We start from the raw sequence: 142,593 nt of genomic DNA, 5'->3' as shown, positions 1-142,593 counted from the left end.
ACTACACAATAAAATTCTATTACCAAATAAATAAATATTATATCTAAATTAACAACAAAGTATAATATAATACAATTCTACGGGTAACAATCATCCATACAACATGGAGAATGTCCATAACATGAGGTAAGTCTCAGTTCTAACTTTAGAGATTGACTCAACATAGTTAAATAAAGAGAAATAAAAGAAATTTTGCACTTGAAGTGAACTTGTGTTTGCTTGATTGTCCGTAGAATTAGCTTTCAATAGAATATGATATAGTATATGGTTGTAGATTAAACCATATATTGTCTAAATTACAAACTTGATTTTGAGAATTTTTGTAATTCCGCGGCAAGACAATGAACTTCAAGAACACCTTTTTGTCCAAATCCATATTCATCTTCAGTCTGTTTTAATAATTTCAAGAATGATGGATCATTAAGCCAATACAATTCCACAATAAACCTCATTGGCTCTTCTTGTGCATTTACTGAAAATATAGCAAAATGTCCTTCTTTAACATCATTTGGTACCATTTGATCTTGGAGTTTCCTCAATTTCCACAACATTAAATTTGGAAATTAATTGAAGAATATTATTCTTGAGCTTTCCCATAAGATGATTAAACATTGACATTATTGAAAGATTATTTGGAAAGTAATAATTTTAATGAGAGTTTAGTAGTAGGTTTGATGATATGTGTTTTGCTTAGTAGTTTAGGGGAATTGAGGTATATATTTATAGGGAGGAGATGGTAATGAGCTAGAGACCAGAGGGTACATTAGTATTGCATGTGCTTTTGTTACATTTGTATTTATCATAATGAAATATATAATTCATTATAATATTAGGGATCGTTTGATATGCTCGACGAGTACAGATAGTTTTGAGATAAATTTTTACTACTATGTTGCTGATTTTGAGATAGGTTATTCAAAAATTAGTAATTAGTCTTAAGATAAGTTATTTCTGTCAGATGATGAAATAATTTTTATCGGAAATACTAGTTATCTTGGGATAAAAAAATGAAAACGAAAGAATACACCCTAGGTCCCTGAATTTTTTGTAAAAAAACTAAATAAATTGGAGGGTATTTATAAACAGACATTTTCTTTCTTAGAAATTATGTAATGTGTATTTTTAGTAAAACAAAAATCAAATACTTGATAAAAAAAAATACCAAGATAATTTATCCCATGTAACTAATTCAATCTTAACTAAATCCAACATTATTTGTCTGTAAACCAAATACTCCCTACTATGATATTTTTGTAGATTTTACCCCTGAAAATTTTGTGGACAAACCTAATTTTCAAGCATATTATATAAAATTGAAAAAAAATAAAAATAAAATCTCATGGCCTAATGAATCCTTAATGTGGTGAGAATACATGCATATGTATGTTAATTAATCATATGATTAACTGCTAATAATCTATGTACATACTATCACACATCAATAGAGTAATATTTATCGATTTGATATAAAACAATATCTAATACATTATCAATCACTTTCCACATTATCAAGCCCTCTTCACATAGTTGAAAAAATTATTGAAGAAGAAATATCATATAAACATTCTCCAAACTAGCAACTTGTTAAAGATATATATGAAAATGATTTTTTGAAAACCAAAATAATTAATGGCTCACATGAAAATGTGTATACAAAAGAGAAGGGCCTTCTCTTCATGCTACATTTCCCTTTTATTTTACTTGAAACTCATGATCATGCAATAAGTTTGGATTTATGATATTTCTCATTCTTGAATGACTATTCATATACCAATTGGTTCCTCTGTTCCCTTACCTGATTTTAGGTACAATTCATTAATTTGTTACTGTATAAAGATTTTAAAAAACAAACTAGCAAAAGAAGGTCCCGACTTCGCGAGACAGATATTTATCGAATTTAAGTTGTGTACAAATAAATATAAATTAACACTAGATAAATATCTACATTAATATAAGTACATATTTTAACTGGTTAACTTGTATTTATCGTACATTAGTAGAAATATGAGTTTGAAAGATGGGATTGAGACAATATCATCATAAAATAAGACAAAGCTAATTAAATGATTTTTTTGTTACAAAAAGTTGTTTAACAATTTTGCAGATTTTTCAGTAAAATTGACTAATCAAATTTTTTTTTTTTTTTGGTACAAATGAAAGGTACATTATATAATTAATATCTTGAAGGCCTTGACCATATAATGTGGCATCAAAAAGCTCACAAAATATCTTGGTAGCAATATTTTACTTAAATTAGAGAAACTACTTATACTAAAGACATAAATGGTATCCTGAAATAGAAATAGGATTCCTTTTATTGAAGCTTAACTTATTAATTGGGCTTAATGTTGGTGATGCTAATAGAATTTGTATATACTTATCATGTTTGTATATTCACAAGTAAATATACAAAAGGGCAAACGAAATATACAAATTTCAACCTTCATTTATATATACTTATCATTTTGCAAACGAAATATACAAATCACAACATTCATTTATATATACTTACCATGTTCGTAGAATTGCAAGCGAAATATAAAAACCACAACCTCTATAGCAAACGGAACTATGACAACGAAGCAAAATTATCATAACTGTATTTATAAAACCTTATTATATCTATTATCTTTGCTATTTCTGAAATTTTCTCATTCTTACTAAGGCATTTCTCAAATATCAGAAGATTTGAGTATTCTTGCCATGTATTTTATCTCTAGGAACATCTTTTGACATCTGCTTTGACAAAGCCAGTGTTTGATTTCTTTGATCTTTTTACGAATATTTTAAGATTTTGTGGAATTTTATAATATCTCTTTAAGTGAATATATTATTTTTATATGTTATTTTTATATAGACATGAGCTAGAGTTGAGAGCAGAGTAACATTCAAAAATCCTAATATAAATTGAGCTCGTCTTATCTTTTGACATCTGCTTTTACAAAGTTTGTATTTGATTTCTTTAATCTTTTTATTAAATTTTGAGATATCTCTTTAAGTGAATATGTTACTTTCATATAGACGTGAGTTAGAGTTGAGTGTAAAGTAGCATCCAAAAATTCTTATACAAACTGAGCTCGTTTTATAGAGTATCACAAAATTATGGATGTCTGCACATACTATACTTCTTAATTATTTTGAGAATATCTATTCTGCCTAATCAACTTGCCTAGATTTTTAAAAAACATTGACAAATCTACTTTAAGAAAGGAACCAAACGAAGGAGAAACACTATATGCTATTAAACCCTTTGAATCTTTCAAGGATGAGTTACATCCATTTTAGGCTTATAAATCTTTGTAATGCCATCTATAAAAAAAAATTGACAAAAAAAATATTTCTATGGCCTTTGATGAAACTTGTCTATCAAGTTGTTTTTTTTTAAAAAAATAATGGACGATAGACAATGTATATCGCGATCCAATAAATAATCACTCAATTTAGCAGACCAATGCAAAAAAGAGAGAGCTTTTGACAAGATTGAATGGTCTTCATACGTCAAACACTTAATTACTTCAACTTTCTTAATATATATAACATTATCAACCTTATTAAGTATATAGAAATGTATTTTTTTTTAACCGCTTAAATTTATAGATAAGATTGTCACATACATCAATATGATATCAAATTACATAAAAGTTCTAGATTCAATTCTAACAACACCATTATAAAAAAAAATAAAAAAATTCATGTGTTTGTCACGAAAAAAAAGAATCAGACTCACACGTTAGGGTGTTAGGAGACATATTGTGAGAATACAATTAAATAAATAAAATGTGTGTTCTCTGTCATATCTTTTAAATAAGATAGTCACATACTCCAACAAGCAGATAAACGTTTAAGAAACAACATGATATTTTCATCCGATCTTGAGTTCCAAAATCTTTTGTAATTCCGCGGCGCGACAAGGAACTTCAAGAACACCCTTTTGTTGGAATCCATATTCATCCTCAGCTTGTTTTAGTAATTTCAAGAATAATGGATTATTTAGCCAATGTAACTCCACAATAAACCTCTTTGGTTCTTCCTCTGAATTTACTGATAATACAGCAAAATGTCCTTCTTTAACATCATTTGGTACCACTTCATTATTCTTGAACTTTCTCATTATAAGCTTAAGCATGGCTATACATAAATTGCTTATTTTTATTCTCATATATCAATGAACTTTATAGAAATGTTGAATATTCTACTTTTGGGATGTTGTTATATTTTTGTAATATGATTTTGGTTTTGAGTTTCGAAATAATATAATTTAGGAAGGCAATTTATACAATAAGATGTTAGCTAGCAAATGAAACTTCTTAGATGCTGAGAATATGGACCATTCCATGTGCTATAGCAAGTTGCAAGTTGCCATATCTAGCTAATTGAATTTTTCATGTGTCAAAGCTAATTAATTATCGATGGGAATATATTTGAATAAAAAATAATAATTACTAATATTTTAAAATAAAATTTATATATTTGAAAATTACATATATTATACTGTACTGAAGGGCAAAAAAAACTTGTCTATGGTGTATGCATAGACATAGCTAGCGCGATTTATTTATTACAGGTTCAACTTAATTCAATAATTTTCTATATTTATATTAAAAGAAAACATTGAATATGTAAAAATAGTCGAATTAGAGTTTACTAGCTTAAATTTTATATATATAAATTTTAAATTTTAACATATATTTCACATATTTACTATATTTAATATAGTAGAGCATATGGATTAGAATATATATTTTAAGTGGGATAATATTTTTAAATTTCCTTTTAGACTTAAATTGAAACGCGGTATACCATAATAATATGATTGAGCTGCACAACATCCACAATTATTTTTAAAAAATGATTTATTTTCTATAGTGTACCTTAGTCCGTACAGTCAAGATAATTTTGTAAGGTCCATGTGTTTGGGAATCGAGGCACGAAGGTTCAATCGGTTCGAACGAATACATTAATTTTTTTTATTGATTTTGTATTTATATTAAAAAAATTAAATAATAAATTTATATATAATATTAACTTATGAATCTCTTAACAAAATTGATTGACAGCTAAGTAATAAGAAAAGACCATAAAAAAATGCTTTGTTAGGGTTTCGAACATTCCTAAATACCTAATTCGGACTCTACCTATATATTAAGAATAATAATATGATTTATTCAATTTTTATCTCGTAAAATCCATTAGTAAGTGATTTATACGAGAACTCAATTTAAATCCACATATTGGATAATATGAAATAAATCATATAATATGGTTTTGAAAAATTCATAATATTGACTAGGTAGGTGGATTTTTTTTTAATTTCTTGTTCACCGACTAGTGTGAACTGCAGTGGAGGGGTTAAATCGTAGGTCCGTGACGGTTATGTGGGGTCAATAGAATTATGTAAACGTACGTTTTCGTTACGGGTTCACCTGAACGCATGATTTTTTTTAATGTATATATATGTGAAAATCTATTAATAACAAAAACGAGTTAAATATTGAAAATTTTTAAAAATCAAAATCCTTTTTGAATTTAAATGTCGGGGAACACATGAAATTTGGTTACAGTCTCAAATTATCGACTAGTAACGTGAAGTTTTGATGAAGTAAATGCGATATGCTTAAGCAGATTTAAAATTATGTCTCACCACGGTTACGTAAGATAAAAATATTTCAAACGTTTGATATTTATAAATACAAATAGTGGTGTGTGTCTGGTTGATATGCAGCTGGAGTTTGCAATTTTGCCCATCCACCCACTAGTACTGTATTTATGGTGAGTTGATGTGTTCTTACACACATTGTCGTGTTCATAGAAATTAAGGTCAAATATTTCAGAGTAACAATTTATTCACAGTATGGAGCCAAAATTACAGTTAGAAAGGTGAAAAGGATTTGACTAGGGGTGTAACATAGGCGAATCGAGTTTAATTTAGACATATAAAATAGGCTGATCGAGTTTAATTTAGACACGTAAAATAAGCTGAGTTAATAAATCGACGGATAATCGAAAAGCTCAGAAGTTACTTATTGGGGCAATATTTTATTGGACTGACCCCTAGATTTGACTAACAACACTTGCTTTTGTTAAGAACATGATTAAATAAAAAAAAAAAAAATCAACTGATTAAAATTTAATTTTAAACGAGAATATGAGTAATCACACCATTTTCTAAATTAGTTACTTTTATTGCTTTTACTTAATAATTAATACATGTGCTAAACCACATTAGAGTAGGTTTCATTAGTTTTGACTTTAGAATTAGAAAAAAAAAATCATTTATACCTACAAAGACTACAACTAGCTAGATAAACATGAAGTAGATATATAATGCCTACGTGATGTTATTGAAATCATTTTCAGAGTAACGATAAAATTATTTGCGTGTGACTTATAGATTAGATCACATATTCAATTCGTGGAATGATATGATTATGTTTAAATTTCTATGGAAGGGTTTCCCTATCGAATCATGCATGAACATGATATATATGCATTACATCTATATTAATACGTATGAAATATTTTGAATATCGAACTATCCTTTTCTTAGATAAAAATATTCACTAGAAAATTAAATATCGTCAATATAGAAATTTAAGAAGATAAAGATAGAGTGAGTTAATAAGTTTGTCGACTATATATGGATGGATGATATAAAAAAAACTTACAACCTTAAGTCCGCGGTTGGTTATAGATTTCAAATATTTTCTTTATTATTTGAAATTATAAAATTGAGGTTGAAGATGATATTTTAATTGAGTTATATGACATTGTTATCGAAATATTCTCTTTTTCTATAGGGAACAAATCAAAAGTTATACTGTTGAATGGGTGTTACTGCAACAAATTTGAATTTCTTAAAAAAAAGTGAGATATTCGTGTCTTACTTACCTAAATATTTATTTATTCATTTTCAATTATTTTTCAACCATACTTTATGATGTTTTCACCGATACCAAACAATTAGAAAAGAAATTGAAAGTTTAATTAATTAACTACAAAAGAAGTAGTTATATTATTTCTTCAGGGCCAAACCTCCCACCACCATGAGAGGTGAAAGTCTGGATAAATGGATTATTATCGAAAAAAATATTTAACAACGTATATAACATAGTCTTTAATTAGACTAAACTATATAACTATAAGTCAGAACTAGACAAACATTAAAAAAAAGCATTTGAAAAAATCATCCCTAGCTATAATAAACATTTTGATATATATATATATATATCTTTCAATCTTAAATTCCAAAATCTTTTGTAATTCCGCGGCGCGACAAGGAACTTGAAGAACACCCTTTTGTTGAAATCCATATTCATCTTCAGCTTGTTTTAATAATTTCAAAAAAAATGGATTATTAAGCCAATGCAACTCTAAAATAAACTTCTTTGGATCTTCCTCTGAGTTTACTGAAAATACAGCAAAATGTCCTTCTTTAACATCCACTTCAATATTCTTAAATTTTCTCATTATATACTTAAGCATGACTATACATGAATTGCTTTTTTCTTTTCCCATATATATCAATGAGCTTTATAGAAATTGTTGAATATTTTAATTTTTGATATTTTTGTAGTGTTGATTTAATTTTGTTTGTGGAGTGAATTAAATCATTTATGGTAGGCAATTTATATAACAAGTTTAATGCATGCACTTTCTGAAATACGAAAAAGCTAGCAAATGAAACTTCTAAGATGGTCAGTATAGGGTCCATGACATGTGCTAATAACAAGTTTGTGACTTTTTATATATTTATCAATTCAATATTTTACTTCCCTTCCGTTTTTATAGTATATTTTGAAGTTAAAATTTAAAATTTTAAAATTATGTTTGAACAAAACAATTAAAAAATTATCAAGTAAAAATATCAAAAATCTAACAATTTAAAAATCTGATCAAATTTAATGAACAAGATATGTTTGAAAATAAGTATTCAAATCTAACTATAGTCTCAAATTGATCTATGGTCAACTACTAAATTAGTACTTGGCAAAAATTTATTGTCAAACTTATCAATTTAGGGTTTGACAGTAGGCAATAATTTTATTCAAAAATGCAAATTATTTTTTATGTTTAAAATTTATTATATATATTTAGATAAATTTTCCATAATCATTAAGTTACTTTTTCTAGAATTTTCAATTCATAGATTTTTAATTTTTTATGTGTTCGAATATATATCATCACATACGATAAAATAAAGGGAAAAGGGTCTAATATACCAATAACCCTCTACTTTGTCATTTAGAGCTGATATACCCCTCGTTATAAAAGTAGCTCATATATACCCCTACTTGTAAACAAATGGCTCACATATACCCTTTTCCTCTAACGGAAATGAAAAAAATAATAATTTAATCTAAATTTTTATTATTTTTTTAAAAAAAAATATAATTCCATATGGGTAAATTTAAGCCTCGTCAAACATATTTTCTTGACTTTTTTTTTGTTTCAATGACTAATTTATAATTATTATTTTGATAATCAAATTTATTTATGTTTCACTAATATTCTTGTAAAACTTATTGTGGATGACCAATTTTTTTCTTCGAATACAATTAAATTACAATACACACAAAAAAATAGTTTAATTTTTTATTCTTTAAACTACGGAATGAAAGAAAAAACAAAATAAGAATAAGAAATTCAAATAATTATAATAAAAGAAGTCAAAAAATAATTTATGTATGAAAAAATTAAAATATACCTTAAACTTTGATAGAAGAATCATATATACCCCTAAATAATTATTTTTAAAAAAAATAGAAGTAATAAATATAAATTTAAAACTAATTTTTTAACTTCCGTTAAATGAAGGGTATATGTGAGCCATTTTGTAACAGCAGGGGTATATGTGAGCCGTTTGTATAACGGTAAAGGCATATATGAGACACTTTTATAACGAGGGGTATATCAGCTCCAAATGACAAAGTTGAGGGGTATATCAGACTCTTTTCCCTAAAATAAATGAATTAAAATTTTTTTTTTTAGATGTAAATGAAAACGCGGTATACCATAATATTAATATTATTGAGCTGCCCAACCTCCACATTTATATATATAAAAAGAAAGATTTATTTTTCGTAGCGTACCTTAGTCCGTACAGCCAATATAATTATAGTAAGGTCCATCTGTTGGGAAATAGAAAATAATAATAATAATAATGAAAATAATAATAATAATAATATTATGTGAAGGTCGTTGGCACGTTCCCCCTTTCTGCTTGTCTCAACTTTTATTCGATGTGTTATTGCCTCCTATATTCGAGAGGTGATCGCGATTATTATAATTTTTTTTAATCTTAGATAGATCGTTTGAAAATATGTTATGGTTACACATTGTGTTATAACAATATTGCTTACTAATAAAATTATTATTCCACTTTCGTATTGCATAAGATTCACTACTATAAATAAAAGTTTTTCTACTATAAATTAATGGGACAGTTTTGTAATATTCTATGAAGTATATTGTGTTACATATTTATTGAAATGTGTGACCATCTTATCTAAAAACTTAACACGTTATTTTACGTGTGAGCTTGATTTTTTTTAATCACAATCAAACACGTGAATTTTTTTTTGATTTTGAATAGCGATCGTAATTCAATTTCAAAACCTTTATCTGGTCTAATATTATATTAAAATCTATAATTATCTCATTTAAAAATTTTAAATTATTAAATAATATATTTTTATTATTTAATTATATTTTGTTTGCAAAATTCGAGGAGATGAAAGAGATGATAGTCACTTCTTACACATATTGTTGATAGAAAATAAAATTTAAAGGTCAAATATTTCAAAAGGAAGCATTTATTTTTCTCCATTTCCTATTATGGTGCCAACTGTAGGTCAGTTGAAAATGATTTGACCGACAATGTTCATTTTTTTTAATTAAGAACTTAAAAAAAAATATTTTAAAGTTTTTAAACGAGATAATCGTCATTCTCTAAATCATTAGGACTTTGCTAAACCACATTAGAGGTCTCATTTTATAAGTTTAATTTTGACTTTTGGAAATAGCAAGCTACCAATAAATTGTAGAAGAACAATAAATATCATATAAACACATCTAATTAAACCAACAACAAGATTATAGAGCTATCGCTGAAGTCATCTTAGTCTGATCTATATATAGCTCAGGTTAAATATTAATTTCCGCGATATATCTAAACTGCAAACTTGAGTTTGAGAATTTTTTGTAATTCCGCGGCATGACAATGAACTTCAAGAACACCCTTTTGTCCAAATCCATACTCATCTTCAGTCTGTTTTAATAATTTCAAGAATGATGGATCATTAAGCCAATACAATTCCACAATAAACCTCATTGGCTCTTCTTGTGCATTTACTGAAAATATAGCAAAATGTCCTTCTTTAACATCATTTGGTACCATTTGATCTTGGAGTTTCCACAATTTCCACAACATCAAATTGATGCTTATTTGAAGATTTTGGAATTAATTGAAGATGATCAATAATTTTCTTGAGCTTTAACATAAGATGATTAAGCTTGGCCTTGCAATTGTTTCTTTCTTTACTCATTATAGAATTTTTGAATATGTTTTTTGGTAAGGTGATAATTTTTTTTTTTTTTGCTTTCTAAAAATAGGTTAAGAAGAAGAGAATTTATACAATAAGTTGAAGGAGATTGATGAAACTTCTAAGATGCTGAGGAATAGGTACATTACATGTGCTTGCAACTTGTCATTAATGAATCCTTTATAATCATTATTTCCTAATTCTTATATTTTACATGGATATTTTCTATTTTACACTGTTATTAAAAAATAATTAATATATTGATCAATTATACTGTTTTGTTTCTTTGTTCACACTGTCTTTGTCCCTATTCAGTTGTTCACTTTAGAAATGACACAACGATAATAATAATTAGCATAGTGAAGTTACAGTTTTACTCTTATTAATTATGGTTTCAAAAAGGATGAACGACACCTTAGAAATTTTCAAGAAGTTTAAATGAGGGTATAATAAGAAAAAAAATTATCCTTTCTTGATTTATCAAAATGGATAAGTAAATAGGAACAACTAAAAGAAGAAATATGAACAAGTAAATAGGGACAGAGAAAATTTTTTTATGCTCATCTTTACTTGTCCACTATACTATTTTGAGATGTCTAACAAATTTGTCTTGTTTGCAAAATCAATTAATAATTTATCGTTTTGTGTCTTTTTTACTTTTACTATTAAATACTATTCACTTTTCAATGTTTAGATCACCTATATTTAATATGGGTGATTTGGTAAAATTATCCCTATCATTTACTGCTTCTTAATTATTGTATTAAGTCAATAGAAAAACTATTATTAATGAGCAGATGGAATTTTAATTAAGTTGAAAAAAAGTTAAATCTTCGAAATTTGTTTAAACTTTCAAAGTCATAGTAATTATAGGGTAAATGGAGAAAATTTAATTAATTCTATCAAGTTATATGAGACAAATATTTCTAGTAAGATGCACATCTAATATCGGACAAAGATAATATTTCATTTATTTCAATTTACAAGTCATTTATCATTTTTCGAGAGTAAAACTGTTTAAGTTTAATCAGTTATTTGTGTATGAAATCTTAAAAAAAATTAAACGAAATTTATATATTTATAAACTACGTAAAATATATTATAAGTCACAATAATTCATAATCTAAAATGTTTGAAAGATCTATGAAACTTATGGTAAAAATAGACTTGTTTGTATCTAAAAATTGAAAAAATGACACATAAAATAAGACTAAAAGAGTAATAAATAAAGATATTTAAAATTATGTTTTAGATCAGTTATAAATATTTATATAATTATAAGTTATCTTTCTTAAAAAAAAATCCAATTAAAAAAAGTGTTTTTCTTATATAATAAAGTGAAACAAAAAAAAATATTAGTACTTTAAAAAAAAGAAAGAATTCTCCTTATCGGTTACTCTCTTTGGGATTCAGAACGTGTTGTCCAAATTATTCATAAATATTTTTTTTATATATAAATAAAACCAAGAACATAGGAGTATATTTTATAAAGTTTGGATTATATTATTTATTTTTTTCAAATTTTCTTTCGACAATAATGCAAACGCGGTATAGTAATAATATTAGTTCATGAGCTGTCCAATCTTCAATATTTTATCTTAGTCCGTACACTAGAAATAATTGTACAATGGTCCATGTCCTTGCCACGTTCCCTATTTTTGTTTAGGAAAAAACGATAAATATATTTTCAAATTATCGTAAACAACATACATTTTTTTGTTATTATATTTTTGGAATATTGGAGTTTGTATCGTAAAAAATAGAGCAGTATAGGCTTTATATTAACGAATATACATGTGTCATAATTTTATTCATTAATTTGACATTATTAAATATCGAATTAACAGGTAAAATTACGCCATATACAATACAAACCTATTTAATCTTCCATTTATTGAAGGGCATATATCACAAAATTATAATAGAGAATATATTTATATTATTTACGATAATTTGAGATATGTTTATCTTTTTTCGCCTTTATGTTTATTATCTTAGACTCCTATATATCTTCTCATCTTCATCTTCATGAGTTACATTTTCTATGTTCGACTTTATTATTTGACATTATCTTATTAGACCATTCCAATAACTTATCTGTACTATGTATATTCCTCCATCAAAGATGGATCAAATATTCGAATTTGAAGTTTGAAAGCTTTACAATAATCTCAAAGTTAATTAATATTGTAATAATAACTTAGTTTATGTCAATTTATAATTTAATATATTTCTTAATATAATAATTTTTAATATAATAATTTGATAAGGTAATAATTGTATTCCATAACTTCTAATTTGCTAGTTTACAATATATGCGTAATTAAGTGTAACTATATTGCTGACGAATTATAAAAATCATCTCTTCTTTTGGGTGGTTAAATATATATAAATTTTAAATTATAAGACATTATGTAGAAAACTTACCAGATATTCGTAAATATTGAATCCTCAAACAAGACTGATATAAAAATTCACCAATTTTGATCGCTATATTAATAAGTCGATTAATAAAATTCAATATAGACCCCAAACCCACGTCATATCAACACACGAAGACAACACGGAAAGCAAAGAGTTTGAATAACTTTAACTTTCATGTACCAAATTGCCTGTTTTGCTCACATGAAGTTGTTCACTAGAAGATACCAAAGATGGAGGCCCCTTTTCACTCTACTCAGTGAAGTACTTTTTCTAAAACTATTGGATCCTTTGTTCCCTTTTCATATCATATATTAATGTACAATTAACTTGTCTCATTCACCAACCTGACATGTAATGTAATAGCGAGGCTGATTCACCCTTAATCAAAAATCTCAAATTACATGATTAGTATGACTAGAAGTGTTAATATAAACACAATAACTTGAAAAATTAATTTTCAAAAAGTAAAATATGATAAATTAATATAAGACAAAAGTGTTGTGCGAAATTTGAGATAATACGAGAAAATATATAAACGAGAAAAACAAGACAACAGATTTACGTGGTTCACCAATAAATTGGCTACGTCCACGGGAAGAGAGGGAGCAGTTTTATTATGGAGAGGCAAAAACAGAGTTACAGAATAGGGTTTGCCATAGCGTCTATATATAGTGCTAAACTACACCCTAACAGGCTTGGGCCCAACATACAGAATTGACAGAAAATTAAGGACCCGTCCTTTCTATTTGTAGCGGATCCGATTCAAGGCATTCAACAAAAAGAAAATAGTATTTTAAAATAGCTTCTAATAAACCATATTAGAAGTGTCATCAATTTGACTTGAAGGAAAAAGTCATCATTTTCCTCACTTGGCCCTCTTTAACGTAAGGAGGAAAAGAGCAAGGAATATCATATAAACACAATAAAAAGAGGAATATGAACTAGATGTTTCTCAAAGAGTTTGGTGTTTGGATAGAAAAAGAATTAGGTAATTTCTTGGATTTTTTTTAAAAACGCACAAACACTTTTAGTTTGTATGTGTTTGGTCTTTGAAGGTGTCAGAAATCACTGGGCTACATTATATTATTGTGTCACGAATGTCAGATATGTTATTTAATCACTTTATTTATCATCTTACTTGTACATATGATATAATTTTTCAACAAATAGCGTCCAATTGAACACCCTGACATGAGTATAGCTACGTCCCTGCTCAAAATGGATAACAAGAGATTGGTGATCTTCATCATGTGGTCCTGGAGATTGGGCTTATGTTAGGTCCAAAATTTATTGTTTCTTTATAGTCTCACGTGAAATTATTGAAAGACTTTAAAACAATAGTAAAACTATTTATTTATGTGTTCGAATCATAAAATCAATATAAAAAAAAATCACTCCCAAAGAGGCAAGGACGGCCCCTTGATTTTTACATTTTTATAAACGCGATATACTTTAAGTGTACCAAATTGGCTGTAAAGTGGAGAATTGATAGAGATTTGAGACAAGGTCTTCTTCACAATTTACTAAATGAGTACTATACTATCAACATCGTATGTACAATAATTAGTTTGTCCAAATCAAAAATAAAAGCAAATTGGAAAAGGAGGGGGAACAAGGACTTTCATGAAAATTATCTTATTTGGAGTTAAATGAGTTTGTCGAGAGTCATGTGGTCCAATAAAACACGCGGAATATGAAGAGATATTTTAAGATTAAATTTAAAAAAATATATATAACTTAGGATAAATTTATATCTTCATATTTATCCATAAAAATAATTTCTTCCAAATGATTGTATCGTGTATTCTTTGTGAGAAAGAAAGATATATCGCCTATTTGTAAAATTTCAAAAAAAATAAATTCTTTTTTTTTAAAAAAAGGAAATATATTGTTGAGTCATTTTTCACTTGCAAGATTTTTTTTCCATCCAGAAAACCTTTTGGACAAAATATAGTTATGGTAGAAGTTAAATAAAGTGGGGAATTCAAGACAAATTTTGTAAAAATTTCCATTAAATTAAAGATTATTTTATCGTACCTCTCAGATGAAATGACTTAGCTCAAAAATTATAATCTCAAAATAATTTAATCTGCGAATTAAATAATTTTAATATATTAAATTGTTTATGTGAAAATATTAAAGGTTTTTTTTTTTGGAAAAATTAAAAGGTCATAGAGTAATATGTTTGATATTTAAAAAATATATAGATGTTTTAGACCGTTAAATATTTATAGAGATGATAGAAATGTCTAAATTAATTATTCCTACACATTTGTAAAGATGATATATAACAAGTCAATTATATAGCCTACTTTAAATTTTTTTATGAACGTAAAATACTTTGTGCATCTAATTATCGAATATCTATAGTAGGTACAATCAACTTGTCGAAATCGAACAAAAGGGGAACGGGGTTTGCTTTTCATGAAAAAGATCTTTTTGGAGTTTAATAAGTATGCCGACTAGCTAGTTTGGAGTAACAAATATATATATAATTAATTTTAAAGTAAAAGTTTGACTTAAAGAACACCCTATATATAGTAATTGTTTGTACTGTAATACATAATTTTTACGTGAATATCAATAGTAATGAAATATTTAATAAATATAAAAATAATTATATGGTTATTAATAAAAATAACGAATAATTAGTTTAGATTAATAAAGTTACGTGTTTTGTCTATTTTACAACGTATGAAATGATGTTTGTTGCACTCACTCAGAATTACAATATTGTTAGCTCTAGTGTCATTAACACTATTTGTTATTTGTTGCAACGAAGATTCAATTGACTTGTTTCGAAAGTCATGAATCTTGCTATCCTACAAACTTATGATTAGTTTTGATAAAAAAACTTACGAGTGTAAGTCACATTTCTTACAAAAATGAAATATGTTTATCAAATAATATAGTCAAACACAAAATGAAATTCAATAGAAATAATATTTACCAAAAATATTTAAAATTTATAATAGAACGCTGGCTTATTCTGCATGCTACAAATCAATCCCTAAAAGTAGATGGACAAAGTAGTTCTTTCATTTGGTTTCACAGATTTATTATAAAACGGGAGAATTATTTTTTTTTTTAAAAAACGCTTTTAAATTTAACGTGAATTATTGATTTTATCCTCGAATTATTGAGAGTCTTAAAACGCACCTTTTACTTGACTAATTGAATTTAAATATACCTCTGATTTTACAATATCAGTGAAATACATCTCTAAATTCTCGTCAAATTAAGTAGTGTGATAGCTTCTCTCGACTTTTTATTAAGAGTTTAATGCTCCTATAAGAGTTTGAGACCACTTGCTATGTCATATGCTAGACACAGAGTGTGTCTAAGTTAGTTAAGTAGAAAAATATTTTAGAGCTTTCAATAATTCATAAATAAAATTAATAATTTATGTTAAGTTTAAAAATATTTTTGATAGTTCTCTTTTACAACAAAATAAGAAGATGAAACCCCACTAATTTTGAAATGAATTAGAATAATGGTTATAGTAGTTGGAAAATCAAATAGTGGTGTGTCCGGTGGAATAAAAATAAATACAGCAGAAAAACATTTATTCTTCTACCACTGTGTATCTATAGGAAAAATGAAAAGATTTGACGAACAATTTTTATTTTGTTGGAATATAATTAAGGAATTAAATGAGCTAAAGATTAAGATTAACCATACATTTCTCAAGATTAAAATAAGATTTATCATAATTATTGTTCATTGATGGTGAGCTTTTATATCAAATTGTTCATCATTTAAAATCAATCAAATTCAAGTCAATTATAAATTCTCGCCTCTTAAATTCACTCTTCAAATTTTAGTTAATAATTTTGAGCTAACAGGAGATTTTTCTTATTTAATCGTTCTTTATATTATTTTCTATAGTTTGAATCTATACTAATTATATCAACACTTAATAAGAACTTAAATTCATTTCAACCATGTTTAGAATAGAATTAAAAAGTTGTATCATGAATTTTACGAATATAAATTGAAGAAATAGGTAGGATTCATGTCAAATTTTTGAGAAAAAACAATGAATGATTAACAGGGTTTTTGAATTGACTTAAAAATTGATCAAATTTATTTTTAACTCTGTTTTTGAATTCTAAAAATGTTTGACAATATAAAAAATAAATTAAAATAAGTCAAAAATAACTTAAAATAAGTTATGAAGTGTTTGACAAAGATATAAAAATTACTTAAAGTAAATTAAAAATGACTTAAATAAGTCAGAAAACAAAAATAAATCTCTCCTATTTTTTTATTTAATTTTTTATTTTTAACTTAAAAGTTATTTTTTAAATCAATCCAAATAGGCTCGAAATCATTTTACAAACATTTGAAGACAGTGAAAAATATTGCTCACCTGTGAATGAGACAGTGTTGGCTAACAGTAGGATCCAGTAAATGCAATGTCCTGTTAATAGACAAGAGCATATTTAATGAGTTATTACTTATTTTGTCCATTTTTTGGTGGATTGGGATATGAATTACTTTTATATATATTTTTATGAAAGGAGTTTATAGATACATGTATCTGGCGTATTAATTATATATAATTATATATTTCATATATATATATGGATAAATTGAATTTAGTATGTTTAGAATATATTATATCAATAATGTGTATCTGAAATACACTGATTTTCTCATTCTCTTTCCAATTCTTTCTTCTCTCTCACTCGTATCTCTTCCTATATATATATTTTTTAATGTATATGATATCAAATATCTTATTGCCAATGGGATCAATATTAGAATTATAATAGTTTGAGTTGGGCGCGCAAAAATAAAATTACCGATAAAATAAATTGAAGATGTTATTAATTTATTGTTATTGGGTTATTAGGTTAATGAATTTTTAATGGTTTGTAAAAAAAACAATTATATCAAGTTATTGGTTTGATTTTAGTTTTTTTTTTTTAAAGTTGTTTTATTGAAAAAATTGATAACCCATTAAGATTGTAGTAATTCATTACTTTGCTCCTAGATAAATATTAATCTCCATATCGTATTGGTTATTGTCTTCGCCCTTTGGCCTTCAATTCACATTTATACTAACTTAAAGTTCACAACTTCATCTTATACAAAACGTCAAAACCTAAAGTAAGAAACTTATTCCTCTTAATTTCTTTTTGTGTTGTTGCATTTGTATAGTTCTTTTCATTTTAGTATTATTATTTCTATTTTATGAGCGTTATGTAAAGTTACATTGTTGTCTTGCCACATCAAATTGTAGGAGAAGTCATATATTTGTTTAATAATCATTTCTTATTGGTTAAATCGAAGGTCATAAAGCAAATTCGAAAAATCAATAAAAATGTCTATTAATTTAGCGTATTCAAAAATTAAAAATCGATCAATCAAATCGATAATATAAAATCGAACTGAACCGACCGATTCACCCCTCTACAACTAAATATTATTAGTAAATTTGGCATGCTACTAGTATTACAAAAAGTTGCATAACACTTTCTAATTTAGCACGAAATTTAAGGGAGTAAAGAAACTTTTGAATTTTTTGATATTAAATTAAAGATATGATAAATATATTAAAATATCGTTTAATCATATGGTTTTAATTAAACATGTCATGTTGAAATTTGAAATAAAACAAGGAAAAAGACCTTTCCTGAACAAACTAAAAAGAAAAGTAGGACAAATTAAAATGAAAAAGAGTAATATATATATACTTTGTCCACAAATTAGACCAAATGAAGAAATAAAAGGTTTGAGATTTCAACCTAGCTTTAGCTAGCATAAGAGGAACTATCTTAATATATCCAATTTTAGCGTTTCATAATCACTTTTTATTAATATGACACAGTAAGACTCGTGAATCAAGCAATCCAATTTTCAGTGTGTAACACGGAGGCCCCCAAAATCTCTTGCAATTCCGCGGCGCTACAAGGAACTTCAAGAACACCCTTTTGTTGGAATCCATATTCATTTTCAGCTTGTTTTAGTAATTTCAAGAATGATGGATTAGTGAGACAATGTAGCTCCACAATAAACCTCTTTGGCTCTTCCTCTGGATTTACTGACAATATAGCAAAGTGTCCTTCTTTAACATCATTTGGTACCACTTCATTATTTGCTCTTGGAGTTTCCATTTCAACAACATCAAATTGATCTCCATTGGAATATTTTGGAATTAATTGAAGATGTGTACTCTTGAGCTTTCTCATGATATGCTTAAGCATGACCATGCAATTGCTAATCTTTTCTTTCCCCATTAGAATTGTTGAATATGTGTATATTTTTAGTATGGTAGGATATATTTGTTTTGCTTTTAAAAAAGTGCTAATTAGGAAGGCTATTTATACAAGAAGTTGAAGGAAATCATATTGAAACTTCTAAGATGCTAACAATATTATCCCAATAGGGTGGTCCATTCCATGTGTGTGCTTGCAACTTGAAACTTTTATGTTACTCTCATTAATGTCATCTATTTTTGCATAAACTTTACGTGTGTTGAGAAGTATTGAAAACACTCACGAACTTGACGTAAATGGTTAGTTTTATTTTTAACTTATTTACAATCTTGAAAATATTCTTTTATCTGCCATATAACAAAGTAAATGGTCTCAAAAATTTATAGGAGCATGCGACTCTTAGCTAAAAGTCAAGAGAAAAAGTGTTGAAATAACCCCTAAACTTGATCAGAATTTAGGAATGTCGTTTACTCATGTTGACAAGTAAAACGATATTAATTTCTAGATACATTGTATCCAAAGTGGATGCACAAGTATCTCAAGTACATAAATAAAATCTATACAATATTACAGATACATGCAAATCAAATTAGATACATACAAATACATATATCTAGAGTCACTACATTATAAATGATCTTTAGCGGTAATTAATTATTCACAATAGCTTAATTGCCGCTAAATATGTATTTTTAGCAGCAATTAACATTCTTTGTGAATGTCCCTAAAGCCTATAACGAAATCCAATGACATTTAACTAATGTCAGTAAAAACTTTGACACTCTTTGTTAATGTGTATATTTATTGTTAGTAAAAATATTTTTATTATAGAATATGCACTCTAGTGTGATTCACATGTTTATGAAGTATATAGCATCCTCTTGCTCTCACTCGCCTCTCTTCCTATTACGGATTGTATCTCATAGTAAAAAATATATATATATATATTTAGATGTATCTAATATAAATTATAAAAAAAATAATCGAAACGCGGTACCACAATACTATAGTTGAGCAGTGAGCTGTCTCCCGTATTGTACCTTAGTCCGTACACTAAAATAAATAATTGTAGAAAAGGTCCATGTGTTGTGTTGGGAGTAGAAAACGCTATAATTTTTTTCGTTTTAATTTGTTTGTATTTTATCTGATATATAGCTTTGAGAAAAACAGAAACAAAAATTGAATCTTTTGAAGTAAAAATTTGGAATATGTGTATTAAAATTATTTTTTAACTTTGTGTTCGTAAATATATGAAATGGAAAGTTAACCTACAAAAATGGTCAAAAAAAGAAATATTCTTTTTAAATATTCTAAAAAAGTAAGCAAATAAATTTAAAGGAATAAGGCACACGTACTCCTAGACTATGATCGAAATCTCATAAATACATCTTTAACTAATATAAGGTTCTATTACTCTCATAAACTTATTGACATTATGACAAAGCAAGAGTTCTCTGATAATCTCAAATTAATACTAATATAAAAATAAGTTAGCTCACGATTAATTATAATTTAATAAATTTCTAAAGACATACAGAATCTCAACAAAATTGATAAGTCCATTGTATAATATTGCACGCTTGCAACACATTAGAGGGCCTTCTTCACAAAAGAGAGGAAAAGAACAAAGAAATATTATATATAACTAAACACTCTTCGATTAAAGGCAGAGATTAATATTTGAATATAAATTTAATCGAGTTCAATAAAATTTATTTTGATTATTGAGTTGTGTTGAGAATCACTAAATGTATCGTCAATTAGACATTGAATTTTGAAACTCAAATTACATTAAAATTTAAAGTCAGTAATTTTATAATTCAAATCCATAAACTTTGATGTTTTACTTTTCTGAATGACTCTTCCTTAACTAATGGGCCTCTTTTTCAAAACTAAAGTAATTCATCCCTTATTAAATCAAGGGAAAATTGTATATAACAACAAACTAATAACCTAAAATAAATGGAGTAGATAGGGTTTGATTTAATTATGCTCCATAGCAAACATTTGCAAAAAATTATCAGGCGTCACTCTCCTCCAATCTCTCGCTCGCTTCCTCACTTTTTATATAAACACAAGTGTATAAAAATTGTTCTAATTGTATAAAGCAGAGAGAATTGTATAAATACATATATTTCTGTTCCCCTCTCTCCCTTCTTCCAGATCTTGCTCGCCATTCCCGTCTTTCTCACTTATACAAACAGAAGCGAAATGTATAAATTGTGTTTTTGTTTGTATAAAGCGTGAAAAAATTGTATATACACATGCAATTACATATATACAATAAAAATACTATACAATAATTATACAATAAAAATACTCCCCTGCCCAGTTTCTTTTGTCTTTCTCTCTTTCTCGTTTTATACAATTTTCAAATTGTATCTAATTTCTCTCTTTTTCGTTTTATACAATTCGATTCAATTGTATATTCCTTGTCAAGTCTCTTTTGTCTTTCTCTCTTTCTCATTTTATACAAATTCAAATTGTATATAATCGTTCTATACACTTGTGATAATACAATTTGTTTTATACACTTCGTTTTTATACAGTTCTCTGCCCAAATGTCTTTCTCTTTCTTGTTTTATACATTTCATTTTATACAATTTGCTTCAAATATATATGTATAGCGAATTATACAGTTTCTATGTTTGCTATGGAGCGCAATTATATAAACTTTGCTATAACATACAAATATAAATTTTTTATTTGCTATACGTGAAAGTTGCCCTTAAATCAATTAATGAAAATAATATTATCTTTTTTTGATAATTTTCAAAATTAGGATAAATTTTTTTAAAATATAAAATTAAAATTTATAAATTATATATTATAAACATATTAACGTATTGGATAATTTTTTTTTATTATTAATGTAACTTGTGATGTGTAATTTAGATAAGAGCGCACCCACCCCCTCCCCCACCCCCACCCCCACCCCCAGATCATCATAGTAAATCCTCTTATTAAGTATTCAGGAAAAAACACTTATTTTCTTTCGATCAACAAAATGATAGAGAGAAAAAATGATATAGAAAAAAAATGATAACAATCGTTATAAAAAGCATAATATATAATAAAAAGAACCTTTTAAAGGGGGTTTAAATTAATAAGAGGAAAGATAGATCATTTCTTGTTCTTGTTCTTGTTTTCAAGAATTTTTTCCAAGTCACTATGCCTACAAGGGATAGCAAGAACTCCTCCTTGTTCGAAACCAAACTCTTCCTCAGCTTGCTCTAATAACCTTATAAATCCTGGATCCGCCAAATAGCTCAACTCAACGATGAACCTCCTTTGTTTCCCATCATCAATTGCATGCACCACAAAATGTCCTTCCTTCACATCTTTTGGAAGAGGCAATGAGGCTGTTTCACCCTCCCAATCATCGAATGCAAACTTGAAACTAGATCTTCTTGGTAATTGGAGGATCTTTTTTAGTATCTTCGCGATATGCTTTCGATTTGTTGTACCTATAAACATCCTTAAGAATTGTTATTATTTACTCAAACAATCTTATAATGTGGAAGGAAAATGTTAAGAGCAAAGTTTATACATAGTTTAGGGAGGACAAAGGATTTGGTTTGTGAAAAGCATAGATGAGATGCAATGCATGTGTAATTATAATGTACTGACATATGTTTATGGAACATCACTTCTAGCTAGCTACCTTGTCCTTTTAAGGACAACATGCACCTAGTGTTCTACTTCACCTAGTTTGTTTTCTTCGCGTACATCTCAACTAGCTCCACGAGGTACCTACTACTTCAACTAGCTTGGATGGATGGAGAGAAATCACTCATTGTTTTTATCTAAGCAACGCTTTGATCTTTCAGATACAACCTCGCTACCTCCACGAGATAGGGTTAAGGTGTACAGGCACTCTATCCTTCCAAGACTCCGCTCGTGAAATTACATTTTTGTACCTTTGCTGGTAGATCTGGACGTGAAATCTCATGATTCTCAACTGACTTTATTGATCATTAGGTCACACCTACTACTCTGCTTCATCTAGTTTCTTTACATTACATTAAATAAAGGACATATGGGACCTCTTCGGTTAATGATGTATACGTACACATAACAGAATCAATTCTACAAGTACTTTAGCAAGGGACCTTTGATGTAAAACTACACATAAAAAGCTCAAATGTAGCAAGTGCTTTTAAGTAGCATAAAGCAAGCACAAACACGATCCACAACTATATTTTCATATAGCTAATTTAATGAGGGCAACTTCCCATCTGACTTGTTGAAATAACAAGTGCAAAGTACAGTATACTGATCACTTGTTACAAACTAAAATGACTTCTCTTGTTCAACTACAATCACGAAATATTTCCGCTAAAAGGAAAATCTATTGTCACTACATATCTCTTTTGTTACAGTAAAATATCGATCACATAGTGGATATATAAGGATCACCTCGCTATATATCGACCAGTGAAAGGAAAAAATTGGATCAGCCATCGATAAAGGAATACCAAACTTTACATGTGTGAGGCCTTGTAGGCCGGGACAATCATAGAATCGGAAGGTTATATTATAACATTGATAGAAAGGCTGAAAGGACACGTGAATGAAATTAAACTCATATTTACGAAATCTAACATGACATTTTCATTTACCATACATAACATGAGTTTGTTTTTTTTCGAAACATATATGAAATTTCACTCAAAATTTTGCCCAAAATTACATGGGGAGAAATGATTTTCTAGTCCATTACAAAATTTATTAGTTTTATGTCCTTTTTTATAAGATATTGATATTTTTACGTATATCAGATCTGAAAATGTCATTTTGTTTTATTCAAATTATAAGAGGACAAGAGATCTCATATTCTCAATTTTTTTAATCGAAACACTCGACATGAAATATGTATACAACTGTATATAAGTATTTGTATAAAGTCGGTGTTAAGTTTCTGGATAAACCCAAATTTCATGTATATATAAGGTATTGTATAAAATATGTAAAAATTTAGTGTTGATCTCTAAAAGTTTGATATAGCTACAACAACATAAAAGAAAATAAAAAAAATTCTTTCGTTTCAAATCAAAATCATACTAACAAATTAAAATAACTTTGTTCTTCCTTCGTTTCTGGAATAATAACTAATAATAATGTGCATTATTTTATAGATTTTTAGAAGAAGCCAATAGTCAAGTCATAATCTCCATGGGTCATTACCAGTTACGTATTTAATCTCAAATAAAATAAAATATATATAGTTCCAGATCAATGATAAAAGTAATTAAAGTGGTAACAATTTGTTTGGATAACGTTAATCAACGTGTATAAGTATAGTGACAATATAGTAATATTAATAATTTATGAGAAAAATATAATTTAATTTATAAAATATCATTGTTGAACGGAATTCATGTATAAAGAGTATGACAATATAGTAATATCAATAATTTATGAGAAAACATAATTTTACTCATAAAATGCTATTGTTGAACGTGATTTATGTATTAAAGAGTAAGAGTAATATAGTAATACCGATAATTTATAAGAAAAAACATAAATTTATAGTAATACAACAATTTATGAGAAAAACATAATTTTACTCATAATATTTTTTTTGCAAGCATCTTATATTAAAGCACGCTGTATTTAAAAATATAAAAATATTTTTTAATAATAATTAATTAATGTTAGTAGCTTAATTATCACTAAATTTATTTTTAATGACAATCAAAACTTTTTTAAAATGTCTCTTATCTAAAGCCTATGGCGACATTTCATATTAATTAATGTTGATGGAGGTTTTATCATGCTTTGTTAATATGTATATATTTATTACCACTAAAAGCTATTTTTATTACTCAGCGCACATCATCTGTAATTTCACGATATTTAATCCCCTCTTTGTGTTTGATAATTTTTTTCCCATTATTGCTACACATCATGGTCGAATAACTAAATAATTTTAGTATTTTTATTAGAGTTAACAAACTATAAATTCATTTTTTACCTCACAAATGCACCTAATTAATTATCGTACGTGTTGAATTTTGAAACAATTGACAGATATACCTGCACCTCAAATTTCACTTTCATAACAATTTTGGCCGGTTTGGTAGTGACCCATGAAAGAGATATACACAAATCGTTTGTATATGTATATCGAAATTATGGTAGAACGGGATGTACTCCTAATTTTTAATTCTTAATCAGGCGTTTCAATTTAGAGTATATTTACTAGGAAGCATTTGATTGCATTTTAATATGGACATCAGACATTGGATGAAAAATAAAAATATATACTTACGCTATCAAATTGTCAAAATATATAGTATATATTTATAGGTAAAAAAAAATTTATTATAAATTTTGAAAATAAAGTATGTTACATGTCATAACATGTGAATTAAGGTGAGATATAATATAAATTTCTTATACCAACGAAGAGTATATATGAATTATGAATGATTAATAGCAATGTGTCTTTTTCTAACCATCAGTAAAATATTTTTTAATTTTGTGATATTAAATATGACACGTGATAAGTTGAAATTAAAAAGTTATAAAATATTATTTTTATAAATTAAAATAAAAGATACTACACTATATGAAATGATTTTACTTATACACAAATCACAATTGAAAGAAATTTTACACTCCCATACTTTTCCTTATTTTTAGGTAATTAATTTATGTCAATACCCGATTGAGTGGTAATTATAATAGTTTTCTAATCTTTTGTTCTTTTATATTCTTTTAATTATAAATTTTTACTTTTACATTTAAAAGATTTCTTATTGAAAATTGCAGGAAGAGAAAAATTGTTGGACTCTTGAAGAAAAAGCATAGGAAATACGTGCAGCCAGAAATGGTGAATCTTTGAAGCTAAGTTAAATGAATGACTCGTGTGTTAAAATGAACATGCAATTATATTGATTTGGAAAAAAAAATATGTTGATTTGCAGTGATAAATATCTCGATTTTGAATTTTGAATATAAAATATTTTGTTGAGAACGTTATTTTTAAATGAGCTTTATAATTATATGTATTCACTTTGTTAAAAAATAATATCGTATATGTATGTATATTTAATCAGTTTTAAAAATTATATATGCATATATTAACTTTTGATTCTACTAACACAAGTGTGATCCTTGACCCAACCGTAAAAAGATTATAATTTTTCCAGCTTGCTCGAGTTTAAATCCCTATTCTCACACTACTTTGTAAAAATCCTACATCTGTCACCAATACTTTAATATAAACTTTCAACGTCAAATGAAAAATAGAAAATGCAAATACTTACCATCCAATATTCTCACCATAAATTAGCTGACATTTTTGATACATTTGATACCATCGAATGTAAAAGTTAGAAAAGTGTTTTTTTATATTTTTAAAATATTACTGAATTAAATTTAGTTATTATTTTTGAAGCGAAATGAGTATTATTATAAAAAATATTTTTATTTGTTATGGTTTATTTTTCATAGTCAAACGATAAAAATTTTAACTAAAATTTTGTGATTATTTTTTATTATATTAATGTGCAAAAAATTTCAATTCATAATACTTTTTATATAAATTTTTTATTTAAAATATTAAATTAATATAATTTATAACTTTAAAAATTAATCAAATTAAATCGTAATGTTACTGTGTCATTTGTCATTTCCACATGCCAAAGTGGCTGGACATGTGTCCATGGCTTAGCCTAGATTTGAAACGTGTCACATTTATGGGGTAGTCATAAGACACGTGGCATGTCTTAGTTGAGAGGAGATATCTTCGTTTTACGCAATTCTCTCTCAACTTAGTAAATAGATGAAAATTTCCATAAGGAGATTCAGAATCTGAAAGAAGTAACGAAACACACTAATTAATTAAAAAGGGTTCAATATAATATATATATATATATATATATAATATTATTCTCGTCGAAGGGCGATCAAATGAACCCCTAGAAGCATGGTGGCTCGCCTCCACTCTCATTCCATTTTATGTGAAATAGTTTGTGTTATTATTTTTTAGACAAATCAAAACAAAAATAAATTATATAAATCGTGCGAGTAAATCTGATGTAACATTGCTTTCTTTATGATTAGAGGTTTTGGACATGGAAAAAATAATTTTGAATAAAAAGTTAATCGAGTTTTAAAATAAATATAAAATTCAGAATATTTTTTTTAAAAAAAGAATAGATCAGTATACTGTTTCACGTTAATTTTGATACCTGAAGAAGTTAAAACTGAACTATTTTGGATAGTGATGTTCCAATTTAAAACATAATTTACCCAACTTACCGACTTAAATATCATGTCATTTTATTTTATATTTTAGAAAGAAGAAAGTGAACTATTAATCCAAAACCATCACTAATTTAAGAAGCCTTAAAACAAGAAAACAAAAACTAATATATGCGTGACCCCAATCATACCCTTAATGGACGTGATTTGAAATCACTAATTTTTTGTCACTACGACACAAATAAACGAATGAATGTAATTGCCACAAAGTAAAAGAAAACATGAAACTGAAAAATTGAAATCAAATTAAACCTCAAAAACTATGATATCGTATACACTATACGAACTGTTGTATTCTTCATTTAAGCTTAAACTGATCTTCCCTTCAACAAGGTGTTGTATGTTCACATGACGGAGCAAGCATTAGGATTTTCATCGCTGAAATATTGAGGTGCAGAGTATGGTGGTGGTACATACCCAGAATGACCATAACCATAGCTACAACCATGATCATGATCACGCGGTGCAGTAAAGTGTCGTGGCGACACATATCCAGTTCTAAATCCATAACCATGATCATGAAATGCAGTTATGTATGGTGGTGGGGGCATATATCCAACACTGAGACCGTAGTAACCGTGGTGATCCTGTATTGTTGCGCCATAGTTTTGATTCCAGTGATTTTGATTGCACATATTTGGATTAATGTAACCACCATGGTGACATTCTTTTTTGCTGTTCATCACCTCTGTCTTTTGCTCTTTTGGCTCTGTACTTCTACTTGCAACTGTAGAACACGATGCGCTGTGTTTCTTTTTCCCATCGCGAACCATTTCTCTGTTCTTCTTGTTATCATACCGGCTGCATGATTCATTACCTTTCTTTTGTCGAACAACAGAAACATTACGTTTCAATTTCTTTATAAGAAATCGCTTTAATTTTTGTACAGGTCCGTTACAATGCTGTTGAATTACCTCATTGTTACATTGAACCTGAACAACCACCAACATCAAAATTATTGTGTAAACTTTGAAATTATTCGAATTTAACTCAAAAGATATCACATAAATTGGAACGGAAAATTAAATTTTCCAGAACATGAATATGAACAGTACATTAGAGAAGTAAGTAAATTACCTTATTGGGTTTTTTATCTACTCCTTTCTTCTCCTCTGCTGCCTTGTTCTCAACTTTTTCATCGGATTTTTTCTTCTCCTCTACTGCCTCGTTCTCAACCTTCGCATTGGATTTTTTCTTCTCCTCTACTGCCTTTTTCTCAACCTTCTCATCGGATTTTTTCTCGCCGGCGGCAACCTTTTTGGGCTGAGCAGAGAGGAGCGCCACCTTCTTCTTAGTCTTACTTTCCACTTTCTCCCGGAGCCATAACGGATCCACATTCCCTTTCACAGTCAATTTTCCAGTACTGGCATCCGCCTTCACGTCTTCCACACCTTCAAAAAAAAAATTAATATAAATTCAAAAAACAATAATATAATTAAAAAACGACCTAGATTTTACCCCAATCTAAATCGAAAATAGAAATATTGTTTCCGATAGACCGCTAATTTCAAAGTATAAACTGAAGATCTCGAGTTAACTAATTTTATTAAAGCACATAATGATGTTTATTTTACCTTCAAAGTGGCGAACGGAACGTCTAACTTTTTGAGCACAACCTTCACAATGCAAATCTAGCTTCAACAGAATAGTTGCAATACCGCCGCTGTTGTCGTCGGCGTTTTTCCCACCGCCGGCCGACTTTTTCCCGGCTTCATTCTTCTTCTTCTCAACTTTGATTTTTTCCTTTTCCTGAAACCCAAAAAATTAAACAAAATTAAAACAGGGGAAGTGAATTAAAGAAGAATTAGAGGTTTTAGAAGAAAGAAATAATGAAAATTACCTCACCCATTTGAAGAATTAGAGGATGAATTATGAGAATCTTAGAGTTATGGTTATTTGAAAGAAATTATTATTATTAATTAAGGAGAGAAATAAAAAAACAGAAGTAGAACTGGAGAAAATATAGAAAATGGGGAGACACGGTTTTCTATTTTTTTTTTTTTAGGACAAATATTTATTTTGATTTAATAGGAAACTACTCCTCTTAACACACTATAGGAAAAATGAAAAAGACGCGTAAATAAAATATTATTACAATTATACAAGTAAAATTTATGTAATTTTCCTAAATAGGATTATTTAATTACGTTTTTTAAATATTAACCTTTGTTTTTTTTAAGGAAAATGTGCAAAAATAGCTCAGCCGTAGTACACAAGAAAAAATGAAAATTACCCTTTTTTTTCACAAGGTTTTTCTTAATGTGGTATTATTTTTAATATAATTTTCTTTCTATTTATTTTGTTTAAATGGTTCACATGTTTGGGGGTCATAACTTTTGTATAAACTATTTTCACAATTAAATTAATATTTCAATAAAGTTAGTGAGTTTCGATACGTGAACAGAAAAATCCACACACTAATATATTAGACTACCCCTTCAAATTATACATTACAATTGAATTTGTAGATTTAATTTTTCTTAACAAAAAAAACTTCTTCTATCTCTATTTATTTATTTATCTATTTTGACAAATCAGAATGATAAACTTTTTTCTGTTGTATTCTTATTTAAACTTCTTTAAAAAATTTAAATTTTAATTCTCATGTTTTTTAAAATCATAATTAATAAAAGTAAAATTATAATTTTTCTATACGAATTATTATTATTTTAATATACGTGTTATTTCTAAAATAGATAACTAAATAAGAATGTAAAATTATATTTTTATTCGCCTTACGTATCTTATTTGTTCACCTCTTTAATTTAACATATGGAAATATATTTTGTGACTTTGACACATGAAAATACACGCCAAGAAATATTAAAATTTACACACGCAAACCAATTAATGATGCTTAAGAATATACAATTGAACCCAACATGAACCTAATTAACGGCTACTTTATATCGTCCATAATTATTTATCACGTTAAGGTTATGCATATCCCTCAAGAAATATATAATATAATGTATAATTTGATTAATATAACTCTATCAAAAATATTAAAAGTCTATCTAATTTTTCGATTGAACTACATAATCATTAAAGGCAAATTTAAAAAAAAGTAACTAATTGTTTTTTGATTATTTAAATTGACAATTAATTTTGAACATTTATTTTTATATACCTGCCAAACAATTGTGAACAAAAGGAATAATAAAAATGTAAGGATATATATATATATATATATATATTCAAAACAAAGTCAGAAAATCTCGATAAAAGGAAATAGTTCGGATAGTAAATAGTTTTGGGATAATTAAGGGAGAGATCCTACGGAAGGATTAAAAAAATAAATAAAGAATTTTAGTTATTTAGTTAATTGACTATCTGATATTTTGATTTATTGATAAAAAAATTGATATTGGGATTTTTCAATTTATAATTCCGTCATTTTATATAAATGGGTCCTCCGTAAAGGAATTTATAATAGTTGTTGTAGAATATTTATGAGTTAGCATTTAGCAATATATTCCCCTACCACCCATTAGGAAAAAAAGTTTTGTTTCATTTAATGGAATAATTAAGAAAGAAGATTGAGAGAAACTTCATCGAAGGCGTTTGAATTTGATCTTTTGTATATACGATGGAATTAAGATTTTTAGTTTATAAATCGTAATCGTAACCTCTTTTTATATTTGATTTCAAATAAATCATTAATATATATTAAATGTATTTTTATAAATCACAACTATACATACTTTTATTATATTCATGATTTCAATTTTAGTTTTTTAAACTTTGTAATTATCTTAAGATTTCATTCAATATTTAAGCAAACTCATAAGTTTCAAAACTTGGCTCTGTCTGTGACTAAAGGTAACTAGGTGAGATTGTTTGTCATTGACATTCTGAGATTTTATTTCTAGAGCTTCAACTTGTTTGCTCCCTTAGTAATTCGAATTCGTTATCTTGGTATCGAAGGCAGAGGATGCTTACATATTTGGAGCAATCCCCTCTTGTCTCCTCATCGAGATATAAATATGCCAGATAATAGTAAAAAATTACTTACTTAACTAGTTTTTTAAAAAAAATTCTCATTTGATGTTTAGTATCCGCGTTGAAGTCCCAGTAAATTGAATTTATTGTGGAAAGTCTCATATTAAGGAGAAAAAGCTCTACATGATAAAGATGACCTTATACCCGAAGAAACTCGAACTCGAGATTTTTTAGTAGTTGGATCTTGACTAGTTTTTGTTCTTGTAGTGTCAAGCTAATGATTGGGCCTGGACCACATACTCAACTGGATGCTCAAATGGGCCGGTTGGTTATATAAAGCCTTTGGGAGTTTAACTCACCTAATGTTATCTTGCAATATAAATAGCATAAGAAATTAAATAACTACAATATAGTTCGAATAAGAAATAACTATAAGAAAAAATGTAGACTTCTGAAAAATAGCTTGTTTTCATTTAATTTTTATTGTATAAAAGTTTCAATAATTGAAACAAAGTAAATTATAAACCTTTTCTATTGTTAGACAACATTCTTACAAATTTGTCAATTCTTTAATGAAGCCCAAAATTAATAAAATCCAAACACAATTCATTTATTTTTTTTAGAATCAAATAGTTTAAGATTGATTCGAAATTTACGCATGAAAACTTTAATTTTTTTGAAATAAAATTTATTATATATTTATAAACTACTTAAAAAGTACTATAAGTCACAATAATAGATGATTCAAAATGTTTAAAAGATTTATAAAAAAATTACGATTTCAAAGATAAACTTATTTAAATTTCAAAATTCAAAAAGTGTCACGTAAAATGGAACGAAGGAAATACGTGTTATATTGAGGACATAATAAAAATATATTTTTTCATGGTAAAAAGCAATAGGACCAACCGTTTCAGACCCGGTTCACTCTCCTAATTAACCACCGCCAAAACGTAATTAAACCGCCTTCTTGTCGACGTGTCATCCTCAATTCCTGTGGCGTCAATTTTTTTATCTGTTCCTTTTCTTCTATTTTCCCCTTTTTTTTTGCTTTACTTTTCTCAGATTCCGATCGTTTATCCCTTTCACATTCCATCAAAAATTCGCCTCTCGCCGGAAAAAATGCCGGAGATCGCCGCCGTCTGTTTATCCGCCGTCTCTTCTATTCCTCTCCTAAAAGACCCTCCCTGTTCCTCAGGTTCATCATTTTCATCTTTCCGTAAGTTGACTCTTTTTCCGAGTCAATCGCCGATCCGTTCCGTCAAGTTCGTTGCGAAGGCGTCCGGCTCCGGCGGTTTTCTTGGAGATGATGCATTCGGACCCTATCCTTGGGAATCTTCTGACTCCGGTGATCCTTGTATGTTCGTCAATCTCTAGATAGTTTTTAGTTTAATATTCAAAAGCCTAAAAGTACTCTCTTTTTTTTTTTTTTCCTTTTGCTCCTTTGAGATTTTAAGCTATGCGATTCATATTACTTGGTATTTATTTGTTTAAAAGGCGAATTAGGCTTTACAACTAGAGGATTTGTAGATGTAAACTAAACTATACAACAGTAAAAATATTGGTACATTTTTGGTCCTCTCCTAAAATTTTGCCTATTCCTTGTCAGTTGATGTTAGATTCCTTAGGCATTCTTCAAGGGTGTTCTACCTCAAAATTATGAGCGATAATTTGGTTTTAGGTTCAATTATCTTCTACGAGAGCATAGTTCATTTAGAAGTTGTGTTAGTACTTTATGTAGATGTTTTATACAGTTCTGTAATGTGGATTTGTTACAAACACCCTTTTTTGGAGGAGAGCGTAGTTTGAAATGCTTCAAGAATGAATCTCAGAAAACCTTTTACCTGCAATGCAATGCGTGTTAAGTTGTGCAAGGAATTTGTTGAACATTTTAATCAGATTTCATAATCAGAAAATCCTAATACAGTTCGAGTTACGTATACTGTGGCTGATGTTGTTATTTGCATCTTGTCAAGACTTTTTAGGGGCACCATCTTACACAGTGATAACCTAAGTTTTGGTAATGGAATCCCAATTGTAAAAGAATTAAATTATTTTGTCAGGTTAGAAATGCTTAGCTAATTGTAGGAGAGAATGGAGCTTAGTAAATTTGTAGCGCCTCTAAACTTGATGCTTAGCATATATAAGAAGCCTCTAGAATGCGTCAAATTGGAGCTTACCCGTCTGACCTCCTCGAGGATTGGATACTTTTTTATTTATTATAGACTTCTTTTGATTCTGTGTGAGATGAAAGAGAGCAGGTGAGGCATTTCTTTTACGATCGTTTGGGACAGAAATGTTTCAAGTGTATCTTGTCACATTGGTCCAGTGACTCCAACTCTGTCAGGAAACATCAACCAGTTCATTGGTTTATGTGCAAGAATCTTGTTCTATGCTCTGAAAAGATGTAAATCCCCTCGTATATGATGCATACTTCTGACGCCAAAAGTCCCCTCGCATTGACTCAAATGAAAGGTTAATTATTGGTTTGATATTTTATAGCGTTTATTTCTTTTATGCTTTTCTTCCTCCCCATTTTTTTTATAGATATAATTCATCATTTAATCAAGATATGTCTTCATTTATGGTCTCTTTGCTGTCATAGTCAATTAATTTTTTTGTTTGAATTTAATTATTTTATTTTTGAAGTTTTCCCTGCTATTTGCAGCTGTGCAGTGGGTACAGGAGGAGAAAATCACACTGTTCACTGCTGATGGACTCGTTCAACTTGGGGGAAACATGGTTAAGCGACGAATGTCTTCGTCTGATGTATGCTTATTTCCCTCCATTAGTTCTGTGCATTTTTTTTTCTCACCATTCTGAGTGAGAAGGCATAATGGAATTTCATACCTTTATTTTCTTGTGGCGAATATAGTTCATTCATTGAATCTATAAACACTGTTAGGTGTGTTAGTTTATTCTACTCTGGAAGATACACAATATACTTGTAAGAACTGAATAAGTCAACAGTTTATAGAAGCTTATGAGACACGTTGCATAATATCTTCTTGGCACTCTCTTTGCTTCCCTCTTTCCATACTTCATCTGCTCTGTTTAATAAAGAATTGTTTTTGCCATTGATTATGCACATCTTTTCTGATTGTTTTACTTTGAAATGCAGAAGAAGCAGGGAAAAAAATTGGAAGTGTCGCCAAGACTTCAACGATTTCGCGAGAGCAGTTACATGGATCCAAACCAAAGCCTCTGTTTGGGTGCTCTCTTTGACATTGCAGCAACTAATGTAAAGCTTCTGCTACTTGTCAATTTCTAATGTCCAATGTTTATGTTCATCTTAATGGGAATTGGAATTGATGACTCTTACAGGGCCTTGACATGGGCAGGAAACTATGCATAATTGGTTTTTGCCGTTCTATAGAGATGTTGAGCGACGTTGTAGAAGACACTGTTCTTGAGCATGGTGGAGAGGTATATCTTCTTATATCACCTCTCTCTCTTTTTGGTTCTGATCCTTCCATGTACCAATTTGATTGGTGTTGCATGAGAAGCCCGAGCTTCCTTTGCACACTTACTTTATGTTTTCACTGCATTTCTGATCATCTCCTACATCATATATGCTCGTAGGTCAACTTAGTTAGGCCTCAAATATCATTAGTTCTGAGTGTGGGTTGTAACTAAATCTGTTTTTCACTGGTCTCTTCTTTGGTAATTCAGTATGAAATCTCATATCAGGTATCTTCACTTATTGAATGGTTTGACAAATCTTTTCATGCCACAGATTGTTTCTGCGGAGAAAGCCAGCAAAGGCGATATGCAGGAAAAGCTAACTATGACAGTTGCAGTACCGCTACTATGGGGGGTTCCTCCTGCATCCGAAAGGATCCACCTTGCAGTTCGAAATGGTGGAGGCATTGTAGATAAAGTTTTCTGGCGATGGGACTTCCTGTAGATAAATATCTAAGCTCCATACCTTTTGTTTGTGAATTTGTAAATATTATTGTCATTCTTCTGTACAAAATTGGAATATGTAACTTAATCTGTGTACACTAGTCGTTTATTAGTCCATCCATCATTCTGAATTGTAAAGTAACAAATTACCTGTCAATAAAAATTTATGACATGTTCATCAATTGTGTGAGCCAGTTTATATATTTCTATTGTATACACAAAATATAGCAGTCCTACACCGCTCTAAAGTTAACTTTGATTGATTGATGATATAATATTTAATCTTTCATGGACACACTACTTCTAATAAAATATAATTATTTCCCCTATATCATTTTTTATGTGAGATCTACTTTCTTCTATTTCCTATTTTTCATGTTGTTGACTTCTTAATTCCAATGAAATGAAGGTTCCTACATAGATTTCTGCAAGGCAGAGCTAAAACCAGGCACTAGTGAATGGGATTCAACAAAATCTCAATTTTTTAAAGCCTTGCAAGAGTATGGTTGCTTTGAAGCAATATATGATGAACTTCGACATGAAACTTGAGAAGCCATGTTTGATAATTCAAAAGAAATCTTTGAATTTCCATGGGAGATCAAAATGAAAAACTTGTCAAAGAAATCAACCTTTAATGGTGGCTACATAGGGAAGCTTCCAACACTACCATTGTATGAGAGTGTATGCATTGATGACTTGCTTCAACCTGGAAGTGTTGAAACTTTTGCTGATATATTCTGGCCCAAGGGAAATCATGAGTTTTGGTATGTTACTTCTTCCAACATTTTGTATTTGTCAATTTTATTTTCTTTGGTAACTCTTTAGGTGTGATAAAAGTGATTGAATTATCGATGTTGAGCTTCAAAACTCAAATTGAAATTTTAATTTTGCTATCATCACAAATAAGAAAAAGAAAAGAAGTTGAAGTTTTGAGCATAACAAAAATATCCTGATCAATTTAAATGATATTTCATTCCATTAAGTAGCACTAATTGGTGAATATCTAAAACAAATTACAAAATTTTCATATGACATATAACTTAAAACAAAAAGGAAACTTGTGCATGAATATTTTGTGTTCACATAGCCTAAGAAATGATAGGAAAAAAAAATTCATTATATTATCAATATATATAACTTAGTTTCTATATAAAAAGGAAAAAATTTAAAATTGGAAGCCAAAACAAACATATTAAATATGCAGATTTATGTAGGCATGGACAAATGGTCGATTACATTCTCCTCTAGGTAACGATGGCCGGAGAAAATGATAGGTTCTCCATTCAGTTATTTGCAGATCCAAAAACAGATTGCACCATAAAGGCCCCAAAAGAACTCGTGGATGAAGAACACCCTTTACTCTTCGAGCCATATGACATTCTTGGATATTTTGAGTTTTTTGGTACAGAAGCTGGCCCCAATGTTCTCAAGGCTTATTGTGGTGTATGAATTATTGTACTTCTTGAAACTTCAGTCTGTTAAGGTCTATCGAAAACAGTCTTTCTACCTCAGCGATACTGGAATAAAGTCTGCATATATATACATGGGGTATTGTAATTGTTGTTGTAATGCTTTACCTTCTTCATCTCACTTGAACTCTCTTTTGCTTGTACTCGCTCAGTTTCATATTATTTTATCTCTGTTGATCCTAGTACGATACATCTCTTTATTAGAGGTGTATTTCATCAATTTAATTTTATTAATGCAAATAAAATATTCTCGATTTGCTAAAATGGACAGGTAAAATGAAATGGAAAGAGTACTATCTAAAAACTTGTAAAAATTGAGCAAAGAAATGAGTCAATTGACAAGAGCACAAGATACACCAGTCTACATTATTTTAAAATGTACACACTTTAAATCTTTTCAAATGCAAATTTCAAAGATTCATTTTTTTTTAGAAAAAAAAAAAAAACAACTCCATGCCTTAAAAGCATGATTAGCTGGATAATACATATCTTTTATGCGTAGGTGATTTTTTTTTTCCATATAATAAAAACATTGACTAATACTAAAAAAATCCACACACATCATATACACTTTATACATACAAGTTAAAACAAATAGTCAACAACTACATAGTTGGTGAGAAGAAAAAGAAAATGAAGTAGCACAACTCACCAAGAAATTTGTCAAAAATGAATTGACATCTAACAACCATTTCATTTCAAGGTGGATTGAAAAAGCTCAATTTACTAATAATTCAATGACTTTTTAACAATATGTACAATTCTTGATGCACTAGGTACAAGATTTACAATGCTTCAAGACAAAAAAAACATTTCATACTCTCACCAACTTCACCAAATAATAGAAGTATAGTTGCACTATCATGATTGGTAAGTGGTCATATAAAATTTAAAGGGGTAGGAAATTTGGTGGGATAGACATACGAAAACCGCATCGGTGTTCGATAAAATTTGAATTCATATTAAAAAAATTTTACATTAAGGAAACACTTCCTAATGAAACTAACATCAGATTTAAAATTTCTAATTAAAAATAAAGAACACTTTCGGTCCAACTTATGTATTTGACACGCTGATCAACTAAAGTAATATGTTATTTCGAGAATTTTGAAGAAAATAATTTTTTATAACTATTAAAATTCAATGAGTTCTTTTTTTTTGGGGGGGGGGGGTTCGTTGAAATAGTGGGTCATGCTACTAGTTTTATCATGCCATGAGAAAACAATTTTGAAGAAATGATAAAATTTTATATAAATGAGAGGAACCTATTGATAAAATTCATGTTACAATGATTTAAAATTTAAATACATGGACGGTTAGTTTTATTTCTCTATTTAGTTAATCTTAATATTAATAAAAATAACCTTTTAATTACACATTAATAATCAAACAATTTAGCATTTAAGAATTCGTTAACTTTGTGAAGATTCATTAGCATAGGGGGTCAAAAGTGCACATCAATTAATTAAAAGTAAAATATACTTTATTAATAACCTCAAGGATCAAAATTAAAATTTATTGATGTTTAAGTGACTAAAATTGTTACAGCAATAACATATCACTGTAATTCTTCAAGTAGATTTTGAAGAGAATAGTATATATGCAGATCTTATTTTGAGAGATAAAATGTGCTAATTCTTTGAAGATTGTCAAAAATACACATTATCTAATTAAAAATTACATATATTTAATCCCCAAAAACTTCAACAATCATAATTAAAATGAATCGAACTATCGTAAGTGATATGTAGATATCCTCCGTCATACTTTTGAGACATTGGTGCATCTGCCGTCTAAAAATTAGAGCATATATGCCCTTCACTCTAACGGAAGATTAGATAAGGATACATAAAGCAATCTTATCTATCGATTCGATGTCAGGTCGGTGAATAAGATTATGATACGTGTGTGTTTGTTAGTATAAAGAGTATATATATTTTAGTTTTTGGACAATAGGGGTACTTATGTCTCAAAACTAAAACGAAAAATATTTGTATACCATTTAAGATAATTCTAAAAGATATTTATCCTTTTTTCCTAATTAAAATTAATTAAAATTTAAGAAACTAAAATCACTACAACGATATATCAATATAATTCAACCACTAAAATTTTAAAGAGGATAATATAGATACATATATAGATCTTCCGAACAAGTAAAAACATTACAAAACCGATCGAAACGAAAACTTATCAAAAATAAAGTAAAATCCCCCCCCCCCCCCCAGATGTCCCCACTTGTGTTTGGTGAAGCCAAATATTGGTTGGTTAAAAAAAAATAAAAAAAACTATTGTTGGAAAGTGAGAAGAAATAGAGCGAGTCATTCGTTAGCCCCCACTTTTTCTCCTACATTTCAGCTTCTATAAATACTCCCCTTGAATCTTTTCATTAAACACACATCATTTCTCTGTTCTCTCAAATTCTTCTTCCTTTCTACAGATCTAGAGCTTTCTTTTCCATTCTCAGGTTCGTTTTCGTCATAAAGTTATGCTTAATTTACTGTTGTATGCTTTGATTTTGCTTCATTAGATTATAGATCTGATATATTTATGCATGTTTTGTTTGATTCGCTTCAAAATTATGTTATGATATATCATATTGATGTTATATATGTGGTGTTTTTATCCGCTTTGAGGTTCGACTAATCTGGATTCGCATGCTCGAACTTGAGACGTTTGGTTAATTACGATGTTACTGATTTAGCTCAATGTAGTATATCTAGATCTCGTTAATAAACTAGGAATTTTTGTTAATTTTCATGTCATTGAGTAAGATTAACTCTAATTGTCATATTGTATTGTTGTAGTATATGGAGATTACGTAGATCTCATTGCTAAGCTGGTTGCCCTGTACATGGTGACAAATAGGTTGCTTTTGGCCCATGGATTTGGTTGTTTGGGAGTCTAATGATGGAAAAGGATGATTTAGTGGTGAAATATTGTGGTGTTGTGTGTTTTAAATGAAATTAAATCAATTTTTTTGGGATCGTGAGAACGTAGACCGAGTGAAGAAAGTAGTCTTTGAAATATTTAAGGGGGGAGAAAACGGGGCAATTTTTGAGTATACGTGGCGTCTTTAGTTTATGCAATGAGATTGTGCGGACCAAATGTTGAAGCATTGTGTAATTTAAGAGAGAATTGTGTGTGATGTATCCATTATCTTCTTTTTTTCGCCAATGTTAACACTAGAACTCTTTGAATTCAACGAAATGTCTTAATATGATGGAACGTTATGGCTTGATATGCTTATGAGCGACTTACCATATTTTCTCGTGAATATTTGAGAAAGAAGCGATGACATATTTTATTGATCTTTTCAGCTAGATATGGAGACTTTCTTGTTCACCTCAGAGTCAGTTAACGAAGGACATCCCGACAAGCTTTGTGACCAGGTTTCAGATGCCATTCTTGATGCTTGCCTAGAACAAGACCCAGAGAGCAAGGTTGCATGTGAAACCTGCACAAAGACAAACATGGTCATGGTCTTTGGAGAGATCACAACCAAGGCCAAGGTGGACTATGAGAAGATAGTACGTGACACCTGCAGAGGCATTGGCTTCACTTCACCTGATGTTGGTCTTGATGCTGACCACTGCAAAGTCCTTGTCAACATTGAGCAGCAGAGCCCTGATATTGCCCAGGGAGTCCATGGTCATCTTACCAAGAAACCAGAAGACATTGGAGCTGGTGACCAAGGTCACATGTTTGGCTATGCCACCGATGAAACACCTGAACTCATGCCACTTACTCATGTTTTGGCTACAAAGCTTGGTGCCAAGCTTACTGAAGTGAGGAAGAACAAGACTTGCCCATGGCTCAGACCTGATGGCAAGACACAAGTTACAGTCGAGTACAAGAACGACAATGGTGCCATGGTCCCTATTAGAGTTCACACCGTTCTCATCTCAACTCAACATGATGAAACCGTCACAAATGATCAGATTGCCAAGGAGTTGAAAGAGCATGTGATCAAGCCCGTGATCCCAGCTCAGTACCTTGATGACAAGACCATCTTCCACCTCAACCCATCAGGTCGTTTTGTGATTGGTGGTCCACATGGTGACGCTGGACTCACTGGCAGGAAAATCATCATCGACACTTATGGAGGTTGGGGCGCTCACGGTGGAGGTGCCTTCTCAGGAAAAGACCCTACCAAGGTGGACAGGAGTGGTGCTTACATTGTGAGGCAGGCAGCAAAGAGTGTGGTCGCTGCAGGACTTGCTCGCCGCTGCATTGTCCAGGTTTCTTATGCTATTGGTGTCGCAGAACCACTCTCTGTGTTTGTTGACACGTACAAAACCGGAACCATTCCAGACAAGGATATTTTGGTTCTGATCAAGGAGAACTTCGACTTCAGGCCTGGAATGATGTCCATTAACCTCGACTTGAAGAGAGGAGGCAACTTCAGGTACCAGAAGACTGCTGCTTATGGTCACTTCGGCCGTGATGACGCTGACTTCACCTGGGAGACTGTTAAGGCCCTCAAGCCTAAAGCTTGAGTGCAAGTTCCCACTCACAACTTTGCGTACCAATATTCTTGTGCCTATTATTCTTATTGCGGACCAAATAAAGAAGCTTCATTGATTGAGTAAATTGATATCCTATTTTTACATTTAAGGCGCTATCGAGTGGAGGGAGACCAAAGCAAGTGTCTACATACTTTCATGGATTCTAAGAGCTCCAAGCAATTGATACTGTTGATTTTTCTTTTTTTTTTTTTTGCAGTACTTAATTTCAATGTAACCTGCGTTGTTCATTTCTGATATCCCCTCATACGAACAAGTTCTTTTGTCTTTGTGTTCATTTATCTAATGGGAAATGCAGCATGTTGTTGAACTATTGGTCCTGTTCTTGTTTTTTCCTATACACAGTTTTAAATGTTTTACTCTTTATATATTTCCTTTTTCCCATACTACACTCTATCATGAGATGTTTAGTGTGATTGCGTGACATTATTTTCCATGCAAACGTTTTTCACATCCCGCGTACCAAATGACCTGTAAATAGCATAAACAAAAATAAAAGACTAAAACACCATAAAATGTATAATAGTGCCGTTTGTCTGGATATATTTTTGTTAGCTATAGCTACGAAGAACATATAATATAATATAACAAGAGATTCAATTATAGTGAAATATTTTTACTGAGAAAGTCGTTATAAAGAGGTCTGACTATATAGACTGCTAGATTGATTCTTTGGCTAAGCTACTTGCCAGTAAAATATATCCTTGTGTCTTGAAGTGGTGATTACACACACCCCATAAGTCACATTGTACAGCTTCTACTAAAAATTATGTTGCTCCAGCTTATTTGTCATTCTCCTCAATTGTGACCATGAAATTTCTAACTCTTTCCCTTAGGCTGTTTCGTATATCGACGCCTTCAGCAGATTGGAAAAGTCTTGAGATTATTCAGTTTCAGAGAATGCACCAGGCTGAAAATTCTGGCTCAGTGATTGTGAAGCTGCCTCTATTCTTGAAAGGTCCTACAGTAACACAAAAATTACTATTGAACTTGATACAGAAGATATAATGTGAAACTTCAACACCATGCGACGTCTCTAGTAAAGGTTCTTACCTTCCCTTCAAATCTGATCATAAGAGGGCCTTTTCTTGATCCTCGATAACCTCCTTCATGTTAAAGGAAATAGGAACGATTTAAAACGAAAATACTTTTTAACAAAAAAGAGAAGGATAAGAGTGGGAGTACGCGGTGGTTCATATAAACCATCAACCTTGTAAATGATATTAGTCACTTACCGATGTATATATCAGGGAATTGAAGGCAAAGTTTTGAGAGAGGTTGAGCAACTTCAACCTGCAATTCATTGGGAGCTAGTAAATAGTAATCTGCACAGAGTGCTATAGACAGAACATATTAACAGGACGACTATTCACAAAGATAACATTATAAAGACTCATATAAAGAAGGAAAAGCAAAATGATACGAGTCAATGACGTTGCACTTCACCGTTCTAGAAGGTGCTTTATATGTTCACCAAATCCAGGAAGAAAAACTAAGCAGAATGTTGTTGACTATATGGGGGTAAAGATCAGAAACTGGCTTTGGTTTTGACGACTATACTAGTGATAACAATCTGATACCTTTTGGCTGCAAAAAGTCTACCCGATGCTTCATTCCCATTGTAAGTCCTAGTTGATTGTGTGCTTGTGTTAAGGGTCATGTACCAGGTTTATCGTAAATTCATACTTTTTCTTTATTTTAAATCTTCAGGACTCGACACTTTTCCAGGAAAATGTTGAAGAGCTAATTTGGTAAAGTGAGAAGAATTCCGATATGATGGCTCACAAGCCATTAGATCAAGCGGTAATGACATTTAGCATCTTTTGCATCATGAGAAACATGAAGTTCTACCATCCCAGGAGATTGCACGAAATAAAACTTGGATAGGCAACTTATAAATTCACCTAAAGAGTTCAAGAGATACATATGATATATCAATCAACTGCGCCGCGATATCAAACTAGTTGGGCACGACTTAAGGATATATATATACTATAATGAAGAGATCTTGGTTTCTCTAATTACAGAAGACTGAAAACATCATATATCAGTGAGAAAAGGATATCTAAGAAAGGGTTGCAGAACACTCACATCGGAAAGAGTTGTTGCCAAGCATTTTGAAACAAATGGTGCCATCAATACGAAGTCACCATTAGATTTCAATGAATCGATCAGACAATGCCACTGTAGGTCCAGTTCAGCAACATTGGTTGCAGTGAGAATGATCACATTATGGCACTTAATCTACATAAGAGAACAGACGTGCTAAAAAAATCGATGTTCAAACTTAAGTATCATAAACTGACCAGTTAAAGAGCAACAAGAAGTATATAGTAAGACATGAAATAGCTTTATGTAATCAAATATATATAAGAAAAAGATGAAATATAGAAGGAAATGAGGCAAAGATAAAGTCGAATTCACTATCAGTGGTTTATTTCTTCTGAGTAATTAACCACACTGACAACTCTGAAAAAACAGAATAACATGTTGGTGCTATGTAAGAACATTCAACATGACTTTAACAGAGTATAGATCTAGTTTTCACACTTCCTAAAATCATCAAAGTTCAAAGCCACCAACTAAAGGATAAATTTTAGTGAAGAATTACTGCAGCAACACTCATAAGAGGTATCAAGAGTAAAACCTTACACCAACCAAAGAGAAGAAGGAAGTGGAATAAATTGCAGAAGGAAACAAAAAAAATCTTCATGAAAGGAGAAAAATACTACAGCTCGGGTTTCTAAATGGACTTCTGGTGATGCCCAATTCACAGAAGAAGATTTGAATGAATATATGCCAACAAAAATGTACATGGTTGTGCCAGTTTTTCATACAATCAAGAACTTCGGAAAAATATGACTACTTGAGAATAAATTCCAACAATGTATTACTCTAAGAAGGGCATCGAGTTAGAGAATGAAATAATTGTAATAATCATCCAATCTCAGCAAACACACACATACCAAAGGCACAGGCAGCTGTTCATGATAAAGCAATTCTGTAATACCTTCAGGCAGCTGTGCCATCTGTAATCAGAAAAGAAACAAGAATTTAATTCTTATAGGCAGAGAAGCTTTAGCTGTTGGAATGTTACAAATCATGAATTTTATGACATTTGAAATATATAAAGAACACATTAATTAAGTTTCTGATTCATTGCACTATTCTATCTTTCAGAGCCAGGTGATCTTGTACTACACTAGAGCATGATTCTGAATTAGAGATTTACCAATAATATCACGACAAGTGTTCCAGATCAGCAACAACAACATACACAGTGTGTCCCCACAAGTGGGGTCTGGGGAGGGTGGGATGTACAGCAGACCTTACCCCTACCTTGCCGTAGAGAGGTTGTTTTGGACAGACCCTTGGCTCAAGAAAAATGTTGCAAAAACAGTAAGTGTTCTAGATCAGCCTTGGACAAAATTATCAAACCACCAATTTTATCTTGCAGGGTGTAAGTTACAGTCAGTAAAAATCCATGTGATATTTTGAGATATTTCATTCCTCGGCAGTCATAAATGAGATGTATTTGCAAAGACTGATTCACCCTGTAGCACTAAGAGGAAAAAAAAATCTTGTATTCTCTTACTTCAGCTGGTATTGGAGATTAAAGCATAAGTTCAGGTTACTAGGCACCTCGAATACTAAGCGTTTTGCATACAAGGACCATAGTGAAGCAACCTCGGCATTTAAGTCAACAGTAACTGAATATACAGAAATGCAATTTCTAAAGTTCCAAGAACAATATGTCATTCTGGATTTGTGAACCGAGGAGCTTTAATGTTTCCTTTTCAATCAACATCGAACTCAACATGAAGAGCTTTTCTACCAAATTTCTAAGTTTCTATCAGCAAGTAAAAACACGAAATTGGATTTTCTTCGATTAGCACTATATGCCCGTTCTTTAAATTACTATTAGGTACTACATAAAACATGCCATTCATATTTACTGTTTGCATATATATATGTAATAAACACCTCAGAACCTGCGAAAATTTTTCATGAGTAATGACTTAAACCTCATTTTTGTCGCCGGTGCACTTTTCACCAATCAGGTGCCTTAGATGTTCTTCAAATTCTTCATCAGGAGCCTGCAAAATGAAGTTATGAGAACATCAGAGATGCTGATACATTTTACTAAGTAGACGATCTAAATAACACTTTTACAAGATTGCTCGATCAGCAGCATGAACTTTGAAAGTTGCATCATTTAGATAAGTAAGATGCTTATTCGGTGGGTCGCAAAACTAACTCAACCCCAAAAGTTAGCGCAGCTGGTAATGATTGCCCAAGATCATATACGGACACAACAAACCATAATTGAAAACAGTATAACCGGATATTTACATTAAACGTACTTATGAAGCCATCTAGCTAACTTTATCTTGGCAACTTATTGAATAAAAGAAATAAAGGTAACAAATTGCAGCTTCAAGAATGTCCTTTTCAAAAACACAAATTTAATATCCTAGTGGCCTAGCCCATTGGTGGAAAAAATTAAAACAAAGCAGATGGTGTCCCAGACTTAGATGCGCGGACTCTTCACTTTTTTCATGGCGCACCTGTGTTAGATTCTCCAAAAATACACTACTTTTGCCAAATCCGACACGCAACGGTTGACATTTTTGAAGAGTCCGAGCAACATAGGTCTCAGATGCATGCTCCACCAAGCATGTGACACATCCTCATGTCAGACAAAGACATGGCAATCATTGGAAGTATAGCAGAGAGAATTTATTCCTATTTCCTATAATATCTTACAAGCAATACAAACTTGTGATTATGAAGCTTACTGAAATGGATGAATCATTTGGAAGCTATTGCCACACTAAGTTGTGGAACATTAAGTAGCAGAGAGATCTAATAAATCTATATTACATACCATACGAACACCAAAAGCTTTAGCAACTCCAGCTATGGTAACATCCGTATGCAATGGACCTACCCCACCATATATAAATACCTGCAGTGAAATTAATTTTGGAATGTATATGTTAGAACAGGTGGGCAGTACTCTCTCCCTCTCCCTACTGTTAAAACGAAGTTATTTTTACCCCTACCGTTACTAATTTCATCATTTTAACATTGGGTTTGAAATGGGAAATGTATAAATGATGAAATTAGTAACGGTAGGGATAAAAATAACTTCATTTTGACGGTAGGGGCATAATTAACTAATAAACTAAAGTTGAGGGGTATTTTTGACCCTTTTCCCATAAATATATCCATACCGACAAAAACGTTTACCATGTCATTTGTGGACTTCCGCCTCTCAACTTCCTCGGCCACAGAATCTATCTGAATATGAAAAAGATATGATTAAGAACAGATAATAAATATCGAAGCTCCATCAAACATTTAAATCAAGGTGGAAATTGAGCAGAAAGTGACTGCAACTTAATGGAACTTATAAAGAAAATGATGTTGCTCCAGAAAAGCAACACAGCAGACTGTTCTACCTAAAAGTCGGCTCAGCATGGTCAAGAAAGTAGTTTAATCGCTAGGAGATCCTGAAGCTTACTATAGAGACAAACTTTGACGCTTTTCTATATCTTTTTTGGAGTCACTTTCTGGCGTATATAACTCAATCTGTTTTCAGTTTTTAGTTGATTTAAGTGTGCATCAACTTCACAGTAATTATTTGCCTTTACTATTTTGGCTGCGAGCTGGATTGCTGCAAAAATTGATCGGAAAACACAGCAAAAGAAAACAAAAGAGAAGTATCTCTTCTAGTATCTATCAGAAACCCAACTTCCAATGGAGAACTACTGTCAACTTCATGCATGCCACATAGTTGAACAAAACAGAAGCAGAAATTATACAATCTATCAAGAGATAATTATTACTAACATCATTTCGAGTGACAGCAAGCAGTGATGTTGCCCAACCAATAGAATGGAGCTTTCTACATAACAAAGAACCCAACTTGTCCTCTACTGTGCCAGACCTGAGCTACGGAACCAAGAGAAAGACATCTGACAAGTAAGCAACTACAAATAGCAGAAAGTTCATACTTCAGGGGTATACTACATATATTATTTGCAGGGTATCAATTATCTGACACGGATAGATGATGTGCGAACTGAAAAGATATAGTTTTCTCAACATATACTAATAAACAAAATGAATCTATCTACTTAGACAAATGGAAACTGAAAGAATTGAGGACGCTCTGCCGTTCAGCCGATCTCCTAATACACACCCAAATTTGGTTAATATACCATGTAAACTACACTCCATCATCATACATTCCCCTGATTGTGTAGCTATCCTCATTGATGCAATATAGCAAAACTACATAAAGTATTCAGCACAACTAAAGGATGGAAAAACTCGGAAACAAGCCTAGTTAATATGAAGGGACATGTTTGTTAAGACGCCAAAATAAATTCCTTGATTCCTGTTCAATTGTCAAATGAAAAGTTTTACCTAGAGAGGAAAAAATTTTGAAGCAGAGGATAACTTATTCTCAAAGATGTGCTATGAACAATAGGTTCTGAACAACTATATGATTGCAGAAGTGATTCAATGCAGGATATCAATTACCCTGATTCAGCTTTGTTAAACACAACACGAGTAAAGTTGAGCAGAAAAGAGCATATATGCTCCTGATAGATTTATTTTATCTTCCAAAGAAAAAAAAGAGATGTATAAGGAACCAAAACGAAATATAGAGATCGGCTGAAATGCACTAGAACTTAGAAATAATAACAAGAAGCCTCAGAAAAACATCACTATCGTATTGATCATCATATTTAGGGCTATAGAGCCGATAACTTACAAAATTTCATCCCCCACGGCTATGATTGAGGCAGTAAGCATATTATTGGAATTCAAATCCTCGATTTTCAGTCCATTGCAAACAGAAGATAATTTCCCCCACACTGGAGCAGAGAACTTCTTAACCCTTCCAGATCTTTCCAGCCTTCCATCAGCAAGTAAATAAGCTGGCCTAAACTTTTGTTCGCTGTTGTTTTCATTCCTGATGCACAATAGTGCATTAGGAACAGTGTCATGGATGCTTCCAATTGAAGTATACCTATGGAATCAGTGAAATAAATAGAATGCTCAAACAACTACCACTTCACAAGAGCAAATATGACATCGATTTTAGTATAAATCTCAAAAATGTATATCCTTATCATGCTGCTGAATGAAGAATCGTAAAGAATTTTGAAGCAACATAACTGAGAAAATACCCCTGATCATAAAGGCTGCAGTAACGAACCTTGCAAACCAAAAGGAAGGCCCATACATCTCTGCCATATCAAACTTAATAGGTTAGTCATTTTAATTGTAAGAAATAAGAATCCAACAGAAGAGATGATTGCTTTCAACAAAAAAAACGCTAGATGAACATTTTCCATAAAAAAGTAAAAAAAAGCTTTACAAAAGTGAAACAGGAGATGATGCTAATCCAGAAAGGCAAGCAGTAAAAGAAAATTTCTACTGCATAACTACATGCAAAGAAATGAGATAATGCCTAAGAATTTGTTCTTCATCAACATCATGAGTCAGATAGAATTGGCTCTGAATTTTCTTCATTTACTGAATATTGGAAAGAAACACATCCTAATGGAGTGAAACGGATAGTGAAGATTCATATAGCCAACCACAACTAGCTTGGGTTTGAGGCATTGTAATTGTTGAGTTACTCCTAAAAGACTGTCCATGTCCCATCTAGGTACTTGCGAAAAAGTGAAAAACATAGTTCTATGTCCCATTTAAAACTTAAGGAATAACTCAAATTATAGACCCTATTTTATAAGAAAACAACATACAGTGTATAAAGTCTAAACCTTCATGGACATATATACTCACCTAAATACAATAGCCAATAAGACCATAATCACTTTCCCTAAGCAATAACAAATGCGACAATAAAAGACTTAAGCATATATGATAGCGCAACATGAAATAATCTTTAACATAGCATAAGGCTCTCTATTTGACTTGCAGACTTTAAGCCTTTTGTTTCCTGGGCCTCATTTCAAACTCTAAATTCAACCTAAATAACTGTCAATTTCAGAAGCTAACTCAAGTAGTTCGAAGTCCATTTCCCTCCTCCCAGCTATATTCAGAGGACCTCCAATGTTGATGTGTTTCATTGAAATATCAATTCTTTATGCAAAAATTTCTCATAAATACCCTCTTTAGCATTCAGCTTGTAATCTTAATATAACTCGAGCGTATAAAAATGTTTTGCCACTCCTTATCCGTTAGCAAATTCTTTTTCTTTTTGTAATAAACATTAAATCTCCAGTGAATTAGCTGGCCCAAGCCCAATTGATCCATATTTGGGAGAATATGAATCCAACCCTCTACCTTGCTCCCATATAAGTATCAAGCTCCTTGTTAGTGGCAAGATTAGAGCTCATGACGGGCATTCTATCCGCCCATCCCATGAGTATTTACACTTAACAAAATCCCCGGGGCTATCATCCTTTAGCAAGTTCTTTGTAGCTCCATTTGGACTAATTGGTCTAAAATCCTTACTTGCAGATGCAACCTTTATTTACAAAGGATTCAAAAGTCCCAGCCCTTCCAAACTCTCCAACTTTAGATCCGAGTGAGACATATATATACATAGTAATTCAACAATAAGAAATGATATAAGGAGAGCTTATTAGGTGTAGCCTAACCTGTATGACCAATCCAAAATTGGATTCACCCTCATGAAAGGTGGCCACCCAGGTGAACTAGGTGAGAATTGCTCCTGACCTACCTGAAAGGTATGTGACCATAAGCAGCAGTCAGCCACAGATCACATCTATCAATATTCTGAAAGAAAAAAAACGCCGAATAGTTGCAGAAGTTTGACATCTATTTCGTTACCGCAGTAGGATCACCAATTCGCACACCAAGAAAAATAGCTCTAATAGGATTGGCCTTTAGCAGAGCCTCGAGCCCTGATTTGAAGTCTAGGCGAAGAATATCCATTTGCAAATTGTAACTGTTCAGAGAAAAAGGACCAATTCAAATGATAATAAAAGTACTGCTATCATTAGAGGGAATCCTAATATGTTATTTGTGTCAAAGGGAGGGAAGACAAATTAGGATTTCTTGCGTACGTGGCTGCGGTTTCATAAGTGAATGAGTTGATCTCAGGGAAAACAGTCGGGGTCTCAAAATATATTGTCCGTATTGGAAATGAGTTTTCACCATCAGCAACATCTTGTGAACTACTTTCTTCCGCTTTATGCAGAACATAGCCTGCTCTCAGTAGGTGAAGCAAAACCTAAATTGTAAAATCAAACATCACGTATTTGGTTAAACACAACAACAATAAAAACTCGCCTCAACCCCTCACAAGTTAGAGTCGGCTATATGAATCCTCTATATCCATTTTGTTCCGTTTGGACCCTTTTCATCCCACTACTCAACGGTCTGTCTTTTGAAATAATTTGGGATTCTCTAAAACTAAAGATAATCAAATCTTACATATATTCATACATCTTTGTGCAATGTCTAACCAAATTTACAAAGACTCCTGTCAATCACCAAACCTAATGTAAATTTTTGGTTACTCAACATAAAGGAAAAAAGTTGATATTTCAGTTGAGAGGCATGTAAATAACTTACAGTAGAATCTTTTCCTCCGTTGAAGCTCAATGCAACCTCTTGTATGCTGTTTAGGGGCCAGGTCCAAACAGAAGGGTGAAGGATGAGAAACACTTAGCCAAGATTACCATAAACGAAAAGCAATAACAATAACTACTAGATCAACAACTGTTCTTCTATGATATTCCTCTGTCCCATTTTTTCCACAACTTTTTATTAGTCGTCCATAAAAAAGAATCACTACTTTCTATAGATGGAAAGATTTACCATTTTCTATATGTCCAAATTAATAAGTAATAATGCAAATAAATATTATTGCATTCAATCTTCAAAATATTAATTTAGCATTGTACTACCAAGGCAAGTATAATATTACTCATTAAAATATATGCTCCACACTCTACAAACTAAAGTACGTCTGCAGCACATAATCCTTATATCCATCAGAAATTCACAATCCATGGTAGATTAACTATAGGACACAAAAGGCGTCCTGAACGTTATCCTATGGCTAATTACCTTAGTTTACAACTGACACAAAAAGTTTTCTCTACTTTAAAGATGTAAAAATTATGTCATTACACGGAGTTGTTGGAATTACAACACTAAGCGACAAACTCCATAATTGACCTATTCCATACCAGTAAAAGATTATAAATTTCAACTCCTACACTTCTTTGTACATGCTGATAATTTTCCTATTAAACAATTGTAGAGACCCTTCTGGTTTGCTTGCTCCGACCTACGTAATGTCCCAATTCACATGCTGACATTGTAACTTAATAACAAGATAATTTGCGCGTTAGGTATGAAGGGGAATATTTTTCGTAATGAAATAATATCTCAGTGGTTGGTGATTGGGAATCTTTTTACAAGGAAATATAGTCCAACAAATATCACAACTATTACTCCGTACCACTTCTTTCAACTGAATGCGCGAACATATCATCAAAACTATCATCACACCCTATCCCCCACCTTGTATAATGTCACCTACTCTTCACCCAACCTAACACTAGAAGATAACATTGAAATATTTCCTCATATAAAATATTTTGCAAGGAAAACAATTCCCATATAGCAAACACACACATTGTTGTTTATTCAAGGTAATCAACAAGTATCTTTATTCCAATGCAATTAACAAGAAATGATGAATCAATGCATTGAGACAAGTTGTAACTTCATAGCAAGAACACAGCCCCCAAGAATAGAGGAAAAGAAGAGAAGCTTACGAATACAGAGCGAGTGCTCGTTTGATAACATATATGGCATTAGAATACTTTGTCTTCAACCTACTGTCATCACATTCTCTAACTGCTTTATCAATCTCCATAACTCTTTAGAAAAAACTGAAACTTTCTGCACAAATGAAAAAAACAAGAGACACCAGATTCAATATCTCTAAACTTTTACATCTAAGCATACATATCAGTGGGGAAAAAAATATCTGACATAGATTTATAGAACGGAATATATCTCTAAAATCAATAAATACTTCCTTTGTCACAATATATTGGGACTTCTCACTCATCAGAACTAATTTAACCAACTTCTATGATACAACCAAAGGATTACCACACACCCCGATCCCAACACTGTATAAACCCCACATCAGCACATTTCTATACAGATGTGGGACTCAAGTCCTAGACCGTGCAAAACCACCATAGTCTGCATTAGTCATTCTCGAAGGCTCCACACTAAGTAGCTTTCACTTTCGCACAAGTAGGTAACTCTTCCCCAAGTAGCCATTTTCAAGTCAAGTGCCCGGGCTCCCACGGCTGGCTGTGCACTAGACATTGCTAGCCGTGGGTAAACGCTGCAATACCGGCATCACTATCCATGGCACGGCAAGCACGGAGAGTGGTGAGTGGCACTGATACCAATTGATACAACCAAAAGAGAACCACACCCAAAAGCTAGAGGTGGGAGCAGCCAAGACTATATGTAATACACCCCCACATCACATTTCCATACGTGGGACTCATTAAATACCATAACTTGCAATGGATTATAACATTCTGGAACTAAATCAATTAAGGTCAATTCATATTTTTAGCAGTAAACTTAATTTGTAAACTACAAAAAATGAAAATTACATTTCAAAATGTCAACCAAGTTCACTTAGTTTGAATCTTGAAAACTACATAGGGAGAGGGGAATACTCAATACTACTCACTCTCCATAGAAAAGCAGAAATTTACGCAAAGCTAATTGTTACCAACAAATGAACTACTCAACAAGAACTAACTTTTTATTGTAAAGATTGAAACTTTAACATTAAAAATTTACCTGGAGTTCAAGGGATCTATCAAAAATACAAGAAAATCTGCTTTTGATATTGGTATTCAGAAAATGGCTATAAAAAAGCAAACTTTTTTCTTATATTTTTCTTGGGATTAGACTTTCTTGAAAAGAATGGGCAATGTGAATTTGCTTTATAAGAAATTTTTTTGGGTGTCAAATCAGTATCGAACAAGAAGACTGGAATATGGATTGGGTAAATGTCACAATTCTTTAGAGTTAGTGAATTTATTTAATTTTACGATAAGATTAGATACTTTTGGAATATTATATTTGTGTTTCTCCTTATCTAGGCTAGATTTTTATTCTCATTGAAAGGAAAAGTTATTTCAAACTTTCACATATAGTAAATACGAAATTTAAATATGTATGTTATTATAAAGTTTGTATAATTACATTTTATAGCAAATAGTTATATGTATAATTTATTATACATATACAACTGAAAGTTATGTCTATTTCGCTATGCATATATACAAAGAAGTAATTGTATAATTCGTTGGTTTCTCTTCAAATTTGTATAATTTCGCTGGCAAATAATTTTATAAATTGTTGTTAGCTTCTCATTTGTATAAATCGTTGTTAACCTCTCTATTCAATTGCATGTGTTTGTGTATCTATATAAAATTTGAATTTATATACAATTGAATCGAATTGTATAAAACGAGAAAGAGAGATATTATATACAATTTAAATTTGTATAAAACGAGAAAGAGAGAAAGGCAAAAGAGACTTGGGCGGGAAAATATTTGTAATGTATGATTATAAGTGTATAGGACAGAGATATATGTATTTGTTTGTGTATATAATTTTCTCACGCTTTATACAAACAGAAACACAATTTATACATTTCTATGATATAAAGCGAGAGAGGCGAACGACATGAAGCGAGTGAGAGAGGGAGAGTGACGAGCGAGAATATGAGGAAGAGAGGCGACTGACGAACAGTTTGCTATGGAACATAAGTAAATTAAACAATAGCTACTGTATTTATTTTACATTATTAATTTGTCATTCTATATAATTATCCTTAATAATTATAATAAGTATAACAAAGAATAGCAAATGATAAAGATGGGTTGGAAGATATAAGCTTAATCGTCCACTATTTGAAACTTTAATCTTATTGTTTAGAATTGAATTTCTCACATTGTAATTCTTTTTTTTCCCAACATTTTTAGGTAATTACAAGTACAAGCATTTGTTTAGTTGGACTTCAATCTGGATACACCAAATATAGAGTGTCACTTTTATTAGAGAGTTTTATTTTTCAATGTGAAATTTTGTAGCGCGTATCCAAATTTTAATGTGAATACCAAACAACAGAAAAAAAAATGATAAGTGAATAAGTATTAAGAAAAGAGAATAAAAATGAAAAATTGTATATAATGATAAATTAATAAATCAAATTAAAAGCTATAATCACACTTTGATTTAATTGTACCCTGTAGCAAACTGTTTTTCAGTCACATGTCTCCCTTAAACTCTCGCTCGCTACTTTTCCTCTCTCGCTCCCTCTCGCATTTATACAAACACAAATGTATAAAATGTGTTTCTGTTTGTATAAAGCGAGAAAAAAATTCTTTATATACATATATTTTCGTTCCCCTCTCTCCCCTCTCCCAAATCTCGCTCACCACCCTCGCCTCTATCGCTTATACAAATAGAAATGAAATGAATAAATTGCGTTTCTGTTTGCGAGAGGAAATTGTATATGAACATGTAAATATTTATGTCTTCGCCTATACACTTATAATTATACAATACAAATAATTCTCTCCCCAATTTTCTTCTTTCTTTCTCTCTTTCTCATTTTATACATATGCAAATTATACAATTGTTTTTTTTTATAGATATATAGCAAAATATATATATATATATATATATATATATATATATATATATATATTTATGTTTATTATGAAACACAATTATGCAAACTTTGTTATAGCATATAAATATGCATTACATATACAAATTATACAATTGTTTTTTTTGCAGATGTATAGCGAAATATATATATTTATGTTTGCTATGAAATATAATTATGTAAACTTTGCTATATCATATAAATATAAATTTATATTTGCTATATATAAAAAAGTTGTTCAATAAAATTTCCGAAAGATCTTTATGGGGAGGTAAATGGGCTATTTAACTGTAGAATCTTGGGCCATATGTTTGTAAATGGATCAAGTTTAATGGGCTTTCTTTCAATTCTAATCTAATATAGTACTTACAAATTTAGTGACCATCAAATTTTCATAGTTAAGTTATAGGGTCGCTATAAAATTCATAAAATTAATGTTATAATTGTATTGATTCGAACATCATGATTATTGATAAATATGATAACAACTTACTTTCGTGTGTTTCTTTTGTTTTTTTTTATTTGATAAATAATTGGAATAAATATTATCTAAAACAATCACTTTCATTTGCAACTAAATAAAGTCATCTTTTTGGAATCTTATTTGGTTACGATATTCAATGGTGGGTAAATTTGTCATTTATAACACCTGTCATATATTTAAGTTATCTATAAAAAATATTATTCGATATTCAATATTCATTTAAAAAAAATCGATACAATTTTATCGAATAAAATAAAAGATAATCCAATGAATAATAAGACGTGAATCTTATCTGAATTGAAGTTCCAAAGGCTTATTACATCCACTCAAATATAAAGAAGAAAAAAAGTTGCACATACTTAAATTTAAAGTTTTTTTCTAGTTGACAAATGAATTAAATGCCTTTAAAAAAACGCTATACGAAAATCAACACTTTAGATTTATGTAAAATTAAATAATTAGGTATATAAAATTCACTAAGAGGTTTTATAAATTTTTTTATGTTTAATTATCGATTTATTTTCACAAATTAAGAAAGGATATTTTTTTTTATTTATTACATTCTTAATTAATTAATTTTGAAAAAAAGTGTATTTTTTTTAAATCTTAAAAAATTTTAATTTATATATTTTAATAAGGTTAAAATAATAATTCACTATATTAATATTACTTTCCTAACAGATATGTCAATTTAAAAATTGAAAAATTATAATAATTAATACGTGAGATGTATTCGAATTGATTTGTATATGTCCCGTAAAACGGAGGTGATTTGCACCGTCTTTGTTGTGGTGTTTCATAAAACTTTGGCACTGCATTCTAGGCCTTAGTGTTGTTAGGAATATTTAATTAATGTGTTGTTATATGTGACAATGACAAATTTGAGAACTAATTTTCCCCTCCTCAAAGAGGTAATTTTTGTCAATAATAATAACAATAATAATAATAATTATCCATTCATGAGTTTTAAGTAAAGATTCAACTACTAACAAAAGCCAAACATAAGAACCAACCACTATTATTATTATTATTATTATTATATAGTAAATTAAGTTGTCAGCCAAAGTTAATTATTATTTTTTAAAGAAAAATAAAAAGAAAAATAAAGAACATTTATTTTTTACGTGGAGATTTGGGATTAAATTCAGACTCTATTCCTATTTAATTATGAGCTCATTGTATTAGATTTGCCTAGTAATTTTCATTTTCTGTGCAATTTATGAGCTATATCATAATCAGATAAAGTGCTCAAAACTGTGGCAAAGGTTGTGGATTATCATGTGAGTTAAAAAAAATAAAAATAAAAAGAGTGGGTGAATACTTGGCTAGAATTTTAAAAAAGTTTATAATATTTTAATTTTAAAAAAATTGTTTTTTAATTAAAAAATATACAGTTAAAAGGATGAAAATGCTCAAAAAGATAATATGACATAGCGTGAAATATATTTTCTAGTCAAGTTTGATCAATTTTTTAGGAGAATTTTTTTTTAATCGATCTAAAAGAATGAATTTTTTTTATATATATATATTTACTTGTAATAATTCAACTTTAAAATTCTATGAATTGTTATAAAATTATCTATAATTTGATTTTATTTTTTTAAGAAAAAACCATAGCAGTATTTAGATAAATATTTTTACATAAATTTAAAAAGATTGAAAATAATTTTACTATCAAAAAACTTTCACCCTTTTGCTTCCTCGATAACTCAATTCATAATTTTAAATATACTTTATCATTCGATCAACTTTCGACTAATAATTTATGTTTGTCAAATGAATCATCGCACGTGAGTTCTATCCAAATGGCTAAATGGGTACACCATCCACTCAAGTCAAATTGAATAGTCTTTCTACTTGAAAAGGACTAATCTTTTCTTTGTTCAACTTTTTTTTTTTTTCTCTTTTACACAAAACATACATTTTAGTTTAGCTTTAGTTAATATTAATATTATTATCATCGAAAAAAAATATTAATATTATTGTAGTATGACTACTAAAGATGCATCATACAAATTCATTTGAGGTTGTAAATTTAATTTTTTAAAAAATGCATAAGTATTTCTTAATTTATGTTCGAATTTTAAAGATATATTTATATTATATTAAGATTTTATTATATTTTAAATTTATTTTATAAATAATTTTTATTTGTTTTTGGCCTACGTGGCACTACCAACCATGTAATTTGAAAAAATTATCAGTATGCACTGGCCTAGAAGATGATGTCACGTAGAATAAAAAAGGACAAAAAATTATTTATAAAATAAGTTCAAAAAGGTAATAAAACCTATAGAAGAATGTGTCCCTGAGATTTCAGACATAAGTCAGAGGATACTATATTTTCCCTATTTTGTTTTTGTTAATCTCTTAAAAAATTTATATCTAATCAAATAAATAAAACCCAAAAAGTGTTTTAAATATGTGAAATCAAAGATCAAAATGATAATTAGAAAAAGATAGGTTTAAGGGTGTTAGATAAGTTTTGATTAGTGACCTAAAAGTGAATTGACTTAATAATTAATTAAATTTATTTTTAATCAGTTTTTGGCTTTTAAAAATATTTGATAAATATAAATATATAAAAATAATTTTAAATGAATTAAAATGACTTTAAATAAGTCAAAGCCAAAAGTAGGACTTTTAATTTGATATTTTATTTTTGACTGAAAACCTATTTTTTAAGTCAATCTAAACTAGCTCATAAAGTGTTTTGTCAAATACCGCTAAAAATTAAAAGTATATATTTAAAAGCCAAAGACAATTAAAAGTAAGTCAATTTCAACATCTCTTAAACGATAATCCTACAGAGTAAAACTACACATAAAAGATTACTACTATGATTTTTAAATTAGCGAATTTTTTTTCATAATCTAAAGTAAGTGAATTATTCAAAATTCAAGAAAATAATAAGCTTTTTCTTCATATTCTTTTCGTTTCACCATGTTTTTAACTATTATACATTTTTTAAAATATTAAAAAGTAATAATAAAAAACAAATTTTAAATTTATGTATTTAAATCATTTTCCCCTTTCTTAAATGGGGTGTGCTATCTCAACAATTCACTTACCTCGATATGAATTAAACGGAGTATCTTTGAGGTTTGTGAAAATAAAAAGAGATTATCACTTAATTACTTAAAATTATAATTTAATTAGCCTTACACGTATCTATACTTATTTTAGTCTAGATTCAATATTTTATGTATTATTATATTATATATTATTATATTGTGCTATTCACTAAACCAACATCTTCATAATTAAAAAAATTATCAAAAGCCATGGAAAATTTTGGTATACACTTGCTTTCTGGTAGATGGTTCATGTTTTTTGCTTCAATTTTGATTTTGTCTGTTGCTGGTGGCACATATATATTTGGTCTCTACTCAGAAGAAGTAAAAATTTCACTAGGTTATGATCAAACAACTTTAAATTTACTTGGTTTTTTCAAAGATTTAGGTGCAAATGTTGGGATTATTTCTGGTTTAATCAATGAAATTACTCCACCATGGGTTGTTATTCTTCTTGGTGCATTTATGAATTTTTTTGGGTATTTTTCTATTTGGCTTGCTGTTACTAAGAAATTTAGTAACCCCAAAGTTTGGGAGATGTGTTTTTGTATTTTCATTGGGGCAAATTCACAAACATTTGTCAACACTGGTGTTATTGTTACTTGTGTTAAGAATTTCCCACAAAGTAGAGGTATTGTGATTGGGCTTTTGAAGGGTTTTGTTGGTTTAAGTGGTGCTGTACTCACACAATTTTATCATGCCTTTTATGGAAGTGATGGTAAATCTTTAATCTTGCTTATTGCTTGGCTTCCTACTGTTGTTTCTTGTGTTCTACTCAGGGTTATTCGGGCTATCAAGATTAACCAGCAAGAAAAAGAAAATGAAATTAGGATTTTTTATCAGCTTTTGTTTGTGTCATTTGGTTTAGCTGGTTTTCTCATGGCTATAATTATAGTGCAAAACAGTGTTGTGTTTGGTGCTACTGGTTATTGGTTAACTGCTGGTACTATCCTTGTTTTGTTATGTGCTCCGATAGTACTTGTTGTTAGAGAGGAATTGAATTTATGGGATGTTAAGAAGCGAAATTTGAGTGTAGAGATTAAAGTTGATGAGATTGAGAGACCCCTTCAGTGTTCAGCAGTTGTTGTTCCGATTAACGATCAGAAAGAACATGTTTCGTTCTTTCAAGATGTGTTTAAGCCACCAGAGAGGGGTGAAGACTATACTATACTGCAAGCGGTACTTAGTGTTGATATGTTGATTCTGTTTATTGCAACAATTTTTGGAGCGGGGGGGCTTTTGACAGCTATGGATAATTTAGGCCAGATTGGTAAAGCTTTAGGTTATCCTAAAACAAGTATTACTACATTTGTGTCACTTGTGAGTATATGGGGTTATCTTGGGCGTGTAGGTTCTGGATTCGCGTCTGAGATCTTCTTGGAGAAGTATAAGTTTCCGCGTCCATTGATGTTGGCAATAGTGCTGTTTTTTTCCTGCCTGGTTCATGTTTTGATTGCGCTTGGCGTGCCTAACACTCTGTATGTCGCGTCTGTGCTGATTGGGCTGTGTTTTGGTGCTTTATGGCCTTTGATATTCGCGATCATATCTGAAATCTTTGGGCTTAAGCATTACTCCACATTGCTCAACTTTGGGGGTGCTGCTAGCCCGATCGGAGCTTACATATTCAATGTTAAAGTGGCTGGTAATTTGTATGACAGAGAAGCAATGAAACAATTGGCAGCTCATGGGATCATTAGGAAACGCGGTGAAGACTTGACTTGCACTGGAGTTGAGTGTTATAAGTTGGCTTTCTTGATAATTGCAGCATCTACTTTTGTGGGGTTCATTGTTTCATTGGTTTTAGTAATCAGAACATTCAAGTTTTACAAAGGGGATATCTACAAGAAGTTTAGAGAACAAGCCAAAGCAGTCGATGCTGCTGAGTCTCAGTCCAGAACAAATGGTGATACTCCATTATAGTCATTCTGATATGTGATTATAGTTTTGACATCTTGTGCTTATGGCTGATATCACTATGTACAAGGAGTTGAAAGTGTATACAAGATTTACAAGTTGAATTTTATCTATGTAATGGAAGATTTGTTCTAACTATAAGTTGTGTAGAAACAAACTTGAACCGAGGGTCTTTCAGAAAAAACCTCTCTATCTCCATGAGGTAGTGATAAGGTCTGCGTATATTCTACCCTCTTCAGACCTCACTTGCTGGATTTCACTCGATACGTTATTATTGTTGTTACGTAGAAACAAAGTTTATAGAAATTCAATTACAAAGATTTGCTAGCCTCAGAAAACTTCAGTGAGTAGAAAGAACTAGGTACCACAAAATCAGGCAGCAGTACTTGTTAGGACCGAAAATAAGCAGGTGTAAATGCGGAAGCTAGCAAAGCAAATCTCGAAAGACCACGAGTAAGAAGACAACGAGAAATATACCAAATGACACAGAGATTTAACGTGGTTCGGTCAATCGACCTACGTCCACAAAGGAGATAAGCAATCCACTATAAACATGAGAATACAAAATACAGAGAGAAACAACCTCAACCAATTCACTCGGAATACATGGGAGGTTCACACAAATGATAACGTATCAAGCTTGTGACACACAAATTCTCCCTCTAACCAAAACTCTCAATCCCTTAAGACTACATTGTGAATGCTAATTAAGTTAGAAGGAACATGCCTCTATTTATAGAATCCTAAACCTTTTCCTACAAGAAAAGGATTAGTCAATCCAAAACCTTTTCCTACAAGGAAAACCTATTTATGGTAAGAAATTTAGGGCAAATTAAACCCAACAAATCTCCCTAGCCTGAATTTCTGACAAAATAAATTTGTCCACCTTTTTGACTTAATTGCTTCTCCTCTCCATAATCTCCTTTGCAAAATTTATGTCTCAACACAAAGAATCTCTCTGAAACAATTTCTCCAACAAAATCTTCATTAGAAATTTAGGGCAAATTAAACCCAACAATACTACCATTGGACCTAGCTAGCTCTCAGCTTAGTTGCACGGACTTCTCACTTTTGATTTCGCACTTATCTTGGATTCTTCAAAAATACACTATTTTGGTGAATGCAACGCGCACCCATTGACATTTTTGAAGAGTCTGACCAACATAGGGCTCCTAGTAAGTCTGGCTTTAAGCCAAAGCAGCTTGACTCTCCCTTCGTCTCAATTTGATTGTTTGGTTTTGATTTTATACGAAATTTAAGAAAATATGAAAATTTTTTAATCTTGTCGTCTTAAACGTGTCATGCAGAAAGTTAGAACTAAAGTATTGTCAAAACAAAAAATATTCTTTTTCTAAAGTAAGAAAAACAAATTGTAACGGAGGAAATAAGTGATATTAACCCATGATAAGAACCTAAAGGTTGAGTCTTGTACCACTTTTTGAATTTTGGATTCATTCTTATTTGCGAATGGTGAAAATCTTTAATAAATGACACTTTCCTATGTAACGAGCACAATAATATATAAATTTAAATTAATCGAGTCCACAAAAAACATACAGCCAATATGTGTAAACCATAATATGTCAGGAATCAGGATCATGCTGCAATCACAGCTGCAAAAGAAAAAAAAAACAGTTCCCTTTATTTTCCAGCTACATGAATTTTGTCATCAACCAAAAATGATAGAAATCATTATTATAAGTAGATCAGAAAATTTTACCAGAATAATATTTCACTAGTTTTTTTAATTTTCTAGCTAAATTTTTTTGGTACTAAAAAACATAATTCAAAGTACAAGATCCAAAAATGACTTTACTATTATTATTATTTTTTGAATTCATCATTCATAATTGAACTCACATTTCTTCAATAATTTGCTTACAAAAAACATACATGGTCCATCCACCATGTCGATAACAGTACAAAATCTGAGCCAATCAATTCGTATCACCCACAATTATATAGAGATTTTTGATTAGTCGAATCAGTGAACTTTGAATATTACATCATTAATTTTAAAAAATACAGACAAACTAGAGACAATGATACACCACTTAAACTTTTTTGATCTTTTCATATGATTAACGCGGAAAAACTAATTGATTGACTAGGTAAGAAATACAAATATCGAACTACTCATCTATATTTTTTGTTGTTGATGTTACTAATTCTTTTGAAACCATTGCTTCCCTTTGCACTCTGAATTTCTTATATATATCACCTTTGTAAAATTCCCTTGTTCTAATTGCTAGAACAAGTGAAACAACACAACTTATTAATGTAGCACCAGTGATAACCAAAAAGGCCATTTTATAACACTCCACACCAATACAAGTCAAATCTTCACCAACACCTCTTATCAATCCATTAGTTTTCATTTGTCTCAGTGCCATTTTATCATACCATTGGCCCGCAACTCTAACATTAAGAATATATGCACCAAAAGGGCTAGCTCCACCACTCAAATTGTACAAAGTTGAGTAGTATTTAAGCCCGAATATCTCCGATACAATGGCGAATATCAAAGGCCATTGTGCTCCAAAACAGAACCCCATTATGATTGAAGAAATGTAGAGGGAATTAGGGACCCCAAACGCGATGAGAAGGTGCCCGGTACATGACAGGAGGAGGACTATTGTGAGCATCAACGGGCGAGGGAACTTGTATTTTGACAAGAAGATTTCGGATACAAAGCCTGAGACAACACGCCCTAGGTAGTTCCATATGCTGAGTAAGGACACAAATGTTGTAATGCTTGTTGAAGGATAGCCTAAGGCCTTCCCTATTTGGCCTAAGTTGTCGATAGCTGTCAGTGTACCGCCTACCCCAAAAGTAGTCGTTGTAAACAGAATCAAGAAATCTAAGCTGAAAATGGCTTGCAGTATTGTGTAGTCCTCACCCCTTGGTGGTGGATTAAACACATTACTGTACCACCAGATATTTGGTTTTAAACAACTGATCTCTTCCGGTTCTGGCTGAACAGAACACGGAGTTTCTGTTACAACGTTCACCTGTGGAGTATCATGTAAGGCTTGTCGCTTACATTTCCACAAGGTAAACTCTTCTTTAAAGACGAGGATGAGCGGAGCTAAGAGCAAAATCAGTACTACAGCAGCACTTCCTGCATATTCAACCCTAGTGAAACTTACCTTATTTTGAACAACAATTACAACCATGATAAAACCAGCTAGGCCAAGTGAAATGATCAGAAGTTTGTAGAAAACTCGAAGCTCGTTAGCCTGTCTATCCACCTTCATAACGCGAACACTTCGTAGAAATAAGCAAGAAACAACACAAGGCAGCCAACCAATTAACAGAACAAGAGACCTCACATCATTTCCATAGAAAGCATGATACAATTGTGTGATAATCGCGCCACTTAAACCAACAAATCCCTTCAACAATCCAAGTACAATTCCCCTGCTTTCGGGGAAATTCTTGACACAAGTGACTAACACACCAGTATTAGCAAATGTCTGAGAACTTGCACCAATGCATATGTAAAAACACATTTGCCAAACAGGAGGTTTAGCTATACGTCCTACAATCGCAAGCCATACCATGAAGTAACCAAAGAAATTCATGATGGCTCCCATTAATAGAACTACCCATGCTGGAGTGACTTCGTTGATAAAACCGGATATCATTCCAACATTACCACCTAAGTCTTTGAAGAAACTTAGTAAGTTTAAAGTTGTTTGATCATAGCCTAATGAGGATTTGATTTCATTGCTATAAAGGCTGAATAAGTAAGTTGCACCAGCCATTGACATGATTAGAAGAGAAGCAAAAACCATGAACCATTTGCTCATGAGAAAATGGATGCTAAAGCCTATCATATTAGCTTTGTAGCCACCATTTTCAGTTAACTTTGCCATTGGAAACTTATAATATGAGTGGGAAAAAAAAGGACTTACTTGTGTTTACTACCATACTAACATTAGGTATTTATAAACTACTTACAACATTTAGCTACGTCTCAGTTTCAAACAAATTGAGGTCGACAATTACACTATCAAGTTAACCAAAGAGTGTGGAGCCACCTTTTGTTTTACACTAGATAGCTAGGTTAAAATTTTTATATATATATATATATATATATATATATATATATATATATATATCGACACCCCTTATTATTTACGTATAATACATAAATATATTTTTTAAACTTGACCTTAATTTGCATCTATGCACTTTAATATGGGATGTTTACAAGTAGACACGTGTCCTACAGCATAATACTTGTAGGATGTCGCGTCGAGCGTGAATTGCCACGTATGACGACGAGTAGACGTATGTGTTTGCTTGTTCAACTCTATATAAGTTTAAGTGTCTACTTGTAGACATCCAAAGTTGGAGGGCTAGGTGTAGAGGAAGCTAAGTTAAAAGACATGTTTATGTATTATGCGTTTTTAATATTTTGACTCCTCCTCAGTAAAATTTTTAACTGTGCTATGAACCGAGAGATATCTATGTAAACGTTCTTAAAATGTGGGAGTGGGAGATAGGTTAGTTGCTACACAATATAAAGACTATGATGGTGTAAGATTTTTAAGACACAAAATTAAAGCAAATAAATAATAACTACAAAAATTTAATTTGAAATGAAAATTTGTAGAGTTTCATTGAAAATAACTTCAAATTCATCATATTCAAATTTTGCCATAAAGATTAATATTAATTTGAAGCAAGCACAAATTGATGACTTTTTAATTTTTTCTTGTTCATCACATTTTTTGAATTTATTAATAGAAATTAAAGGAAATAAAGGTGGGATGGATCCGTCTTGATGAACGAGAAAATTATGAAAAGTATAACAAAGAAAAAAGAAGAAGAGATTGGAAGACAAATAAATAGGGTAGGAGTGGGGGTTCGTTGGGGGTGGGGGTGTCGAAGAAGAAGAAAGGGTAGTGCAGGTGGTGGTTGACGGCGGGAGAGGTGGATTGTGTGTGAGGAAAATGAAAGGACGGGAGGTGGGGGTGGGGTTGGTGGTACTAAAGGTTAAAGGTTGGGTGAGGGTGGTAGGGTATGAAGAAAAAAAAAGATTATTGGATAAAATGAAAATAATTGGGGTCCATTTATTCTTTTTTTTTTCTTTTTTATCTTTAGGCGCCTCATTTTTTTTTTATTTGTCATGCCAGCGATTTGGATGTATTTTAATTCACTTGAAAAGAGATTAGGAGGGTAAATAATTATCCGTGTAGTTTAAGTACTAAAGCAAGTTTTCGTGCCAAGTTCAGGTGGGATTTTATGTATTTTCCCTTTTCTTTAAAACAAATTAAAAAGAAAATATGGTCATTCTTTTTGAAACGTCTAGAGAATTGTCTTTTTAAAGATAAACTTGTTTTAGCACCTTAACATCTACATTAAAGCAAAGTGAATTGCAAAATCTAATTTAAAATTAAATTCAGAGATTAAACACGTCTCGTTATTATTTCGGAGATTTTTTATTATTATTAACGAGAAAATTTACAATGGTTATTCTTCAGATAAGCAACGTTATCTAAGTATACGGTCAACTTCTCATAAGAAAAATAAATACTATAGCACTTCAATTTCAAATGTTTTTTTAAATTACAAATTTAACATAGACAACACATGTTATGACTAAAGTAATATGTTGGACAAATGGTCGAATTATTAAATCATGTCATCTATCTCTGTCCCACATAATTGAAGTTCCAAAATTTGGAAAATGTACACTAATTTTTAATAAATAAATTACGTATTTTTATACATACTATGAAATGATTACTTAATAATATTTTCTCAATCTCAATTATCTTAACTTTAAAATTAGTTTTTCTCAAATGATTTTCATTTAAATTAATTTTTCTCATTTTATCTTTTGTAGTAATTGTTTTTTATGATCACAAATGCTTTATTTATGATACCACATTGTCTTAAAGACATGAAAAAGAGTAAGAATAATCAAAGTTGTTCATAACATATTTTTTATAAGAGACGTATAAAAGAGAAACACGATAAATAATTCAAAACAGATGAATCATTAATTAACCTAACACATATTTTAAACATATGCATTCATATTTTTGTGATGTTGAATTGTATGGACTAAAATAATAGATTTATGACAACCACATGACATTAATATGGTAAAATGCTAGTGGAAAAAAAAGAGACACAATGTTGACTTATACTTTGTCTTGGCAAGCAAATTGACTAAAGAAATTGACATTTATTTTTGGTAATTTGTGTTTTGTTTATACTCTCTCCGTATCTAAAGAAAAATAAAATTTTAGCTCATTTTATATATATTAAAAAATTTATAATTTACAAAATTACTTCTATTTAATATAGATATACGACACTTCAAACTGAACATTTTAATATAAATATATATATAATTGGAAGTAATTATTATATTTTATCTTAAAATTTTTAAACGATATCTATTTTTAGACATTATTACTATTTTTGGCTGAAATAACATTAAATTGAGACGGAAGAAATATATAATACGAACAATAATAGTTCCTTTGTGTGAACATGTCTTTCAATCAATTTGATAAGTCTTCAAACAAATTGATTAAATATGATACCCCTCTAGGAAATTATCTTAAATTAGTGGTGTAGAACATCTACGAGCCATTTTGGAGAATCCTATAGATAATATTTGGATTAAAGTTTTGCGATGTAACAAATTCAATGTAAAAATTAGGTGTGAGGACCAATTTTCATGTATAATTATGAGTTCTTAGCTATTATTTGAATAGTCATCGAAAAATAATAATGCTTTAATACGAAAATATACTTTAATAGAAATACTTTTAAATAAAAAAGAATTTGTAAGTGTTTGAATCTCATTAATCGGTCCTTCAATTTTAAATTTATAAAGCTTTAAAACTTGTGATTTTTCCTTCCTTAACTTTGAAAATCCAACACTTCATTAATCATTTTTTTTGAATATATATAAGTCTGAACTTCATGGATCGTTTTTATTTTTGAAGCTCTAGATATTAATATTTTCGATTTTGAAACTTTAACAATTTTTTGAACCCCATGGATCGACTCTAGTGTTGTTAAAGTTTTTGCACGAATTGATCCTATTTTGGGATAGTTTTCAATTTTTGTCCTCAAATTTAATGTGTTCATGCGAGTGTTTCTCATTTAACAAATATTTGCTGATAAAAGCATCCATCTATTGGGACCTAATTATTTTGAGAACTTTTGTCTCACTCGACATAAGTTTAATAGAAATTAAGTTACGATAAATTATGTAGTATTTTTTAGAATTTATCGTAGTGTTTAGAAATGGAAATTCTTTTAGAAACATGTGGTACCTTATTTTCCTTCTTCTTTTTAAATGATGAATAATATGTATGGTAGATGTGTAGTGTTTTTTGTTACATAAGTTGTGGAATATTATATTTGGTGTTAAAACACAATCTCTTGCATTTTTTTAAGACATAATTTATAGAATATTATAATATAAAAATATAAATTTATATCCTTCGAAATTTTATTTGTTACTTCATTGTTAGGGACAATTTTAGTAATTAGTTGTTATTTATATATTTCGAAGGATAAAATTTGAAGACCACCAATATATATCTGTCGATGGCGCGATATTATTAGAGGAAAGAAGAAGGCCCATATACAACTACTTCAGTATAGGCCTAAGCCCAATAATCTCTAACTGGATTGTAACCTCTGTCCCTCCAAGGTCCAATCTAAGTAAAAAAGAAAAATTGCTTAATCACACAAATTTTTTTATCATAAATATTAATTCATTTTATACTTTAAAATAATTTCATATTGTTTCAATAATTAATGATTTTATATTGAATTTCAAGTTAGATATATATACGTATTTTAATACTATATACATTATGAAACATAGATACAAAAAGGAAAGGGGTGAAAGAGAGAGTTAATATATATTTTAAATACATGTATATCACATTAGATACATATATATAGAAGAGAGGAGATCAGGGTAGGATGGATGCAATGCAAATAATGCTTAGATACAATGTATATATAATATATTACACTTAATTTAACCCGCATATATATATTATATATATATATATATATATATATATATGGGCATGTGTATTTGAGTGTGCTACATACATGTAATTGGCAAAGTAAATGTAGTACGAAAGATGATTTCACAAACTAAAGTGCAAACATCTGATTAGCTAATAAACTAGTGGGATTTCTGTTGTTTGCTCAAAATAAAATTATATATATAAAGAAGCATGATACAGACATATTACCTTTAACTTGGTTTCATCCTTCAGGCTTCAATGCATAAGTTGACACTTAAATTGGTATAAAATTGAATAAGAAGACACGCACAGAATCGGAGCCAAGGTTAAGAGTTTGTGGGTTAAAATGTTAATATACATATATTTATTTAACTTTCTAATGCAAACATAGGGTCTACAAAAAAGATAGTCTGTTTGTTCGAACCCATGAACCCCCACCTAGCTTCGTCTATGCACATGACACTACATCACACAATATACGTAGAATGTTTTTTGTCATGTAGGATGTTAAGTAGACAAACATGAGTTTATGCGGACAACTTTATATAGGTTTAAGTATTGCTAAGCACACACCAAATTAGAATGTATAAATAAAAATGAAACTAAGTTAAATAACACGTTTACGTATTATGTAAAATAAAATAAAATTGTGGTAAATAAATTATAAAACTTGTTGAGAAGGGTACTATATAAACTTTTGAATATTTTTACCAACTGCCTTCTTCTTCCCTAAAATTTCACGCTAAATACAAAAATCACAGCGAAAATTCAAAGAGAAATAATCAATCCAGCGCAATCAATTCAGGTTCTTGCAATAATTTCTTTGCGTTTTGCCAATTTTTTCCATATTATTCATTGAGTTGTTGAAAATCAAGTGAAATTTCTTAATTGTTAGAAATTAATTTCACAGTCTGAATCCTGAAATTTGAGCTTGAAATGCAATTATGCTACATCAAGTTCATACTTTTTTCCCTTTTTATTGGCCTTATTGTTCATATATAAAGATGTAATCTTTTGCCGAATCTGAATTCAGTTTATGAGTAGCTCAAAAAAAAAAAAAATTGAAATGAATTGATGAATCAACTAGGCTGCAATTCCCCAAATTGGTTAGGGTTTATTTAAACTCTGTGCCTAGACAAACTAAGACACTTAAATCGGGACAGAGGGAAGGAGTAGTATTGTGGAATCCTTTGGGTTGTTGAAATTTTTATTCTTTTGATTTAATTTAAAAGGTGGGATGTTAATTTTGTGTTGAGTTGTGATTGTTTGTTTATGATGATTTCAGGGAATTAATACTAGGGAGTTTTAAATTTTAAGTGTCATGGCAAGGATAAAACCTCAAGCTCTTCTACTGCAAAGCAAAAAGAAGAAGGCGCCAAGTGGTGTTAGTGTACCTACAATTATTGTATACATCCTAATTGTTGCTGTCATGGTGTTTTCCCTGTTCTCTACATATAAATACTGGTCTCGAAGGTTAGTGAAAACCTTCTCGTGGAAATTGTCGTAGCTACTTGTAGGATCTTATCTATTTTATGTTGTTTATTACTGGCTATCTTTTGATTGTTTAACTTTGACATATAAACAAATGCAGTTATTTAGATAAAATTTGGATATATAGCATAATTATATAGACAAAACTACATTCCGAGAGTAGCAAAGTAAGTGGCTAATTTTCCAATGTTCTTGAACTCATGCGATGTTCTGTGCTTCAGAAAGCTAAGCTCTCTTTGGCAATTGTCGATGTTCTTAACTTGGAATTGTTGGTAATGGTCCCTATTTGTACTTCTTGTTATGATTATTTGGAAGAGAAGTGAAGCAACAGAGTGTTTAGGTATGGCATGGCCCTTGTTAGTAGTTGTATGTAAAGTCTAAGATGTGGAATGCCCTAATTTTTGGGTTCTTTATTTGTGTTTATAGAGAACTAATATTTAAACTTGTCATGGCCACTTGTATCTGTCCAATACTAACCTAATCATGTCCTTATCATGAGTTTCTTAAGTTCTGATATATCCATTTCCAACACTTGGTAATGAAAGACTTTCAATAGTGTCTTATCTTTATCAGAAGTATTTGGTACTCTTCAGATCTAAACTTTATGACGATATCCTTTAACTTTGTCCCAAAAAGATATTTGAAAAATTGGAGTTGTGTTTGGGCATGAATACAAATGGAAAATTTATGGTCAAACGCCCCCATAGGGGATGGATATTTTGTTTCATCAACAATGCTCACTTGTTCATTTGTTGAATATTTTGTGACAAGATGCATTTGGATAGATGTTTTTCCTCATACTTCAACCTTTTTATTTTCTTCTGCCTAGATCAATTCTTCAGACACAGGATGGTATATCAAACAGAAAGGTATGGATTATTTTACAACTCCTATTTTTGGTTGGTAGCTATCATTTCAAACATGTTTTCTTGAGCTCCAATGACCGACATATGCCATTTGTTATGGTCCATATTTAGATTTTTTAAAAATGGTGGTGCTTGGGTCAACTTGCTTGCACTTTGATTAACCAGATACTTATAACCTTTCACAAGTAGAGGCTCTGGGTTTTTTTGTGCCCACCTAGAATTAGACAGATGGGAAGAATCAAGAAACCACCTAAGCAATTTTTTTCTTTGATTTGATTTAAAACCTAGTTTCTCATGAACTTCATTCGCTCCATATTTAGATCCGACAAACTGCATTTACCTTAGTATTCTTTTGCACTCATGTATATGCTGACCTCTTTATTTGCTGCAGTTTATTGAGCGGAAGAAATCAGATATTCCTAATTACGCTGTAAGTTCAGAAAATTCTCTTTCTTGCTTTCTTGTCAGCTAGTATTTTATTTACTAATACCGGCTTTGAGTATGCCGGTGTGACAGGCAGGTAGTCCAACCCCCTCCCTCCCTCCTCTCATTCTCTTCAACTTTCCTTCAATCATACTACTAGCATGCGTTCTTCACCTTAGTTTTCTTTTTGTATCTTCCTTAAGTTGTAGCATATAACAGTGTTTCTCTTTTAAGTCTGGAGTATTCCTCCATGTTTTTTCTTGGCTACAATTGCACATTTCAATGCTTTTCTGTTACGCAATCCTTATTTCCTTTCTAGACTTTGTTAACTTGTGTGTGTCATTGGCAGCTTATAAGCACCTCGAAAGGACAGATAACTGTGGAACTTTACAAGGATGGTTCTCCTGACATTGTCAATGAGTTCATTGATTTCAGGTGTGTATCTGCTATAACTTCTTGTTTTTTGCTTTTTCTTTCCTTTTCTTGTCTTTGGTTTGTTCTTTTTTTCGGAGACGACAATCAAATTACTCCTAGCTTATATACATCATAAGCCACTTTCTTCTTTCTTTTTTTTGTTTTGCGGAGACGACCATTAATTTACCCTAGTTCATATGGATCTAACGAGGCAACCTTCTCTAAGTAGACTAATCCAAGTGTTCATCCCTTCCCTACCTCACATGCAGCACCTGGTGACTTGTCACATGCTTTGAAAAGGAGAATTCTGGGATGAGCTTATGTGATCCTCAAAAATGTTCAAAGAAACAGTTGCCTAAGTTTGAACTTGTGAAGATGAGGAGTTAGGTATTAAGGTGAATTTCAACATGTTAAAATCCACCTTTTTCTTTTCTTACTTTTTTTTTCCCGGTTTTTTAAGGGAGAAGAAAGAGGGAGAGGGACTGATCACCAATTTTTGTTTGCATCTCTATTCTTTGTCATTCCTTCCCATGACAATAAGTAATATTTACTGAGCATAGGAATGATGGGTTTTGATTCGCAAGATTTTGACCTTTTTCTTTTATCTTAGGGGGTCAGGGAGTTGATATTTTGGCTATTTGTGGTTGTATCAGTTCATGAGTCAAGCTGATGAAATGTTGTTGGTGTTATTTGCACGAATCTCTGCCACTTCATCACCATGGATGTGGCTCCATATTGGTTTTTTGATCTCCATCATAAATTTCCTTGTAATACAAATACGAACCTCAAGTGCATGCCGGTTATAGTGTAAAAAATAGTGTGTTTATTTCTCTGTTGTTCATTTGTAAAGTTTTGGATGGGCAACCTTGTGCCACTGGCATGATAGAAGTATTAACTTCTAAAACGTATTTGCAGCCAGAAAGGTCACTTCAAAGGGATGCAATTTACTCGTGTAGTAAAGAACTTTGTCATTCAAGGTAGTAAAATTGAAAACTCTGAAGCTACAGAAGATTGGACATCGAGGGGAAAACATTACAGCCAACTAAACACAAGGTTGCACATCATTTGCTGTTATTGTGTCTTATACAGTTACCTTGAGATTTCCTTGACTCGCTGTTTTTTACTAAATTAGCAATCTTAACGTTCAGTCTTAAGCATGAAGCATTTATGCTTGGTACTTCCAAAGCGACACATGAAGGTGGAGGATTTGATCTATTTATTACAACTGCACCAATACCAGATTTGAATGACAAGATTAATATCTTTGGGCGTGTCATCAAGGGAGAAGATGTCGTGCAGGTATAGATCCTTTCCCTTTTTCCTTTTCCTATCAGTAATCGCATAAAAAATTTAAATGACATAGTTGGATGTTTGATATATCACTGTTTTTCCGCATTTAATATGTAGTGAACATTCAACTCCATACTGGGAGTGTGATCAATGAACTACTTCATTATGCTTCGTCAAGAACTCACAAGCCATTTTAAAACCTATTGGCAAGCCTGGAAATGAGATTTCAATGTTTTTTGTTCTTTTTTTTCGAAATCCCCCTTAATGATGATGTGTCTGTCATGACTATTCAGGAAATCGAAGAAGTAGATACAGATGACCACTATCGACCCAAAACTCCTGTACAAATCAATGAAGTAACTCTCAAGCACAAAACCTGAACTGTCTATCTATGAGATGCACTTACTTGACATCGATGAACATAAGCAGGCATCATCATAAGTAGAGTTGCTAACTGTGGGTTTGATGTAAGATATGGATTTCATTTGTGTAATTTGGCTAGGCTCCTCCCCAAAATTTTGTGTTAAATAACCAAGCCATTTGTAAGAACTACGTTGGTAAAAAAAAAGTAGTTTTTGGGAATGTGGATCATTCTTGGACACTATTGAAAACACCTTTAAATTTAATCCATAATTATATCATCCTTTAATTCGATTGACGTGGCCTATTAAAAGACAAACACACCAAAAGTGGTTAAAAGCTAGATGTTAAAAAGTCTTTCTTTGAATTATTAAAATATTTTGATCATAATTATCCAAAAATACAGTTTTATAATCCTTCAAAAAGGAATCATCTATATCATATTAAAGAAAGAAAAATAAATTTTGAGATTGAAAAGTACCAATGCAATAAAATATATTCTATTATTGAAAATAATTGAAACATATAAATCACCCACAACTCGTAAATCCGTCGCTAACTAACACTATTATTTTCTATAACTCTGTTAAATCAATTGCTCGAGAGGTACAATCGATTTGGAAATTATTCGGAATTTAAATATTTTTAATAAAATGATAATATTTGATTTAACTGGAACGAATAAAATTAATTTTTAGATGCGCTAAACAAATTGAGATCCAAATACTTCTAGTAATATGATAGTGTTTGGTTTAACTGCAATGAGCAAACTCAATTTTTAGACGCAACACACAAATCATATTACTTACAATTAATCGAATTGTTAAAATTAGGCATCACAACCATTATTTTAGTTGAAAAAGCCCAACATAAAAAGGGTGTAACAATATAAATAGTTATTTATTTAAACACATATATGTTTAGCTAGTTGAACGAGTTTTTTGTTAAGCAGTGTTACTCCTATCCCTAATATTTTGATAATCAATCTTATTAGTTGACAATGTGACAATTTGTGTTTCATGAGAATTTAGTAACCTTATATAGATTATTGTAGGTCACACAACATTACAAATGCTTAAATTTTATTTAAGTTTATATTAATTTTATATTTTTTAGAATATATTTTAAATTGAGTCAATTATTCTGTAGACTATTAAATTTATTCTAGAAATAGTATGAATATTTATAAATTGAATTTAGAGTTCATCCGATTGAATATCCCAATTGGAGAATCATTCTACTATTTGTATGATATTTACCTATTTTAAATTATTTTAAATTATAAAAACGAGTCTAAATCACCATATTGTAGTGATTCAGTTTAAAAGATTTCAAAATTAAAATTATACATTTCCAAATATTAATTATTTGATTAATCTAATGAATTTAAACTTGTAATATTATCTATAAAGACGCTCAATTTAAGGAAATATCAAGCCAAATACATTAAAAACATGATTGATGAATAAAGCAAAACTAATTTGTCTTGTGTTGATTGTCAAACAAGAATGATAGTATATAGTGGTAAATCAACGAGTGTTACCTTGCCAAATTAATCAATCCTAATTTATTATATCGATGTGAGATAACAGTATTTAATTTAAAATTATATGTATCATGCTCTGTCTAATCGCTTATTTTCAATATTTTTAATTTTATCTAAAGTTATGTGCGTCTTGAATCACTAAGAAAGCAAAAATGTGAGAACTATAAAAAAAAGTTAAAAGAAAGAATCAAAATTAATAAACGTTCAGAACAATCTTGTTTTGAATTCAAGTTATGATGGAATAAATTAGATTAGTTATGATGAGATTATTTTTATGAGTGTTTGTTTGATTTGTTCTATTCAAAATAATAAATTTTAAGAACAATTTATTGGTTTACAAAAATTTCCTTCATGGTGGTAAAAAGTGATGTAACAAAAAAGTTGAAAGATACATTTTTATCATTTACTTATTTTATCATGAGATAAATTATTTCGGAATTACTAAACCACCCAAAAAGAGAAATAATTTATCCCGATACTAATTATTAATCCCAAAATAAGTTATCCCAAACTTCAACCAAATAACAAATTAAATAATACTATAATTTAATCTTAAATCTATTTGATATTTTCCTTTCACACTAAATGACTCGTAAAAAAAAAAACAGGTCATCCACTGTTTACTAATACCACTCGTAATAAATTGACTTTAAATGATAATGTTGGTAGTATTAATTGGTTTAATTATAGAATGAGTTGATAGTCAAAATATATTTTAACTATTTATCATTTATATATTTAGTAAATATTAATTATTTTTTATTTAAACTATCACTAAATTTACATAAAAAGCGAAATAAATAATAATTAACACAAGAGTGATGATACTTGAAAATTAATAACTGATAATTTAGATATTAAACTAAATCAAAAAAGAAAAAGAAAAAGAAAGATAACTCAAGTATGCTGTTGACTATTATTTCTTATATAATATAATAATGTCTTCATTCGTTAGATATTATAAATTAGATACCTTCAAATATATCATTATTTTAAAAACATTAAGAATTTTACAACTTATCAATGTAATAATTAAATAAAACAGTAATATTTAATATGATTAATTTTATTACCTAATACACAAATGTAAAAAAGGAAAAAAGTTAATCGGAGACACGTATATAATTATAAAATTATTGAGATATTTAATTAAAATAAAATATAATTCGGGCGCGTAAAAAATTTACTATCGCGATGGACCATTTATTAATCCTCCATATGGAAACCAACTTATCTTAGCACAAACGGATAAGAAGAAAAATATATTCCGTGAAATGTCAAAAAAGCGCATTTTCAATCAATCATTTTCATTAGCGTCCCTTCAATTTTTAATTATCCCATTTTCGTCACTTTCTCTTTCTATTTTCTTCTACTGCAATTTTACTTTTTCTCCCCACCATTATCTCAATTGATCGCCGGAAAATTCTCCTCACTCCGATCATTTTCCCGTACTCCGGCGGTCATGGATCGCCGTCACTACACACTAATTGGAAGTTCTCGACGGTGATGTTTCTCATCTCCGGTTATAGATTTCATTTCATGTATGGTAAAATCAGGTACTTGTGAACTATACATTGCAATTATTAAAAGCTTTTTTATCTTCTCGATCTCTGTTTGCTGATGGAAAGTTTCTGTTTTTTAGTTGAGGTTTTTTGATATCTATAGGTAGGTAAAAGTAATAGTTAGGGTTTTTGTATTGATTGGAAGGGATAATGTTGAAAAATATCATAAAGCGAGGGCATAAAAAGGTGCTTAAATCAGAAGTATCTGATTTTGGTCACGCGCCGCCGGCGGGAGGAAGGAATTCCGGCAATGTTTCGACGTCTGATGTGGTGGTGAATCATGCTTCGAGAGGAAACATGGTAACGAATTCGATTCAATCACAACAGACACCTTCAGTGATGACATCTGCAGCTCCAGCATCGGGTAACATTGAGAACCTTCCCTTGTTTCGTGATGTGCAGATATCCGAACGTCAAGTGTTGTTTTTTAGGAAACTACAGATTTGTTGTTTTCAGTTTGATTTTACTGATACCATGAAATTGGTAAGGGAGAAAGAGATAAAGAGACATACACTTGTGGAGCTTGTAGATTATGTTCAATCTGGTGCTGGGAAAATCAGTGAAAGTAATCAAGAAGAAATGGTAAAGATGATATCAGTGAATATATTTCGTTGTTTACCTCCGGCATCTCATGAGAATACAGGATCCGAAAATGTGGAACAGGAAGAGGATGAGCCATGTCTCGAGCCATCTTGGCCTCATTTACAGCTTGTGTATGAATTGCTGTTGAGGTATGTGGTTTCATCAGATACTGACACAAAGTTAGCTAAACGCTTTATTGATCACTCATTTGTATTGAAGTTATTGGATTTGTTTGATTCCGAGGACCCAAGGGAAAGAGAGTATTTGAAAACAATTCTTCACCGCGTATATGGGAAGTTTATGGTGCATAGACCATTTATAAGGAAGGGAATCAATAACATCTTTTATAGGTTTATTTATGAGACAGAAAGGCACAGTGGGATAGGTGAGTTACTAGAGATTCTAGGGAGTATTATAAATGGTTTTGCATTACCCATGAAAGAGGAACACAAGTTATTCCTTGTTCGGGCACTCATACCACTGCACAAGCCGAAATCAGTTGCAATGTATCATCAGCAGTTATCCTACTGTATTGTTCAGTTTGTTGAAAAGGATTATAAGTTGTCTGATACGGTTATAAGGGGTTTGTTGAAATACTGGCCTGTCACTAATTGCCAAAAAGAAGTCCTCTTTCTTCAGGAGCTTGAAGAAGTGTTGGAGACCACACAGGCAGCAGAATTTCAGCGTTGCATGGTTCCTCTTTTTAGACAGATTGCTCGTTGCCTTAACAGCCCACACTTCCAGGTTAAAGGATTGCAGTGTTTATTTCTTATTTGCTTTCATGCATCTTCTGTTTATCAATTTACTATTCATCAGTAACTCAGCTTTTATTTTTTCTTTTCATTTCCTCCTTTATTTCAATTGTCGATTAGATTAATATTTGCTTTTAACTGTGGATAGAATTAGAAAATTGATGTGACTGTGCTTTCTGTTTTTTTTTTTTTGGTTGGTTAGATCCTTTAAAGTTGCTCTTTCATACTCTTTTTTGTTTGTTTCTGGAAAAACATTTTCAAATGATTGTGTTCACATGTATAACTGTGTTAATAAGTGAAGAAATGTAGATAGTACTTAGATGGTAACAATTGGCATTTCTCCGATGTGCCATTATGTTATCTCTATCCAGTTTTAAGCATATTTCCTTCTGATTTATCATATTCCATTAACTAATCCGTGTATTGGGTGTTCCATCTGTCCAAGCCTTGGTGGACAGAGTTACACAGTACTTGTGTTGGTAGGAGATAGTAGCCTTGTGAAATTAGTTGAGGTACGCGCAAGCTGACTTGGACACTACGATTATCATAAAAGAATCTACAAATTGGGTGTTTTTCTGAAGGCACCTTATGAAGGCCTGAGAGAGGATCAATAAAAACTCTTTGGACTTGAGGATGTGCTTTGTGACTTTTTCATAGACTCTCTCATCTTCCACGTGACAAAGATGAGTTTCTTTTTTTATGCTGCTAGCTTCCTACTGACGGTACTCCCTGTCGGTGCCTATCCTCGTTTTCCCATTTTACTAAAGGACTATTGACGTATCATGTTGTTGTAGGTTTTTAGCAAAAAATTTTGTTAACAGTTGCACTTTACTATCTCCGTCCTGTCTGTTTTTATCATAAATATCTTTCTTTTTTGTCAAGTACTACTTTTGTCGTAACTATTCTCGTATAAGTTCCTTGTCCACTATTTCTGTTGCAAGTCCATGAGGCTACAACTGCCTTCTACTATCCAATTTAGAACTGCCACATGAACATCAGAATGTGGAGAAATTTAGTCTCATCAGTTATTTTGCTTCTTGACTTCTTGTATGGAAAGAGTGTTGTCATATTCTTGCGCTCATGCTGTCGTGCATATAAAACAATTGTCACAACTGCTTTATTAAAAATAGTATCTAATATAGTTACACGTGGACCATTTTGTCCTCCACTTGAGTAACATTAGAGGTCTAATTAGCGTTTTTTGGCCTGCCATCTATTTATATGTCAAGATAGAGGATACCTTCTTTCTGAGGTCCCATCACCTAGCTGATTATCTAGGGTTGATATAACTTATAACTCCCAAAAGAGGAATTTCCTCATTATACTGCTCATACTCGATCAATAGCGTACTGTCAAAACAAAATGTGGTGCTTTGATTTTGATGGTAGGAATAAGTTTTGAAAAAAAAAAAGCTTTACTTTATTTTATGTCTGTACATAATCTATTTAACTGGAACAAATTTTGGTTATCTCAATTTGTTTGGTAGTTGGTACCAATGTATTATTTCTTATTGAGGGGAAACTGAAAACAAATTAAGAGGTGGAGCTACTCTTTTCAGTTAGCGTAGCTTCAGGGTTATGCTATCACCTTTTGACGAGTAAGAACTTGTCTACCAAACAAGAAGAGATCAGCTAACTTTTCACACTTGTTTTTTATTTCGTGGTGCTTAACTTTCAACCCTTGATATATATGCCTTATGAGCTTCACTGGGCTTTCCATTTGTGTTGCTTGCTTTCTCAATATATGTGGTACTAGTCTCTTTACTTTTTTTTTCTGCAGTTGTATCATCAAATAGTCTGAAAAAATAGTGGATACGGATATTTTAATTCAAAAGCAAAGTTTTTATGCATGAGAGAATTCTTGCTAAACTGCAAATTTTAATGTAACTAGTGTCAACTTGATTTTTTTCTTGATTAAGTTGTGACTACTTGATTCTAATTGACCAACGACAAACTTTGAAACTCTAGCTAATGAAAAAGAGGACAAGCACACTTTATTAGAGCATCTTTCCAGAAAGGTGTTGTTTAGTGAGACAACAAATTACAAGTTCCTTCTCTCCTTTTTCCCCCCTCCATGTCATAACAAAAGCTGGTATTTAAGTGTGGATGAGGGTATAGGGACGGACCATTGTACGTCGAGTTTCAAATTGTATACCATTGTCCCTCCGGTATTTTTGGCTTTCGGCAAAAAAAATAGTTAAATCTTTTTTTAAAGGTGAAAATATTACTCCCTCCTTTTCAATTTGTTTGTCTGGGGTTTTGGCTTGACACGAAGTTTAAGTAAATAAAAATAACTTATGAATCATTTGATCTTAAATTAAAGATATGTGGAATGTACTATGATCTTTAATCTTGTGGTCTTGAATATACCATGTGGAATTTTAGAATTATAGAGTTGCTAGGAAAGGAAAGAGGCGTTCTTTTTTAAAACTGACTGAAAAGGGAAGTTAGACAAAACAAATTGAAACGGAGGGAGTATTAGGGCCCTGTTTGGATGAACTTATAAAAAGTTTAACTTATAAGTCAAAAAGTTAAAAGTCATAAGTAGATGGTCCCTACTCTTTACTTTTGACTTATTATAAACTTTTTTGGCCAAAAAATGGGTGCTTTAAAGCACATTATAACCTTTCTAAACACCTCCAAAACTAAAAAACTACTTAAAAATCAAAAGCACATAAAAATAAGTTAATCCAAACGGGCATGTACTCTGATGCAGCCTTTAGGGAGGGGAGTGGCTAAATCAATGTCTTAATAGCTTTAGGAGATTCTTGGTTAGTTTCTGAAATTTGAGGGGGATAGGAAGAAATAATGAAACTAATTGTGTTGTCTTCCCTTTCTTGATTGTATGTTACAAAATACCCTTGACTATGTGCTGTTAATTATCGTACTAACTAATTTTGTTCTCCTTCAACCACATCCAAATGCCCGTGTTCGATGCCTTCACAATAATTTTATGTGCTTGTGAAGGCAGGATTATAACTAAGGGTCATAACAAAGATTGGGACCTAAAATTATGGAGCAAAGATTATCAATCCCACAGAGTGAGTGGCCTGTGTATTTATGCAATACCGTGTGAAGAATTGTTTGTTTTAGACGCTAGAGTAGAGAAGAGAGGCATTCATTACCATAGAGAGGCCAATCGAGCGAATATTTTTCCTTTTCTTTTCCAGCTTTTGTTCTTTCTACTGTTATACCCAACAAGTATCCCAGCTTTCCAAGATTCTTGGTGAGAATGATTACTGGTTCAGGTTTGTTTCTATCCTTTCACTACCTGCAATCACAGTATCATCAATCTTCATCAAGGATTATGATGGATGGTTTCTTCGAAGGACCAGAGGCTGGAGCGAAATGGCCTACCTGTATTATGAGCATATATCTGTTTTCAGTATTTTTTCAGCTCATTGTTTCAATGTTTTCCTTGATTAAGTGAATGAATCTTAGGGTTGTAGTGCTTGGTTTCTGCTACGTGCTTAGGAGGTGAAATTGTAAAAATTTCTTTTCCTGTTCTGAAGCGTCTTTGCTATTTTCTTTTTTGCTTTTTGGTGAGAAGCACAAGAAAATCTTTTAAAAGTATAGAGTGAGCTTGGATATGGATGTATTCTACTTTACGATCCTCTTTATGGGCAGCACTTTGTGCTAATTCCTATAGCTGCATGAGCAGTTCAGTTCAAATTATAAGCTTGCACTTTTTAGAGGTGCTTTCTTTTTTCTATTTTGATTTTCTTGAGTTCCTTGAACTGCTAAGGAACCTAACATGGATTGGAGATGGGAACATTATGAAAGGTTGCCTCAGTTGTAGTTACTCTTTTGGCCAGTTCTGTCCTAGAACTTTTACCCAATCAAGTGAATCTTGTTCTGTCACCCAAGAAAGATAGCTAGGTAAGGGTCAGATCTGAGTTCTTTTTATTGATTTCGTAAGTATAAGATATGGATACTTTTGGGATGACCTTTCTTTTTTGTTGGATGAGTGATTCTTTTCTTTGTGATTTTAATTGAACTTCTCAGCGAATCCCTTTTTTTTTTTTTAATTTTATCTATTTAGAGTTTCTTTTTTTGTGAGTCGACTTGCTTTTGTATGTAACATGTTAGCTGTGTACTCCAGCTGTGGTGGTTGTGGAATTCTTTGGTTATATGTCCATTTGTCTCGATTCTTTTGTTCTTTCCTAGAAGGTCAATTGCAATGTCTATTTCTGATCAGACCGACTAGATATCTTAAGCACATTCATGTTCAAGTATAGGCATGAATTCAAAATATTTCATGTGTACATTGGAAACATCATTTGCTTGTGCTGCAAAAGCCACTCTTTTTGTTTTTTCGTCCTCCTTTTCATTTGTGTATTTGCAGTAGCTTTCTGTTGAGAAATGTTCTAGTAGTCCTTTAAAAATATATGTTCTTGCAGTAAGTTGCACTTTATATTAATTTTATATTGACATCATCATCTGATAGTAATTCGTAGGATTATGAAATGGCAATCTGTTATATCTTTTGTGGTATTTCTGAAGCAAATTCATATTTCAGGTAGCAGAACGAGCCCTATTTCTATGGAACAATGAGCACATAGTGGGATTGATCGCCCAGAACCGCAATGTCATTTTCCCGATCATTTTTGATGCTCTGCAAAAGAACATAGATAATCATTGGAATCAGGCTATCCATGGGCTGACTGTAAATGTTCGCAAAATGTTCATGGAAATGGATGCTGATCTGTTTGATGAGTGCCAAAGACAGTATTCTGAGAAAGCAGCCCGGGCCACTGAACTGGAAGAGCAGCGAGAACTAAGATGGCAGAGATTAGCGGCAGCTGCAACACAAGGACGTTAAAAAAGGACACATTCATCGCGATTCCTGTTCCATTAAGGTGGGATTAGACCCCAAATCCAAACTGGATATGTGGTCCACTACCACGACCATTTGTTATGCTGGTATTCATTTCTCTTAGTTTTTGTTCGTTGGTTTCAGTGTGTTGAATCGTTGAAGATTACTGGCAATGCAGCCGTGTGTAACTCATATAAGTATTTGATAACTGCTTTGTCGCGTGCTGCAGCTCTGGAATGGCTTGTTTAAGTGTAATTTGTTCTGTAATTTTGCCCTCTTTAGAGAAATTTTTATTCTTCAGTGAACTTTGAAGGCAACAATTTCTGATGTTTACAGGTTATTTATAGTTTTTTTAATGGGTCATTGCACATAGTTTAGTGTTTTAGACAATGGTATCAGAAAGTAGTACCGATCTAATTTTGTATTTTCACTTCATAAACGCTTTTATTATTATTATTATTTTTCACTTAATCAATGATATGTGTGTTTCACTTCAGATTTTTAACTACTCAGTGTCGAGTCGAGTGTCGTATGGAGTGTTAGTTGTAATGTAGAATGAAACTATATACAAATTAGTTAAATTGTAATGTAGAATTAAATATCTGGTGAAAAAAGAACTTTACTATAAATTACCTTCACAATTACAATTTATAAATAATAAACTATGTGTTTGGACATAAATTTCTAAGTAATCCTAATTAAAATTTTGAAAAATAAAATAATATCTTATGATAAAATTAGATGCCGTCCACTAAAAAAAGACCCAGATAAAAATTGATAGGAAAATCCAGGCACTGCCACTTCTTGTAGCTAACGCTTTGCTATTCTTCTTCTTCACTGTTCATCTTCATCTTAATCGCTACAAATTTCAGTTCCGCAATAGAAAAAAGTTTTTTTTTTCTTTTTTCCAAGAATTTATAGGTATAGAAATTGCCGAAATGGGTGGAGGAGCTGCTGCCTTACAGAAAGATGTTCCATGGAGAGCTTCTTCTGGTGCAAAACCCATCCCTAAAATTCATTATTCCCCTATTCTTCGTATACCTCAAAACCCTCTTTCCGATTATGCTCTCTCTATCATGAAGGTTCGTTTTTTTTTCTTCTTTTTTTTGCGGTCGTAAATTTGTTTCTGTTTTGTTGTTTCCCATTTGGTAAGTTTCACTTTTCTCTCAAAATTTTATATGGTAGTGTTTACTTTTGAGTTGTTTGTGTGGTACTTTTTCCCTCTTTTCTTTGGGGTATGGGAGAACTTTGAAAGATGTAATCTTTGTGATTTTTTTGGATTGGGAATTGCAGCATCCAGATCCAATTGGAAGTGGATTGGGGACGGAGGCAATAGTAGAAGCAGCAGGGCCTGATTGCATTGTTCCTGGACAAAATCCACCTATCAAGCTTTTGGGGCTTAAGGTGCTTCTATAATTTAAACTTGTTCTTTTTAACAATGGAATTCTTAATATTAGAATCTAAAATGATTTACTTCTTCATTGGAACTATGACTTTGTTGGAGAAAGTGATAGAGTTAACTCTGAAGATGGTAAATTTTGTCTTTAGAATTTTGTTCAATCGGATGCTACACTTCTTAGACTGTTATCATGAAACTATTTTTAGAATTCTGAGTCCTTTGAGAGGACTGGTTTTTCATGTTTGTGTAACATAAGCTTGCGGCTGTAATCGAGTTGTAACCATGCTTTGCATGTAGGGTAAAGGTAATTAGAGATTGATGTGCATGTGCTTACTGTGAAGCATATGATGGTCTTGTTTCATGTTTAGGTGTTAGAAAGAAAAGATGAAGAATGAAAAAGAAGGAAAAAAACTGCATTTGGTGGCGATGTTATTTAGTTCATCAAGCAGGTCAAGTGTTTTTTGTTGTAGCCTCTTAATGTAGGTTCAGCCAAGTTTAGGCATTTTTATGTTGCAGTCTGATAGTTGCATATTTTGAATGATAGGAATACTCTGCAGAGGGGATTTAAGTTGGCATTTAGAAATTCTACCAGTTGTCTTTGTTAGGTATAATAAGATTGGATTGATGCTTGGCTAGAAACCACCTTGCACATAGAGGGAAAGGAAATGATAATGTCGCATATCAGTAGTGTAAAGAAGTAAAATAGATTCCTTTACTATAAAGTGTTGAGGGAGGGGGAAGCTCACATGAATGATACTTGTTGAATCGAGCAAATGTAATTACTTATGGTAGTTGGCTGTCTGTGCTAAATATGTTATCACAATTAGTTTTTGGCTTTTCTCTTGACCCTCTTCATTAAGTCCCAGTGTTCAGTTTTCACACTCCCTACTTTTTATACGCATGCAGGTATGGCCCATTGAAGTCGACTTGAAATTTATGGAACCTGTTGGACGAGAACTGAAGTCAGTTGGGAAGGTGAATTTTTTACTCTGTCTAGTTTACTGTTTCAATTATCTAAAGAACAATCCTGTTGAGAAAAATCCAGTGACTTATGTAGATCTTGTGAAAGCAACTAGTTTCGTTAGTTAATTTATTGATTGCCTCTAAAACAAGTTGTTCATTCCTTTAACGTAACCTTTGCATGAGCAGTTCTGCCTTGTCTCAGAACTGATTTAGCTTTACCTGCAAAAGTTAATAACCTTTTTGAACTTCAATGAAATAGCTTACAGAATTTGCGGTATATGGATATAGCGAATGAGTAGCCCTAAAAGCTGTAGGAAGTTACCACGCTTTACATGGTATATTTGCTCTGTGGATTCAAGACTAGTATAGTTTAAAGAAGGAATACTAACAGAATGGTTTGAAAAGAAGGTGCTATTCCTCATTTGTAGCGAAGACTGATGGGTATTGGTGATTATAGACATCTGACATCCGTGAGTGCATGTGCATGTACATTTGGTTATGTAGTCAAATAAAATTTGCCGAGTGCTAACTACTAAAACTTTCGACTAAGTATGACACCTACTTGTCTTTCTTTAATATCTTTGTTTTGAAGGATCAAGTTTTACGAAAGGTGGTCTAATTTCAAAAATATGTTTGATTTCTGAAGAAGGTAGAGTTGGTAATTTCATTACCTATGCATTTACAAAAGAACAATAATCAAAATGGTGAATGTAGGTTGTATAACTGCGCTCATAAGAGTGTTTGGCTAATTAACAAATAAGATGCTGCTGCTGCTCTCCCCTTCCTCCTAGCTAGTATAAATATCTCAATTTCGAATTCAGAAGTACAGTCAAGAACGTGAAAAATAGACTTTTTATTATAAAGATGCACATTTGTTGCTGGATTCTTGCATAGACCTGTGGGTACGTACGTGCAAGCGTCGTTTCACCTTTTTGACACTTCGCTATTGTTTTTTTGTGGTTGCAGTTCATGGACTCTGCTGTCGATCTTATGAACAAATCTTTCATTGATCGTTAGTACTTTCCATTGGAGTGGCTGCAGTTCACCAGTTGTTATATCAACTACTTTGAGGCTTGTCAAAAACTAATGAAGCTGGTTATAGAGATCATCAGTTCAGTTAATCCTACTACAAATGTTATCTATTTAAGGAGGTCCTATTTGTATTTTCAAGACTTGAAATCTACTGTACATTCGATAGCTACATGGAATTGTGGCTTTTTGAAAAAGTGAATTACACTGAAAGTTACATAAGCTTGAAAATTTTGCGGCAAGTCAATGGTCCTATGCTATCTTCTTATTACAGGCTCAAATTTTCTGTTTATTCAGTAACATCTCCCAAATATCAGACTTTCATCATGTGTAATAGGAGATTAAAATGCAATGACATTTTCTTGTTTACGAGTAGAAAAAAAAGAACACACTAGTAACACCTGCTTTACAGAATCACTATTGTCACAAGCTGACTGTCAAATAAGGATGATAATAGTGCAGGTAGTAGGTAGCAGGTACTTGATAGAATAGTCGAGGTACACACTAGCTGATCTGAACACCATATTGTCACGAATAAAAAAAGAGAAACAATTGTACATGTTAAACGATATGTCACGATAAAATGTACCTGAGAAATTATTATCTATGTTAATCCAGCCTTCCCATTTGAAAGCTGGGGGCTATCTTTACAGGTCCTAACAAAGTGAGTAGTTTTCATAGTAGTGACAAAGTTCAACTTGTATTAGTGTCTTAATTCAATGGAAAAGGCTGTTAAGCACAATAAGATTTTGTTGCCCCACAGTAGATGCATATATTGGATTTTGCAATGCCTCATGCTTATCTTGAGTTAACTATGTAAGCACATGCCTAATTAAAGCTTATAGTTTATATTATTGTGATGAATGAGACAAAATCTTTATGCCTATAGAGTGTAGTGTTAAGCAGACAACCTTTGTGTACTGGTGATGTAAAAAGGGAGATAGAACTCCACTCTTTTGTGTATATAATATTCAAAACTCCTTTGCTGACCCAATGTAAGCCTTGAGAGGATGAATTTATCTTTTGTGATGATGCTGATATTCCATTATAAACTTGTGTTTTTCCACTTGCTCTTTTTCTCTTTTTAGCCACATTGGCATCCTATATAAGAAGGGTAACTCTGTTAGTTTGTGGCAACCATACATATTCACTTATCACTTCTCAAGTAACCATGCAAGAAGAGGAACTACGAAGAGGACAATGGCTCGAAGAGGAAGATGAGAGACTGTCTATGATGGTAGCTGTTTTTGGTGAACGTCGTTGGGATGCCTTAGCAAAGACTTCAGGTATGATTCAGTTTTTTACACTATATGTTTTTTTTTGACATGTTTTCATACTGACCATGAAACATCCATTAACTAAGCATCAAATAACTCTGTTTAAATATGCTACTATACAGGGCTGAAGAGGAGCGGAAAAAGCTGCAGATTGAGATGGCTGAACTACCTCCGCCCAAATCTAAAGCACGGTCATATCACTGCAGATGAAGAACGTTTGATAATCCGACTTCAGAAACAGTTTGGAAACAAGTAGGCTTATTTTCTTCTTCTTAAGAAACTTTTAAGGATATATGAAACTCTGCCTACTCTTATACCACGTTGAGCTGTGATTATCTTATCTCAAAGTTAAATGGAATCATATCGTCAGCATTTCCAGGATAAAATTTTTCCACTTGGCTTATTAGTACTAAAAGTTTTATCAACGTTACAGGTGGTCAAAGATTGCTAAACAATTGCCTGGAAGAACTGATAACGAAATCAAGAACTACTGGAGAAGTCATTTACGAAAGAAAACACTAATTTATAAACAAGGTCTACTAGAAAACACTCTGCTTGTTGATATTGTATCTGTTCCATAAGTGCCCTCTCTCACATATGATTCTTTTTTTTCTTTCCATTTGACAGAATCCTCTGAGAGTAACACAAGTAATTCAGAACAAAGATCATCGATTTTGAAACGCGATACTGTCCTTAATTCATCATCCAACAGTGAAGACAATTTTTCCGAAAAAGGTGATTGTTCCTCTGCTGATTCTTTCGCGTACTCTTCGAATGAAGTAACATTGTTGGATTGGATACCAAGTTGGTCATATGAACAAACCAGAATGGAACATCATATGTACTTTTGTAGCACAAACCTATGTTCTTGTTATCCTCCATAGACATTACTATTACTACAAGGAATGCAAAGAATCTTGATATCTGTATAGACAGATTGAATTGTACATAATATCGTCTCCAACTTTTGCTTCGAGTTTATGTTATATGCACTGACAACTTACTCCTACAACAATAGGAAACTTTGTAAGTTGATGATTTCCCCTAAGGGAACGATGAGCCGAAGTTTATATGTATATCACTCGAATTTTCTTTGAATCATGGTGTGAGTGTCCTTTAGAAGACTAAAAGAACGGGGGAATGACTACCTGTAATAAAGTTTAGGCTACTATTAGCTCGGAGGGATATTTTTGCTCTTTCGAGTGAGTTCTTTTACTATGCCAACACAATTTCCTCAGTCTATGTGAATGTCGTTTCAAATTATTAGCGTAAGGGGTATTTCCGCTAGGACCGGGAGATTTGGTCTTCTTATATGGATTTTTACAATTTTAACTTAATTATAAAGTAGCTTCGTGGTTTGAGTTAGATCTAAGATCCACCTGATTTCATAGTTTATCGATTATCGGTGTTGGTCCCCATATTAAATTGCTCATGAACCAGATGTCAAACCTTGGGCATGAGGGTGTATGTTGAGTGTCTCACATAGGCTAGGGATCGGAGATTTGATTTTCTTATACGGACTAAGACAATTCGCTATATTTGAGGGTTGAGTTAGGTCCATAATCCTTTTCTTTACAAATTTTACCATGCTCAATTATGTGAAAGGATCCCCAATTTGTTGAACCACCACCACGAACGCTAATCATCTGAGCCATAAGCCAACTTTGGCGTGTCAACTTTTTAAAATAGATGCACACACGAACACGTTCATCCCTCTTGGGCAATAAAGAATATTCAAGATCATGTCAAGGTTGTCCTCTCATTACTTTTTCCACGAGAAAGTTAAATATCTTAGCCTGAATTAATTATTAAAAAATATATCTAGAATCTACTAAAACAAGTTAAATTGCACTAATATAATAAAATCACTTTATATATAATATCCCGATATATATAACTCGATTCTTTTTAACTTTACTTGTTTATCATTAAATTAATCCATAGAGAATTTTATCTTTAACAACACTACTACAAATTTTAGACAATTGATTTACTTTTTTCTCTTTATTTTTAGTATAATTTATATAGTTCAACGATTTCATCTTTTTAATGGATAACTTGCTCAAACAAATACTCCAATATCTTTAAAGTAATGTGAAAAAGAAAATAACGTTACGGATATATGTACTTTAAAAATAATTTAATTGTAATTTAAATTTTTTTTTCTTAAATTTCGTATCACAAATATCATTATATAAGTTAGAACAAAGAGAATAAATTATTTACTCTAAAGTTCTCTTTCTTTCAAACAAGTCTATTGGCCGTCTTTCCCACCTACATTACAAACTATATATATCAAATATATTAATTTATAAATTAAGTGCCCATTTTACTGATTTGCAAATCTCATCTTTGTATTAATCTAATTTTTTCAATTCTAAATTTTGCATTTCATAATTCATAATCTTTTAAAGGTCATTAAGTTCTTTAAGAACAATTTACCAATAATAAATAAATAATGTGCATCCATCACAATAGATATTCTTCTAACAACTTATACACTAAACTTTCCAATAGATGGATAACATATGTTTCTAACTTATAAGATGATATAAAAATAAGTATTTCTTAATTAGCCAATAGAAATATGATTCAACTTTTAATTAATTAAGATAATAATAACACTGATAAATTAAATATCTTGCTTTTAAATTCATCGGATAATTAATGATCTTAAAAAAAAAGGGAATAGTAATTGACATATTCATTTTCTCTTCACAATGGCGAGTTCTAATTTCACATATAGATATTATCGGAAGATATCATAAAAGAGTTTAAGTCATATACATTATTAGTAAATGATGATGACATGTATTAATTTTTCAAAAAAAATATATATAAGATGGAAAATATAGTAAATACATGCTAAAATAATAGTATTTATTTAATGTTATTATTAGTTTATATGAATTAAATCCTACCCATGAAGAGCAAACTATTGATAATTAATGAGTTTATCCCAAAAAAAAAACAAGTTGGTTTATTCTATAATAAAAAGAAATAATAATAAAAGATTAGTTATAATGGAGTGTGACGAGCAACTTAAGAGCAGCAGCCTCTCTTTTTTTTTTTTTTGGGTTGTCTAGGAACATAATATATAATAATAATATAATGAATATATATATATATATATATATATATATATATATATATATATATATATAAAAGAAATTCAAAAATCTTGAGCATCGATGTAGGAATCCAAATTGATCTTAGTAGTCAAAGGATCCTGAGGTATGTTTGACTATGCGATATGATGAAATTATGAGATAAAGTTAAAGTTTCGTTCGGACTTGTAATTTGGATTTTATGTAGTGTGTTTTCTCATAAGCATAAAAACTTCATAAGTTGTAGAACTATTAAAATCGTCCATATTCTTTTATACAAGCAAATCAAATAAGCAAAAGTATATAAAATCGCATGATACACTATCTCAAAGATATTCTTTAAAAATACTATATTTATTGATCAAACTTTAATTGAATAAAAAATAAAATTGAAGATAAGTTGTAGTATGCTAGTCTTTAATATAATCTCAACCATCGAACAACCATCTCACACTAAACTTGAATTTCTCATTGATTGATAAATTTGATTGGTAAATAAATTTGATAAAATATAATACAAATTAGTGGATACAAATGATAAAGTAGGAGTTGATTTGAAGTTATACATTTTATCTTGGTGATAATAATCGATATATGTGATATAAATGATTTAAAGTAATGATATGAATTATAAATTTTATTTACATATAAAATAAATGAATGGTTAGTAAAGTTTTCACAAAAAATTCATTCGTAAATCATATCATCAAAAGATTCAGGGGCAACACACACGAAAAATTGAGAAATCGTCTAATTCTAGTAAATTGACCCATAAATGCCCAAAAATTACTTTAAGAATGGTGAGATTGTACATATTGCTCCCCCAACTCCCTATGGTGGGTTCCATAGAGGTTTCACAAAAAATTCGTTCGGAAGTTATATCACTAAAATATTTATGAGTTAACACACACGAAAACTGAGAAAATTGCATAACTCGTGTAAATTTGCCCCTAAATGCGCCAAAATCACTCTAAAAATTGTGAGTATATATGTACTGCTCCATCAATCGGAGGGTTCATAAAGATTTCACAAAAAAGTTCATCCAGAAATCATATCACCAAAATATTCATGGCCTAGGACATACGAAAAATTGTGAAAATCACCTAATTCTTGTAAATTGGCCCCTAAATGCCAAATAATCACTATTAAAATCATGAGACTATATGTATGGTGGCCACCAACTCCTGCGAAGGGTTTCATAAAGGTTTCACAAAAAAATCATCGTAAAGTCATATTACCGATATATTTATCGGCTAACACACGAAAAACTGAGAAAATCATCCAATTCTGTAAATTGGCCCCTAAATGTTCAGAAATCACTCTTAAAATGATGAGACTATAATTATTGTTCCCCCAACTCTCTACAATTTCATATAGGTTCGATCAGGGGCGGACCCAGTAAGTCAGACGCGGATGCTCGAGCACTCATTGATTTCTGAAATTTTTTGTATATATATACAGAAAATACGATACATATGTTATTATAATTTAAATGAGCACTCATAGAACAAAAGCAGCTATGGGTGAGCTGGTTTAAACCTCTGCAATAAGAGGCGTGCGAAGCCACTGGCGAGGCTTCGAATCCCGTGCTAGTAGCATTTCTTTTTTTAATTTTTTTCCAGCGAATTTTATGTTAAAGGAAGTAAGCACCTACAACCTTTAAATCCTGGATCCGCCACTGAGTTCGTTAATTATTTTTTCTAAAAAGTCATATCATCAAAAAAATTTCTATAAAAAAATAAAAATGTTCATGAGCTAACCCCACGTAAAAATAGTAATATGCATGAATATAAGAGTCTTCGTCCATATTCTTAATTTGGATTCATTATAAATTATTATGGTAGGGAAAAGCATCGATCAATATCCCCTTATGTGTATGGAACGTAGAGTGTGTTTGGTACGAAGAAAATGTTTTCCAATTTTCTCATGTTTGGTTGGGGTAAAAGTTTTGGAAAATGTTTTCCAAATCAACTCATTTTCCTCAAAATTAAGGAAAATGACTTCCCTTCAAAAATTAAGGAAAACATTTTCCAAAGCTCTCATCCAATTTTAAATTACATTTTTTTTTTGGGAAAACATCAATTTTTTAAAAAAATATTTTCAATTTCAAAATTTTATTTTTTTCACCCGATCTATGATCCCCCTCCCCCAACACCACCCCCTTCCCAAAAAATTAATTTTGTTTTTCAAAAATATTTTTCAACTTCAAAATTTTATTTTTAAGCTCCTACCTCCCCCCGGGCAGCCCCACTACCCACCCCTACAAGCCCCCTCACCCCCACCTCCACTCCCCCAAAAATTTAATTTTATTTTTTAAAAATACTATCAACTTCAATTTTTTATTTTATCACTCCTACCCCTCCCCTCTGCCCCCCTACTATCCCCCCCACCCCACCGCACCCCAATCACCATTACCCAAAAAAATTATTTTTAAAAAATATTTTCAATTTCATAAATTATTTTGTATTCTAATAAAAATAAAAGATATTCCTCAAAAATATTTTTCATTCATAAATCAAACACAAAATCATTTTCGAAAAATATTTTCTAATCACCAACCAAACATGAGAAAACAAGTTCAAAATCTACTTGTTTTCCAAGAAAACATTTTCTAGGAAAACATTTTCCAAAGAAAACATTTTCCTTCATACCAAACACACCCGTATTCAACATGTATTTATTCTTTATTTGTTGAACTTTAGTGCATGTAATTATTAGTGCATTTATATTATTTTTAGCTGGCATTTATGAAAATTTTAATATAATTTGTAATAGTATAAACTAATAAGCTTTAGTTAGTAATAAATCAACTTTGTTATGATTTATATGTAGTTATTTTATAATTATTCTGAAACTTAATTGTATAATAATCTGTGTTTTATACTAAGACTCATATGAAAACTCCAATATAAAATACACATTTTATTTTTATAAGAAACACTAAAAAATGCACGTTGACTAGTCTTGAATGATAGGCCTTCTGGATTTTGTCAACTATGGTCTTACTAATTCATATTACCCCCTAACAAACACAAAGATAAATAAATTAAATAATTGGAAAAGACTTTATTCAACGAGTAAAATCATGATCTTTATAGAAAAAAATTTAAAATATAAAGAAGAAAATATTTGAAAAAGTCGAAAATGATTTAACGTTTACCTATATACATAAGTTTAATATTTTTTGAAATATCGATTCCCTTAAGACTAAATATAGTTGAGCTACAAGTATTCAGATTTCACAACTAGAGAATTTTTAAGCAACATTTCATTTTTCGTTCCTGCTCTAAAAATGAGGTGTCGTATATAGGAGATTGAACCTCCTCGATCCTATCTGACTAGTTCCAACCCTATTTTCTATCTATGCTTTTGGTTAAATCTTTTTTTCATAGTTTTCCTCAAACTTTAACAAACAGCATTCGTTATAACATTTGACGAAAATAAAAATTACTTATCTTTTGATAAACTTTAATACTTTTTCCATGCTAATTTATGTGATAAATCTTAAATTTTGGATCTATATAAGTCTCTATTCGGCTGTAAATTTTTTATATATCTTTTGAATATTTTGAATTGAAAATTATTGTGATTTATAATACTTTTATATAGTTTATAAATATATAAAAGATTTTATAAAAATTAAAATTTCATGTTAAAAAATAAAATATATTACGTAAATTGAGACACAGAAGACGTATGAAATATACTCAAAAGAGTATAGTTAGAAATATTATTTTGAGCCCTACCTAACGTAAGGGATATTGTCATTTTTTCCCCCTTTTTTCCACTTGTTGTTTATCTTTATTATATTATTTTGTCGTGATATGGTCGTTGGTATTGATAATTAATTTATCCAATAAAATTTGAAAAAAAGAAAGTCATAGGAAAGTCTCATGTGGCTGCCACATAGGAATTATATTTTACACCATAGTTTTTTTTTTTTTTTCCATCTATAAAAACCCCAACTAGGTGACCCTCTTATTATTAATTTGTTACATTTTCTTCATCTTCAAGAAAGAAAAAAAAAAGGTAGCAATAATTCTAATTATGAAGCAACAAAGATATTTATCTATTTTATTCATTATCATCTTCTTCTCCACTACATTCATTAAAGCTCAAGAAGTTGGTAAGTATTATAACTCTTCTATTTTTTTTGATATTAAATAAACAATTAAACACAGTTCAATGCATTAATCTTTCGTTTTGAGCAAGGTTTGAGAAAAGTTATGAGATTATATTGAATCGATCTAAGGCTTTATCTGATATTTTCTCGTACCTTGCTCATAACTATAGACAATAGTGTCGAAATCAGAAAAGTTAATATAAAGGCATTCAACGACCTAGCTAAAATTTTCTCTCATATTCAACTATGAGCTTAATGCATCAAACTGTTCTTTAATTTGTCGTTATGTACTATGTCTTTGTAATTATATCGTTCAATTTATTAATGTTTTGTTGATTTTATTAGAGGATGAGAGGGAGTTTGATTATGGTGAAAAAAGTGAAAAAGGTCCAAAAATGTGGGGAAAATTGAAGAAAGAATGGGAAGCTTGTAATAATGGAGAAATGCAATCTCCTATTGATATGTCACATGAAAGAGTTAGAATTATTCAAAAGCCAGATAAAAGGCATTATAAGCTATGCAATGCTACCGTTAAGAATAGAGGACATGATATTTCGGTGAGTATATATTCTTTCGAATCTATTTAAAACAATTATTGATTTTTATCGCAGAAAATTAAACATCATAAGGCTTACGTATATTTATTCATCTCAGATTTTACTTGTGAAATTACAATGTTATGAAATTGCTAGCTACTCCTGCCAAGGAATAAAACAACTTGAATAACATTTAATTAATTGTAATTTTAACTTAATAAGCAAGATTGTTTATAGAAATTAATCATTTTTATACTATATAGGTTTAGCTGTTGACAGCTACCAATTAATTGTGCTAGGAGATGTTTATACATAGGAAAAATAAAAACAATTTTTTTAAGAGATATCATATTCAGTAATCAAATTTAAAATTTTTAATTATGGTAGACCTATCATGTTTTATTATTCGAATTTTGAAAAGTTATACATACTTCAATAATTTTAAAGATGCTTCTTGACTTTTGACCTCTCTTTTCCCTATATATTTGAATTTAATAGCTATAAAGTACAAGAATCTTATATATTTGGGGTTTTTAAAGTTTTTCAATTTCGAAAATTATGAACTTTTTATTACTCTTAGATATATTTTTAATTTTTGGTTGTACATATATTGTAAATGATACACTAAAGAGAGGACTAAAGAGTGGAATGTACCTTTGATAATTAAAAAAAAAAATCTCTTCACTTTTATTACTCTTATATATATAGTTCAATTTATTTTTAATTAATAGTCAATTTTTTAATTAATTACCTTTTAAAAATCATAAAAATAATAAAGTTTGTATATATAAAAATGCAGTTACAATGGCATGGTGATGCTGGATCTGTTACAATAAATGGCACAAATTATCCTCTGCAACAAGCTCATTGGCACTCTCCTTCTGAACACACCGTAAACGGCAGAAGGTATGTGATTAATTTAGATTCACGTCACATAAAATTTAATAAAACGTATTAAAATATGAAGTACTTTATATCATTTTCTTTTATTTAATGTTATATTTTGGGACAGGTATGACATGGAAATGCACATGGTACACTTAAACGAAAATGCAACAAATAAAATTGTTGTGATTGGAGTTCTCTACAAAATTGGTAAACCTGATCGATTTCTCTCGAAGGTAAATCTAGTACATTATAATATTCAGATACGTATTTTAATTTGAATATCGTAATTTTAATGACAACAAATAAGGTCTTTGACATTCGTATACGCGTAGTATACTAATATTACATGATTTTATTGACAGTTGATAAGAAATATATCGTCTATGATCGATAAAAAAGATGAAGTGAAAAATGCTGGTATGATTGATCCAAGAGAAATCAAGATTGGTAGTAGAAAATATTATAGATATATGGGTTCACTTACTGTTCCTCCTTGCACTGAAGGAGTCATTTGGACAATTAAAAAAAAGGTAGGTAATTAACAACTTAATTTTGATTAAGTCCCTATTAATTAACAACTAAGATTTATACTAATGATATGTTTAATGCAATTTGTAATCAATATTAGGTGAGGACTGTTTCAAGAGCACAAGTCAAAATGCTTAGAGAAGCAGTTCATGATGTAAGTTTTCCTATTCTCCACATGATATTATGTTTAATGAATTTATGCTAAGTATGCTTGGTAATTAACTAATTAGTATGATGTAACTCAATTTCCATAAATAATATTAAAATTATTGAGTTCTGTTCAATCGATAGCATGTAATATGTAAATTCAATCATGATTAAAAATTGATAATTATGTCTAGTATATGTTTGAGCAAACAATTAAAATTACTCTCCCATTCAATTTATCCGAAGATGTTATTGTTTAGGGAGTCAAATATAATAAATTTTATTTTAAAATATTTAAAGAATCTATAATTAAGTATTATGAAAGTTATACCTTTATAACCTTCATGTAAATTGAGACAACGAGAATAAAACTTATAATATGTATAAAAAAAAAACCAACTTCGTTTCATAAATGAGAAAAGTCATTTTCTTATTTCCCTATTAACCAAACACCAACAAAGGATTTTCTCATAAAATATTATTTTATTTCTATGACTTATGTCGTATCAGACATGTAAATATCTATGTTGTCCGGTCCTATCAAATGAATGTCTCTCATTGTTAAAATTTGAACAGATAGACTCATTTGATATAATGTAGCTTATGGATTTATATCAATTCGATAGCTTTTTCTCCAAACACAATTTATATGCATCAAAATATTTCATTAACATATATATAAATATTTTATTAAATTAATTATATTATTGTATATTAACTTAAGACTACGATGAGATATGATAAAAATCTATAAATTTTAAAAATCTTAATTTCACCTCCGGTTTTGATTATTATTGTTATCTAATTTTGAATGCAGTATGCTGAAAAGAATGGAAGGCCATTGCAACCAAAAAACAAGAGACCAATTTATCTTATGGCACCAGATGATACTGCTTGAGATTATTCTATTCATAATATTTATATTTGTTACAAAAGATTTTTGTTTTCTTGATTGTTGTTATTCTTTTAATCAGCAAAGTGATTGTTGTGTAAAAAAAACAAACAAGAAAATTGCATAATATATAGACTTCTTTTTTCTCCTTCTTACTCTTTTCTAAGATTCGAATAAACATGACAGGTATTTTAAATAATTTGGATGAAACTTTGCGGTTTTCCATCCACTTCATTGACTATTATATACTTATGATTTTATTACTGCTTCACGCTATTAATGAGCAATTTGTAATGATATTATCCTTCGATCATCATAAAACATTTTGTTGGAATTCATATTAAGATGATAAAACTCTCGATATCTTCAAATCCTGAATTCGCCTTTGACTGATTGTTCCTTCTAGCGTCGCACGTGTTAAATATTTTTAGACATTTTCTTTTTTCTCTTTATACAATTCTTATTGTTCTATATTTTCCCATAATTTTTATCTATTAGTATAAATATTACAACAATAAAATGTGCTACTAAAATATTGATGCAAAGTAGAAGAAACTTCAATTGACAATTGTAACATGGAACAAACACAATTACATAAATACCCTCAACCCCCAAATCTTCTCCCCATCTCCACCCCTAACACAATTACATATATACCCTCAACTCCCACCCCCAACACAATTACATATATACCCTCCACCCCAACCCCCAAACCTTATCCCAACACAATTACATAAATACCCTCAACCCTCTTCCCTACCCACCCCAACAACTTCACACAATACAACCAAGTTCATCCCAAATCAAAGGGCAATTGTGAAAACACACACAATATGATTGTAAAATTCATCATTTTACATTTTTTTTTTCATCTTATTGGGGCAATGGTTCATGGGTCTGATTAATGAAAAAGAACTCATAGATAAGCCCAGCAAGCCCACCACCAATAAGAGGCCCAACCCAATAAACCCAATGATTGCTCCAGGCCCAACTGACAAGTGCTGGCCCAAATGAAACAGCTGGGTTCATTGAGGCCCCATCAAAAGCCCCACCAACTAAAATATTGGCTCCAACAATGAAACCAATTGCAATTGGTGCAATTGTTCCCAAACTACCCTTCTTTGGATCCACTGCGGTAGCGTACACCGTGTACACCAACCCAAATGTCATTACAATTTCTAGTACCAATGCATTGCCTACACCAACTCCATTAGACAAAGAAAATGCACCTATCTCCTGCAATATCATTTCAAAGTCAAATAGTGTTATTTATATACTAATATATATACAAGATAACGTTAAATGATCGGAAAATTTGATCAGAAAATTTTATAAGTGTATAATATTTCTTTTTAAAAAAAATAAATTAATCTTTATTTCATTTTTAATTAAAAGATATTAGAGTTAAAAGGATTAAAATGTAAAAAAAAAAGGTAAAATACTATTCTGGTCAAATTTTCTGACCAAAAGGACTTTCTATATATAAAATAATTCATTTGTTCCAATTTATGTGACTTACTTTCATTTTTAGTTAGTCCCAAAAAAGAATGATATATTTTTATATTAAGTAAAAATTTAATTATAAAATATCTATTTTACCCCTAATGAAATATTTTACGATCACACAAATTACCATCATTCATTTTAGACCATAAGATTAAAAAATCATCCGTTCTTTCTTAAAGTCAGTATCGACTCAAACTACCTCACATAAAATGAAATAGAGAAAGTACACGTTTTTTGTTTATTTTACTTGATTCGTGTTGATTTTACATTACCTTTGAGAAAGCTTTTATTAGGGAATGTATTAAAACTACTTTGTATTGCGTTTACTTCGCATACATCAAATCAAACTAATTCAATATAAAATTGTACCGAGGGTGTAACACTTAACAAACTCACCATGCCACCCGTGGTGAACTTGAGAAGCAAGCAAGCAACAACAGAGCCAAGCAATTGAGCAATCCAATACAAAATTCCACGTAAAAGTGTTATATTACCACCAACAAAAGCACCAAATGTAACAGCAGGGTTAACATGTCCTCCTGAAATGTTAGCCCCAACCGAAACCGCTACGAATAGCCCAAAAGCATGGGCTATCGCAGCAGCAATGAGCCCGGTGGGGGTGTTTGCACCCCCACCGGTTAACTTACTAAATGCAACACCTGAACCTGAGCCTGCAAATACAAAAATTAAGGTTGAGATAAACTCAGCCAACGCCGCCTTTAAGGCGTCGGGGTGAGTGGCTTCCTCCCTCCTTCCGATTGCTATCCGGCTGATCGGCATATCGTCGGAAAATCAAGAATATTTAGTTTAATTTTTTATTTTGTGTTATAGGATGTTATAATGGTCTAAAACAACTACTTATATAGTACTTGTCATAAGGGGGAGGGGGAAATAATAACTTGGGTTCCACCAAAATTTAATTAATTAATACATATTATAATATTTGTTACATAAATAAATTATTATGTACTTTCTTCGTTATATTACATAATTTAACTCGACACAATTTTTTTTAAAAAAATAAATTAGAATTTTATGTTTTGAATATTCTTTAATATTTGTGTGTTTTAACGAATTTGCAAAGAATGTCACGAAGTGAGATAAAATATGTAGTGCCATTTAACCTATGATTAACTTATACATGTATTACCTCATTTTAGTATTTAATTATGGTAAAAGTATTTAACCTTTTTTTCCCTATGTTGTAATTAAAAAGAATCTAATGTGATAGTTAATATGTAAAAATTAAACCATTTAATTTTTAAAAAATATGATATGCAAAAGTTTTAAGCGATACTTTTTTTACCAGAAGTTTATGATGATGATTTTTTTAAATAATTTATGCTTGATTAAATAGTATCACGCGAATTAAAATGATCAGAAAATACATAATTTTGTATAAATACGAAACCTTTTTTTCTGTTTACCATCGAAAATGTGCATTTAATAAGTAGGTGTTTGAAGTTCTGTATATTACTATATTTAGTAGGCATTTGGACAAATACTTAGCTGAAGTTTTAAGAAAAGAATTGAAATTAAAATTGAATACGAGTACTTGAGAGTTTTATTAATTCTTATTCGAATTAATATTTTTCAATATTTTATTTAATTATTTAAATGGCCATCATTTTCATCCAGCAAAACAATGCATATTAGAGAATCAAATTATTGACACGTGGCATTACTTGATAAGATGATATTAATTAATTAATTTTTTTGTCCCATTTGTCTTTCTAGCACCTTGTCCTCTTGAATGATCTGAAATATGAGAGTTCTTTAGATTAATTTTACAAATCTTGTTTTTAGCATAATTTTTTGGTTTTAGACTTAAGCTAAGAAACTTAGTGAATATTAATCATGTTGCTTATAATTAATATATATATATATATATATATATATATACCATAAGTAATTGATCTTATGGCGCACGAGTTTGGAGAATTACCATTAAATTCTTAATTGTAATTAGAGTAGGTTCATGATCATTTGTGAAGGAAAAAATAATGGATAAGATGAACAGATATGATACACATCATATTTGATAAGAACAATGACTTGAATAATTCTGATATTCCTAAAAAAATACATTATATATATTTCACTAAGCTAATCTTTATATGTATAAATATTTCCATTAACTGTTGTTGTATTTTTAGTTACAAAAAATCATGCCTTAGTTTTGGTTACAAAATGAAAGTATTTCTTAAGAAAAAGATCAAAAATATTTGTTGGTGTATATAGATGGTATATAAAAGAATTTTATGTAATTTATCACAATTTCATCTAATATTAAATCTTCAAATGTTTATGTTTGAATTATAGCCTTTCATTTTCTTTGAATAAATATCCAGCAATTTCTCATAAAAGTAGTAACATCACTCAGAAATCGTAAACATTATATTTGAAGCATACGTTAAATAATTTTTTTAATTATATATGAGAAAATATCAGCTTTAAGACATTAAGCATAGTTTGAAATTTTACATACGCTAAACCAGGAAAAATAATTCAGTCCCTTGTCAAAATTATAGAAACGATCAAGGTATGACACCTGAGTCTAATTCAATTCAAAAAGATAGCTCGTGAAAAGAGGATTGTCTACGTCCATATAAGGAGATCCCGATCACTAGTCCATTCTCCAACCAATATAGGACTTTTGCCCACTTTAATAGAAAGCAAAGTTCGTCTAAATGACTTTATTGATTTCTTTCTAACAATTGAAAAGATGGGCAATTATCTAGATAAATTCATTTTCTTCGTTCAGAATAATTAGAATAATATATCTAGTATATATTATAAGTGAAGTTGTGGAGAGAGATGTCTGTGTAAGTTTATTTCTATCTTGTGAATATAAAAACATCATTTTAAATAAACCCACAATTTACGTAAAATATATTTAAATTAGTACGAAAAGCAACATAACAGTGAAGAAATCATATAGAAAATAATAGGAGCAACCAACATAAATAGTACGATAAATAAAATAGAAAAACAACACACACGTAAAATTAGAATCCAAGATTAAAGATAACAAGAAAGTTTTAATAATAATAACCTCAAGTAAATTTTCTAGAATCTAAAATTTAGTCACATGAACTATTAAATGAGTAATTTTAAAAATCGAGATTAAAATAAGTTATAATTATTTCTTTCATAAACAAATTTGATTACAATAGAATTTATGATTTGATCCTAAATAGAAAGGGATTATTGAAGCGTAATAATTATTATATATTAACTCACTATATTATTTTATTATTGTACGTCCAAACTCCAAAGTAAACGATATTAAAGATGATTATCTTTTAATTTAAAACATTAATTATCATTATCTCTAAATGTTGATGGTATCACATACAAAAAAGAGCCACACAATGGTCGACTACTAAAGCCAAAATGATTGCTAATGAGGATAATCTTTATCTTAAAAAATATTGAGAAATGTAATTAATTAATAAAGGATTATTAATATATATAATATGAAGTCTATGGGAGATTCCCTAGTGATGGTGACCTTTAATTTACCTAAAAAATTATTATTATGATATATGGAAAAAATGTGGTGGAGGCCAATTATAAGAGGAATAAAATTTGATTATTCTCAGCATATCCTAAATCCTCTACCCAAACCACTATAATATTGTATTATTTTTTTTAATTAATGAACTTGCTTATGAAATTAATTATGTTAAGCCTTTGGAAATGTTAACATTTCCACTATATATACAAAATTATATCCTCAAATTTGTTCACTTTAAACTTTACACGTTAAAATAGTGTCAAATATAAATATAATTTAGTATAATATTTATATTAATTGATGCATAATTTTAAGTTTTGAAAATTGATCAGAGGAAATAAGTAATTCATGTTGGGGGTAAAATAAGGAAAATAATTCTTTCTTTTTTTATATATATTAAAATGATAGGTAAAAGTGAAAATCCATTTTTAAAATAGTGAACAAGTAAAAAAAGTAAACAAAAGTGAATTCATTTTGTTTTATCTGTCAATCAAGATTAATTAAATTAAAAACCTAATTTTTTCAAATTTCTTGAATCAAGTGATTGTTGATCACAAATTAGTAATTTATCTTTAATTCTCATATAAATAAAATAAAATATATTATGCAGTTACAATCAAATCCTCATGTTGATATGTTCTAATTGACTATTTTAATTAGGATAATCACAATCTCACATGAAAAAGATAGACATGTTTATGAAGGTCGAAGACGTAATCTTTTTTGAAAAATTACATATAGAAGCATATACTCATCGGATTGTTTTTTGAAATTAGCTTATTGAGCAGTAATAATAAACTCACGAGTCGTTTGATAAGAAAAATGAGATAGACAAAGTTATTTTATGAAATTAATTATCTTATTATATATGCAAGATAAATAATCTAGGGACTTACTAATAGAGTCATATCTCTAACTAAATTAAAATAAAGTAAATCTAACATAACATTCTGAAATTATTATCTTTTATCTCTCGTACCAAATTAACGTTAAAATTTTTAAAGGGAAGGATCAAGAAAGTCAAATACAAATCAAGGATGAAGAATGAAATGTCCCCATTTGCTTTCATCATATATATTGGGCTTGAAAATCAAAATTTCGAGCTTAGAAGCAATATTTTTGAATTTGATGAAATGTGAATATCTTCCTTTTACATTTTTTTTTTATTAAAATAAACATCATATATATCTTTTAATCAAGATGTGCTCACATGAGTTGTAAATTTATTTTATTTTTTAAAAAATAAGATAAAATTTGAATGTTCTTAGTAACAAATTAATGATGACAAAAAAATTAACACCAAATAATATACGTTGATTAAACTTAACTAGATGTATGAAGTAAAAGATAAGATAATGATAATAAAAATGATTGATATGTCACGATTCAATAACCGTCCAAAACTTAACGACTTAAAAGAGTCTGCTTTTGATTTTACCGCTCCTAATTTCCACGAATAGCAAAAGTGGAGCTCAACGATAATCTTCCTAATGTGAGGGAGACACTCGCCTATGATACAATTGCTTGCAACATATATAACTTATATCGACAATAGCCAATATAGATTACTACAAGGAGAACATGACTACAACTTCTCGATTATTCTGTGTATCTCAATTTACGTGATGCATTTAAAATTTTAAGATTTAAAATTTTATACATTGATCATAAATTTATACATGTTGGAGAATTCTAAAAAAAATATACTTTAAATCACGATAACTGATATTTTATAATATTCAAAAGATGGAATAAATCGATACAAAAAATTAAACCAAATAAAAACTTAAAATGACTCTCAAAATTTCAATTATGTCACATAAATCAGGACGAGGAAAGTAATTTTCTTTGTCGGAGCATAAAGAACAAGGAAAAAGCGGTAACCAATAAGTACTCCCTGTCTACAGAGTTATTAAGTGGTGCAATGATAAATACTCCTGCATCTTAAATCATATGTATACAGAGCTGCCTTTGTTAGGGAACGACTTTTTGGCGTGAATTCACATTTAGCTCGGCTCCAATGCGGATACGAAGAAAAAAGGGAGTAGTGATGTTCCCTATGTGGCTGTAATTGTAATATTCTTTTTAATTATTTGTGGCTAAAAAATAAAATATTGGCCACAAAAGTGGCTAAAATGTAAATGCTTTTCATCGGGCGGGGTTTAAGCCCTCTCTCCAATTCCAAATTAGGGTTTTTCAGTTTGTTGAGCAAAAGAAGAGAGATGGCTATACCAAGGGTGGTTAGGAATGGAGAAGAGGAAGCAGAAGATGCTTTTTTCGAGCAGGAATTTGAGTTCGAGGACACCAATTCCGTCCCCCCTCACCTCCTCAACCTCTTTGACGCCGCCGAGAATGGAAACCTTGTCGCCCTCCGTCATGCCCTAGGTAATTATCTTTGCTTCTATCGATTTGTATTTGATTTTTATTATTGTGGGAAATGTAAATTGGTGCTAGTAGTTCTTGAAAGGGATTGCTTTTTGTGATTGTGATTGTGATTTAGTGCTTGGTCTTGAGGGGGGGGGGTGTTAGAGTTATGTTGCTCGGATTCTTCAAAATTCTCCATGGGTGTGTGGAAGGTTCTAATTGTAGTGTATTTTAGGAGGTTCCGACACGGGTGTGACAGCATTTTGGGAGAATTCGAGCTACATGCGGAGAGGGGAAGTGGAGGTAAGGTTTTTTTTTTGGGGTGGGTGGGGGTGATAAAGATAATTTCCTTTTTAATTTGGGATAAATGTGGGTTTTTGAGTGTGATGTAGTGTGTGGTGGAAGATAAATAGATGATGATGCAAGAGGTATTTGGATGAGTTCTATAATGGGGGTTAATTGTTTGAAAGATGAAAACTTTATGTTTTGAGTAAATTGGTGGTTCTTAGTCTTGATTTAATTATAGTTTTTGAAAGAAGGAATGTACTAAAAGGTACTTCATCACCTTGTTGCCAAAGATTCATGGCAATAAGTTTGGTCTGTGGAGCTCTATTTTGTTTCAATCTCGAGGAGATCAAAGGAGTAGGAATGAAATTGAGCTGGACTCTTCAAAGGCCGATGCCTATGAAATTGTGTGTGTGAGAGAGAGTGAGTGAGGGAGAGATTGCGAGATATGATCTTTCATAACTCTCTCTTTTGCATTCGGAGTTCACCATTCTGCCCAGCTATGTAGAATCATCCCGAACTATTATAAGTTCTATTTTACAGTGAAAGCAGGTTGCACAATTTGGTTCAGCAGAGTTCTCAGGGGTTTGCCTTGAATTCCTACTTCATACACTCATTTGACTGTTGTTCTGTAGGTTCCGAAACTTGCAACTACGTTGATATCTGAAATAATATTCTGACTTCTTCTCGTCCTCATTCTATATAACGTTAGTCTAAGTCTAGAACAGAGTGACTTTGGCAGGCCTGCAATGAGCATTATGTTGCCTCTCTCTAGAGAACTAACTCGGCGTTCAGACAGTATTTGAGTTGAAGTTGCTAATTTTTTTTTGGTGAAAGTTGAATAACTTGTTCAATATAACCTTGTTTTCCATTTTTGCATCATATTCGTGGGTGTTCTTACCTGATGGACTGGTGCAGATAATTTGACTGGCAGCATTGATCAACCTCTTGAAGATGGGGACACTGCTCTTCATCTAACTTGTTTATATGGCCATCTGTCTTGCGTGCAGGTTGGTCACTTGTAGCTAATTTATTTTCATGAATTCGCCATTTTTAATTGATCATTTGGTCTCTTAATGATCTTATAACCAAAAGGATAACAAACATCTTTGATTTTAATTTCCATCCAGCTATTGTTAGAGAGGGGAGCTTCTTTGGAGGCTAAGGATGAAGATGGAGCACTCCCGTTGCATGATGCTTGTGCTGGAGGTTGTCATATGCTTCCAAGTTCATAGTGATAACTCACGGTCACAGTTGCTATCCTCTATTTTCATATTTTTGAAGTGTATAAATTCATTTCCATAAAAAAGATTCGACCCTTAACAGGATATATGGAGATTGCCCAACTGCTGATCAACAGTGCCCCTGATCCTGATTGTGTGAAGAGGATGTTGGAGTCTGTTGATGTAGAAGGTGATACGGTGAGGGTTTCATGTTTCAACTAAAATTTTATTTTTCGATTTTAGTTTTGTGGATCTAAACAGTAAAGAACACAATCATCACATGTATTTGGTACGAAAATAGCTCGTCAGACTTCTATGGTAGCTGAGTGTAGATACTCGTTGCAGCATCTTGTCACTAATCGTGTTTGATTGATTTTGAATAGCCTCTTCATCATGCTGCTAGAGGTGAACATGTAAATGTTATTAGATTATTGCTAGCTTCAGGCGCTTATCCTTCTAGGACCAATGTATATGGAAAGGTTAGCAGCTGATGCAACATTTCTTCAGCGATTTTAACATTTGTAGTTCGGAGGTTTTTGATGTCTGATCGATTCAATGTGACGTGTGATTCTTGCAGACCCCTAGTGAGCTTGCTGCACCTGACACCGAACCCCAAAGAATCTTAGAAGAAGCTGCAAGTGCTGTTCCTAGCCAGTAAGGCCTTCATGCTGAGAGCTTGGAAGCTTGGCTATCACTTATCAGTACTATAGTTTTGCCTCATTTTATAGTTAAAAGTGTTGATCAAAATATCACCTTTGAAGCTCGAAAATCATGTACAAGTAAGGGGACAACTATGCCAGTGAATTGTGTTTTTTGCCAAAAGCTTCTTCTGTCAATTATTTGTCCAGTAAAAAAAAAAGAATGTACTAATGTTAATGTGAAAAGAAGGTGACGACAACCCCAACGCACCTGATGATGTAATTTCATAAGTGGAGTTTGGGGTTCGGACCTTACCTCTATCGATATGGATATTATATGTGGTCGAGAAGAACAAAAAAAAATCATGTTTCAATTTTGCTATATTCTGGTCAAGTATTTTTGAAAACTTGTTATATTGATTTTTAAAATTGATAAATAATTTGATATAATATTAGAAATCATGATAAAGTATAATTGGATTTTTTTTTTGTCGTATTTTCAAGGATAAATATTAGGAATCACATAGTTTTAATATGAAATTACAATCTATTCCTCTTTAGTTTGTAATTACATTAATCCCTTAAAAAGTAACACAAATTGGATGCATAATATGTAGCTCGGATGCACTAAAGAATATCTCAGATATATTATAACATAAATTGGATACATTAAAAACTAGCTCAGGTACACTATAAAATAAATCGGTTCGGATACATTAAATACTAGCTCGGATTCATTATAAAATAAACCGGATACATAATATGTAGTTCGAATACTGACTCGAATACTTTAAAGAAATAATAGATTTTAGAGATTTTATACAAATAGAAGAGGATATTAAAAATAAGAAAAATATAAGACGTGAATATTAAAAATAAAAAAAATATAAGACGTGTATTTATCAACCAATTGGGCCATAAACGAGAGGCCCAATTTGTTCAGACTTCTCAGTTCTCCCTCATCGCCTGCTATACAAAGCTATATTTCTTTATATGGGGAAACTGTAGCATGGCCCCTGCGCAAGGATGACACGCACAAATCGAGAAATGGTCCAAATTTTTTTTTTGCCAAATCCAAATATTACTATTATGTTTTTTGATTACGTTGAAAGCTAGTTGCTTTTGAAATTAATGATTATATTGTGTAGTTCATAATTGCAAATTAAATTGGGTGAATGAGTGGTGAAGGTATACATGATTTTGAAGATTAGTGTTATTTTGTGTTGGAGATTAAACTAATTAATGATGGCTTCCATTTATAATTGTTGATTTTAGGCAAATTACTTAAAATTGAACTTTGAGGAAGAGAATGCCTAGGCTTAGACTTGTTGGACTCTTAAAAAATGTTGTCTGGGTGCGTGTAAGATGCTTCAAAAGTAGTTCATTATTGAAGGACACGACACAGATATGACAACATTTTTGATGAGTCCAAACAATGACAACATTCTCATAAGCCCTGCTTGAGTGATAATACAACTAATGATTATATGATATTCTTTCATAATATTTGTTCTTTGATCATACTTCTAGTCTTGCTATTTTACTACTAGTTTTTTTACTATAAGAATCATCAATTGGATTGGTTATATGATTAAGTACATGAACATAATGTTTTTGAGATCCTTCACTTTTTAAGTTATTGGTTTTTTGTGGTTAAAGCTAGCCATTCAGTAGATGCAATTTCTAGAGCAATTGTTCTTCTGCTAGTCTCGACGAAATCAATTCAAGCTTGTGTACAGGAGCCAGAACCTGCTAGCAAAATTATGATTTTGATGTGAACTATAACTTGCATCGAAGTCACTTTGCCCACCAAGAATTAGGCAGACGACAACAGCAATAACATATCCAGTGAAATCCCACAAGTGGGATCAGGGGCTGCGAGAATAAGGCAGACAATAGAAAAGGTTACCTAGTATTTTTATGTTACTGTTGGGATTTGAACCTTGGTTTTCAAGATTTGCACTCACATTACTGATTTTTTTTTTTGAGTCGAGTATCTGTTGGAAACAACCTCTCTATCCCGTAAGAGGTAGATGACTAGAGATAAAGTCTGCGGTACATCCTACCTTCCCTAAACCGCACTTGTAGGATCACACTAGGTATATATTATTGTTGCAGTCCACTAAGCTACACCTGATCTGATTCATTTATTAGGAGAGTGGAAATGCCCTTTTATAAAGGGAAAATTAAGGTTGGTAGCTATTGCAACTTGCAGTCCTTATTGTGATTAAGCTGAGTTTGGTTGCCCTTTAAGAGTAATGTTAGCCCTATTACCAACATGGAACATGGGACTATTTAATGCCTTTGTTCCTTTGGGAACCAGCTTCATTCAATGAACTTGACAAATGACCAGTATGAAAAAATTATTGAAAATTTTTACTAAAATAATATTCTGAGATGATAATTACTTTAACTTCTAGCCCTGCAAAGACTTTAATACTTTCCATCTTTCATTAAATTTTATTGTCAGAGAAAACATATAATTTAGCATTGCAGCAGTTTAGTATGAGTTCTGAATTTGATGGTATCCAGTAAGTGTTTCATCTGGTTATTTTCTTTTTTTCTCCATCAGTTTTCCTGTTATTTCCCTTCCTGATGCTTAGTTCAATTAAAACATCAAGTGAGAGGGAAACACACTCTATAGTGATTGGATAGAGAAAAGGAACAAAAAAAAAGAATATTCCCTCTTCCATTTTAATTTGTTTATCTTAGTTTGACTTCACACGAAGTTTAAGAAGGTAAAGAAAGACTTTTGGATATGTATAATGTCCCAAAAATGTCATTTTATCTTGTAGTCTTAAACATGTGATACATGATGTGTTATTTTATTTGCCCTAAATTTCTTACCATAAATAGGTTTTCCTTTTAGGAAAAGGTTTTGGATTAACTAATCCTTTTTCTTGTAGGAAAAGGTTTAGGACTCTATAAATAAATGAATGTTCCTTCTAACTTAATCAGCATTCATAATGTAGTCTTAACGGCTTTGAGAGTTTTGGTTAGAGAGAGAATTTATGGGTCACAAGCTCTCAGAATCGGTTGAGGTTGTTTCTCTCTGTATTTTGTACTCTCATATTTATAGTGAACTGCTCATCTCCTTTGTAGATGTAGGTCGATTGACCGAACCACGTTAAATCTTTGTACTTTGGTATACATCTCGTTATCTTATTATTCGTGATCTTTTCAAGGTTTGCTTTGCTAGCTTCCCCATTTACACCTACTTATTTTCCGTCCCAACATAACGTTGGCATTCTTTTATCAAAAGGAAGATAAAACAACTAAACTGAAAAAAAAGGACTATAGAATATGCTTTCAAGTCTCCTTTGTTTAGTAATAAGTACATTGTATTTCTTCTCCTCCATATCCAATCAGATGATTGTGTGAATAATTTAGCCCTTCACTTTCAATTAGAAAAACATAGGACAAAGAGGGAGAAAATATATTAAACAAGAACCACACAGGCATGCAGTTTATAATTTAAAAAAATCAGTTTTCAACATGACATGACCTGTGTATGTTGACTTCCATTGTTAAGCTTTCACATCATCCACCAAGATAAGCATATATAGAGAGTTAGGCTTGTGTATCCTCATGTCACTTTCTACCTATCCTACCTCTAGTTTTGGCCTTTTTATCTAAAAAGATTTACTCCCTTTGTTTCGATTTGTTTATCTGATTTTAACTTATAACGGAGCTTCAGAAAGTAAAGAAGACTTTTTGAATCTTAGAAATTAGAATGTATCAAGTCATATGGAAAGTTCAAATTAAAAAGTTACTAAAAAGTGAAGAAAAAAAAACATCCTCTTTTGAACGGATCAAAAAGAAAAGTAAAACTATGAAAACGAAACGGATGGAGTATTTCTTTTTATTATATAGAAGGGGATAGTGACAATTGTATTTATACGATTCAGAACCCATAAACTTCAAATCTGACCCCGCTTCTGAGTCTCGCCATAGGGTTATAAGCCTGGTGGTAGTTTTGGCCTGCTAACCTGAGTTCAGAACATTACTAAAGGAAGTTTGAGTTGCATCTCACTTCCAGAGAGTGATTTTTCAACTTTCAAGAGACACTCAAGAAAGCTACTATAAATTCTCACACTCTCCTGATTCATCAGGCTAACTGGAGAGCAAAATTTGTATCACTCAATGGCTACTCAAAAATCTCAACTTCACTTTATTCTTGTACCCTTAATGTCCCCTGGCCATCTCATCCCTATGGTGGACTTAGCTAAATTGTTAGCACAGCATGGTGTAATTGTTTCGATAATCTCTACACCCCTTAACACAATCAGATTCAAATCAGGTATTGATTTCTCTATCAAATCAGGCCTTCAGATTAGAGTACATGAACTCAAATTTCCAGCACTACAAGTTGGCTTGCCTGAGGGATGTGAGAACATGGATTCCTTACCTTCACGCGATTCGATCAGGGATTTCTTTCTTGCTGCTAGCATGTTGCAAAAACCATTTGAAGAATTGTTCAGTGATCTTAACCCTAGACCTTGTTGCATAATATCAGGGAAAAACATGGCGTGGACTGTTGATAGTGCGCGTAAGTTTAGAGTTCCTAGGATTTTCTTTGATGGTATGGGCTGTTTTTCTGCTACATGCACACAGAAGTTACAGAGTTCCAAAGTTCATGAGAATGAGTCAAAGTTTGAGTCTTTTGTTGTACCAGGTTTGCCTCATAGAATTGAGCTGACTAAAGCACAGTTGCCTGAAAATCTGAATCCAGGTTCACCTGATTTAGTCGATGTTCGCAACAAGATGGTTGCTGCTGAATCTATCTCAGATGGGATTATTGTCAATACGTTTGAGGAACTGGAACTTGAATATGTTAAAGAATTCAAGAAGATAAAAAGTGGGAAAGTCTGGTGCATTGGCCCTGTCTCAGCTTGCAACAAATCGGAATCCGAAAAGGCTGCAAGAGGCAAAAATGTGTCTTTAGAACAGAACCAATGCATAAAGTGGCTTGACTTGCAAGAACCAAACTCTGTGGTTTATGCAAGTCTTGGTAGCATATGTGGCCTAACACGTTCACAGCTTGTGGAACTTGGGTTAGGCTTAGAAGCATCAAACAGGCCATTCTTATGGGTACTAAGAGGAGGAGAGAAATCAAAAGAGTTAGAGAAATGGATTGAAGAAGAAAAATTTGAAGAGAGGATTAAAGGAAGAGGCTTTTTAATAAAAGGCTGGTCACCTCAAATTCTTGTCTTGTCTCATCCATCTGTAGGCGCTTTTTTAACGCACTGTGGATGGAATTCGACTCTAGAAGGATGCTGTTCTGGTTTACCTATAATTACTTGTCCATTGTTTGCTGAACAGTTTATTAATGAGAAATTGATCACACAAGTGTTGGGCACTGGTGTCAGTGTGGGAGTCAAGGCTGCTGTTACATGGGGAATGGAAGAAAAATCAGGACTAGTTATGAAGCGCGAAGACGTAAAGAAAGCCATTGAGACAATCTTCATCGAGGGTGTAGAAGGAGAAGATCGACGTAGAAAAGCAAAAGTGATCGCTAAAATGGCGAAGAGTGCATTAGAGGAAGGTGGCTCATCTTACATAAACATAGAGACTTTGATTCATGATATTATGCAACAGAGTTTGAGCAGTGTTGAAGCAAGTTCTTGATAATAAAAGTAAACATTTTTTTTTCAGAATTATAGTCATGTATAAATAAATAAATTGTGATCTGTGTCATTTAAGAATATAATTTTCTCTGTGTGTGTGTGTATTTTGTCTCAATTTGCTTCAGCAATGTCTGTTTAAGTGTAAAAATTTGAGTTGCTTTAACAGTAAAAGTCTATTGTTATAGTTAGCTATACTCTTTCTCTAGCCAAATGGATGATTCCCCCTCTTTTTGCCTTCTTATGAATGTGTTGCACCCCACATTTATAATTGAGGGACTATATGGACATTTTACGAATTCGATCTTTTTTCATAATCTGGAAAGTGCATCAGAACTAAGTCATGTGTTATCGATCACTTTTCTTTTCATCGGGAGTAGAAAAGGAGGGAAATTGAACTCTCATCAGTATTGTGAAAATTTAGATACTAAAATTCTTGCATTTTTTGTCCTTGTAATTCCTAGACATGTAGTTATAAATGATAATTGTCTTAAAAAACAGAAGTTAGAGTCAAATCTCGAAAACCATGATGTCATAAACGACACCCAACACCAAAAGAAAAGTAGTTAAAGTTACACCTCAAAAAGTTACGACAGATTTTAGAAATCAAACGTCGAACAAAAACAATAAATATCAATTATTATTTTAAATCTACCCTAAAACATAAAAGGACCCTTTTTGTTATTTTATCAAGATTCTACTATACTAGATCTTTCTCCACTTGCTGTTATGAGAGTCAAATCAAATTAAATATTTTTGAAATGGAGGTGATTATACATTATAATAATACGACAAGTTGCTATCTTATTATTTTAAATAAAATACAAAACAGTGGTTTAAATATTTATTGCAAAAGATGCAGATCCACAAATATTTAATTTAATAAGTTTTTATCAATAAATGACCGACAAATCAATTATTAATTTGAAATGATAAGATTTTTCGTCCCTTTATTATCGGTAAATTTTGATTTTAATATTTATGATATATAATTCTATATATATATATATATATATATATATATATATATTCTTTACTTTGATTTCTATAAGACTCTTTTGGAATTTTCAATTTGAAGAGACATTAGGCCTCATATCAAATAAAGATAGATGGTAGGTGATTTTGTTTTTCCACATTTGCTTAAGTACTTTTTGATAAAGTTAGTTAATACGTGTGTTTGATAAAAGATACTAAATATTTAATAAAATAGTTGATGAGTGTAAATGGAGCGGAGTTGGATGATGTTCGAGAATCGATCAGTTGAATATTTTTCGTTTTTTATAATATGTGTGTTGTCTCTCAAATTAATAGTGGATGAAGCGAAATTGTCTTGTTATATGATTTTGTATAATTTTCATTAAACTTCTTTTTATAAGTTATTTTTTAAGATAGAGTTGACTAATTCAAAGTCCAATTTCTTATTATGACACTGAAGTTGGGCTCGTCACTAAGTTTTAGTTTACTCGATAATTTTGAATAATCTTCATTTCATAAACTAGTTTTTGAGCTAATTAGCTAGACTTATTTTTTTATTTTCTTGTCAATATAGTAAGTCTAAATTATTTTTCATGTATAATAAATTAATAACAGACGTCGACATCTTTTCAGATATATCTTTCTTTTATTTACTTTTTGATATTTTAATTAAATCATAAAAGTTAATCTAAAATTTTATACCGAAATAACCCCTAACCACCAACCATATTACACTCCCAACAACTTTACCACAAACCACAAAAATTAGTTTAATTTGGAACTATTTAGAACCAAATTAACCATACAAAAATGGTTAATCCACTACTTTAATGCTTTATCCATACAAATTAAAACAAAGCTTGATCAGTATACACAAGAAAATTTAGATTTGTTAACACATTAATGTGAAAACTAAAACACAAACTAATTGTCCAAATTAACTAAAACACAAAATGGACAAATTTTTAGAGCTAAAAAGAGCAGTAGAAACAGTAGAAATTGTGGACACTCATGCACATAACATTGTGGCATTGCACTCTAATCTCCCTTTTATTAGCTGTTTTTCTGAAGCCAAAGAAGAAGATGAAACCATTGATTTCAAGGTTTATTTTTCATCTTATTATATACCTCTAGGAAAATTCGATTTTATGATCGTTCAAATGTTTTACGAAAATTCAGTAAAAAAGCAACTATTGGCGAAAGTAGAATTTTTTTACAGATGGAAGTTCATAGTCTATTATACGAACCCCTTTTCGCTTTGTTGGTCATAGAACATGGTCAAAATCACATCTGAAGTATTATTATTTTTGGCTAGTCTCCTATCTAAATTACTAGTTGTTTCGCATTTCCTATCTGAACTCTTATCAATTAATTATCAAATTTACTATATCAAATATTTGAATCTATTTGCCAAAAGACGCGTGACAACTTACTTTGATCATAATATTTTGTCCATATGACAATTGACTCGTTAATTTTGACGTGTGCTTTGATAAATAATTGGCTATAGTTCATATAGAAAATCACAAATAAGTAATATTTCCGGTATATTTTTATTGTTATCTTTTTTTATTTAAGTTTCCAATTAATTGTTTTGATTATCTACTTGGAGTGTCATTATGCATAATTAAATATGACTTCAGCGGTGTTTTGATAAATAATTAGTAATAATTCAAATAGTAAACACAAATATGTTTGAAAATGTGAATTTTTTTTTGTTACCATTAACTCATTTTTGAAGTTATAGAACATCATTTCCTTACTCAGAGCGCGTCTAAAATTTAAAGTTTATATGATTTTTGAATTATAGTCCTTTGAGAATATTGGGTTTTAAATTTGTAACTTACCTATTGTATAAATATTTTTGTAGAATCCAACAAATTTGTGCAAAGTTTCTTTACCAATAATCCAAATCCCTAAAGAGGAGAGGAGCTCAATTGTGGAGATTTCAATGGTATACAAGGATCCCTCTTATACCATATTGACATTAATTGTGTCAGTTGAACGCTCCAACTTCTTATAAAATAATCATCTCGACAGCTTTAATTTATGTGTTACATTAGTGTCAGACGAGATGTCTAGATGTGCATTCTTAAAACTTAGAGTATTAAGTTGTCAATCGAGGTAAATGATCATGTATACACCTTCCAACTTTCATGTGTCACGTCAGTACCAGGTGTGCACGAGACACATTTGAGGACTAATTGTTCTAGATGTACACTCTCTAAAGTTAGAGTGTTAAGTTGTCAGTTGACGTGAAGTTCAGGTGTCTATCTATGTATTTACCTCCTCTCTTCCTTTTTAGGGAGTGTGATTATGATTTCAATATGTTAAGCTCCATGAATGTGTCTACATTTTTAGTGTATATGTGACATACAATTTTACATTGAAAGTTTCATTATGACAATTGCTAGCTATTAGACAATCCTGTCATTTCATTTTTCTAATTATTTATGTGGCTTTGTGTTAGTTTGTAGTTGATCATAGAACTAGCTCTTAGACAATGATTATATTGCGATCTTCATTTCTTTCAGAGAAGTTTGAATGAAATTGCTGAACTATATGGCTCAAAGTTATCCGTGAATGCTGTTCAAGAATCTCGCCAACACCTTGGTTTGGAGTCAAGTGCTAATACTTGTTTCAAAGCTGCAAGAATTTCTGCCTTACTTATTGACGATGGACTTGATTTGGACAAAAAGCTTGACATCAAATGGCATGAACATTTTGCACCAAAAGTCGGTAGAATACTACAAATTGAGGATGTAGCTAAAAAGATTCTTGAGAAGGTAATATAATATATTCATTTTGTCTTGTTGTTCGTTCATATTAGTAGTCGTAGTATTGCTCTTGTAGTTTCTTGTTCTTCGATTTCTGTTACTATTTGTTGATTCCATGAACCTCAACTATTGGATGGTTTTGTTGTAGATTTTGTTCTGTTGCTGTCTGCTATTTTTGCTATTATCTGTTGTGTTTTATACTTCCGTTGCTTCTTTTTCTAGACTGTTTTTCCTTGAGTCGGGGGTCTATTGAATACAACCTCTACCTTTGAGGTGTAGGGGTAAGATTTGCGTACACTCTACCCTCCCAAACTCCACTTTGTGGACTACACTCGTATGTTGTTGTTGTTATTTTGAAGTGTACTGCATTTATTCAATATGCTTTGTGGAGTCATGATGACGGAGGTCAATGAGGCTCTTGTAAAGACGAAAAGTCGATATGTACTATTCCTCGAGAGTGAAAAAGAATTTATACAGTGTTGTTTATGATATCATGACCTATTTAAAGCTGTTGCATCAGATAAACCCCATATTGTTGGCATGCTATTATCTCCGGGATATTTTACCTTTGAGATGTTTTAATATCGTTATTGTTTCCTATTTTAGTGTAGGGTACCGATGGAACAAAGTGGACACTGGATTCATTCATGGAGAATTTCTCAAAGGAGTTGAAATTATATCCTTTGAATCAGTCAATAGATTCTATAATAGTATATAAATCATGTTTACTAGATGCATAACGAGTCATGTTCCAGAGTTTTTTCCTGATCGTTACATACAGAAGCTGATAAAGTTACTGCCTTTAAAAGTATAGTTGCATATCGAACTGGCCTTGCAATTAATACAGACGTAACTGTAAAGGAAGCTGAGGGGGGCTTGAGTGAAGTTTTATGTGGTGAGTGTTGCAAGTATTTGATGTTGTAATGCACTATGACTGAACGCGTAATCCTGATAGTTAGTGTGTTTTCAGGTGGAAATGCTGTCCGAATCTCGAACAAAAGCTTCCTTGATTATATCTTCATGCATGCTTTGGTGGTGGCTCAAAGTTATGACTTGCCAATGCAGATAGACACAGGGTAACGTAAACAAATGTTGCATCTCTTTTTTTTTTTTTAATTACGATTAGAAGTAAATAACAGATACATGCAATTTGCTTTTCCGTCATTTCTAGTATTCCCCCTTCCTTAAAGGTGACATTGTTATAATATTCATTTCAGTTTTGGGGAAAAGGATTTGGATTTGAGGTTAGCGAATCCTCTTAATCTTCGAAATCTTCTTGAGGATAAGAGATTCACTAAGAACCGGTTAGTGCTTTTGCACGTGTCCTACCCGTTCTCAAAGGAAGCTTCATATCTGGCTTCTGTATACCCTCAAGTAAGATCTTTATCTGAAACTATTACATGTATGTCTGATGTTATGACACTATTCGGAGACTTTTGCAGTGTATTTTACCCCATGTCTCCCTAACTGTGCTGATTGCTGTTATTACAGGTCTATCTTGATTTTGGATTAGCAATTCCCAAACTTCGCTATCATAGGATGATATCCTCAGTGAAAGAACTCATGGATTTCGCACCAATAAATAAGGTTGTTGATGTTCTTAACGATACATTTCAAATATTAGCTGACCTTCTTGTTTAGTACCGATCTTTTCAATAGCGGATTGACATATTCTTCATTGGCTACTCTTTCGTAACCTTAGTACTTGCACCTCTTTTTTCCTATGTAATGTTTGGATATTATCAGGTTATGTTCAGCACCGATGGCTTCGCATTTGCTGAGAGCTTTTATTTAGGTCTGGCTTGAATTGTTCTTATCTTGTATCTTTGAAGCACCTATTGCTTTTCATAATATAATAAAAAAAAATTGATTTAGCCTATCTGAAATACAAATTTGTGCTAAGAAGTACGAACGATTTGAACAGAATGTAATGCCCTTGTCCACATTTTGTCAACCAACAATATGCACCTTGAGTTACACTAGCTAAGTGAGTTACTCAGCTTGCATCTTCTTTCTAAATTTGATCGGTATAATCTGGAATCATTGTCTATACAGGTGCAAGGATAGCCCGTGAGGTGGTATTCTCAGTTCTACGTGATGCATGTATCGATGGTGATCTTTCGATTCCAGAAGCTCTTGCAGTGGTTAAAGACATCTTTGCAGAAACTGCAAAGCAATTCTACAAGCTTGATGTTTCTTCAAGATATTCTGATGTAGAACCTCATCATTAATCAACTTCCTTCCAGAAGGAACAGAACGATTCCTTGACGGATGTTACACTTGTTCGCATTATGTGGCTTGATTTCTCTGGGCAACATAGATGTCGCGTAAGTTGTATCATATTACGAATTCTTTAATGATATTCAAATTCTGTCAAAGTGGATAAATTTTTTTCATTTCCTGTGCATGATTTACAGGTTATTCCGCAACAACGCTTCAATAGTTCTGTGAGAAAGGATGGTTTAGGCTTAACTGTTGAATGTATGGGATTGACTTCAGTATGTGATGATTTAACATATGATACTTGGCTTCCCGCTTCGGGGGAGGCCAGAACTGTTCCGGATTTATCAACCAAATGCAGAGTCCCCTGGTACTGCTTTGAAACCTATGCGTTAATGCTCGATATATTCCACTGTTTTTAGGTTATATATGCTATACGCTCTCTTTATATTTCCTCTGCCATGTCATATATGAGAAAATAAGGAAATACCCTCTTTAATTCCGCCCATGTTCAACAAATTTGAACAATATTGAACTTGAGCCGAGGGTCTTTTGAAATAGCCTCTCTACCTCCACGAGGTAGTGATAAGGTCTGCGTACACTCTACCCTCCCTAGATCCACTTAGTGAGATTCCAGTGGGTACGTTGTTGTTGTTGTATTGAACTTCTTAAATTTGGTTTAATATCTAGTTAACCGAGCTAAAGGTAAGAAACGCATAAAGCTTTGATGCAAATCTGGAGAACTATACCTTTGTGCATACTCTGGACTATTTGGATAGAAACAAATAACGCGTGTTTTGATGAGCAAAAAGACCATGTTTCTAGAGTTGAAAAAAGGTGTTTACATAATTGTTTTGTTGGTGTAAAAGTAGTGTCGTTGATAATATACATCAATATATGGACTTTTTGGAGTTGCAAGGAAGATGTTGTAATTGAATGCAACATGGTCTATAGAACATCAAATGTAGAATGCAAGCATCAGTGGCTGATTTCACGGCTCAAACTCGTTTAGTGTTGAAATCATGTGGATAACATAAACGGGAAGAAAAAAAAAGAATAATCATGTTTATGTGCATTTTTTTATCCAGGGCAAAACACCAGGAAATGGTTTTGACTGATATGTTAACTGAATCTGGCAAACCATGGCATTATTGTCCAAGAGACGTACTTTGCAGATTTTCTAAAATTCTCGAGGATGAATATGGCTTGGTATGTTTTTTGATCTTCATCCCAAGAGTTGAAAACTTACTGATCTAACATATATCTACATTTTCAGGTCATGGATGTAGGTGTTGAAGTTGAATTTTACATTCTGAAGACTATTGTAGCGTATGTCAAGAAAATTTCCCGTAATATTTTGTGTTAGGTGTTTCTCTTCTGTAATTCGTTGTTCTAATGATAAAATTACACAGGGATGATAAAGAGGTAATGCAATCATTAGACAGGACCCCTTACTGTTCTACAGCAGCAATTGATGCTGCATCCTCAGTACTTAACGAGATTGTTGCTTGTCTGCAGTCGTTGAATATTACGATTGAACAAGTAAGATTCCATTTCCTTACACATTTGCTTTAAAATTTGAAGTCTCTCAATTGGTAGTATGCAGTACTGCAGCTACTCGGTAATTTTAGTATGCGTTTGCTCTGGTAGTACTAGAGCGCCTATCTGATCGTAAAGCTCACTAAGAGATCCATGCAACATTCTTAACAACCTTCTAAAACTATCCATAACTACTTTTCGATTCGACAAAATCAGCTTCCTTTGATGTTGTTGCCTTCAAATATACGCAGATACATTCGGAATCTGGGAAAGGTCAGTTTGAAATCGTTCTGGGATACACAGATGCGATTACACAAGCTGACAACTTAGTTTATACACATGAAATCATTAAAGGAATTGCAAGGAAACATGGCCTATTGGCAACTTTTATGCCCAAGTAAGTAGCAGATTTTCCCTCAATTTAGTTTCGGTGCAATTTTCTGTGTTACCTGTTCATCTCGATATGCTTTTGCTTCGTTTATATATGTCATTCCTTTTAAAAACATGCATATGAAGTAATCATAACTCGTAGACATTCTGTAGTATTGGTCTAGTTTGAGCTCAAGTTATAGTTGATGAATATTGTTTCGTTTACTTCATTGACTTGACGTAAATGTGGTAACCTGGTGAAAATGTCACTGTTGTAGAATCAAGAAACTCTTTATCATAACCAATTGAAGGATATATGTTGGTGTAACGACTAACACAATTCTGCAATCTTTCGTCCATTTTTTGTCTAGGTATTCTCCGGATAGTAGTTGGCCGTACAGAGAGGATCAATCTGTACATGATGTTGGCAGTGGATCACATGTACACATCAGTTTGTCCAAGAATGGAGAAAATGTTTTTACAGCATCTAGTGATTACAATCGATATGGAATGTCCAAGTTTGGTGAATCATTCATGGCCGGAGTGTTAAGTCATGTTCGTTCCATATGTGTCTTTAGTTGCCCACTTCCTATCAGGTACGAGATTTTCTATCAACTCCCAGTGTCACCATAACGATTAGTCTTTTGCAGATTCTTTTAGTATAGTAATAGTAAAAACTTTTCCTCGCGTGCTTTCAGTTATGAACGTTTTCAAACTAAGTCGTGGAATGCATTATTTCTCTGTTGGGGGCCAGAAACCAAAGAGTTAACAATGAGAACATGTAGCCCTCCTGGAACGAACGGCGCTGTTACCAATTTTGAATTGAGAACATTTGATGGATGTGCAAATCCACCTTTGGGTTTTGCTGCTTTATTAGTTGCTGGGATTGATGGATTGAGGAATAATCTAAAAATTGCAGACCCTGCAGGTACGTTTTAGAAATGCAAACGAAATGTGACATTCTTTCTGAAACAGACTAATAAGAAAAGTGTACTGTACTGTACGGAGAATGGCCTCGATCTTTAACTGTTATTTATTTTTTTCTCTTTGTGTAACAGAGCCAGAAGATTATGATCTGTTTGATTACAATGACGAGAACGAAGATACAAGATTACCAACATCACTTAGTTGCTCTATAATACATATATTTTCAGATGAGTGGTTTTTGGAAACTATGGGTGAAAATTTTTTGAAAGCCAGAAGAGGAGTATATGGGGTAAGTTTTCAAATTTTGCCTCTTTTTTTTTTCCGTATGTTTGAACTTCAGTCATATGTAACATTAAACATCCCACGTTAAATATATAGCGATGGATAAAATAGGATACCACATGAAATTTTTACGATAGTATTTGCGTATTTTACTCATGATAATTTCTTATGTTGCAGGATGAGATCAAGTATTACCGTGAATGTGGAAAAGATCCTTATTCAGAGGTTATGTTCAAGTATTAGGTTTGATTAAATGTGAGATTATCAAGATGATCTTATAACATTGTTAATTATCACATTTGAACTAATTTTGATGCTTTTGTTTCATCTAATTATGCACTTGTGTTTTATAGAACATGTTATTAATTAATATTCTATTTTTGGTGGGATCAAATTGTGAGTTCTTTGGGATTTTACTCATATTAGACATTTGAGCTAACCACCACCAAATAAACATGGTGCAACGAATGAGACTGCTTATCTATTAATCAGAGTTTTTAGGTTTTAAGCTTTATGCATGAAAAAATTCTTAATAGAGAGCGTTTTCTCACAAGTAGGAACCTACGCTTGTGAATCAGAATTTAATCGGACTCCAATATAGATAATGAACGCCAATTGAAAATTCAATAAAAATTGATTTGAATAAAATATCTACGAACAATTATAATATGAGTAGAAAAAATAATCATACAAAGATTGTCGAGAGGTATTTGAAAATCAATTATTTGTCTCAATTTAGGTGACACACCGAAGTCAAAATGTCAAAAAATAGTACAAGTAAATTTGGTTGTGATACATCTATTTGATAGGGTTAGGTTAAGCTTAGTCGCAACTTGTAGGTTATTGTTTATTTTTTCAATTTACAGAAGGTTAGGCAAATTTCATATTTTTTTTGGTTCAATATTTATATTAAAATTAAATTTGTATGTTTTTATTACCTAATAAAAATAACTCCATATTTAAATATTTAAATAGGGTACAATAATGTAAGGAAGAAAACAAAATAATAGATAAAGTCAAATATTGACGTGATTGTTTAAATGCTTAATATATTTCGCTAGTCAAATAAAATCACAGTATGAGTCATATATGTTGACTATTTAATTTAATACTATTTACACTCTTCAATTATATTAATTTATTAATTAGTCGCACTTTTGAATTTTTTTGAAATATTTAAAAATAATACTCCCTTTATTTCATTTATATTTTACATTTGTTCACTTTGATACCTTGCGTGTCTATTTAGGAAATTTGAATTTACGTATTTTATTTATAAAATAAAAAAAAAATCATCCTTGATTTGTCAAAGAAATAAGGAAAATAAAAATATATTTCTAGTATTTCTTGAGTTTTATATTAGTTATATTACACTCTCTTTTGCACATCATTAAAAAAATCGTAAAAAAAAAGTATTTTTACTAAATTATTCTTAATTGATTATTTTAGAATATAATTAATTTTTTATCTTGATTTTATAAAATTCATAAATACTATAAGACACTTTTTATTAATAACCAATTTTTCGAAATGCAATGACCCATCAATCTCATACAAAAATGAAAAAATTATTAAAATGCATATTTTATGTTTTCCTTATTTCTAATATCACCTTTTATTTCTAAAAGTTTCTAAAATCTCTTATTTTTAATGTATTTGAGTCAATATTTAATGTATTCGAGCTATAAATTATATATTCGGTTTATTTTATAATATATTTGAGCTACATATTATGTATTCGAACTATATATTATGTATCTGATTTATGTTATAATATATCCGAAATACTCTTTAATATATTTGAACTACATACTAATACATTCAATTTGTATTGCTTTTTAAGAGATTAATATAATTATAAACTAAAAAGAAATATATTATAATTTCATTTCAAAACTAAGTAATACATAAAATTTATAAAAAAAATTATAAATTGCCTTGGACGAACTTAATGGAGAAATTATTTGAAAGATCCTTATTCAATTAACTAAATACTAGTACTTAAAACATTTTTTATTTTTGGAAGTAGTGAATCTCACGTGGTTAATACTTAATTAGTCACCCATTATGAGGAAAAGTTCAAGTAAATGGCGCAATATTCGAAGCAATACTTAGACAAAATATTTTTCCATAGTTCCCTAACATTGACATTAATTTTTAATTAGATATCTTATCTAGATTTTATTCATTTTAGACATTTTATTTTTGAGTCTTGCTATGAACAAACTTATTTGAGGTCTATAAATGAAAATTGATGTCAAATTTAATAAGCTATCGATGAATTTAGCAGAAAAATAAAAATAAATATAGCTACTTATGGTAGGTGCATTACTATTTTTGTCCATTTTAATTGTTATAAATTTATTTTTGGAATGTTATGATTTTATTAATATTTTATTATTTAAAATATTAAATTTATGTAATTTAAAGGCAACTTTCCAAAAAAGAAAAATTGCTATTCCATTCCACTAAAGTCCAAAATTTTGAGTCAGTATAGCTGAAGAAGAGGAAAAAAAAAAAACGAAAATGGAGAAATTTGCAGAGCTGAAAAAAATAGCAGAATCAGTAGAACTAGTGGATGCTCATGCCCATAACATAGTGGCTATTGATTCGACGGTACCTTTTCTCAACTGTTTCTCTGAAGCCGCCGGCGACGCCTTATTCGACGTACCACATGCCATCAACTTCAAGGTAACTTTTTTTCTTTTATCCTATCCCAATAAATATTTTTGTAGTTAAATAGGCGTTTGGTCATGGATTTGGAATTGTATTTGATTATACTTTTGTAAATAAAATTTGGGATAATTTTTATGTTTTTGAATATACTAATTTAAAGTACAATTTCAATAATGAATAATCGAGTTGGAAAGCATATCATAAGCTATTTTCTTAATTTGACAGACAACTTTGTTTGGATTTTTATTGCCAAAAGCTCATGTTCAAATAAAGTGAAAAATTATATTTTGAAGAAAAAAAAAAAAAGATAAATTCTGTACTTTTACATTAAAATTATGTTATTTAAAGATATATACTAAAATGTCTTTAATCTTGTGATCAAATGTGTCATGTGAAAAAGGTGAAATTATGAATGGCTAAAATGGAAATGTTTATTTTTTTAAATCGGACTAAAAAAGAAAATTAATTAAATAAATTTAAATAAAAGGAGTAATTTTTTCTACTATAATAAATTTACTCCTTCCATCCTAATTTAAGTATTAAAGGTAGGATTTAAATCTTTTAATCTTAAAATTTGAACATGTGTATAGTACTTTAACTCTTGTAATTTTAAATTCATAAAATATTGAAATTGAAAATTTCACATAAGAAAAAAAACACTTTTTTTTTTATTTTATAATATGATAAAAAGAAAAGTAAGACACTTGAGTTGGAATTGGGACAGAGGGAGTATTTAATGTATTTAATAGATGTTAAAAATGGGTTCTAATCCGTCCCTTCATTCTGTCATAATCAGAATTTACGAGAGAGGGAAAATGAATATTTGAGTTTTGACACTTTTTAAGCCAATAAATGTCACATTTATATCGGTTTCTCCAAAAATACACTATTTTTGACATTTTGATATATAGTCGTTGACATTTTCAAATAGTCCGATCAAATATAGTGTAATAGTAGTTGTCCAGGGTAAAATGGGAAAGAACTTTTGGATTTTGAGAGAAGGTGATAATTCTTTTTGAATTGACCAAAAGGGAAAGAGTGTGACTGCAGAATAGAGAGCAGTGACTGTTTTTGTGTTAACCAGAAAAAAGAAGAAAAAAAAAAGGAATGTTTTTATGCTTTATTACAGTTAATAGCTGGAGGAATATTTCTTGTTTTGCAGAAAAGATTATACTTTTTGTGTAAATCTAAATGTGAAGGTGTTAACTTTGAACTTGTTTGAAGGGCCAAAACATTTGAACATGCCTTAAAAGCAACGATGTTATGTTATACCTCAAACTTAGGTTGTGGCCTAATGTGAGTTGGATCACTTAGCCACGTTTCGTGATTAGAAAAATGAGCATAGTGGAAACATATGCCGTTCAGCCAAAGAAAGATGATTGAGAGTTGGCCAAAATGTGCACTAAGATTAGCTGCTAATGGTTGATAAAGAAACTAGATGGTCCTGGTGTATTGAATTCTGCAAGTACAATTCAATGGTTTTCTGAACAATGACAGATAATTTGCTTGGTTCTCCATTATTGAGATGGGCTCTTGATTTATATGTTATGACCATCTCATTTATTGTGATATTTTTTCTGCACTCTGCAGCATACATTGCAGGGAACAGCTAAAAGGCCCTATAGAATGTGGCATCTTTTGCTTAAACTAGTTGACCAAAGTGTAGATATTTCTTATTTGTTATTCCCTCCGTTCCAATTGAAGAGTTCTTAGTTTGATTATGGAAAAAGTTCAAGAAATAAAAGGGAGACTTCTGAATCTTGTCTTAAAAAAAAATATGTGCATAGTTTTTTAAATCTTGTGGTCTTAAACTTCTCAGGTAGAATGTTGGAATTGAAAAACTTACAAAAGATAGAAAGAGACACTCTTTCTGGGACAAACCAAAAAGGAAAGTAAGACACTTCAACTAGGACATAGGGAGTATAAATTGCATTTCTTGTTTCATGTTAAACAAATTCTAGATGCCTAATCGATTTTTTCCTGCCCGATATCTCATGCATTAGTGTGGAGTATTTATCTAAGGACTGAATTTGCAGCAGTTTCCGGGTCAAGTTGCAGAATAGTGGAATTTTAGTAGGCCAATTGGTTGGTTACCTGAACTTTCACCTTGTTGGTGAAAGTCCTATTCCCCATCTTGTAATCGCCCCTCAATTTCCCCATCTCCTTCAAAAAAAAAGTACTGCAGCATATATGTACACTTGCTCAATCATTCACAAGCCAACTAGAAACGAACTCTAGATCTTAAATACGCTTGCTTAACAAATTCAATTTCTTAAAGCTCCAAGTAGTCACTTTTGGTTGAAACTTTTAATTTGCAGCTGACTTCACAAATCTGCGTAGTTACAAAAAATACCCCGAGTACAGGAAAATCCCAGACGCCATAATTTTATCAGTAAATTGTAAGATATTAAATATTGAATAAGAATCTAGAGAGAGTGCTCCAAACTTCACATATTTTTATGGTTGCTTTTCCTTTTGATGTTCATGGACTATGTGAAGATCATTCCATGTTTAGACAATAGAAATAGAATGACATTTTCAAGGAACAACCATCTTAATTTTGTATCTTTCCATTCCGTAAATGTGGTATAAGTCTCTGTTTCTATGCTGTAATTTCATCCTGTATCCTTTCATGGGAGCGGGGTTGTATTTTCAATCCATTGGGCTCAATGATGTGTCTGCATTTTAGTGCATCTGGGATGAAAGGTCTTACATTAACGTTTTACCATAACAATTGCTCGTTATTTTGAGATTATGATTACTTTCATAGTTTCTGTCCAAGGACGTGTGCAAAGGCCTTCCTGACGTAATCTTTTTACTTATTTATGTGGCATATTATTAGCTTGTCATTCATGATTCTAGTTAATGGAAATTTTTTTGCTCTTTTTCAATTCATCTTACATCACCGTTTTTTCTTTCAGAGAAGCCTGAAAGAAATCGCAGAAATATATGGCTCAAGCTTATCGTTGCATGCTGTTCAAGAATCTCGCCAGCGCTTGGGGTTGGAGTCTAGCACTGCTGTTTGCTTCAAAGCTGCAAAAATCTCTGTCTTACTTATTGATGATGGAATTGAGTTGGACAAAAAATTTGACATCAAATGGCATAGAAATTTTGTACCAACAGTTGGTAGAATACTCCGAGTTGAGCGTGTAGCTGAAAAGATTCTTGAGAAGGTAATACTATAATCATTTATGCTGTATACTGTTATTTACTCAAATGTGTCTGTGGATTTACGGGGTAAAATGGATAAACACTATGCTTTGGTAGTTGAAACGTGGTATTCGGTTGAATCATTACTATTCTAGTGCTGCTTGAGTCTTCTTTCACCAGTTAGTGCCTCTCAGATTAGTAGACCCTGAGATAATGCGCATAAAGAAGAGAGGCAAAACAGGAGCTATAAAGGAAAATATATATAAATTAATGACTTAGTATCAGAAATGAGTGACTTTGATTTACTTTCTTAGAACAATGTCATTGCTTGACTTGAATCTTGAGCTTTTAGTAAAAGAACCTGACTTTGTAGGCTTCATACATATATAAGGAGCTAGTATATGATATCATTTAATGTAATCGTGTTGCTGTTGCTGCTGTTCGTTGCTGAGTTCTTATACTGTGTTAAAATATTGATAGCTCTTTTGCATTTATTTACTATGAAGTGGAGGCACTACGAGCCCGAATTGTTCTTCTTCATTGTCTTTAACTTTGATAATCAGTGACACAACCAGAGGCAGCGAACTCATTTTTTCTCATACTATCATCTCTGGAATATATCTTCTACCCCTGTTAAATTTGCTTATCTTTTCTCCTTTCCTATGCTATTCTATTATAGGGTTCAAACGGAACATGGACATTGGGATCATTCATGGAGATTTTCACGGAGGAGTTGAAGTCATATCCTTTGGTTATCTGTCTATATATTTTGGAATATTGCAAATAAACATTTTCTTGCTGCTAACAAATTGTGGTTCCAAATGCTTTTCCTGATCTTTTCATACAGTAGCAGATGAAGTTCTTGCATTTAAAAGTATAGTAGCATATCGCAGCGGGCTTGCAATTAATACGGAAGTTACCGAAAAGGAGGCTGAGGAGGGCCTTAACGATGTTATATGTGGTGAGTGTTGTGAGATGTGAGGTTGTAATGCACCAAAATTGAGCATGTGATTCTGATAGTTTATGTGCTTCCAGCTGGGCATCCCATCCGAATCTCAAACAAGAGCTTCATTGATTATATCTTTCTGCATGCTTTGAAGGTGGCTCAAAGTTATGACTTGCCAATGCAAATACACACCGGGTAACAAAGGATTGTCTTTCAAATAGATAGCTTGATCTCATTTTTCTTTCTAGCTATTCTAGTTTCAGTTAAGTCAACCACTTTTGAGCCTTTTGCTGCTGGCATGATATTCTTGTTTGTCAAAAATTACAATTTAAATGTGAGATGCATGCAAAAAGAATTTCTTTTTGTAAATCCTCCCTGTTATTATAAGTAACATTGTTTTATTTCTTCTTTTCAGTTTTGGGGACAAGGATTTGGATCTAAGGCTTGCTAATCCCCTTCATCTTCGAAATCTTCTTGAGGATAAGAGATTCATGAAGAATCGGTTGGTGCTTTTACATGCGTCCTATCCATTCTCAAAGGAAGCTTCTTACCTGGCTTCTGTGTACCCCCAAGTGAGAGTTTTTCCTACATCTTAAATTATCAACATGTAGATCTCATGTATTAATACAACTTTTTCTTGGAATTCTGGATCACCTTGGTATCTCTAACAGGGAAAACGTCTTCTGCTTCAGGTCTTTCTTGATTTTGGGCTAGCGATTCCTAAACTTAGTTTCCATGGAATGGTATCCTCCGTGAAAGAACTTTTGGAGCTTGCCCCAATGAATAAGGTTGTCCAAATTATATACTGAAGTGCCTTATAATAATTTTTCTAGTTCAGGCTGCAGGTTTCTATATTCTTAGGTTGATTACTCTTTCAGAGACTCAATAATTGCTCCATTTAAAGAGTGAACATTTTCCTATCTGATGTTTGGATATTGACAGATTATGTTCAGCACTGATGGCTACGCATTTGCTGAAACCTTTTATTTAGGTTTGTCCTGGATTCTTTTTTCATCTCGTATCATTAACGCATGACATGACCAGCTTTTTGAACCTACTATTTCCTTTCAAAAGATAATAGAAAGTTTAGTTTCAGCTCATCCTAAACACCTGTTAAATCTGGCATGCTAAAAAGTACAAACAATTCTTGCTGAATGTCACGTCCTCGCAGCACACTTCACTCTCGTTGGAGTTGGACCAATATAGGATACACGTTTCTTTGTGCAGTCAATGTATTGTCCTTACTGATGCTTGATTCCCCTATGTATGCCCTTTGCTCATTATGAATAATCGGCATGTCCATTTCCTAACAGCCTAGCAGGATGATTTCACGCCTTGGAAATTTGAATTGATTTCATCAAACAATTTATCAATACTTAATAGAAATGAAAAATCTTGCTTGATGAGGTGGACCACAAAAAAACCTGCGGCACATTTATCACTTCAATCAAGGGAGAAGCTGTAAGGAAGAAAAAAACGGTTATCGTCAGATAATAATACAGGTGGACTCAAATTCTCTTGCAGGTGCAAAGAAAGCTCGTGAAGTAGTATTCTCTGTTCTACGTGATGCATGTGTTGATGGTGATCTTTCAATTCCAGAAGCTATTGCAGCTGTTAAAGATGTCTTTGCAGAAAATGCAAAGCAATTCTACAAGCTTGATGTTTCTTCAAGATATTCTGATGTAAAACCTCCTTTATTATCTTTCTTCCAAGCAGAAGAGTTACATGAATCATCAAAGGATGTCACCTTTGTTCGCATTATTTGGATAGATGCTTCTGGCCAGCATAGATGCCGTGTAAGTTGGCCTTGTCCATTTATGTTACTGCTTTTCCCTTAAGATTATGAAGTATTATGTGATACGCTTTTCGATGCTTGTGACCACCCAAATCTTTGTCCCACTTTGAGAAAATGCAAAGGAGTTCGATTTTTGAATAACAAATGGAATTAAGCACAATCTGAGAAGGATCCTAGTCTTCAATTGGACCAAAGATTTCAGACATAATGGGTAGAGAATTTCTCGAGAACGTGAAATGTTGTAATTATCAAATAAAATCATTATTTGGTTGAAGCATTCTGTCTCTAATGGTGGTTTGTAGAGTTACTATTGCATAGTTCGAATTGTCTTCTTGGCTATGATAATCTGAAGTTGATACCAAGTAATTCTATTGGGAATTTTTCCAAATACCAAATCTCCATAATTGTATCTGCTGTTTTATTTAGGTCAAGTACAGCAAGCTCACGCTTACTTTTCAGGCTTTTCAATTACCTTCAGTACATGATATTGGATGTTTTTCGAGTTTCTATGCTTTAGTCAAAAGTGGATTTGAATTAATTCATGTCTTGTACACAGGTTGTTCCACAACAACGCTTCTATAGCTCTGTGCAAAAGCACGGTGTAGGCTTAACTTGTGCATGTATGGGAATGAGTTCAACATCTGATGGTCCTGCAGTGGATACTAATCTCTCTGCCTCGGGAGAGACCAGAATCGTTCCTGATTTATCTACCAAATGCAGACTCCCGTGGTACTGCTTAACATTTAAAACTGTTTGAAAGATACACTCTTTTTCTTATCTTTTTGAATTTTAAGCTTTATTAGCCCCCGAATGCTTAGGATTATCTTCATGAACTTCCTTTGACATGTCATAAATGTTAAGATCAGAGAAGACCCTCTTTCACTCATTCAAATTCTTAGCTATGAAGATTTTGTCAACTGTGTTCTAATTGGTTTGTTGAAACAATATAGAATCTTTCTAATTTTTCGAATGTCTAGTTAACCAGATGCAAAGGGCAGAACTCCAATTTCTGCACTTGCAAATCACCAAATAAGGTATGAATGTTTTATAATAGATGAAAAAAGGGTATGAGGTCAGTTACCTGGTCACTTACAGTAGAAGCTCAATATAATGGAGTGAAGTCTAATAGTATTTGAGAGAACATGATTAAATACATTATCAGCTCTGATTTTTGAATTCGGTTCTTCCGAAGTGTAAATGTTTTCCATAATTCAAGGTTCCATATATCAGTTGTTTTGCAGCCTCACCACTCCCTCCTTGTCCAATTTATGTGTTGTAGATGTCATCAGACTCAATCGTGTAAAGCTTTCAATGCAGGTTGTAATATTGATGCAATTCTTCCATGATATCATGTCATATATTTTGTGAACATGTAGGAAACAGATAGAAGATCAAAGTACAATTATGTTTTTAAAAAATTTCACGCGTTAATGTCCAACTATTTCATTGTTCTATTTATGGACCTTGGCATGGAAATTATCTTCTCAAGTTTGGTTCTAACATGGTTTGATTTTAGTGTTCTCTAATCAAGTTTAACGTGTATCTTTTGATCCAGGAATAAACAACAAGAAATGGTTTTGGCTGACATGTATATTGAGCCTGGTAAAGTTTGGGAATATTGTCCGCGAGAAGCATTGCGCCGAGTCTCTAAAGTTTTAAAAGATGAATTTGACTTGGTATGTTTAATATTCTTTTGTGCAACATCAAAATAATCATATTTATCTAATTTATATCTACATGTTCAGGTGGTGAATGCAGGCTTTGAAAATGAATTTTATCTTTTGAAGAGTATATTGAGGTATGTCAGTCAAGTTTTCCCATAATATTGTGTCTTAGAGTTTCTTTTGTACTATTGTGAGTTACGTCAGTTGAGTTTTCTGTAATAGTTGGATGTTGGATTTTCTCTTCCATGATATGTGATATGTGTGATTGGAGATTCTGGTCTGTAATGTGTTAGCGTAAACATAGAAAGATATTATACAGGAATGGCAAAGAAGAATGGACACCATTTGACAGGACTTCTTACTGTTCTACATCATCATTTGATGCCGCATCCCCGATACTTGAAGAGGTTTTCGCTTCTCTTCAATCATTGAATATTGCAGTCGAACAAGTAAGTCTCCGTTATTTTGACTTAAATTTGATCTTCCTACATTGTTTTGAAAATTTATTCCTAATTGCAAGATTTGACTTGCATATTTGATCTTCCTACATTGTTTTGAAGATGTGTTCCTATATAACTTGCAAAAGAACAATTAATGTAGTTTATATTGTAAGAATGCAATGCCATGACACCATACTATCTATAGCTATAGAACTATAAGAGAACATTCCTGCAATATAAACTACATTATTTTTTATTTTCCCCTAAAAGTAAGACTGATATACAAAATATATTTCATTGTACTATTTCCCAATTCAACTAAGGCTTCCTCACTGATGTTGTCTCCTTTAAATATACAGCTACATGCAGAAGCTGGGAAAGGTCAGTTTGAAATTGCTCTAAAATACACAGATTGTTTTAGAGCAGCTGACAGCTTAATTTTCGCACGTGAAGTCATCAAAGCAGTTGCAAGGAAACATGGGTTGCTGGCAACTTTTGTGCCAAAGTAGGTAGCACAATGTGCCCACATTGCTTTTAGGTGCTCTTTTTATTTGAGTTCTTGATGTGGATTTGCTTTTGCTTTTCTTTAAAGTGCTATGGAAATGGTATTTTAGTTCCGCTTTCTATATCTTCGTTTACAAGGTTGAAGCTCCATGTATGAAATTTATGACAGAAACATAGTGAGATGCATAACACATTTTCCATATGCTCACAGTATTTCATACTTTGATGCCTGCGTAATTGCAATGTTGATATGTCAAGGCTCAAGTTTTAATTGTTTTTTATTTACCTTATTGGCTTGACCAAAATGTGTAGTTAGTGTAATCTCGTTAATCAAGTCTGGTATTGAATGAGAAACCGTTACCATAGCCATGCTTGTTGCTTTTAAGATTAAAAAACATTTTTGTGATCTTTCCTTCTGTTGGCTTCGGAACACCTCTTCTTCTCATATTCTCTAGTAACTAACATGAAACTAGTCATCTATAGTGCATAATTTCATGCCATTCAATCTTTACTAACACTTGGACAATCCTATTTTATCTTCATCGTTGTTCTTGCCTATTATGTGCTTTCCTTTATCCACCTTAATTATTTCCATTTGAACTCTACTAACAACTACATCCTTCTTGGTTATAAGGAAAAAATGGAACTCTTTTCTTCTCCCCTCTGAACCCCTCAATTCGAGATTGAGAGATACTCGCAAGAGGAAGAATCTTATCTATATTGGAAAATGGAAAAATAACACATGCTCTCCGTTGCACATTTCTCTACCTGTAGATAGAAAATTAAAATTTTATATGTTATTACGGGAGAGAGTTGAAGGGGAGTCTTGGCATAACAACAGTAAAAGTAGCTTTCTGTAAGGTTGCATATGTAAGACCCAATGTTGTCCAGCTTCTCCTCAGACCTGGCATAGCAGGAGCTTAGTACACTGGGCTGCCTTTTTATTGTTGATGAGGTTTCATAATGTTTAATGCAAGTGATAATTTGTTCCTCTGAAATAGTTGACATAAACGAACAAATGATATTACTTTTGCATTATTTTTTGATGTAGTTCTCTGACTTCTGGAGACTTCTGTCAGGACTCTAATTTCCATAACTTCTACTGCATGAAGTATTGCAAGGGAGACCTCTCAGTTTGTTACCTTGTGGCCCTTTTTTTTCTAGGTATGCATTAGATGATATTGGTTCCGGATCACATGTGCACGTCAGTTTATCAAAGAATGGAGAAAATGTATTTATGACGTCTGGTGAACCAAGTCAGTATGGGATGTCAAAGATTGGGGAAGCATTCATGGCTGGGGTGTTAAATCACCTTCCTGCCATATTGCCATTTACTGCACCACTCCCTAATAGGTTAGAGATTTTCTACTATTTTGAATGTCCTGCTTCCTTTATATCTATTGGTGTTCAGTTTTATGCTTTTATCTAGAGGGCTCTACATTGCTTCCTGTTCCTTCTCTCTTTTTTCACTATCAGAATAAGCTATGTTGTTCGGACTCTTCAAAAATGTTGACGAGTGCATTTAGGATCCTCCAAAAGTAGTTATTGTTTGAGGATCCGACACGGGTGCGACATCATTTGGAAAATCCGAGCAACATAGAGAATAAGTGGAGAATTTGTAATTATATAACCTCACTCTGAAATAACAATATTTTCACTACTTGATTTATTTTTGGTTCATGACAACCTCGACACTGAGGGCATCCCTGAATGGCTGAACAACCTCGACGCTGAGGGCGTCCCCGACCCCAAGAGAGAAAACTAGCCATTCAGCCCGTATACATCAAACCTTAAAAAGTAGATTATATCTCAAATTTTTGGTGTTCTAAACTTAATTGCGGAAACAACATATCCTGTGTAATCACACATGTGGGGTCTGGGGAGGATAGGGTGTATGTAGACCTTCCCCTTACCTCGTGGAGGCCTGAACTTAATTGCAGAAAGACTAATGAATATCATTCAACACTTTTTCTTACGTGCAGTTATGATCGCATACAACCTAACATGTGGAGTGGAGCATACCTCTGCTGGGGGAAAGAAAACAGGGAGGCACCATTGAGAGCTGCTAGCCCTCCTGGAGTTGCACACGGCCTTATAAGCAATTTTGAAATTAAAGCATTTGATGGATGTGCAAACCCATACTTGGGTCTTGCTGCTATAATTTCTGCTGGAATTGATGGTTTGCGGAGAAACTTAAGCCTTCCAGAACCAGTTGGTAAGTTAAGACATCTTTTAGTAGTTCTTTCTCTACTTCCATCTTCCATGGTAATAGTTCAGGTAGGAAAATGAAACTATTGATAGTTGAGATGTGTTCAACAAATAGATGGTGTGATAGTTCACGTAGGAAAAGGGAACTGTTGATAGTTGAGGTGTGTTTAATACATAGATGGTGATAGTTCACGTAGGAAAAGGGAACTGTTGATAGTTGAGGTGTGTTTAATACATAGATGGTGATAGTTCACGTAGGAAAAGGTAACAAGTGATAGATGCTACCTTTGGATCTTGACACATCTTCTGATTTGAACCATGTGAATTTAAATCAATTCTTAATGTTTAGTGTCATTGTTTCTTCTCTTGATATGTCAAATCAAAATATCTTTGTTAAGTATTGAGCTACAATCATCCATAATATTGGGTGATTCACCTTCTATTCACTTATCTGCAAAAGGAAGAAAAAAAAAAGAATAAAGGGGAAATAGAAAGAAGTAACTTGACGAGAGGGAGTTGCTTGGATGGTAAGCACCCTCGCTCCAAGCCAAAGGTTGTGAGCTCAAGTCATAAAGGGAGCAAAAAGGATGGGAGCTCCTAGGAGATATTAAAAGAGAGAAGAAAGAAGAAACTAATGACAATTGATTCGGTTAAAAATATGACAAGGAATTCTTCTAGCTAAGTGCATGTAAGTTAGTTGAATCAGCCATTGAGTTTTCTTAGTTTGGTTAGAAACAAATAGGCAAGGATTATTCTATTTAGTTATGAGTACATACTTTTATATACTCGAAAGCACATGGCTTGCAACTTCCATGAATGTCATTAACAACAAAAATCCTTGCTAATGCTTATACTCAATGAAGTGAGTTATATAGGTTTGATAACTCAATTCCATGTTCACACTCGAAATATTTTCTCTGTTATCCATCATTCCACTTATGTTTTCTTGTGAAACAGATGGAGATCCTGATATCCTTAAAGAGAATCTTCAAAGATTACCAGTAACTCTCGCTGAATCTGTTGAAGCTTTAGAGAAAGATCCATTATTCAAAGAAATGATTGGTGAAAATCTTTTGGTTGCCATAATAGGAGTTCGCAAGGTACGTTGCTATGGATGCTTAGTGTATACGTTGGATGTGAAACTGAATCACGCCTTCATACTCGAGTTTATTGACATAAAGGATATGCTCATTCTCCTTTCTGCATAATTTTGGTATTGTTGTTATATATGAAAATCAATTGCTGAAAGTAACTAAGTACTAACAATATCAAATAGCAAAGTGGAAGAACGCGATTCGTTCTTAGTATGAAATCTGTCATTGCATGAGTAAAACAACATGCTTCAATTTGCTCTTTTTTTGCTTCTAAGTTATTAGATTAGCAATTAGCATAATGGTAAATGGAGTAACCAAAACTTTTGATAAAAGAGTACTAGTTTGACATTTAACTCTTAAAAGTCTTTTCAATTCTTCTAACAATTGTGAACATGCTGAGAATGATTTTTCTGTTTTGCAGGCTGAGGTGAAGTACTATTCTGAAAATAAGGAAGGCTACAAGGACCTCATATTTAAATATTAGGGTGTTCCGTTTTCTTCTTTAAAGCGAATTTATTCTGCTAGACAGAGTATCTAGCATTTATTTATCAAGAAAAATAAATTCCTCGAGAGGGTGAAGTATAGATGTACGAGCATCGAGGGTTTAGGCCTTACCTTACCAATCGAGACAACGGATCTCTACTTAAAGAACTGATTTTGCAGTGTCCTTTTTTAATTTCTTTCTTATAACTAATTTTGTATTGTGATCCTTGTTATAATAGATCAATAAGATATTCAAGCGGTTATAGATGTTATAACAAAACTTCGTAATTAAATATCTCGAGAACTCTATGAAGATAGAATTAGGATTATTTAATCTTTTATATGTGTTTTACATCCTTTTTTAGGTGGAAATGAATAAATACATGCAAAAGAGTTGAGTTTTATGTATCGACGATGTGAACAAATACACAATCAGATCACTTATTTGATAATTATAGATATAATCCATAAGTCTTTAAGGCTAAAAAATCTAATTATATTCAAAATTAACTTTTATTTGTCATTATACAACAAAGTAATACATCATAATGTATATCCTTAGTAAGATTTTTTTTTTTTCTAAAATCTTAATTAAGGTTTGTATCTTGTGTTATAAGAATCTAAAAAAATTAAGTATCTGATCTTCCATTAGAAATCCACTGTTGTCCATCTATAAATGAAATATCCATGTATTGATCTGCCTCGTTTTGCTTTAATTGCTTTGCATATGATACCCTATCTGTGTAATTGGCTCCTGGTCCAAAGCAATCATATTCTCCAAACAATACTGTCCTGCAAAACATTATTTCAGTCCTTTTAGTCCGTCCAAAAAAGAATAAACGTATTTCAATGTATAAAAATAATTAATTTTTTTACAATATATAGTTTATATTTCATCCTTATTATTGACATGATCTAATAGCCATAGAAATGTTATGCAATGTATAATATAAGAACATAAGTTTTAATAGGTGTATTCTTTGTTTGTTCAACTAACTAAATCTGAATTAATTGGGCTTCGTTTCGAGTTATCTCAACTTGTTAGGCACACGAAAAACCAGTCTAACATCTTTTCAATCGAAATCTTAAATGGACATGAATATCACTTGAAAAAAATATTAAAGTTTTACGATTTATTTTTTTTTACAAATTCGGAGAGAAAATTGACATAACATATACCAAACATGTTTTTTTAAGAGCATTATATCTAAACGAGTCCTTAAATTAAACTCTGTATCTAAATTTCAATATGTATTAAATACCTTCACGTAAAATGAAACAGACGGAGTGATAGTGTGATGGTTAATACTTACTGATCTTTATTTGGATCTCTCCAATCATTCCATCCATCTGATGAAATCACATGAGACATATAAGTCTTTGAGAAAATAACAGTAGCATATGCTCCCCATGCTCTCCCTAGCCATATTTTTCCAGTGCCATTTATAACACAATTTAAAAATGAAAATCCAGAATTTTCATCTTTGGAATTTCTTCCTTGTGCTGTGATTGATCCTCCTATTTCACCACTTGTTTCTTCTTTTGCTATTGAATTTATCTTGCAATCCTATCATAAATTATCGAGTCAAAATTTAAAGTTTACAGATTCTCGACCTAATATTTGAATTCATAATTATTCGTATTAGTTATTGAGTTCGGAATTAAAAGAAGAATTAACCTAAATAGTCCTTAACTTGAAGTTTATAATAGTTAGCACATGTGTTTACAATGAGTATAATCCGTGTATAAAATTATGGATTTGGACGAACCTAGTAACTTATTCTTAGACTTTTGTGTTCGTATTAAGAAAACCATCAAATATGTATAAATATTTAATTATGAATTCAGTAACTATAACCATTATGAATTAAATAATAAGTTCAGAACACACAAACTTTATATTCTGATTCTGATTGTAAATCTATGCATACCGATTAGGGTAAATAAACATTTGAATTTAGCTAATGATTTGTTTAAAAATAAAAGGCATAAATCTGTCAACGAACTTTGAGAAAAGACTTATTTATGTCATCCGTTAAAAGTTTAGCTTATTTATACTATTATTTGTTAAAATACATGGTCTAAATCAATCCAACAAAAATGATCTTTAGTGGCAATAAATTTTTAATTGTCGCTAAATATAAATTTTTAGTGACAATTAACATTCTTTGTATATGTTCCTAAAGCTTCTAGCGACATTGGATCTAATTAATGTCGGTAAAGATTTTAACACCCTTTATTAGTATACTTATTTATCGCCGCTAAAATTTATTTTTGTTATAATGAGTAAACGCTGTATATTAGCTAGCAACATAAGTTCATTCGACACCAAAAAATAAATGAATTTAAGTTATATACACGAACGAACCGGTTAATAAATGTACCTCATAGAGTGACCTAGCACTTCCAAAAATAAAATCAATGGATCCTTGAATAAAGCATTCTTTAAAATAATGTCTTCCTTTGTCATCATTAAGTGTGTCTTGTGCTCCATAAAATCCACAACCATAAAATGCAGTTTGATCTCCACTTACTCTTACAGCCACTGCTTGTGCTCCAACATCACCTGGTGAAGCTGCTGGAGCTGTGTTCTTAAATTCAAAAAAAAAAACATGGTTAATTAATAAATAATAATAATTGCGCCTCAATTTCAAGCAAGTTTAGATCAATTATATGAATTCTTACTGTTCCAATTTAATATTAGTTACAAATAATATTACTTTCGTCCACTTTTAGTTATCATAGTTTCTTTTTTTTTTTAGAATTATCATAGTTTCTTTTTTTTTTTTAGAGTCAAATGAATGAATGATAATAACTTTGAGTAACATTTTATGATATATTCTTTTATCATATTGATATGTAAAAAAATTGAAATTCATAGTACTTTTCGTATAGTTTTTGAATATCTAAATTTTTATTTAAAATATCTAATTAATGTAATCTAATTTAATTTTAAAATTAATTAAATTGACTCTCGAAAAATATTACATGATAACCACGTCTCTGCTAGGCAGCGTGTGGAATGGCCGAGAGCAGACCTTTTTGGATATATAATCCAAGTCGGATTTGATTGTGTCGTAGCTTTATAATTCGGATTAAGTTTATCGTTGGATTAACTGCGTTGCTGATATTGAACCAAAAAAAAGACGGTAGGTACAACTATATATATATATATATATATATATATATATATATATATATATATATATATATATATATATAAACATGCATTAATTAGTCACAGACAAAATTACATAGCTTATCATATAAATATTGTTAAAAAATTATGTCAGTTACGAGCTATTTAACGATTGATCAACGCTAAATTTAAGGGAGTAGCTTTTTATGTATATAAATAGTAATAGTAGCATATATTGGATCTACTAATATTACTAATCAAAAATTTATCTCCAATTAATTGATTATGAGAAAAAAAAAATGTAAAAATTATATGATTGGTCACATTATGAAAATAAAATAAAATAAAATAAGTATATACCTGAAAGCTGATATTATAGGCTATAAAATTGGGAGCATAAATAGCAATAGTAAAACTATTAGCAGTTCCACCAGTAGAATTTGCAGTATCATTCCATGCTATAACAGTATTTTGATAACCTTGACCTTCTATTATTAAATTTATTTTGCTAGAGTTTATTACCACTTTCTCCCTGCAAGAATTAATAGCATTGTAAGAATCCAATTAATTAAAATTATAATTCTAAGAGTTAAATATAAAGATACACAACAAAAACAACATTTAACAGTAAATAAACATGCACTTTTAATTTACCAACATTAGTTTATTATTATTAGATCCAATATCGCTATAGACTTTAGCGATATTTACAAAGAGTATGAGTTGTCTCTAAAAGAACATAAGCGACAACTAGTTTATTATCATTAATTATTTACGATAAAAAATAATTTTTGATGACAAGTAATTGTCATAAAAAAAAATGAGTTTGTAACCAAAAAAATAAAAATAAAGTTATCTATCACAACAAATTTCTTTATATTGGTAGTTGAATTTCCTTACAAACTCTAATTGAATACAATTTGTATACACCAAATGGTATATAAAACGAATTCATACAATTTGTATACACCACGTGGTATATAAAACGAATTCATGATTTAAATTTGATAAGTTCAATATTTAAGATTCTTATTACCAAACTCATTGTATTTTTAAAATTGTATTGTTGAGATTTTAAGAGGCTCTATATATATATTCATATTGTGCCCGAAAGTTTTGGGTTCAGATGAACTCGTTTGACGATGTAAAGACTCCATCACTGTATATCAGGTCGTTCAAAAGATATGTCTACCGATTCCACCCTAAAAAGTGGGATCTAAGATCTTAAAATAAGGTTGATTACTTGCCACAATTAGTCAAATTAATATGATATAGTAAAAATTATTTATATTATCAATGTATATGAGTTAAACTCCGGTCAATATATATGTATATATATAAAAAGGAAAAATAAGCAAAATAAGAAATAAAAAATAGTTACTTGTATGTGCCTGAATCAACTAGAATAAGTGTTGTAGTAGAGCTATCATCAGGAACAGAATCTACAGCCTTTTGTATACTGCTGAAATTTCCACAACCATTTAAATCAACTGTTAAAACATGAGAAACTCCATATAATGATATAAGTTTTGAGTTCCATTTGGAATTTTCACATTTTGAACTTTGCAATAATAATAATGATCTTGTAATTTCATCAAACACAAAAAAGAAATCTTGTATACCACTTTTTTCTATGACACTTTTTAGAAAATTAGCATTATTTGTTTGGTAATTGGAATATAGAGGGAAAATGATGGAAGATAGTAAAATGGTAAAGGAAATGAACCAAAAAAAAATTGTCCTTGTAGTTGTGTTATTCATAGTTCAGTGTGTGTTTTGATTTGATGTGTTGTTTTGGTTGTACTTTTTTTTTATGGTGGTTTTAAAGAGTTCAAATGTGTGATATAATATGAAAGCATGGAGATTTTTTTTATTTGTTGACGTAGGAAGTAAGAAAAGTGTGGACAAAGGGTCATTGGTCATGATTCAAAATTTTTTTGTTTAATTATTACTCATTGTTCGGTATCTGTATTGGGACTGGACTAATTTTGAGTTCGTGTCGAATGGTATCATATTGAAGGTAAATGTTTCTTTACAAAAGATGATTTTATATATACCTAAAGATTGAATAACATGAGACTTCTGGTTGAAGATGAAGAACTATTTACCATTTCATTGTAGTTTTTTATTAGTCAAGATTATGATTATCGATGACAATATAATTTTAGTGATGAAGAAAAAGATTGAAAGATAATGGTGGAATTAAATTATGGGTAGCAAGAAAAAGTGGATATTAGATAATGGACACGCCAAGAAACTATGTAATAAAAATGTATTTAATTTAGTAACCTTTTTCAATTAAGTTTCAAAGATATATTTATAAAGTATTTTACACTAATTAATCACTTCAAACGTAATAATACGCCATTGAGGAGTCATCTTTGTTTAGGAGATAATATACACTCACTCATCAAAAAATTATACGGCTTAGATAGATCAAAAGAATGAGAGAGTATTAACATGTTAGTTAAAATAGGTTATTTATATAGTATGTTGAAAATATATACTAATTACGTTTAAAAAAAAAGTGATGCTGCTGATATATATTATTAGTTAATTATTTTTAAAAATAAATTAAGTGTGAATTCATAATTTTACTTTGATGCATGCTTATATGGCAGATTTTGACTTTTCAGAGTGAAGGGTTGCCCTTGACCTTGTTTTCGATAAATCCTCGTCTCTAATAAAGGAAAAGAAATACAATAGTTCAAG

At 31.1% G+C, this 142,593-nt stretch overlaps 19 protein-coding genes, 1 long non-coding RNA gene and 2 pseudogenes across 21 annotated transcripts; 15 read left to right on the top strand and 7 right to left on the bottom strand.

Annotated features, from left to right (window-relative positions):
* Window positions 1–18,814: 18,814 nt before the first annotated feature.
* On the bottom strand, window positions 18,815–19,210 carry LOC101248065 (auxin-responsive protein SAUR71-like). Its single transcript, XM_004249747.5, has one exon. It carries the CDS (start codon window positions 19,208–19,210, stop codon window positions 18,815–18,817), a length of 396 nt encoding a protein of 131 aa, XP_004249795.1.
* A 3,102-nt stretch (window positions 19,211–22,312) lies between these two features.
* Window positions 22,313–22,666, bottom strand: LOC101247775 (auxin-induced protein X10A-like). The gene has a single exon (XM_004249746.1). It carries the CDS (start codon window positions 22,664–22,666, stop codon window positions 22,313–22,315), a length of 354 nt encoding a protein of 117 aa, XP_004249794.1.
* A 4,847-nt stretch (window positions 22,667–27,513) lies between these two features.
* Window positions 27,514–29,489, bottom strand: LOC101245601 (heavy metal-associated isoprenylated plant protein 3). Its single transcript, XM_004249435.5, has 4 exons — window positions 29,304–29,489; window positions 29,038–29,212; window positions 28,541–28,854; window positions 27,514–28,395 (listed from the first exon to the last, which is right to left on the bottom strand). The coding sequence occupies exons 1-4, from the start codon at window positions 29,310–29,312 to the stop codon at window positions 27,808–27,810; spliced, it is 1,086 nt and encodes a 361-aa protein (XP_004249483.1). The 5' UTR covers window positions 29,313–29,489; the 3' UTR covers window positions 27,514–27,807.
* Window positions 29,490–32,290: 2,801 nt separating this feature from the next.
* Window positions 32,291–35,493, top strand: LOC101245308 (uncharacterized). Its single transcript, XM_004249434.5, has 5 exons — window positions 32,291–32,762; window positions 34,074–34,174; window positions 34,527–34,646; window positions 34,730–34,831; window positions 35,142–35,493. Exons 1-5 carry the CDS (start codon window positions 32,528–32,530, stop codon window positions 35,310–35,312), a joined length of 729 nt encoding a protein of 242 aa, XP_004249482.1. The 5' UTR covers window positions 32,291–32,527; the 3' UTR covers window positions 35,313–35,493.
* Window positions 35,494–35,657: 164 nt separating this feature from the next.
* LOC138338996 (uncharacterized) lies at window positions 35,658–37,044 on the top strand. The gene is made up of 2 exons (XR_011211943.1): window positions 35,658–36,075; window positions 36,526–37,044. It is a non-coding gene; the product is annotated as an uncharacterized lncRNA (long non-coding RNA).
* Window positions 37,045–38,944: 1,900 nt separating this feature from the next.
* Window positions 38,945–41,616, top strand: LOC101245012 (S-adenosylmethionine synthase 3-like). The gene is made up of 2 exons (XM_010313952.4): window positions 38,945–39,247; window positions 40,101–41,616. The coding sequence occupies exon 2, from the start codon at window positions 40,107–40,109 to the stop codon at window positions 41,277–41,279; it is 1,173 nt and encodes a 390-aa protein (XP_010312254.1). The 5' UTR covers window positions 38,945–39,247; window positions 40,101–40,106; the 3' UTR covers window positions 41,280–41,616.
* A 270-nt stretch (window positions 41,617–41,886) lies between these two features.
* Window positions 41,887–53,422, bottom strand: LOC101244727 (uncharacterized). The gene is made up of 17 exons (XM_004249432.5): window positions 53,169–53,422; window positions 52,109–52,235; window positions 50,895–50,940; window positions 50,384–50,550; window positions 50,148–50,265; window positions 49,955–50,037; window positions 48,512–48,571; window positions 48,094–48,351; window positions 47,163–47,259; window positions 46,560–46,610; window positions 46,195–46,275; window positions 45,332–45,403; window positions 44,273–44,335; window positions 43,398–43,550; window positions 42,542–42,599; window positions 42,360–42,412; window positions 41,887–42,267 (listed from the first exon to the last, which is right to left on the bottom strand). The coding sequence occupies exons 2-17, from the start codon at window positions 52,207–52,209 to the stop codon at window positions 42,190–42,192; spliced, it is 1,539 nt and encodes a 512-aa protein (XP_004249480.1). The 5' UTR covers window positions 52,210–52,235; window positions 53,169–53,422; the 3' UTR covers window positions 41,887–42,189.
* Window positions 53,423–57,427: 4,005 nt separating this feature from the next.
* Window positions 57,428–60,657, top strand: LOC101244433 (protein NUCLEAR FUSION DEFECTIVE 4). Its single transcript, XM_004249431.5, has one exon. The coding sequence runs from the start codon at window positions 58,819–58,821 to the stop codon at window positions 60,526–60,528; it is 1,710 nt and encodes a 569-aa protein (XP_004249479.1). The 5' UTR covers window positions 57,428–58,818; the 3' UTR covers window positions 60,529–60,657.
* A 1,806-nt stretch (window positions 60,658–62,463) lies between these two features.
* On the bottom strand, window positions 62,464–64,453 carry LOC101244136 (protein NUCLEAR FUSION DEFECTIVE 4). Its single transcript, XM_004249430.5, has one exon. The coding sequence runs from the start codon at window positions 64,398–64,400 to the stop codon at window positions 62,655–62,657; it is 1,746 nt and encodes a 581-aa protein (XP_004249478.1). The 5' UTR covers window positions 64,401–64,453; the 3' UTR covers window positions 62,464–62,654.
* Window positions 64,454–69,213: 4,760 nt separating this feature from the next.
* On the top strand, window positions 69,214–73,609 carry LOC101243840 (peptidyl-prolyl cis-trans isomerase CYP21-4). Its single transcript, XM_004249429.5, has 8 exons — window positions 69,214–69,348; window positions 69,829–70,016; window positions 70,864–70,903; window positions 71,292–71,330; window positions 71,673–71,758; window positions 72,653–72,790; window positions 72,886–73,036; window positions 73,321–73,609. Exons 2-8 carry the CDS (start codon window positions 69,865–69,867, stop codon window positions 73,405–73,407), a joined length of 693 nt encoding a protein of 230 aa, XP_004249477.1. The 5' UTR covers window positions 69,214–69,348; window positions 69,829–69,864; the 3' UTR covers window positions 73,408–73,609.
* Window positions 73,610–76,222: 2,613 nt separating this feature from the next.
* Window positions 76,223–83,140, top strand: LOC101268818 (serine/threonine protein phosphatase 2A 57 kDa regulatory subunit B' beta isoform). 2 transcript variants are annotated; one of them, XM_004249428.4, is made up of 3 exons: window positions 76,223–77,821; window positions 82,348–82,687; window positions 82,789–83,140. In XM_004249428.4, the coding sequence occupies exons 1-2, from the start codon at window positions 76,646–76,648 to the stop codon at window positions 82,648–82,650; spliced, it is 1,479 nt and encodes a 492-aa protein (XP_004249476.1). In that variant the 5' UTR covers window positions 76,223–76,645; the 3' UTR covers window positions 82,651–82,687; window positions 82,789–83,140. The 2 variants fall into 2 exon arrangements, with proteins under 2 accessions (XP_004249476.1, XP_010312253.1); XM_010313951.3 differs by having other exon boundaries at window positions 82,348–83,140.
* A 232-nt stretch (window positions 83,141–83,372) lies between these two features.
* On the top strand, window positions 83,373–86,277 carry LOC101268528 (uncharacterized). Its single transcript, XM_004249427.4, has 4 exons — window positions 83,373–83,726; window positions 83,938–84,048; window positions 84,950–85,018; window positions 85,973–86,277. The coding sequence occupies exons 1-4, from the start codon at window positions 83,583–83,585 to the stop codon at window positions 86,021–86,023; spliced, it is 375 nt and encodes a 124-aa protein (XP_004249475.3). The 5' UTR covers window positions 83,373–83,582; the 3' UTR covers window positions 86,024–86,277.
* A 778-nt stretch (window positions 86,278–87,055) lies between these two features.
* Window positions 87,056–88,388, top strand: LOC101247484 (transcription factor MYB27). Its single transcript, XM_004249745.5, has 4 exons — window positions 87,056–87,321; window positions 87,435–87,564; window positions 87,746–87,846; window positions 87,940–88,388. Exons 1-4 carry the CDS (start codon window positions 87,207–87,209, stop codon window positions 88,194–88,196), a joined length of 603 nt encoding a protein of 200 aa, XP_004249793.1. The 5' UTR covers window positions 87,056–87,206; the 3' UTR covers window positions 88,197–88,388.
* Window positions 88,389–94,327: 5,939 nt separating this feature from the next.
* Window positions 94,328–97,684, top strand: LOC101268239 (alpha carbonic anhydrase 7-like). The gene is made up of 7 exons (XM_004249426.5): window positions 94,328–94,545; window positions 94,888–95,099; window positions 95,878–95,984; window positions 96,091–96,199; window positions 96,329–96,496; window positions 96,595–96,648; window positions 97,459–97,684. Exons 1-7 carry the CDS (start codon window positions 94,467–94,469, stop codon window positions 97,537–97,539), a joined length of 810 nt encoding a protein of 269 aa, XP_004249474.1. The 5' UTR covers window positions 94,328–94,466; the 3' UTR covers window positions 97,540–97,684.
* Window positions 97,685–98,068: 384 nt separating this feature from the next.
* On the bottom strand, window positions 98,069–100,362 carry LOC101267949 (aquaporin TIP1-1). The gene is made up of 2 exons (XM_004249425.5): window positions 99,436–100,362; window positions 98,069–98,769 (listed from the first exon to the last, which is right to left on the bottom strand). Exons 1-2 carry the CDS (start codon window positions 99,817–99,819, stop codon window positions 98,407–98,409), a joined length of 747 nt encoding a protein of 248 aa, XP_004249473.1. The 5' UTR covers window positions 99,820–100,362; the 3' UTR covers window positions 98,069–98,406.
* A 4,322-nt stretch (window positions 100,363–104,684) lies between these two features.
* Window positions 104,685–107,253, top strand: LOC101267664 (uncharacterized). Its single transcript, XM_026027827.2, has 6 exons — window positions 104,685–104,944; window positions 106,127–106,218; window positions 106,339–106,417; window positions 106,535–106,629; window positions 106,815–106,910; window positions 107,009–107,253. The coding sequence occupies exons 1-6, from the start codon at window positions 104,701–104,703 to the stop codon at window positions 107,087–107,089; spliced, it is 687 nt and encodes a 228-aa protein (XP_025883612.1). The 5' UTR covers window positions 104,685–104,700; the 3' UTR covers window positions 107,090–107,253.
* A 700-nt stretch (window positions 107,254–107,953) lies between these two features.
* LOC112939947 (U6 spliceosomal RNA) lies at window positions 107,954–108,131 on the top strand (annotated as a pseudogene).
* Window positions 108,132–110,838: 2,707 nt separating this feature from the next.
* LOC101267366 (UDP-glycosyltransferase 73C5) lies at window positions 110,839–112,884 on the top strand. The gene has a single exon (XM_004249423.5). It carries the CDS (start codon window positions 111,213–111,215, stop codon window positions 112,695–112,697), a length of 1,485 nt encoding a protein of 494 aa, XP_004249471.1. The 5' UTR covers window positions 110,839–111,212; the 3' UTR covers window positions 112,698–112,884.
* Window positions 112,885–114,579: 1,695 nt separating this feature from the next.
* On the top strand, window positions 114,580–117,231 carry LOC138337069 (protein fluG-like). The gene is made up of 3 exons (XM_069290647.1): window positions 114,580–114,771; window positions 116,203–116,454; window positions 117,052–117,231. Exons 1-3 carry the CDS (start codon window positions 114,622–114,624, stop codon window positions 117,115–117,117), a joined length of 468 nt encoding a protein of 155 aa, XP_069146748.1. The 5' UTR covers window positions 114,580–114,621; the 3' UTR covers window positions 117,118–117,231.
* Window positions 117,167–122,349, top strand: LOC101247178 (protein fluG-like; annotated as a pseudogene).
* A 1,870-nt stretch (window positions 122,350–124,219) lies between these two features.
* On the top strand, window positions 124,220–137,022 carry LOC101267074 (putative glutamine synthetase). Its single transcript, XM_069290646.1, has 18 exons — window positions 124,220–124,473; window positions 127,380–127,631; window positions 128,288–128,350; window positions 128,455–128,569; window positions 128,644–128,749; window positions 128,970–129,126; window positions 129,247–129,342; window positions 129,497–129,545; window positions 130,079–130,350; window positions 130,906–131,078; window positions 131,905–132,025; window positions 132,095–132,147; window positions 132,333–132,462; window positions 132,813–132,958; window positions 134,122–134,310; window positions 134,940–135,172; window positions 136,123–136,265; window positions 136,681–137,022. The coding sequence occupies exons 1-18, from the start codon at window positions 124,309–124,311 to the stop codon at window positions 136,741–136,743; spliced, it is 2,526 nt and encodes an 841-aa protein (XP_069146747.1). The 5' UTR covers window positions 124,220–124,308; the 3' UTR covers window positions 136,744–137,022.
* A 194-nt stretch (window positions 137,023–137,216) lies between these two features.
* Window positions 137,217–141,802, bottom strand: LOC101266777 (probable pectinesterase 15). The gene is made up of 5 exons (XM_004249421.5): window positions 141,263–141,802; window positions 140,242–140,413; window positions 139,127–139,333; window positions 138,056–138,309; window positions 137,217–137,534 (listed from the first exon to the last, which is right to left on the bottom strand). The coding sequence occupies exons 1-5, from the start codon at window positions 141,640–141,642 to the stop codon at window positions 137,372–137,374; spliced, it is 1,176 nt and encodes a 391-aa protein (XP_004249469.2). The 5' UTR covers window positions 141,643–141,802; the 3' UTR covers window positions 137,217–137,371.
* Window positions 141,803–142,593: the final 791 nt, after the last annotated feature.

The sequence above is a fragment of the Solanum lycopersicum genome, chromosome 10 (genome assembly GCF_036512215.1).
Source record: "Solanum lycopersicum chromosome 10, SLM_r2.1".
NCBI classification, from domain to species: domain Eukaryota; kingdom Viridiplantae; phylum Streptophyta; class Magnoliopsida; order Solanales; family Solanaceae; genus Solanum; species Solanum lycopersicum.
Note: the sequence above shows the minus strand (reverse complement) of the source record. Positions and strands in the feature narration are given on the sequence as shown.

Excerpts from the sequence above, each read along its gene's own strand:
- LOC101248065 (XM_004249747.5), bottom strand. The coding sequence starts at position 19,210 with ATGGGGAAAGAAAAGATTAGCAATTGCATGGTCATGCTTAAGCATATC.
- LOC101247775 (XM_004249746.1), bottom strand. The coding sequence starts at position 22,666 with ATGTTTATAGGTACAACAAATCGAAAGCATATCGCGAAGATACTAAAA.
- LOC101245601 (XM_004249435.5), bottom strand. Across the intron at positions 28,855-29,037 it reads TTCCGTTCGCCACTTTGAAG|GTGTGGAAGACGTGAAGGCG; the intron begins GTAAAATAAACA and ends TTTTTTTTGAAG. Across the intron at positions 28,396-28,540 it reads TAGATAAAAAACCCAATAAG|GTTCAATGTAACAATGAGGT; the intron begins GTAATTTACTTA and ends GTGGTTGTTCAG.
- LOC101245308 (XM_004249434.5), top strand. The coding sequence starts at position 32,528 with ATGCCGGAGATCGCCGCCGTCTGTTTATCCGCCGTCTCTTCTATTCCT. Across the intron at positions 34,175-34,526 it reads GACGAATGTCTTCGTCTGAT|AAGAAGCAGGGAAAAAAATT; the intron begins GTATGCTTATTT and ends TTTGAAATGCAG. Across the intron at positions 34,832-35,141 it reads TTCTTGAGCATGGTGGAGAG|ATTGTTTCTGCGGAGAAAGC; the intron begins GTATATCTTCTT and ends TTCATGCCACAG.
- LOC101245012 (XM_010313952.4), top strand. The coding sequence starts at position 40,107 with ATGGAGACTTTCTTGTTCACCTCAGAGTCAGTTAACGAAGGACATCCC.
- LOC101244727 (XM_004249432.5), bottom strand. The coding sequence starts at position 52,209 with ATGGAGATTGATAAAGCAGTTAGAGAATGTGATGACAGTAGGTTGAAG. Across the intron at positions 50,266-50,383 it reads ACTTATGAAACCGCAGCCAC|TTACAATTTGCAAATGGATA; the intron begins GTACGCAAGAAA and ends TTCTCTGAACAG. Across the intron at positions 48,352-48,511 it reads TGCAGCCTTTATGATCAGGG|GTATACTTCAATTGGAAGCA; the intron begins GTATTTTCTCAG and ends CTGATTCCATAG.
- LOC101244433 (XM_004249431.5), top strand. The coding sequence starts at position 58,819 with ATGGAAAATTTTGGTATACACTTGCTTTCTGGTAGATGGTTCATGTTT.
- LOC101244136 (XM_004249430.5), bottom strand. The coding sequence starts at position 64,400 with ATGGCAAAGTTAACTGAAAATGGTGGCTACAAAGCTAATATGATAGGC.
- LOC101243840 (XM_004249429.5), top strand. The coding sequence starts at position 69,865 with ATGGCAAGGATAAAACCTCAAGCTCTTCTACTGCAAAGCAAAAAGAAG. Across the intron at positions 70,017-70,863 it reads TATAAATACTGGTCTCGAAG|ATCAATTCTTCAGACACAGG; the intron begins GTTAGTGAAAAC and ends TCTTCTGCCTAG. Across the intron at positions 72,791-72,885 it reads TACAGCCAACTAAACACAAG|TCTTAAGCATGAAGCATTTA; the intron begins GTTGCACATCAT and ends CTTAACGTTCAG.
- LOC101268818 (XM_004249428.4), top strand. The coding sequence starts at position 76,646 with ATGTTGAAAAATATCATAAAGCGAGGGCATAAAAAGGTGCTTAAATCA. Across the intron at positions 77,822-82,347 it reads TTAACAGCCCACACTTCCAG|GTAGCAGAACGAGCCCTATT; the intron begins GTTAAAGGATTG and ends TTCATATTTCAG.
- LOC101268528 (XM_004249427.4), top strand. The coding sequence starts at position 83,583 with ATGGGTGGAGGAGCTGCTGCCTTACAGAAAGATGTTCCATGGAGAGCT. Across the intron at positions 84,049-84,949 it reads TCAAGCTTTTGGGGCTTAAG|GTATGGCCCATTGAAGTCGA; the intron begins GTGCTTCTATAA and ends ATACGCATGCAG. Across the intron at positions 85,019-85,972 it reads AACTGAAGTCAGTTGGGAAG|TTCATGGACTCTGCTGTCGA; the intron begins GTGAATTTTTTA and ends TTGTGGTTGCAG.
- LOC101247484 (XM_004249745.5), top strand. The coding sequence starts at position 87,207 with ATGCAAGAAGAGGAACTACGAAGAGGACAATGGCTCGAAGAGGAAGAT. Across the intron at positions 87,322-87,434 it reads TGCCTTAGCAAAGACTTCAG|GGCTGAAGAGGAGCGGAAAA; the intron begins GTATGATTCAGT and ends GCTACTATACAG. Across the intron at positions 87,565-87,745 it reads CAGAAACAGTTTGGAAACAA|GTGGTCAAAGATTGCTAAAC; the intron begins GTAGGCTTATTT and ends TCAACGTTACAG.
- LOC101268239 (XM_004249426.5), top strand. The coding sequence starts at position 94,467 with ATGAAGCAACAAAGATATTTATCTATTTTATTCATTATCATCTTCTTC. Across the intron at positions 94,546-94,887 it reads CATTAAAGCTCAAGAAGTTG|AGGATGAGAGGGAGTTTGAT; the intron begins GTAAGTATTATA and ends TGATTTTATTAG. Across the intron at positions 96,200-96,328 it reads CTGATCGATTTCTCTCGAAG|TTGATAAGAAATATATCGTC; the intron begins GTAAATCTAGTA and ends TTTTATTGACAG.
- LOC101267949 (XM_004249425.5), bottom strand. The coding sequence starts at position 99,819 with ATGCCGATCAGCCGGATAGCAATCGGAAGGAGGGAGGAAGCCACTCAC. Across the intron at positions 98,770-99,435 it reads AGTTCACCACGGGTGGCATG|GAGATAGGTGCATTTTCTTT; the intron begins GTGAGTTTGTTA and ends ATGATATTGCAG.
- LOC101267664 (XM_026027827.2), top strand. The coding sequence starts at position 104,701 with ATGCTTTTCATCGGGCGGGGTTTAAGCCCTCTCTCCAATTCCAAATTA. Across the intron at positions 106,630-106,814 it reads TTGATGTAGAAGGTGATACG|CCTCTTCATCATGCTGCTAG; the intron begins GTGAGGGTTTCA and ends GATTTTGAATAG. Across the intron at positions 106,911-107,008 it reads GGACCAATGTATATGGAAAG|ACCCCTAGTGAGCTTGCTGC; the intron begins GTTAGCAGCTGA and ends TGATTCTTGCAG.
- LOC101267366 (XM_004249423.5), top strand. The coding sequence starts at position 111,213 with ATGGCTACTCAAAAATCTCAACTTCACTTTATTCTTGTACCCTTAATG.
- LOC138337069 (XM_069290647.1), top strand. The coding sequence starts at position 114,622 with ATGGACAAATTTTTAGAGCTAAAAAGAGCAGTAGAAACAGTAGAAATT. Across the intron at positions 114,772-116,202 it reads ATGAAACCATTGATTTCAAG|AGAAGTTTGAATGAAATTGC; the intron begins GTTTATTTTTCA and ends CATTTCTTTCAG. Across the intron at positions 116,455-117,051 it reads CTAAAAAGATTCTTGAGAAG|TGTAGGGTACCGATGGAACA; the intron begins GTAATATAATAT and ends TTCCTATTTTAG.
- LOC101267074 (XM_069290646.1), top strand. The coding sequence starts at position 124,309 with ATGGAGAAATTTGCAGAGCTGAAAAAAATAGCAGAATCAGTAGAACTA. Across the intron at positions 128,351-128,454 it reads TCACGGAGGAGTTGAAGTCA|GTAGCAGATGAAGTTCTTGC; the intron begins TATCCTTTGGTT and ends TCTTTTCATACA. Across the intron at positions 130,351-130,905 it reads CTGGCCAGCATAGATGCCGT|GTTGTTCCACAACAACGCTT; the intron begins GTAAGTTGGCCT and ends TCTTGTACACAG.
- LOC101266777 (XM_004249421.5), bottom strand. The coding sequence starts at position 141,642 with ATGAATAACACAACTACAAGGACAATTTTTTTTTGGTTCATTTCCTTT. Across the intron at positions 139,334-140,241 it reads CCTATAATATCAGCTTTCAG|AACACAGCTCCAGCAGCTTC; the intron begins GTATATACTTAT and ends TTTGAATTTAAG. Across the intron at positions 137,535-138,055 it reads AGAGATCCAAATAAAGATCA|GACAGTATTGTTTGGAGAAT; the intron begins GTAAGTATTAAC and ends AATGTTTTGCAG.